General features: G+C 36.7%; 7 protein-coding genes and 2 pseudogenes across 21 annotated transcripts; 4 read left to right on the plus strand and 5 right to left on the minus strand.

The window, feature by feature from the left end:
- Positions 1–23,446: 23,446 nt before the first annotated feature.
- NPC1 (non-specific phospholipase C1) lies at positions 23,447–30,714 on the plus strand. Its single transcript, XM_010258262.3, has 3 exons — positions 23,447–24,810; positions 29,138–29,314; positions 30,243–30,714. Exons 1-3 carry the CDS (start codon positions 23,715–23,717, stop codon positions 30,554–30,556), a joined length of 1,587 nt encoding a protein of 528 aa, XP_010256564.1. The 5' UTR covers positions 23,447–23,714; the 3' UTR covers positions 30,557–30,714.
- A 5,270-nt stretch (positions 30,715–35,984) lies between these two features.
- LOC104596942 (arginyl-tRNA--protein transferase 2) lies at positions 35,985–68,430 on the plus strand. Of its 3 annotated transcripts, none has more exons than XM_010258259.3 (8): positions 35,985–36,125; positions 36,270–36,550; positions 47,250–47,288; positions 52,196–52,355; positions 59,181–60,332; positions 65,180–65,501; positions 66,715–66,827; positions 66,913–67,326. In XM_010258259.3, the coding sequence occupies exons 2-8, from the start codon at positions 36,412–36,414 to the stop codon at positions 67,016–67,018; spliced, it is 2,031 nt and encodes a 676-aa protein (XP_010256561.1). In that variant the 5' UTR covers positions 35,985–36,125; positions 36,270–36,411; the 3' UTR covers positions 67,019–67,326. The 3 variants fall into 3 exon arrangements, with proteins under 3 accessions (XP_010256561.1, XP_088754135.1, XP_010256562.1); XM_088898009.1 differs by lacking the exon at positions 35,985–36,125 and having other exon boundaries at positions 36,175–36,550; positions 66,913–67,019; positions 67,312–68,430; XM_010258260.3 differs by lacking the exon at positions 35,985–36,125 and having other exon boundaries at positions 36,176–36,550; positions 52,205–52,355.
- Positions 68,431–70,902: 2,472 nt separating this feature from the next.
- Positions 70,903–76,903, minus strand: LOC104596941 (protein yippee-like). Of its 7 annotated transcripts, XR_016082471.1 has the most exons (7): positions 76,692–76,903; positions 76,268–76,531; positions 73,892–73,983; positions 73,213–73,321; positions 73,061–73,116; positions 72,501–72,980; positions 70,903–71,328 (listed from the first exon to the last, which is right to left on the minus strand). XR_016082471.1 is itself a non-coding variant. In XM_088898015.1 (6 exons), exons 1-5 carry the CDS (start codon positions 76,361–76,363, stop codon positions 72,896–72,898), a joined length of 438 nt encoding a protein of 145 aa, XP_088754141.1. In that variant the 5' UTR covers positions 76,364–76,685; the 3' UTR covers positions 70,903–71,328; positions 72,859–72,895. The 7 variants fall into 7 exon arrangements, 3 of the variants coding, with proteins under 3 accessions (XP_088754141.1, XP_088754143.1, XP_088754142.1); XR_016082470.1 differs by lacking the exon at positions 76,692–76,903 and having other exon boundaries at positions 76,268–76,685; XR_016082473.1 differs by lacking the exon at positions 76,692–76,903 and having other exon boundaries at positions 73,892–73,935; positions 76,268–76,675.
- Positions 76,904–81,318: 4,415 nt separating this feature from the next.
- On the minus strand, positions 81,319–98,481 carry LOC104591170 (uncharacterized). Of its 5 annotated transcripts, none has more exons than XM_088898011.1 (6): positions 98,214–98,481; positions 97,790–98,053; positions 84,601–84,814; positions 84,401–84,473; positions 83,171–83,336; positions 81,319–82,007 (listed from the first exon to the last, which is right to left on the minus strand). In XM_088898011.1, exons 3-6 carry the CDS (start codon positions 84,764–84,766, stop codon positions 81,903–81,905), a joined length of 510 nt encoding a protein of 169 aa, XP_088754137.1. In that variant the 5' UTR covers positions 84,767–84,814; positions 97,790–98,053; positions 98,214–98,481; the 3' UTR covers positions 81,319–81,902. The 5 variants fall into 5 exon arrangements, with proteins under 5 accessions (XP_088754137.1, XP_088754138.1, XP_088754136.1 ...); XM_088898012.1 differs by lacking the exon at positions 98,214–98,481 and adding an exon at positions 95,412–95,455 and having other exon boundaries at positions 97,790–98,207; XM_088898010.1 differs by lacking the exon at positions 98,214–98,481 and having other exon boundaries at positions 97,790–98,207.
- A 4,331-nt stretch (positions 98,482–102,812) lies between these two features.
- Positions 102,813–110,149, minus strand: LOC104591145 (uncharacterized; annotated as a pseudogene). The gene is made up of 5 exons (XR_016082469.1): positions 109,153–110,149; positions 106,124–106,337; positions 105,924–105,996; positions 104,693–104,859; positions 102,813–103,529 (listed from the first exon to the last, which is right to left on the minus strand). The product of XR_016082469.1 is annotated as an uncharacterized LOC104591145 (transcript).
- A 4,155-nt stretch (positions 110,150–114,304) lies between these two features.
- LOC104595012 (chlorophyll a-b binding protein CP29.2, chloroplastic) lies at positions 114,305–115,772 on the minus strand. Its single transcript, XM_010255556.3, has 2 exons — positions 114,941–115,772; positions 114,305–114,846 (listed from the first exon to the last, which is right to left on the minus strand). The coding sequence occupies exons 1-2, from the start codon at positions 115,448–115,450 to the stop codon at positions 114,481–114,483; spliced, it is 876 nt and encodes a 291-aa protein (XP_010253858.1). The 5' UTR covers positions 115,451–115,772; the 3' UTR covers positions 114,305–114,480.
- Positions 115,773–131,080: 15,308 nt separating this feature from the next.
- On the plus strand, positions 131,081–134,972 carry LOC104595013 (high mobility group B protein 3-like). Of its 2 annotated transcripts, none has more exons than XM_010255557.3 (8): positions 131,081–131,231; positions 132,343–132,430; positions 132,645–132,773; positions 132,869–132,926; positions 133,128–133,172; positions 133,696–133,776; positions 133,871–133,954; positions 134,705–134,972. In XM_010255557.3, the coding sequence occupies exons 1-8, from the start codon at positions 131,120–131,122 to the stop codon at positions 134,735–134,737; spliced, it is 630 nt and encodes a 209-aa protein (XP_010253859.1). In that variant the 5' UTR covers positions 131,081–131,119; the 3' UTR covers positions 134,738–134,972. The 2 variants fall into 2 exon arrangements, with proteins under 2 accessions (XP_010253859.1, XP_010253860.1); XM_010255558.3 differs by lacking the exon at positions 131,081–131,231 and adding an exon at positions 131,247–131,394.
- A 2,984-nt stretch (positions 134,973–137,956) lies between these two features.
- On the plus strand, positions 137,957–139,487 carry LOC148801966 (U-box domain-containing protein 8-like; annotated as a pseudogene).
- Positions 139,488–140,348: 861 nt separating this feature from the next.
- On the minus strand, positions 140,349–144,138 carry LOC148801967 (uncharacterized). Its single transcript, XM_088897801.1, has 3 exons — positions 142,748–144,138; positions 141,991–142,606; positions 140,349–140,906 (listed from the first exon to the last, which is right to left on the minus strand). Exons 1-3 carry the CDS (start codon positions 144,136–144,138, stop codon positions 140,349–140,351), a joined length of 2,565 nt encoding a protein of 854 aa, XP_088753927.1.
- Positions 144,139–144,179: the final 41 nt, after the last annotated feature.

The following is a 144,179-nucleotide window of genomic DNA, read 5'->3' on the forward strand; positions in this document are numbered from 1 at the left end:
CTCATAGGATCCATCAATATCCACCCCTCTTGTGATTAGCATTTTCTTAGTGGAGAGTTTGTTACTGATCAAAAGCAGGTAAAGGAAATACTTGTATTTTGGAGGGGTTATCATGCCCCATATTTTATTTGTTCCATTCATAGATCTCATGTCATGTCCATGCATTAAACATGCCTCATTATATACAGATTTAATGGAGAATTCCCCACTCGGATTAGGTCTCCAAATTCGTTTTATCTTCCACATCGCCCGAAGGGATAAAGATGGGCTTGATCTTGTTCCACATTGAAGAGGGAACAAGGTTTCTAATTTTTTTGCGCATCCCAAGTGAGTCGATCTTTGTCAATCACCTTACTCACTTTTAGATCAATATTTGAGATTAAGTTTTCATCAATTGAACTGATAAGGGGCTTCCCATCCACCCAATTATCCAGCCAAAACCTAGTAGAATTGCCATTACCGATAACAACTCCAGTCCCTCTCTTAATTAACTCCCTAAAGGAAAGAATGCCTTTCCAAGCCTAAGAGAATCCTTTCTAGCGGGCCATATCCAAGAAATTCCTATTCCCTAATTATTTTTTACTCACCACTTGAACCCAAAGATTATCCTTTTCATTTAGAATTCTCCAACCCAGTTTGGCCAAATTTGCTTGATTAGACCACTACCAATTTTTAATACCTAAACCTCCCCAATGCTTAGTGGTACAAACTCTGCCCCAATTGACAAGGTGAAGAGACTTTTTGTCATTCTGCTTAGCCCTTAGAAAATTCCTTTGCTTTCTCTCCATTTCGTTTAGGATAGTCTTAGGGTTTTTAAAAGACCTTATGATGTATTGAGGAATCATGCTAACAGACGACTTAAGGAGAGTGATTTTTACTGTTAAGGACAAAGTATTTCTTTTTTAACCGAAAAGTTTTCTCTCAATTTTCTCATTTAGGAAATTAAACGTTTTCTTGCAAATTTTAGCAACAAAAACAGGGGCCCCTAAGTACAGCTCACCCCTCGTACCAAAACCGAACCGACCAGTTTGGCTAATTGGAATATTTGTTTGGTCTCATCAATTTGATTTATTTTTTTGGTTTTTCTTGCTCACCCCTAACTTTCACAACCAAATCAAAACCATCTGAAAACAAATTAATTTTTAAATAAAATGTACACACACACACACACAAAAAGCTCTTGATTATATATATATATATATACACTAGCAGGGACTCGTGCGATGTACGGGTTTTATTAAATAAAAGATAAATAATAGAAATGGTTATTTACCAAAATACCCTTACAGTTTCATGGATTTACTGAAATCTACCCTATAGTTAGCATTTCACCACTTATAATTTGCAACGGATTTAATCAATATTCCATTAGATAATAGTGGAAAATGACAATGTTGACCCTAATGTTCATTTAAGTAAATTTAATCAAAATAAATAGAAATAAAAATACCATTTTTGCCCTTAATAAGACACGGATAACCATTTCTTAATAAAAGGTCCATGGGCCTAATGGCAAAACAAACACTCCTCAATAAAAAGTTCATTAAGTAAATAGGTTGTCAAATATATGGGATGTTTTAGTAAAACAAAAACTATAAGGTAGGTTTAAATAAATATATAAAACTATAAGGTGTGTTCTAGTAAATGACCCTAATAAAAACACATAAGAGTATACAATTGTTTTATATTTTCAACTTTTTTAAATAATTAATAATTATTCATATTTTATATAATACTTTTAATATTTTTTATAATATAAAAATAACAATAATTAATTTCAATTAGATTTATTCATCAAACTTATGAAACCGACCAACCCGATCAACTTGACCCAAGTTGGTCAGTTTTCTAGTATTTTATGTCATCTTTGGTTCAAAAAATACCCAATTCCACCAAGTTGCATCAGTTTCACTTTGACCATTTGTAAGCCGACCAAAATTGAATGACCTAACCATGGATATATATTAATATTTTATATTTTAAATATGAAAAAGTGAAAATTTTCCCATATTTATTAGTCTAAAATGTTTTATTTCATAAATCTAATTTTTAAATTTAATTTTTAATAATTGCACTTTAATTTTTAAGTTTAAATCTTTTGAACCGACTGAATTTTTATGAAAACCGACCCAACCTGATACAACTTGAGTGGGTCGGTTTTCACAAAAAAGTCAGTCGGTTTTAGCTAACCAACTCCCCAACTTGACTAGGTCAATTTGGTTGGCCAAATAGCCTACGACCGGATCGAACCAACTCATGAAAACTCATAATTTTAGCTAAATTAATAGTCTTATCTTCAATAAATAACAATAGTTTAATCTCCAATAATTATTGAAAATTTATAGCGAAAATACATAATTATTGAAAATATATTGATAATGAAAAAATACAATAATTATAAAAATACAATAAGTACTAAAAATATATTAACTTAGTCAATAAATATAATCTCAAATAATAGTTTAATCTCTAATAAATATTAAGTAATCAATAAGTTATAGCAAAAATGCAATAAATACAATAAGTACAATAAATTAAATTTAAAAAAATTCAACAATAGTAGTTTAATCTCCAATAATTATTGAAAGTTTTCTGTTAAATAACAAAATAAAATAAATTTATACATAATCATTACAAATACATTTATCATAAAAACAACAAATAATTACTGAAATACAATAAATATTAGTTTTAGTATTTATAATTATATAATAAATACAGATTAAGAGTTTAAAATTATTATTAATAAATATTAATATTTTTGAAAATTATTTTTTTGAATTATTACTTGATATAAGTGAAATTAGTTATATTTAAAATATTATGTAAAAATATTAAATTATTATTAATTTCAATATATTGTTATAATTATTTTTCTACTTTTCAGATTTTTTTAAATTTATTAAATAACATATTTATTTTAACTATTTAAAATCTAGATTTGTTAAATATTTTTTTATTTAAAATATTTAGTAACTTAAATAATATGTAAAATATTTAAATTTTAAAATATTAATTATTTATTGAATTTAATTATCCATAAAATTCTAATTTATTATATTATTACATAATTTCATTATTAGTTTTGTAATATATTAAATTATTATTAATTTCAATATTATGTTATAATTATTTTTCTACTTTGAATAAACTTTTTTAATTTATTACATAATTTCGTTATTTTAACTATTTAAAATGTAGTTATGATAAATATTTAAATAATCTATAAAATATTTAAATTTTTTTGCTAGTTTAATTTTATTTATTTAAAGCTATTACATATTATTAAATATTTGAAAAACATTTAAATTGATAGTTCATAAAAACATAATTTAAATTGTTAGTACATAATTTTGTGAAATATTTTGTAAAAATATAAAATTATTTTTTTTGTGTTTAATAAATATTTTAAAGTCATTATATAATTTTGTTATAATATTTAAATAATTCTTAAATTCTTTAATCCAAACTTTCTTTAGATAAATATAGATAAAAGTAGGGGAGAGGATAAATAGGAATTAGAGATAATTTTGGAGATAAATAGGAATTAGAGATAATTTTGGAGAAAGTGGTTGAGGTAGTTTAGGAGAAATTTTAGGAGAATGGATTATTTAGGTTCTAGGAAAATACATACCATTTTTTGCCCTTAATAAGACACGGGCAACCACTTTGTTGGTTATATTTGGTCAATTTTGTTTTTTATACAAAAAAAAGTGTTAAAGGTATTTTTTGAATAAAAAATCATGAGCCTAATGGCAAAACAAAAACTCTTTAATGAAAGGTTGATTAAGTAAATAAGTTGTAAAATATATGGGATGTTTTAGTAAAATGAAAACCATAAGGTAGGTTTAAGTAAATATGTAAAACTATATGGTGTGTAGGAATGACAACAGAGCATGGATCATATTCCCTATCCCCAACTCTCATAAGGCACGGGCAACCACTCTGTTGGTTATATTTGGTCAATTTTGTTTCTTATACAAAAAAAAAATGTGTTAAAGGTATTCTTGGAATAAAAAATCATGGGCCTAATCGCAAAACAAACACTCCTTAATTAAATGTTGATTAAGTAAATAAATTGTAAAATATATGGGATGTTTTAGTCAAATGAAAACTATAAGGTAGGTTTAAGTAAATATGTAAAACTATAAGATGTGTAGGAATGGCAACATGGCATGGATCATATTCCCTATCCCCAACTTTGATTCTGAAATTAACCCCATCCCTGATCCCTGACGGGGATGGGTTCCCCGTGGGGACCTAAATCCCCAAAATATTTTCAGATAATAGTATTTTTTTTATATAAATTTATTTAAAATAAATAAAAATTATAAATTATAAATAATGTTTTAAGTATGTTTTGATATATATAATATAAATAATATAATAGTATATTTAATATAAATAACATATATATATATAGATAGGTAGATAGATAGATAGATATAATCCCCATCCCCAACCTCGACCCCGACCGAGGTTTCCTATTAATCCTTGTCCTCGCCCCTGCCCTGCCAAAACAATCCCCATCCCCGGCCTCATCGAGTCGAGGAAGTTAGGTCCCCATCAAGGATGGGGAAAATTGACATCCCTAAATGTGCGTTCTAGTAAATGACCCTAATAGAAACACATAAGAGTATACAATTATTTTATATTTTAAACTTTTTAAATAATTAATAATTATTCATATTTTATATACTACTTTAAAAAAAATATAATACAAAAATAACAATAATTAATTTCAGTTAGGTTTATTTATCAAACTAATGAAACCGACCAACCCGATTAAGTCGACTCGAGTTGGTCGGTTTTCTAGTATTTTAGGTTGGCTTTAGTTCAAAAATTTCCCAATTCAACCAAGTTTGATCAGTTTCACTTTGGCCATTTGTAAACTGACCAAAATTGATTGACCTAACCATGGATATATATTAATATTTTATATTTTAAATATAATTTTTAACATGGAAAAGTGAGAAATTTCCCATATTTCTTAGTCTAAAATGTTTTATATCATAAATTTAATTTTTAAATTTATTTTTTAATAATTGCACAATAATTTTTAAAATTTAATTTAATTTTTAAATTTAATCTTTTGAACCGACTGACCAAACCAAAAAAATCGACCCAAATCGATACAACTTGAGTGGGTCAGCTTCACAAAAGGTTAGTTGGTTTCAATTGACGAACTCCCTAACCTAACCAGGTCAATTTGGTTGGCCAAATAGTCTATGACCGAATCGAACCAACTCATGAACACTCATAATTTCAACTAAATTAATAGTCTTATCTCTGATAAATAACAATAGTTTAATCTCTAATAATTATTGAAAATTTATAGCAAAAATACACAATTATTGAAATATATAATGATAATAAAAAATACAATAATTACATAAATTACAAAAATACAATAAATACTAAAAATATATTAAATTAGTCACTAAATACTATAATCTCAAATAATATTTTAATCTCTAATAAGTATTAACCAATAACTTATAACATAAATACAATAAATACAATAAGTACAATTAATTAAATTTAAAATTTTCAATATCAGTAATTTAATCTCCAATAATTATTAAAAGTTTTATGTTAAATAACAAAAAAAATTATACATAATCATTGAAAATACATTTATCACAAAAAACAATAAATAGTAATTTTAGTATATACAGTTATATAATAAATACACATTAAGAGTTTAATATTATTATTAATAAATAATAATTTTTTTGAAAGTTATTTTCTCGAATTATTACTTGATATAAGTGAAATTAATTATTTACAATATTATGTAAAAATATTAAATTATTATTAATTTCAATATTATGTTATAATTGTTTTTCTACTTTTTAGACTTTTTTTTTAATTTTTTACATAATTTATTTATTTTAACTATTTAAAATCTAGTTATTTTAAATATTTTGTTTTTTAAAATATTTAGTTATTTAAATACTTAAATAACATGTTAAATATTTAAATTTTAAATTATTAATTATTTATTGAATTTAAGTATCCGTAAAATCATAATTTATACTATTATTACATAATTTCATTATTAATTTTGTATTATATTGAGTTATTATTAATTTCAATATTATGTTATAATTATTTTTCTACTTTAAACAAAATTTAAATTTATTACATAATTTTGTTATTTTAACTATTTAAAATCCAGTTATGATAAATATTTAGTTATTTAAATATTTAAATAATCTATAAAATATTTATTTTTTTGTTATTTGAATTTTATTTATTTAAAGCTATTATGTATGATTTAATATTTGAAAAGCATTTAAGTTGATAATCCAGAAAAACATAATTTAAATTGTTAGTTCATAAATTCGTGATATATTTTGTAAAATATATAAAATTATTTTTTGTGTTTTTAATAAATATTTTAAAGTTATTATATAATTTTCTTAGAATATTTAAATAATTCTTAAATTTTTAAATCCAAACTTTCTTTAGATAGATATAGATAAAAAGTAGGGGAGAGGATAAATAGGAATTATAGATAATTTAGAAGATAAATAGGAAATAGTGATAATTTTGGAGAAAGTGGGGGATAGTGGGAGAGGTAGTTTAGTAAAAGTTTTAGGATAAGAGATTATTTTGGTTATTGGGAATGTGCATCTCATTGGTTGTTTCAAAAATGACATGGAATAAAAAAATAAAAAATTCAAAAAAAAGAGAAAGTTTCTTGACCGCTTTATTAATATATATATATGGTTTTACAAAAATACACATGCACACACAAATAATGGCTTCTAAAAAAATAAATGGTGTTGTGTTGGGTTGACAGTCGGCTAACTCGGCACCACACAATTTTTGTCATGCCACTGGCACTATAGTAGGCCGTGCTCGTAGATCAGCACAGCACGAGGGCTAGCATGAAATTTTTTTATAAAGGGAAAAAATTATGTGTGTTTGGGATCGATCTATTTCAATTTAACCAAATTTGCATTCAGTCCTCGCAAGACCATGGTCATGCCATTTTTACAGCCACTTGTAATTGTGCATTGAAAATATCTCTCCATATGGTATTCTCAAATCTCAATAAAAGGTTGCAAGTGGCTAATCCGAATATCCGATCACGAATTAACCCATAGATTCGATTAATTTGATGTTGGAATTTGGAAATCCATATTGGTTTTAATATTTAGGGAAATTTTCACTTTAGTATCCTGAACTTTGGGGGTAGTGTCAAGTTAGTATCCAAACTTTCAAACGTCACTGCAGTACCTAAATTTTCAAAAAGTGTCAACCCTACCGTTAACCGATCGTCAGTTATCTGTTGAAAATGTTAGAACTACCCTTCAAAAGAAGACATTGTTCATTGTCTTTTACCTTGAGACTGAACCGATTGAACTGTTTGAGATTCTAGACTAATGAAGTCATTGTCTTCTACCTTTAGATCTGAAACACATTCATGTCCAGCTATTTCTTTGCTTTCGATTATTGTTTTCCTCTATCATATTTCATATTTTGTTCTCTCTTTTTCTTTGAAGGATAACCAGTTCAGTCTCAAGGTAGAAGGCGATGAACAGTATTTTCTTTTGAGAGGTATTTTTGACATTTTCAACATATACTTACATAACACTACAATAACATGTTTAAAAGTTCGAATACTAACTTAACACTACCCCCAAAATTTAGGGTACTAAAATAAAAATTTCCCTTAAAATCAATTCACATTGGGAAACTCCCTCTAATGGCTGTAGCGAGCTAATAAGCCTAATATGAAGTAGCCACTCATTGGATTTGCATGAGTGTATTGTAATCTGAACGATAATTTCATTTGAACAAAAATAAATCCGAATCGTTTATTTAATTATACCATCCCGAACCGGAAAATGATTGAGATTGCATCTTAAGACTTAGGGACTCCGTTGACTCTACCACCATATACCTTCGCAAGTTGCAAATTCCACAAGAAAACCCTTGTACTAAATGGAGTTCACATCCGCGACAAGGTAGCAGCACTCTTTTGCAGCCCATCAATGAAGCATAGGCATATCAATGATGAAAGGTGATGATTTTCATCCCGGCCCAGGCCCAAATTATTCAAGCCAGGTCCAGTCCTTAAAATGCTATTTATAATATATGATATATAATAATTTTATATTATATATTTTATGTGTATATTATATAATATAAAATATTTTATATTTTATAAATTTAATTTGTAAATTAGGTCCAAAGCCGGGCCCGGCCCACGATCACCCTAATTAAAAGCACATGTTATGTCTTGAGTTTATTTCCCTCACTGCCCTGTGTATGTTTCATTAGGTGATCGTGGAAGTGCTGCGACCATTGTCACCAAAGATTTTGCTGTTTAAAAGTAGATAAACATTTCCTATAGTCTTTATTATTTTTAGGTAAAAGCCCAATTTGTTCAAATAAATAAAAAATCTTGAATAGTACATATCTCTCCCTCAAATTAAAGAGTCTAAATGTAATGAGAGTGTCAAGCCACTATCAAGTATTATTGGAGAAAGTGAAAGATGAACCAAAAACATCAGCAATAAAAATTCTAGCATTATTGACATGAATGATCGAGACAGCAACAAAGCAATGGAGAAGATTGCTTCCTTTGTAATTTGCCTATGCAATTGCCAAGATGGAAGAGTAGAGTGAGTCAATTCTATTTCTATGCAGCAAATTAGAGCCAGTATTTTCAAGCATAACAATTATTAGAACAAGTGATTTGTTACAAATTGAAGGAATTAGATGCTAGAGGCAGTTTGTAAAAGGCTTACGTGGAAGTAATTAGGGGTGTCAATTAACCGGTTTTGGATTGGATCCAATCCGTTCTAAATCTTATCAAATCTGATTTGAACGGTCCATTATAATTATTGGATTTGGTCAATCCAAAATAAATTGCTCCGTATTCTTATTGGTCTGATTTGGACTTGAACCAAATTTTCAATAATCCGATCATGAGGCCAAGCCCTTGTCCAACTTGGAACTGATCAAAACTGAAGTCGGCATAAAACCACTTTTATGAAAGCACTTTACAAAAACACTTTTATAAAAGTAATTATATGAAAACACTTTTACAAAAGTAATTTTGTAGAAGTACTTTTATAAAAGCACTTTTGTGGAAGTACTTTTATAAAAATACTTTTACGAAAGCACTTTTATGGAAGTACTTTTATGAAAGAACTTTTACAAAAGTACTTTTATAAAAGCACTTCTATGAAAACATTTTTACAAAAGCACTTTTATAAAATCACTTCTACGAAAGTACTTTTACGAAGTATTCTCACAAAAGTGCTTTTGTACTTTTATGAAAGCACTTGTACAAAAGTATTTTTTCAATACTAAAAGGGTGTATTTTTGTATTTTTTTTTTACTTTCTTCATTTTAATATATTTTTGTAATTTTTATATATTCTAGTTTTTATATTTCATTCGGTTTGGATTGGATATAATCCAGTCCATTTACATTTTAATGGATTGGATTGGATTTGGTTGGATTAAGTCCAGTCCATTTGTATGTGGACACACGATTGGCTAGATCGGGTTGGACCAAATCATGTTCAATTGACACCTCTAGAAGTAATAAGAAAAGATTTAGAATGTATTTGAAATAACTATAGTTTGATATCTAAAAAGAAAAAAGTTTTTTTTTTAATATTTGATATTTAAAAACAGCTAATACACTTTGTTGCTTTTTAAAGCCTCTATAAATCTATAACATAAAAACGGAGGGTATGTTAGTCTTACAAAATCATACCTATTATCAGTATGGTTCAAATGCCAACGGAAATGAGATCCACCATTTGGCTCAGTTTGGGAAGAGTACAATTACAAATCCGTATTAATATGAACTATTTTGGATTTTTTTCAGATTTGACTTAGTTATTGGTTTGACACCCATTATCTATATAATATAAATTTAGGGTAAATTTTTTTATTTGATTATTTTGATAGATATTTTTAATTGATTTCAGAGTCTTATCCTACTTTGATGGAGGCCCATCTCATCATATGGGCGACAGCTCATGGGAAGAATTCAAGATAAGCCAAAGAACTCAAAGAATCCAAGATAATTCAGGAATCCAAGATACATCAAGAATTCAAGAATCCAAGATAATTCAAGAATTAAAGATTATCCCAAGATAATTCAAGAATTCAAGAATTATCAAAATTCAAGAATTCAAGATCCATCAAGAATTCAAGACTCATCAAGAATTCAAAGAATCCAATATTCATCGAGAATTCAAAGAATCCAAGACTCATCAAGAATTCAAGAATTATAGATAATCCAAGATTCATGCATGGATAAGATCAAGGGAGATCAGACAGGGGAGATCAAGTCAAGAAGAGTTCGATCCTATCTACAAGTTTGAGATGTTTAGATCAAATCTAATTTCTTTTCCTAGTTCTTTTATAATTTCTCAATGTATTATAAATACTGCTATTTCCCATAATTATTAATCAATTCATACTTCAGATTTTCTTGAGTTTTCGCCACCTTTTCTCTCTCCTAGAGAAATCGGTGTTATTCGCTAGGTGCTAGCGAACGCCCGGTGCTTGCATAGCCAGCTCCGGTTCTCATTGCTTCCACGCTACGTCAGGTGGTATCAGAGCAGGGAATTCGCCCAGTCATGTCCAACCTAGACGGTAGCAGTCGCAACCCACCCCGTGACGGAGATCAGGGTTCCCAACTGTTTGGAGAGCAATCAAAGAGCAGCGTACAGCCACACGTAACATCAAACGGCAGTTGGCAGAGGTGACTGAATAACTGCAAACCTTGTTACGGGAGGTGGTCCCACGAATCCGGGAAAATCCACAGCAGATCGTAGGAGACGACCACGACAGACCACTCGTCGCTACTACGTCCCGACGCCTAGTTCTTGACGATGGCAGTGATGACGATTTCGAATTTGGTGGTGCTCCAGTTCTTCCCGGCAACGACAGAAACGGTAGAAATTGGCACAATCAAGGTAATTTCAACCCCCGTAGGAATAATGATGAATTTAAACTTAAGGTAGATATTCCTACTTTTAGTGGCGATCTTGGTATAGAGGGACTTCTGGATTGGATCATAGAGGTCGATAGGTTCTTTGATTACATGGAAATACCAGAGGAACGAAGGGTAAAATTAGTAGCTTTCCGATTAAAGGGAGGCGTATCTGTTTGGTGGGAACGGATGAGAGAGACCCGGATGAGAGAAGGAAGGGGTCCTATTCGAATCTGGAGGCGCATGAAACAATTAATCAGAGGTAGATTTTTACCTCATGACTATGAACAATATATGTTTGAATCTTATCAGAGGTGTGCGCAGGGTTCTCGTAGTGTTAATGAATATACATCTGAATTTTTGAGATTAGCTGAAAGAAATCATTTATCTGAAAGTGATAACCAGCAGGAAGCCCGTTATCTAAGCGGTTTAAGACCATCTATCAGAGATAAAATTGGTGTACAGATGGTTCTTAGTGTGCAGGAAGCAAAGAACCTAGCCTTGAAAACAGAATTGATGTTCCAAGATAAGGCACGTAGTGATAATTATCGTCGGCACAGCGGGAGCGACAACTGACCGGCAACTATCGACAGGAACAAATCAGTCCCGACAGTTCAGCCTTCTCACCCGGCAAGTACGGATAATGCCGGTAAGGTTGTTACAGGAGGACATACTCGAGATAACCCTTCCAACCCTCTTAAACCCAGTAATCCCTATGCAAAGCCTGCTCCTATTAAATGCTTTAAATGTAATGAGGTTGGACATAGATCCAGTGACTGTCCTAGGAGGAAGGCAGTTAATATGGTAGAAAGGGAGGAGAAAGAAGATGTGGAGGAGGAAGTATACTGTGGACCTGATGGGGAAGATGAAGAGGGTCCATACGAACATGAAGAGTATACCTGTGTTGTGAGAAAATTAATGTTGTCCCAGAAAAATAAAGATACTTCTCAAAGGCACAGATTGTTTCGTACTAGATGTACTGTCAAGGGTAAATTATTTGATTTAATTATTGATAGTGGCAGTCAAGAAAATATTATTTGTAGGGATGTCATACAAAGGTTACAATTACTTCTTGAAAAACATCCAAACCCATACACAATTGGGTGGATTAAGGAAGGAGGCGGCGTACGAGTGGAAGAACGCTGCAAGGTACCATTTTCTATTGGTAAGTACAATGATGAAGTATATTGTGATATTGTAGACATGGATGCTTGCCATATTTGTTGGGTAGGCCATGGCAATTTGATACAGATGCAAGGCACATGGGTAGGATGAATACCTACCAACTTGAAAAATAGGGTATACGTTACACTTTGTTACCTAGGGTTGAAAAGAATGTTCCAAAGGCCCCAAAAACAAATGAGAAAAATTTCCTCCTTATTACAAATCATCATGCTGAATTTATAAAAAAATGTAAGGATACCTGCGAGGTACATTTGTGGAAGGGAGAAAATATGAATGAAACACTGGAGGAGAATAAAATTCTAGTAGAAGTGCAGGGACTAATTGATGAGTTCCATGACTTAGTTCCAGATGAGTTACCAAATGAACTCCCACCTATGCGAGACATACAACATCACATTGATTTTGTTCCTGGTGCTAGAATTGTAATTTTGTATGCTGCGACAAGGAGGCTGCCAACGGATTGGGCTAGAATCATAATTCCCCTTGTAAATTCTTCAAAGGGTAAGGTTTGTGGTCGATGTGTAGCTACGCCAGAAAACCTTAGTTTGATGCAAGAAATCGTACTGTATGTAAGCTTTTACATTCACAATTCTATTTTTACTGAGGGTAATAAGCCTTCGTGGAAGTTAGAAGTTCCTTCATACTTCGATCCTCTTCCTACTCTTTTCAAACTGCTAAAAAGTAAGCCATATCAGAAGGCAGAATTTACCCTAGAGGATCTTGACAAGCGAAGACGTTCCTTAAACCTAGAGGGGGATTCAGATGAAACTGCAACACTTTTGCCTCTTTTGAAACGAAGAAAGGGGGGCCAACATCCTGAGCAAAGTAACGATAAACAAGTTATCTCAAAGTCAGCTCCAAATAAGCTTGTCGGTACAGCAGATACATACAATGTAGAGGAAATGGATCCCCCAAAAACACTCATGTGTGGTCTAAAGCCATATCAGAACCAAGCCCTTTATTGGATGACAGAATCGGGGAAGGGAATTGATGTTGAGCAAGCGGCCAAAACACTTCATCCATGTTGGTATGCCGACCGTATATGTGATAAGAGAGCGTCTGCAATTTATGTTAACAATTTCTCAGGGGAAGCTACTACACAATTTCCTAATGCTTTAATACTTGCTGACCGTCATCGCTACCTACCAGAGACGACCCTCGCATATCTTAGCCACGACTCGGGGTCGAGTCTTTTCCAAGTGGGGGAGAATGATGGAGGCCCATCTCATCATATGGGCGACAACTCATGGGAAGAATTCAAGATAAGCCAAAGAACTCAAAGAATCCAAGATAATTCAGGAATTCAAGATACATCAAGAATTCAAGAATCCAAGATAATTCAAGAATTCAAGATTATCCCAAGATAATTCAAGAATTCAAGAATTATCAAAATTAAAGAATTCAAGATCCATCAAGAATTCAAGAATTCAAGACTCATCAAGAATTCAAAGAATCCAAGACTCATCGAGAATTCAAAGAATCCAAGACTCATCAAGAATTCAAGAATTCTAGATAATCCAAGATTCATGCATGGATAAGATCAAGGGAGATCGGATGGGGGAGATCAAGTCAAGAAGAGTTCGATCCTATCTACAAGTTTGAGATGTTTAGATCAAATCTAATTTCTTTTCCTAGTTCTTTTATAATTTCTCAATGTATTATAAATACTGCTATTTCCCAGAATTATTAATCAATTCATACTTCAGATTTTCTTGAGTTTTCTTCTTTGAGTTTTCGCCACCTTTTCTCTCTCCTAGAGAAATCGGTGTTATTCGCTAGGTGCTAGCGAACGCCCGGTGCTGCATAGCCAACTCCAGTTCTCATTGCTTCCACGCTGCGTCATACTTTGTCTAGAAGAATGGGCCTATGCCATTTATTATTTTGCTTTACATTCACTACTTGCGCTTCTACGATAAATTTGATTTGAGTTTCTTATTTAATTTAAAAAATTATATCAAATTTAATTTATAATCGACGACTTATGTCATCTAAAAAATGATACCCACACCAAATAAAATCTTTGTATTGATTATTTTATTTGAACTAGAAATTTGAATTAAAAACTAATATAGATTCCACATCTTTTAAAATGTATATTATTAGAATGGCACCATTTTAATTGGATTTGGATATTCGTTTTGCCTTCTATCAAAAAAGAGGATATTCGTTTTGCCATACGTTAATTGAATTTTGACCCGATCTGATTACATGTACGCGTTTCATATTTAATTTTAGGGAAATTATCCAAAGCTCGCTGAGTTTTCAGCATTCTCTTAAACTCACCACAACTTTTCAAAATGTCTAAAACTCACCATATCACTAACTTGAGGTTAAATAGACTAATGGGTGTTAATATATTATCATTTTAACCTTCATAGAAAATATAAAATATATACAAAATAAATTAATGAATGTTAATATATTACCATTTTAATATTTATAAATGAAAAAAAAAAGAATTTATAAAAATTTCAAACAAAATAAAAAATTATTTTCAAACTATAGAAACTATAGAAATTGAAAAACAAAATCAGAAAATAAAAATTGTAGAAAAACACCAAAAAAATTATAGAAAAAAACACAAAAGTTACAAATAAATAACAAAAAATATAGGAAAATTTATAGTTGTAGAAAATAGAAAATGTAAAAAAACAGAAATTGTAAATGACATTGGAAATTATAACAAAATACTAAAAATGCAAAAAGAAAAAGCAAGAAAATTGAAAACTAAAAAAGACCAATTTTCCTCTAACTCAGCATTTAAGGGTAATTTGATCATGAAAATTGTTATTATGCTAACATAGAAATCTGATGGTGAGTTTTGGAAAATAAAAACTTACTGACATGGTGAGTTTTAGAAAATAAAAATAATTGTGAGTTTTGGAAAATAAAAACTTACTGACATGGTGAGTTTTGGAAAATAAAACTAATTGTGAGTTTTGGAAAATAAAAACTTACTGACATGATGAATTTTAGATATTTTGAAAAGTTGTGGTGAGTTTAAGGGAAATGTTAAAATCTAATGGTGAGTTTTAGACAATTTCCCTTAATTTTATGAAAACATATTAATTGCATATGGATTTACCAATATTTAAATCAAAACATTGGACATGGAATGTTGAAACGAATATTCAGATATACAATCAATTCAAATTCATTTTAAACATGGCCATATCTGATGCTGCCAAATCTGGAGCCGTGGGCAACAGAGTAATTCCCGAGGTCTGAGGGTTGTGGGTCCCACCTGTTGAGAATGAAAAGATGTCAGAGGTCCTGGGAGTGTTCCCAGGGCCAAGGATGTTGACAATCAAGTTAGGTGAGAGCTCGAAGGAAGCAAAGGTCATGAGAAGAGTGCAAGTGGTAGTTAAAGTATGCTTGTGTACCTCTAGGTGTAGTGTCCCTTTTATAGTAGGAGTCACCCAAGTGGGGTAATGCACAACATGTAACTGTCTCGCATATCGCAGTCACATAGGGGGACTCAAAGTGGCGTCAAACAACCACGACCCCATGTTAGTGACTCATAATTGCTAAGGGCAAGAATTACCTGATTGCCCTTAGGAAACTATTCTAGTGTGGAGGTCCTTCGAGAAAGGGTCACGTCTCCCAGGGCCAAGCGTGACCAACAAAGTATGGGCTCTATTAATGAGAGGACTGGGTCTATGAGGCCGATCGGTAACATCATTGTGTGTATGTTTGTTGGGTCTTTGAGAGGATACACCCATGGGAACGTGTTAAAACTTCCTGAGATTATAGATGTCTAAGAGGCCAAGTGGCCAGCGGTTGAGGAGGAGCGTGAGGCCGAGGGCCGCAGCGTCAGACTGGAGCCTTATCCTCATTCTAATATGGACAATATTCTCCGCAATGAGCATATTAGGGCCTTGTCTGAGAAGTATTTTATTCCAGGGGACTATAGGATTAAAGTCCCTTGTGTTAGTGATAGGCTGTGGCGCTGCCCCGAAGGGGAAGTGTGCACCTACGAGCATTATCTTCATTTCAGGTTGTGTTTTCCTGTGCACCCTTTAATCCTTGAATTGTTGAACCATTACAAGTTAAAACTCAGCCAACTTGCTCCCAATGTTGTCTGAACGATAGTGGTTGTCTTGGTGATGGCTCATCTCTAAAGGGTTTCCATAACTATAAATATATTTAGGAACCTTTTTGCCTTGAGAAAACACCCCGATGGTGAAGGGTTGTGGTACTTCCAGGGCCAAATGGGAAAGTGGTGGACAACTTGTCGTTCATGCACAAATTGGAAGAAGAAATTCTTCTTCATTAGATGTTTCGAGGGTTGGTCCTTTCAAACTGATTGGAGGAGCCCAAATATGCTGGCCAAGAGGATTGTGCCATGTAGTAGTGACAAGGAGAACGTCACGATTATTCAGCTTTGGCTAGGCGGGACGATTCATGTTGAACCCTTGGTGAGGGAGGAAGCCATGGTGATATCCAACCTTAGCCATGCCCCCTTAGTACGGACACTCCTATTACTTGCTAATTATGGCTTTGGCAAAGCTTAAGTGCAATTTTTATGACACATTGTTGGATTATTCTTGCAGAGATGGAGGGCGACATGAAGGCAATACTACTAGCGGAGGTGATCGCGTCAAAGAAGACTATGAAAAAGGGCTTGGCCGAGAGGATGCCTCGTAGACAGATAAAGGAAGGTGCAACAAGGATGAGGGTCGAAACCGAGCCAATAAAGAAAAAGGTGGCAACCCAAAACATCCCGTTGAAGGTAATTGGGACCAAAGGGCTGCCAAGAAGCTGTAGATGAGAGAGCGTCGAGTCGAGGAAACTTTTAGTGGATCACGTCAAGTTGCCCCTGCTCCTCTGATGCTCTTGACGTCGAGCCTTGGGCCAACCATAGGGTGTTTAGGCCAATGTGGAATGTTAGAGTGAGGGGGATACTTTATCTATTGTTGGGATTGACCGACAGCTGGCTGTGGGGATGGAGCTTCTCGGTGACCGTCACTCCTGGATTCAGCACTCTATTAACTCAGTCCGGGATGCCTTGCTGGATAAGGCAGCCAAGGTATATCTTTGGAGTTTATAAATTGTTATAATGTGTTGACTAGTTTGATTTGACTTACACTTCTTTTCACATCTGTTGGCCTCTACGACAAAGTGGAGGTTTTTATTCAACAGCTACAACAAGCACAGGAGGATGTAGAGCAGCTCAAGCATTAGACAACAGACGCCCAGGCTAGGTGAGAGGCGGCGGAGGCCAAAGCATTAGAGGAGTATGAACACTGGAAGAAGGTAGAGACCAAGGTCATGGCCAAAAGGGAGCTAATGAAATAACTCAAAGATTCCCTCAACTCGAAGGAATGCCAGCCTGAAGATTCATCTTCCCGGATGATATCCGACTATAAGGCCTCGAAAGGTCATAAGAGGGACCTAGCCCGCTTCGCTTCTCGCTCATATCTGGAGGGTTTTGAGGATTGTAGGGTCCAAGTGTCAAAGGTTTTCCCAAACTTTGGCATCGACCAATTGGATCCTTTCCTCGATGCCCAACAATCAGTCGAGGACCACGGTGGCGACACTACTCTTCAAGCTGATGGGCAGGAGGCGGTTGCTGAGGAGAATACCAGATCCAATGGTCAGACTAGGGATGCCTAGTAGATGTATTTTCTTCATAGTTACTTGGGCTTGTGTGCCCTTTCTGAAGGCTTTCTCTTTTTGTTTTCTCTTTTCTTTTCTTTTCTTTTTTGTAAGTACAGGGGCCGGTGTCCCCCCTAGAGGCAATTTTTGTAAAACCACAAGTTATGAATAGATTTTTTTTTTGTTAAGAATGCCTTGTTTAGTGTATGTCTATTCTTGCGTTATATTATATTAAGTGAGTAATTAACTTAGGCCCCTTTTCTTTCGACCGAGGTGTTTTACCTTGGAACTTTGACATTGAGGTCATTAGCTATGATTCACTTGGTGCGAGTTTCTGAAGTCTCGAGGTCTACTACCTTGCTAAGGTAGGCATGTTAGGCGTATAACCCTGGTGAGGTCGTATGCCCTGGGTTAAGGCCTATTGAGCATGTAACCTAATGTAGTGTTGTATGCCACGAGCCGTTGGTTGGGGGATTCTGGCAATTAAGGAAGCAAAAACACTTAAACACAAGTATCTGTGAAGTAAATAGATAAGAACTTGCATATTTTTCATTCATAAATCCATCTCACTATACACTTGAATTCATTGGTTGTACATACGGAGATTCTCCGGGTTCTAAGTACAAGGTATTGGTCTTCCACTCAAATACTCCAATTGAAAGGTATTGGGTCCTACCACTTGCTTGATCCTACAAGGCCCTTGCCAACTTGGTTGAGTTTTCCGATGCCAAGCTTAGGGACAATAACTTTTGTGAAGACGAGGTCTCCTTCTTTGAAGTGACTCTCTCTGACCCGAGAGTTGTAGTATCTTACAATTCTTTATTGGTACGTGGCAACCCTAATTTGATTTAGCTCTCAGGTGCCCTCCAGCAGATCAAGATTGTTTCTCAACTCTTCGTTATTCTCGACTTAACTTATTGCTTGCATCTGAAGAGTTGGTCTCTGTTGTGATGACGACTTCAGTTTTGTATGTCCAATTAAAAGGAGTTTCCTCCTGTGGTCGCCTGAGGTGTTGTTCAGTATGTCCATATCACGCTAGATAGCTCATCTGCCCAAAGTCTTTTGGCTCTATCCAATCATGCTTCCAACCCGTCCAAAATGGTTTTGTTGGTGACAAGCATGTGTGGAATGCCAAAGCAACAAATGATATTATTCCAAAATAAACTTTGGATCATCCTTCCTGTGATTGTTGCGAAAGCTTTTTCTTTTACCCACTTTGTAAAGTAATCGACTGCCATGGTCAAGTGCCTTCTATTCCCCGTAGCTAGAGGGAAAGGTCCAAGGATGTCCATCTCCTATTTGGCAAATGGCCAAGGATTATTGAGGGTCAAGAGGGTTGTGGTTGACCGATGAGGAATGTTGGGTGTCCTTGGAATCGGTTACACTTTTGTACGAACTGGATCGTGTCCTTCTGAATGGATAGGGGGAAGTACCCTTGTCTTAGTGCCTTTTGTGCAAGGGCTCTGCCCCCCCAGATGATTGCCATAGAGGCCTTCATGGCTTTCTCTCAGTACATACTCTCCCTCGTCTTGGCGTAAGCATCTAAGGTAGGGTAGAGTAAAGGATTTTCTGTACAAGTTGTCCTCCAGTATGACATATCGCATCGACTACCGTCTAACCTTTTGTGCTTCATTTTTATCTAGTGGTAGTTGCCCATGTTGTAAGTATGAGAGGATGGGATCCATCTAGCAAGGCTCGGCTTGAACTGGGCACACTTGCTTCTCTTCTATGCTGGGGCGTACCAGCTTCTCTATGTGCACGGTGCAGCCGAGGCCTGGGAGTTCTCAGTGCAAGGTACTTGATGTAGAGTGAAGTGTTAGAATTGTCTGACCAAATCTCGGACTTTGTACAGGTTCTTTTCCATGTTAGGTTCTCTGGCCTCATATTTTTCGTTTAATTGATTCATAACCAATTGAGAGTCGTTAAAGACTTCAATGTGCTCAACTCCGAGGTCTTTTGCTAACTGGAGACCGACAAATAAGACTTCGTACTCAAGTTCATTGCTTGAAGTATAGAAACCAAATCAAAGTAGATACTCCAATTTGTTGTCAGTTGGAGTTAAGAGGATGAGGCTAACTCCTCTGTCAAAAATGCCCTTAGCTGATGCCACATGTTAGGATCTAGTGGACCAACCAAATATACCTACATCAATATCCATTCAAAACACATTGGTTACCACACTTAACAGGGGTGTTAAAGTGAACTCCATGGGGTGTTGAATCAAATCCGGATGTTCTTACATTAATTCTTTTTTATGATATTAATTTAAATTATGCCACTTAAGTGGTGGCTAAGTTGTTACATTAGCTGGTTGTCCCAGCCGAGATGCAGATTTGAGTCTCACTAATGACTTTCATCGATTTTGAAGATTTTTGTGTAATTGACCTGAGTGTTACGACCCCCATATGGTTCATGGGTACCATTTAATACAAAAAAAAAAAAAAAATCAAATTATTGTTTTGAGTAAATGTTACCATGTTCGATACGTGTTCGAATCTCCTATCCACAAGATACTACAAATGTACATTGGAACATCCCCCCATGATAATATGCAATACATGAGATTTACTCAATGTACAAATGTAGTGTCTTATGGATAGGTGTGGGTAAGAAATCAGGATTGGTTGAACACATAAATCTAAATCCAAAGCTTATCAATTCAGATCTCCTACCCACAACTCCACAAGAACCGTATTTACACCTACCCACATGACACTAAAGTTGTACATTAAAAATATGTCTCGTAGGAGAGATTGATGAATGGGCATTCATTTGGAAAGGTGGTATCCTTTTTCCTATCTACCTGATTGGAAAAATATGTCAAAACACCACCTCTTAAAATTACACATTGCTAGGTTGATAGTATCTTTGATTTATTGCTAGGTTGATAGTATCTTTGATTTATTCAGTCAATTAGTGTTTAGGGGGTAATTGCTTATTCAGTCAATTAGTGTTTAGGGGGTAATTGCGGGGTTAAGGTTAGTGGCAATTACCCCCTAAACTTTTATTTGCAAGATCTCTATGAACTTTCACTTTGCAATAAATACCTCCCAACTGTTAAGTTAGATGACTAAATACATAAATTTATCAAAATACCAATCTAAACTTATTATCTTTTCATTGTCATTTTCTCCCAAACACTAATTGACTGAAAACTACCTCTGCTTTTCAAACCAAACCGGCTAGAATAATAAGAATCATTTCACTTATATAGAAAACAACTTTCTTTATTCTTATTTTATTTTATTAATATGAATGTCTCTTTTTCATCTTAAAATATAAAAAAAATATTCATTCTTTTTTTAATAAATAAGAAAAATCAATCAAAAGCTTAAATTTTGATCTACTAAAAACAAACCTCTACCATTTCATCTTGATATTAAGTATAGCTAAAAATCTACAAGGATTTATTACAGTAATCGAGAGAACTTCAATATTCTATTTATAAAACTAATGGAATCATAAATTGCTCAAATAAATAAAAAAGGATAATTAAAAAAAAGTTAAACACCTGAATTAATTTTTTTTCTGAAGTTAACTAACGAAACTTTAACCGGGGATATTTATACTAAAGTTGTATTTATCATTAGCCCATAGGGCTCTTTGTAATTTACCCAAAAATAAGACTTCTAGGCCATGTTCGGGAGTGCTTAAGTTAAAAATAAGTGCTTAAAAACAAGTATTTATTCGAATAAGCACTTATTTGCATTTGGCACCCAACTTTTTTAAGTGCTTATTTGTTAAAATAAGCATTTATTTTATATTGGGTGTTTGGTAGTCTTTTTCTCTAATAAGCACTTAAATAAGTTTTTGTGACTATTTTGTCATTCATTTTCTTTCAAATTTTCAAAATATACCCTTTGAAAGCACTTTTATTAAATTATTTTTATAAAAACACTTTTATGAAAATATTTATATGAAAGTACTTTTACAAATACTTTTTATGAAATCACTTTTACAAAAATAACTATTTCATGAAAGCACTTTATAAAATTACAAAAGTACTTTTGTAAAAATACTTTTATAAAAGTACATATGTAAAAGTACTTTCGTAAGGATATTTTCTTAAAAGTGCTTTCATAAAAATACTTTCATAACAGTACTTTTAGAAATATTTGTATAAAAGTGCTTCCATAAAAATCTTTTGTAAAATTCAACTAGAAACAATTTTGGAAGAAAAAAATTGAATAAGTGCGTATATTTATTATATAAACACTTAAAAAAGCTGGATAGTTGGGCTTAAAAAATAAACCCTTATTTTTAAAACAAAAATTTATTTCATACTTATTTCCCAATTATCAATAAGTGGTTAAAGGCCCAAATAAACTTATTTTGAATAATACTACGAAAGATGACCCTTTTTTTGGGGTAATAGCATATAAGGGCAACTTTTGGGGTTTAATATAAATAAAAGTAATATATTTAAAAAAAAATTCAAAAATGGGTTAACTTTTGAAAAATAATATCAATAAAGGGCAAAAACACTGTTCATCATCTTCTTCTTGCCATTTTGTTCACTAGAGTCGTTGTCCGCCACCACCCGCCACCGTCGTCCGCTACCGCCTCCGCCCACCTTCAGCAATGTTGCCGGAGGTGGCCGGAGGCAGAGGTGGCGGCAATGGCGCTGATGGTTTCTTTGTCCAACGCCACCACCTCTGCCTCCACCTTCAACAACGTTGACAGAGATGGTTGGTGACAGAGGTGGTAGCGGCAGCGGGCGGAGGAATGACCACCAGTGCCGTCGCCGCCACCGCCACCTCCGGCAACGTTGCCTAAGGTGACGGCGAGTGGCAGTGAACGGCGGTAGCGGGTGGTGGCGGACGATGGCTTTGGTGAACAAATGGCAAGAAGAACAAGATGAACAATGTTTTTGCCCTTTATTGATATTATTTTTAAAAAGTTAACCTATTTTTAATTTTTTTTAAATATATTACTTTTATTAATATTAAACCCCCAAAATCGCCCTTATATTCTAGAAACCCATAATATAATAAACCAATAAAAATGATAAATTGTATAATGCATCTAAAGTACTGACAAATACATTTACCTAAAATAGACTTCAGTTAGTGCAAGACCCTCGAGCACCGTTTGAATATGTCCACACTTCAATACTTTATTTCATGAAGAGATATTCCCAATGCAATGCAATAATATTCGAACGGACTTTGCAGTTAGTGAATCCGGTTTCTTGCAACTACCCAACCATTTTTCCCAAAATTCTACGAGTACAACGCTCACCAACGTCATTCCGGGTACTTGTTCGAAGCTGCAGCTTACGTGGCAAATTTAGGAGATCACACGTATTTCGTTTTCCCGGTCTCTTTCACCTTGATAAGTTTCTATCCACAACGGTCTGATACGTGTCGGAACAAGCAATTTTGGCGCGTTTTTTATGAAGAAATTAAAAAACTTTAAGGGTTTTTACTCTAAACACCGACAACTTATGGGCTGACGTAGAAAGAATAATACTCAAAATGAGATGGAAGATCATGGTTTCTCTAGTCAGCTTTCACTTGGCAAAAAATATGTAAAACTGTTCGGTGATTGTTGATCAGACGGTCCTGATTTCTAGATGCTGGGTCCTTTGTCGGTCGTACTTTAGTATGCTGTAGCCATTGCACAAAAAGTAAAACAAAATCAAATGACTTTTTATTTTTTTGTTTGTTCTGATAAACACCTTTGAATTTCGTTTTTTTATCCAAAAAAATCTCGTTATTTGCCGCCCGCTGGCCGGCTGGTCCCTATTGAGTATTGAGTCTATTGACTAGCCTTGTCGTCTACGTCTTAACTCTTAACTCAACGCTCTCGACGGTCCTGGACAGGCTTCAACTGCTCTAAACTCTTTTCCTTTCTTCGAGGCCAACCAACTTTATTTCCCGGTTTCTACTTTTTCTGCTTTCTGGGTTCTGATTTCCGATACTCCGGCCGTCGGAGTGGTTCCTGAGCCACCCAAGATGGATTGCCGGCGGCTTCTCCTCCTAGTCTTCTTCCTCCACCTTGTCGTTTTCTCTCGCTCCCTTGACGTCAACTGGCACAAGAAAGGCAAAATCAAAGGGCCAATAAAGACCCTGGTGATTTTAGTCATGGAAAATCGCTCTTTTGATCATGTTCTGGGTTGGCTGAAATCTTCCCGGCCGGAAATCGATGGTCTGACTGGTAAAGAGTCGAATCGGGTATCGGCTTTCGACATTGATTCGCAGGAGATTTTCGTTACCAACGATGCTTTGTTCGTCGACTCCGATCCCGGCCACTCGTTTCAAGCGATTCGGGAGCAGATTTTTGGGTCGGAGAACTGCTCGTCGAATCCGGCTCCGATGAATGGGTTTGTGCAACAAGCAGAAAGCATGGGTGAGGGCATGTCGAAAACCGTTATGAGCGGTTTTAAGCCTTCGCTGTTGCCGGTTTATACCACTTTGGCTAACGAGTTCGCCGTGTTCGATCGGTGGTTCGCGTCAGTGCCCGCTTCGACTCAGCCGAATCGGTTTTATGTCCACTCCGCCACTTCTCATGGAGCCACCAGCAACGTGCGGAAGGACCTCATCCATGGGTTCCCGCAGAGGACAATTTTCGACTCCTTGGACGAAAGTGACCTTAGCTTTGGGATTTATTACCAGAACATCCCTGCAACTCTCTTCTTCAAGAGCTTGAGAAAACTTAAGCACGTAGTTAAGTTCCACAGCTACGCATTGAAGTTCAAAATGCACGCCAAGTTGGGTAAGCTTCCGAATTACGTGGTGATCGAGCAAAGGTACTTCGACGTGGAGCTGGCTCCGGCCAACGACGACCATCCATCGCACGATGTCGCCATTGGGCAGAAGTTCGTTAAGGAGGTGTACGAGACTCTGCGAGCGAGCCCACAGTGGAACGAGACGGCGCTGCTGATCACATACGATGAACATGGTGGTTTCTATGATCATGTGCCCACGCCGGTCATCGGTGTCCCTAATCCGGACGGTATCATTGGGCCTGATCCTTTCTATTTCAGGTTCGATAGGTTGGGTGTTCGGGTCCCGACAATATTGATCTCGCCGTGGATCGAGAAGGGTACAGGTTAGCTTTTTTGATTCTTATGCTGTTTTCAAAATTCTGGGTTTAACTTGTTATTGTCAATGTTGGTGCTGTCTCCGTTACTCGTCTACTTGCTTATTTGGGATAAATAAATATACTCAATGAATGCCATTCTCTCTAGAAAAGAAACCATTAGGCTCAGTTTGGAAAGAGTACAAATGCATACAAAATACAAGGCTTTGCACTCTACATATTTGTATTTGTTCTCGTTCGAAACTGAGCCTTAACTGACAAAGATGAAGCTCTGGAGCTTTTCATAGGTATTTAATGTTAGAATTCAAAAAACATGAACTCTTTTAATAGGTAATGCTTTTTTGTGTAGATGTGCCCACAAGTCCTTGTTTTTTTTTTTTCTTGTTGAGTCAGGTTGTTGGAGCCACATCAAATTCTGGTTCCCATGTTTGTGACAATGCAATACTGAGTGTTTATTCTTGTTTTCTGTTTTTCAATGGAGTTTGTATTGGGTTCAGTATGGGTGGAGCAAGAAGTTTTTTCTTTTGAGAGATGCTGAAGTTTAAGTAATGAAACTCCTATTAAAAAAATTAAGGCTTCCTTTTTGTCCATGTTGCAAGGGCTATTTAGGTTGGAAAATCTTTCATGGATGAAGGAAAGAATATCTATGAGAATGCAGAATGCTTTTAAACCACAATCAGAACTGTTCAGTAACAATTCAAAAATATGATGTGCAATATATGATATGTATCAAAAGAGGAACACCTTGGGCATCAACTATATACTCAACACACATCGGGCATTCCAATGAAGCCAGTTATTGAAATCTCAAAAGTCCAGAAGAAAAGAAGACCCAAAAGAAGATTTTTGCTTTTCCATATGGAAAGGAGTTCTGTACTGAAACTTGCTAGTTGCTAGTGTATAGAAGATGGTGGATGGTGAAATGACATAATGGAGCATGTGGAATTTTTTGGTTTCCAACTAGATTATACATGGTTTTTTTTTTCATCTTTTAATTTTATAGGCCTCTTTGATAAGAAATTCATCCATCAGGCTCATCCACGAGTTGCGTACAAGAATAGATAATATAATATTAACAAAATCTAAGCTTAGAGCCACAACATGAAAAAAGTGGTATAGCCCTATAATGTAACACATTTCTGAAATTTATATGATCAGGATCCAAATGAGTTTCACATTGGAGATTCATTGGGTGAAAGAGAGCTTGATATCACAACCACAACTTTATTTTGGGAGCATTTGCCATTTGGGCAGTAAAAGAATTCTATAACAGCTTAGGAAGTTCCCATATCAATTCATAAATCAAATTGTGAGAACTCAGATTTGACTCTGAAAGCAGCCACCTCATACAGATTGCAAAAATGAAATGCCAAAGGTTAGGTCTATATCCAGTTTACTCTACCTTCCAAGACCCCAGATAGCCAGTATTATCATTGGGTAATACATCTTTCTAGATTCTTGTTAGGTATTAACAACCAATAAGGAATCAAAAGAAGAAAATATAAAGGGAAGTAACATTCATATGTTCCTTTGTGGCATGTTTGTCTACTAAACAGCGCCAGGGAGGGGAATTGCTCTTTTGCCCTGTAAAAGTTGCGCAGATGAAAGGTCATGTTCATGAAGCTCATTTGCAAAAACTTATATATTATTTCATTTGCTAGCTTAGTGGAGACTGCAGCTAAAGATTGCTTATTGCAATTGGAAGGACTTCCTACTTGTGAATTCATCTTGTGTAGGCTGTTGACTGGTTCATTCCTTACAAACTCCTTTGCAAGAAGTTTGGAAAGGGATAGAAGTCTCTTGAGACACCAAGCAGGGGATTTTCAACAGTAGAAGGACCCACGTTTTCTTGAGAATTGGGATTTTAAGACAGACAATTATAGATCTCCTCGTGAAGGGCCTCTTTTTTCCTGTAGAAAAAGCATTTTCCTTATTAAGCCCTATAAAAAGTGCATTCTGCAGTCTATGATTTAGCTTGGATATAGAGCTTAAATGGTCACTGAAGAACTGATCTGGTCTGGACCTTCTTTTGTTTCAAACCATATGAACTTGGAAAGCTCTACAAGATCTTAAGTAAATGGATAGGTTAAAAAGTACAAGGACTATTTTGTTTATTTGTAGTGCAAATCCAAACTTGGTGTAAAATCTTGTGCATGGTCCACTTGTTTGTTTCATTCCAACCTGATATAAAATTTGCACTTTTTACCTTATTCCCACTCATTGGCAGATCCAACTTTTGCATCCCAAAGAATGATGCAAATTTTGCAACTCATTCCTTAACCTTGTCTTCTCATATAAAATGGGAAGCACTTATACTCCCATGATGCATTTACACTTGTTTACACTCTCTCTATTTGTATTCCCTTGTATTTGTGCCAGTGCAAATGATGGATTGCAAACAAACAACACCTAATCGTTAAACCCCCTTTGCCATTTACCAAGGCATGGTGGTGCTACTTGTAGGTTTCAGTAAGATTTGAAATATGAAAAGAGTTGGTCCCCTCTAAATCTTAGTTGAATACTAGGAAATTTTCTTCTTCTACATTTTAATTTCTCCATGCAATCAATGAAATGTTTTAAAATGTGGAGGCATAAGGCGTAAGCCTCTTGAGCACAGGGAGGCATAAGCCTCCTAAAGAGGATGAAAGGGGATCCGGGAGCTCTGCCCCCAGCCCAAACTTTCTTCCCCTTTCTTCCCTTTCCCTTTCCCTTTCCCTTTTCTTTTCTTTTCTTTAATTTCTTTCTTTTTCTTTTCCTTCCTTCCGTTTCTATTTTTTTTTTCTTTTCTTTCTTTCTTTTCATAGGAGGCATGCATGAGGCGTATGCCTCTAGCATGCGCCTTAGGGCTCTGCCCCCAGCCCAAACTTTCTTTCCCTTTCTTCCCTTTTCCTTTCTTTTCTTTTCCTTAATTTCTTTATTTTTCTTTTCCTTCCTTCCATTTCCATTTTTTTTCTTTTCTTTCTTTCTTTTCATAGGAGGCATGCATGAGGTGTATGCCTCTAGCATGCGCCTTAGGGTGATTTGGTGTGCCTCGCCCAGAGGCACACCTCCCATGCCTTTTAAAACATTGCTTGTAGATGGCATCTCACTGCAGGCTATTGCATCATTTATTACCTTTGTGGGACTATCTCGAGAGAATTATACATCTCCTCCACGCCACTAACAACTTTGAGGTCTACTTTCCAATTTGCAAGAAAAAAAAAAAAAGCTTTCTTGTGCCTTTTGAAGAAAGACAACATTTTTAAAATTTTCAAAAAAAATCAAATAAAATTAGAAATATTATTATTTCAAAATGATGCAAACTTAAATTGTAAAAGAAACTAAATATTCTAAAAGGCCTACCGGCTCAAATTAAAATACATGAACACAACATATTGAACATATTCAAGGTGAAAATATAGTAATAAAATCAAGTATAACATATAAAAATATTCAAAGCAATCAACAATTCAAGCATGTGAAATTTTCAATTTGTTTATTTCTCTCTCAATTGTATCACATCAGGTAGTTAAACATCTTGCATTCCTATTTCTATGAGATCATTTTCATATATCTATACGAAGCCCCTTGAGGTAAGCCCAAACAAGTTCATGTAAAGGTCCTAAAATATATAAAGAGGTTTCTTTTGTGATGTTAGTTGCATTTCATGTTTTCTTCGGCCTTCTCTTTCTCTTTCAAAGCTTCTACTCACACCAATTCACTTCTCACTGGTGCAATGGCTGTCTAATCAGTAAGCACACTACATCATCAATGTTGCACCTAGAATTTATCACGCGGCCTATTGTTACTCATTAGGAATATTATGCTTGATGTTTCCTGTTAGTTGCATGAAGCTGGAGTTCATACAGCACAGGTGTTTGATATTCAAAATGATTGTCCTGTCAGATATATTAAATAGCTTGGTGATTATTTTGCGAAACCTGAATCCCCCCTCTCCCACTAAGTAGTTTATTTTGTTTATGCTGTTCTTTGATCCATTTAACTACATGTATACTTACATTTACTGCATCTGCCAAGTCAGATGATACCTTTTTACTGTTGTTTATAGGACACTTAGTCCTACGTCCAGACTCAAAATCTGCCACTAATGTTGGCTACTAACAATACCACTTTGTGCCATCCATCCTCAACTCTGATACAAGTGCAGTGAGTAGCACAGACAGGTGGCGCAGTGGTAATGATAGTGGCAGATCTGGACTCTAGTAAGCAAATTCATATCCAAAATTAATGCTTCTCTATGATGTATTACTGAAAGTGAAAGGCTTGTAGCATCTTTTTGAAAAGATTGGAAATTCAAATAACCGGATTATAAGCTGCTTTTTGGTTCTTGGTGCAGTGATTCATGAGCCTAACGGGCCAACTCCATATTCACAATTTGAACATTCTTCTATCCCTGCTACTGTAAAAAAGCTTTTCAACCTCAAATCAAATTTCCTGACGAAGAGAGATGCATGGGCTGGGTCCTTTGAGAATTATTTCCATCTCCGTGACACTCCCCGTACCGACTGTCCAGGTTTGTATCTCCTTATTACACATCCTTTGGCTCAGTTTGGGAAGAATACAAATACAAATATGTACAGTGCAAATTCAGGTTTAGAAGTACAAAATACTAGGCTTTGCACTGTACATATTTGTAGTTGTACTCTTTCCAAACTGAGCCTTTTATGACATTTTTTTATCATGAATTCATCAATTCATTTGTGGTAATAAAGAACAATTATGGGTTTGTGGTACCTTGTCTAGAATGGTGGGGTATTGCCTCCCCAAATTCAAAATGATGGCTGTAGTGATTGATATACACTTCAATTAGTAAAGCATCTTTTGTTTTATCCCCAAGCCAATCACATCCCAGTTACTTTTGAATTGTGAATGGAAACTATCAGGTGTTACGTAGACCTGGCAAAAAGTTGACCCAACCTGCGAACCCAACCCGAAGAAAAAACAGGGTTAGGGTCTCATTTTTAGCTACCTGAATCTGAGAATGACCCAATCCGACCCGACCCAGAAAAAAATGGGTTGGGTTGGGCCATGGGTCAACCTGCTGACCCAATTGTCAAGTCTAATTGGGACTATTTATGCATTATTGGAAGTTTCCACTCTTTACTTTTTTCTATTTAGTCTTTACTCTTTATTTTGGCATTTTATATGTACTTTTTCTTTATTTTTTTAAGTTTCAGTTATTTTTGGGATGACCCGAATTGACCCATGGGTCGCATTTGACAATCCAACCCGAAGGTCTCGACCCAACCCGAACCGACCCACCCAACCCAATTGTCAGGTCTAGATGCTAGGGTCATCCAATGTCGTCTTTTCCTACATTGATGATTAACGTGTCTGGTAGGTTTGGCATTGAATCGCTTGCAGTCTTCTTTCTATGAATTCCCCATATTTCTTTTTTGCGGTTCTTAATTTAGAATACCTTGGAACATGGATATTTGCAGAAACACTGCCAGAAGTTGTGACCCCACTGAGGCCACGGGGACCGAAGGAAGACATGGGCCTCTCGGAGTTCCAGGTGGAGTTGATTCAGCTTGCATCCCAGCTCAATGGTGATCACGTTCTCAACACCTATCCATACATTGGCAAGAGCATGACTGTAGGTCAGGCAAACCAGTATGCTGAGGATGCAGTGGCTAGGTTTTTGGAAGCCGGAAGGGCTGCCTTAATGGCAGGAGCAAATGATTCTGCCATTGTTACAATGAGACCTTCCCTCACAAGCCGACTTGCAGGTGGGAATATGGACAGTGCTTGCTAAACCATTAATTCTGCCATACTCATCTTCTGTTGTAAGTTGCAGTTGTACATAAGAACTCACAAAAACATTCTTGTATTATATTTGAAACTCTTGTATCTTCCCGAAGTGGATACCGTACGAATATATGATAGACTACACTACTCCAAGGTGCTTCTTTCGCTGCTCTCTCTTGACTTTCTGCTCTACTTTCATCACTTACAACTAAGAACTGTGTGATTATGGGGATGATTGCGTGGTTAGATCAGAAGTGTGACAGGGTTCTCTCATCACCCAGTGACTTGGTAAGATTTGTTTTTTTTGTTTTTATCATTTTTTGGCAACATTTCCTTCAAACTTGAATGGTGGGCATCGGGGTGGCATAATTGATACATGATACATCTGTGGAGCAGATTCTTGATATTGCTGATAGGTATTTTAACTGTTTACACAGTGTTGATTGAGCTGCATTGTGTCACTTTCAATAGCGGAAGGTCAATGTTGCAGCTCATGTAAGACTGTTTTTGCTTTTCCGGATTTTTCATAGCTCTCTGTGTACAGCCAACCTTATGATAGACTTCTCGATTTCATAAGAATTGCTTAAAAAAATGACTGGATGAGACAGCCACTGGCCCATCGAACAATCTATCAATCGAGGGAAGTGTATATAGAATGGGTAATATTTATATTTATATATGACATATATTATTAGAGTCGGGTTTGAGTTGCTTGAGGTTTATCCAATCTAAAGTAAAATCGTGTTTATGAGTTTAAACCTAAATCCTAACCCGAATATCAACTTGACTCAATCCAACCCAACCCAGCTTTTCGGGTTGGGTTCAGGTCAACCCAGCCTAAGTTGCAGTCTTAATATTTTATTAGTTCAAATTTGACTTGAAAGCTCTAAATTGAATATATTTTTATATTATATACATTATATGTTTTTTATAATGTATAGTATATTCTTGTGATATACATAGAACATAAAAATATATTTTGTATAACATATGTATGTGTGTATGCAAATGTATGTATATTTGTGTATATGTATGTGCTATGTATATATGTTTATATTAATGTAGCCAGGCTCGTGAACAGAATTTTTTATTGTCTAAGCTTAAATTTAAATAACTAATTGAGCTTACTTCAATTAGAACTAATCGAACTTGAACCCAAACTATTCAATTAGAACTCAGTTTAATTGTCATTGCATTTTGTACTGACCAAAAAGAATGCATGAGTGTCATTTCAACTAGAAAAAAAAAATGTATGTATTTAAGAAACACCAAATATGATGCCTTTTTTATATCATATGAATTGCTTAAACACGTTTTTTGTTATATAGCTTTTTTCTTCTTTTTTTTTCGTTGACGACACCTTTCCGCTTGGTTGAAAGATATTTTTTCTTTTTTTTTTATTTTCTTGATTATTAGCGGTGATTGAAAGATGGATTGGTCATCCAACTAAACAACCTTTGCCACTGTTGGATTTTGATCTCATAAGAGATTAAATCCAATGGATTTGATTGGTCAATTACATGAGAAATTGCACCTGCACACTTGATTGAAAAATGAGTTTTTCTCTTACAAAACTCAGTTTTGAACTTGTCCCACATTGGAAAATTATAAGTTTTGTTTTCAGTATTTCAATAGGAGATGATTTGCACTCCTTAGAATTAGTAGAGGAGAGTATGGGGATTCGATACTGCGCAATGCGCGCGCACGCGTGTGTGAGACGCAATGAGGCGCACTTTGCTCGCACCCGCGTGGCTCACAATGGGTGGCTTTGGTTTTGGTGCGTTGCTGTTAACTATTTTTTAAACAATCACAATGTTTGAAATTGTAACTGTTCAATGTGCCTTCTCTAAACCAGCACCTACATTTTCTTCATACCTCTTCACAAATTATTTAAGGAGCATGAATCAGACTCCAAAACACACAATTTCGAAATTCACTCTCTTTGTTCAATCTGTTACAATCTCACAGAAGGTTTCTTTGGAGACATTTCAACTTTGTTGGTTGCAGACTCTCGCCCAAGGCTTTGTTGTATCCTGGGAACGAATTTGCTTGTAACCCAACAGCAAACTCGGTAAAACTGAGTGGGGGCAAATAACGTTCTAAAGACAATGTCTTCAAACGCACCTCAGAGCTTCTCCTCCAAGGTTACAGTGACCCCATTTTCTCCAAAAGCCACTAGTCTAAAATGATAATACAACCTAGTGAGTTCATGACGAATAAAAATTAAGTCAAGCAAATATGGTTGGACATGAGCTTGATCTAGAGATGTGATTTATAATAATGTGCTAGGATTCAAGACACTCAAGCTTGAAAAGTTGTTTGTTTGTTTGTTTTTTAATCTTTGAGGGAATTATTTGTATAATTCATGAAAAATGATAATATTTGTATTAACACATTTCTCAAGTAGAGTCTTATAGTTGGAACTGTCTACATCTACAATAGGGATGACAAATTTCCCCATTAAATTGGCGCCTTCTTTCACCCTGTCTCGCCTAAATGGAGTGGGTTTCCTTAATCTTAGCATAATGGGTGGGATGGAGAAAACATTTTTTGCCCAGATGGGGTTCGTATATATTTTTCTGAACCCACTCCAAAATTGGTGGTAAATTATTAAGATACCCCTAAGTTTATTATTAATTTCTAAAATATTCTTAGTTTTTTTTTCAAATTCTCAAAACCCTAGGTTCCCATAATCCCGTGTTTAAAATACCTCCAATTTTTCATGATTCCATTTCTAAAATATCCCATATTTTTTATATTCTTTTTAACTTATAATTTTAGAGTAGAGAACATTTAAGAATCCTTATCGAGGATAAGGAATGGGTGCCTCACCTTGAACCCACTCCACCAGTACCACCACCAAGGACGAGGTGGGAATAGATATTTTATCTATGAGGCGGGGACAAGGGCGCCCCCGCCTCATAAATGAAATGGACCGGCTCATATGTTATATTTTAGGTCTTATGGACCGGATTATATGTTATATTTGGGGTTGGGCCCGCACAGGTAAGGGTGCAACTTATATTTTAGGTCTTATGGACCACACCATGCATAGGTTATACACTTTATCATATGTTACAAGCCTGGGCCAAGCCTGGGCCACTGGGTCCATGATCATCTTTAGTTTACATTTATTTCCTAGTTTGGGACTGGGTCTACCCTGATTTGAATCAAATCAGAGGTACAAAATGAACCGGCTCATGATCTGCTTTGAATTCAAATCTGATCCTATTTTTGTTGGGTTCCGATATTCTCCCTTGTTGGATTTCCCGGATCAGACATGGATCGTAAAAATAGGATCTAAAATTGGGTTGGGTCTGATCCCTCTATCCGATCCTATCCGATAGGCTCGGGTAGTATTGCATTTTGTAATTTTTATCATTTATTTTTTAATACAAAAAGACATATATTTGTTGTTTTTGTTTATATAGAGTGTTACATTTTGCTAATTTTAATAAATTGTCAAATTTTATAAAAATTAAATCATTCGAATTAAGATATCTAGAATGAGATTCAAATTTGAATTAACCTTTTAAGATCCTATTGCGATGAGATAAGATATGAGATTTATATTATTGGATCCAATACAATAATACCCCAAACAGAATTCGAGATTATCATCCATGCATCAAACCTGATTTATAAAATGGAGTCGTGCTTTTTGGGCCATGACAGTTTGGCCAAGAACCACGCTCAAGATTTTTTAGTACTTGTAGTTAGGGGTGGCAATAAGCCGAGCTTTTTATAAGTTGTTCGAGCTTGGCTCGTGAAAAGTTCGACTCAATTTGGTTTTAACTGAGCTTGAGCCTAATACAGTGGCTCGATTATTGAATGGGCCGAGCTCGAGCCTATTAGAGCTCGGCTTGTGAGGCTTGTGAGCCGGCTCAAGAATATATATATAATATATAATAAAAATATTATAATTATTAACCCTTTTTAATATAAAATAAAAAGATTTTTATATATAATTTTTATTTTTATAAAATATTTTTTCTCAAAATTGAATTTGGGCCGAGTTGAGTTCGAGCTTATGCATTTTTTACTCAAGCCGAGCTCGAGTTCAAGGTTTTGGCTTGAACCGAGCTCGAGCTCGAGCCTAGCACTATTCGGCTCGGCTTGGCTCGAATCCACCCCTACTCGTAGCCTCATAGAATTGGGTCAAAAAAAAAAAAGAAAAAAAAGTAAACTAATCCTATCCAACCTAGATTGGGTTATAGTTACAGTTGAGGTTCATCATTTTAAAACTTACGGGTGGGTCGGGTGTCCAAACCCGATCCGAGAATATTCTCCAATTAGAATCATTTATGCAGGGATGCAAATGGATTGGATTTGAATACGATATATCCATATCCAATCTAATACTGTTCATGTCGGATCCGAAGATCTGATAGGTAGGGTTGTACACGAGTCGGGTCGGGTCGGTTTACTGGGGTTTTCCCAACCGACCCGACCTGGTCAGGTAACCTGAGGTGGAAACCGAAACTGACCCACTGATAGGCAAAACCGACCTAGTCGGTTGGGTCGGTTTCGGTTTTGCTCCTGTAGTCAAACCTTTATTTCTGAAACTTGTCTCACATTTGGTTCAGTATCAACCTTACTAACCCCTGTTCCACTCAAAAAACTTTGTATTTCCCTGGTAAGCAAGCAACCTTAATCTGTTCAGACCTTTGTTGACCACCACCTGTCATTGAGCAGAGAATTTTTCATGTATGGGTTCCCGATTGTCATTTCTTAGTGCATAGGGTAGCCATTTGGGCATAAGTTTTGAATTGAGACGTTGGATTCAGACCCAGTGATTCTGATCTGCTATTAGAGGAAGGAAGCTGTAAGACTTCCGTTCCCACACCGAGCTCCAGAGTTTCCTTATTTATGAAATTTCTAATCCCTTTATGTGACTCCTTTCTTTGGCTGAAAAAGAAGCTACTTTTGTCCATGTCAATGAAGTTAGGAACTACTGGACTAGTAGAAGACTAGTTCGGTTCGGTTTCGGGTCGGTTTCAGTTTTTACACAAGAAAACTAAAACCGACCCGATATTTCGATTTATAAATTTTCCCAACCCAAAACTAACCGGTGCTGATGAAAGCCTGGCCGACTTGAATTGGGTCAATCCGGGTTGATCGGTTTGGTCGGGTTGGGCCTTTTTATTATGAACAGCCCTACTGATAGGCCTTGGTTTGAATACGAATCCTATTGATAAATTGGATATGATCCGATCCAATTTATTTAAAAAAAATAAATTATATCAATTTAAATAAAAAACAAAAGATACAAATATTTTTTAATTATTTTCATTATATATATACAAGTCTTATAAAAAAATAACATAATAATTTTATAAAAATATAATATAAATAATATATTTATGAATAAATAAATAACATATATATATATGTATATATATACAGATCGGATCAGCGCGTGACTAATACCAAAGCATCATTAGCCATTATGAGATGAGTTGCAGGAGTAAGTACACCCACCGCATGGCAATGGTACACGGTTTTTTCAGGACGAGACTAGCTCCGTTGCAAGTTGAAACATATCAATGATTCGATATGTTTCCATAGATAGAAGGGTAATTTCGTATTTCAACCTAAAGCTTCTTAATTCATACACGTTCACTCCGGTTTCTGAATAATGGGGTGTCTGACTTCCCACGGAATATGTTTTTACGATTTTAGTGTAAGCTGGAGCTCATGTGTTGTGTTGTTTTACTCAGCTTAATTCCTTATAAGGAAAACCAGAAACTGAAACGCAGAAGTAGAGAAGAAGAGACCTTCGGCTCATAGGTTCTCGTCGATCATCTGCCCAAAAAACCCTAAGTTTTTAAAAGAAATCAAGGACTTGGATGAAAATTGGTAATGGCGAATAGGAGCAAGAACGAAGCGAGCAGTAGCAGGAGAAGCAGCAACAGAGGTGAAAGCATCGTCGTTGACGTCGGCAAGCGGAAGGGCTCTTGTGGTTATTGTAAATCTGGTGGATGTACAAGCTTCACCCACGGTTAGAGGATTCAGTGATGACTTCTGTTTTTGTTTACTTTTTATTGTTTCAACCGGCGATTTATTGGTTTTTGGGATTGCTTGGATATTGCTTGTGATAATTTTACCGAATTTTCTGGCGATTTGTTTGTAATTTTTGATTGATTGCTTGTTTTATGATTCAATTAGATCTTAGGAAAAACTAAATAGAAAAGGTCGAATCATTTGGTTTTTCTCCTCCCCTCCTCCCGAGCTTATTGAGTGAAATGATTGCTTTTGCAATTTCGGGGGAACGTATACTTCGATATCCATGCATATAATTTTATGAAAAGTGGTATTCATCTCTATCTTTTGGGTTAATCGTGGATTAGTGCAGAGCTCTGAATTTCATAAGAACCTACAGCTTTTGTTCTGCTATACCTGCTTGGTATTCACCAAATTCTTAGTTTATGGCTAAGTGCTTCAGCCTTATATTAGAGGCAGGGGTTGATTCTATGTCGAATTTTTAATCTTCTTTCACCTATAAACAATTCGAGTCAAGGGTGCAAGCTTGCTATGCAAGAGAAGTTGCTGGGCGTTGCCATCATGACCGAACTTGAGTTCTAGGAGTAACTTTTCAAAAATTTATTGTTTTCTCAATCACGTGGGATGACAGCCTCCATTTTACTTGATTCTTTTTATGTGAACCTAACACAAAAAGTACCTGCATTCTGCATATGGATTGAGGACCTGGTCTGGAGGAACAGTTTTTTGTCTGAAGGGAACATAAGTGCCATAAGTGGTTCTTTCAATATGCATCTCTGAGATCCTCGTCTCAAAGATGTAGTTCCAAGAAGTTTCTCTGGTTTTTCAATGGAGACACTACTGGCAAAGAGCAAAGAAATATAAGGTTTGGAAGGGGGAAATAGGAAAGAAAACTGCAGTCAGAAATAATCAAGTGCTGTCTAGAATTTATTTTTCTACCTTCTAAGTGTTCATTGTCCTTTCTCAATGTCTTTTCTACCAAAAAAAGTGTTGCCTAGAATACCTATGTCTCATTGATGAAACAAAGTATTTTCGGATCAAAATAAAATATAATCTAAAAGCTATAAGAGGATGAAAAACCATATGGTGGATGCAGGAATACCTGGAAGCAGCATTGGCAAAATCAGGAGGTGGTTTCTAGCAGTCTTAGTTTTGTATCATCATCATATTCTGTCATTATGAAGTTTTGTGTATATAAGTGAAGGGCCTATTTCCATCTGAAATTTGAGGTCAGTTGGATGATCCAAAGATGGGCTTATTTAGGTTTCATTGTAACTCTTTAATTGGGTTCTGTCCAAAAGTTGAAAAGTTTATATGTGGAGATGTGTTCAGGCAGCCTTCTTGGGTGTGAGTGAAATGGAAAAAAATTTAGAACATTCAAAGACAAGGAGTTTGATGTTAGAGTTATTATTTGACCTGTGTTGCACATTGGATTTTGATGAAGGAAGAATTCAAGTCCCAAGGGGGTCTTTTTGGCTCCATCTTGAGAGAATGGGGTGCAATTGCTAGATATGCTCATCCAAGGCAGAATATAATGGCAGACTGGGTTGCCTTGGGCTGTGGCGTGATTAAGCCGAATTTGATGAGAGTTGTTGTCTAACCTGCATCCTGTGCCCATCAGGTATCGGAGTGATTTTTAGAGACCACGAAGGTGATGTCCTATTTAGCTTCTTGGGGCTGACTAAAGAAGGAAATTCCCCTAAAGTTTAGTTGCTAATGTTCCAAAGTCTCAAGCTGGCCTATTTAATAAGATGGAATTGGTAGAAGGTGACTTCTGGATGGTATTGGAATGGATTCAGAACCCAATTTTGTCCTGTGGGAGGCAAGAGTATTGGCTAATGTTTTGGAAGGCTTGTTCAGATGGGTTCCTTGATCAACTAGGACTTGCTCTCCTCCAACCATGGGCCTAACCAAGATGACATATGATGGATGTAGCCTGGGCAATCCGGGGATATTTGGAATCGGTGGTGTGTATTGAGGCATGGAGGGCTATCCCTTATAACTATTACAAGGTTCCATTGTAGTTGGAACCCCAACAGGGCAGAGTTGATGACTGTGCTAGAACTTACAAGCAGTGTTTTAAAAGGCATGGGAGGCATATACCTGAAGGTGCCCCCAAAACACCCTGAGGTGTACGCCAGAGGCGTTGATGCCTCTGGGGTGTATGCCTCAGGTCTATGAGGTGCACACCTCATACAGAAAAGGCAGAAATAAAGAACAAAAGACAGAAAAAAAGGAAGAAAAGGAAAGGGAAGGGGAGGGAAAGAAAGAAAGAGAAGAAAAAAAGAGAAAAGAAAGAAAAGAAAAAGGAAAGGCAAGGAGAGGAAAGAGATCCTCATTGAAAGCTTGCAAATTCAAGAATAGTACCTTGGCCTGAATCCCATAATTTAGGAGGAACCTAAATGTTTGGGAAGTGGATGAATGATGGAACTACTGCACCTCTTATACAGGTGAAGTCTGCCAGGTCTGACAGAAGAATCTAGAAGTGGGAACTGGGAAGACTGGAAAATTCACAGTTAAATATTTTCACAAGGCCTTCGGCAGTGCAGAAGGACATTAAGTCCCAACTCACACCATCTGGGGTAAAAATGTGCCTTCAAAAACATCTTTCTTTGTTTGGATGGCCTATCTCAATAGAATACTTACAAGGGACAGCCTTACCCAGAAGGGTGCTGTACTGGATTCAGCTAGCTATGTTTTATGTGAAAGACAACTGGAAGCAGTGGATCAATCACCTTTTACTGCACTGCAGCTACTCCTGTGGGATTTGGAACAGAATTTCACATTTGTTCGAAGTACAAAAGTTGCTGCCCAGGATCAGTAGAGGACTTTCTAAAGGATTGGAAGGTGGAAGGGCTGAGTCAAAGAGGAAAATTAATCTGGAATATAACCCCAGAAGTGGTCTTCTGGTGCCTTTGGCAAGAAGGAAATGCATGAGTCTTCAAGAGCAAGATAAGTTCTGCTGATTTCATTTTTCAGAAAATTGTGGGAAAGATGTTCTCTTGGTTGTCTGGTCAGAGGTTGTTTAAGGGTGTAGGTTTTGAATCTTTTTTTTTTATTATACAGGATAATCTTTCTGTAAAGCAGGGTGAGGATCAAGGTTAAAGGGAACAGTTTTTTCTTGTTTCCTTATTACATCGTCTTGTTGTACATTTTTTTGTTCATACTAATACAATGATACTTTACCTTTTCTCAAAAAAAAAAAAAAAAAGAGTTCCTTTCTTCTTCCTCTTCCTCCTCCTCCTCATCTTCATTACGCCTCCTTAAGGGGCACAAAGTAATGGCGGGATGGTGCAAGAACTGTGAAGGTCCATAGTTATACATGCATGCATTGAGGGAGATAAAGAAGCTGGTCAAGGAGATAAGTACAACTTTTACATGGAGAAACATAGGTCAGAAAACGGTATGGGTGATATGTTGGCAAGACAAGGAGTTAACAGGGATTATCTCCATTGGTGGGATGACTCTCCAAGGGGGAATTTGTAACAGTATGATGTAAATATTTTTTGGTAATAAACTAAAAATTTATTAGAAAGAAAAAGATAATGATACAAGGAAAATGACCAGAGATCATTTTAGAGAAAAAAAGAGAAAATCCACCCCATCCACCCCTCCTTAGCAGAAAACAATCAACCTGGAGAAAACAATAAAAGTTATGACTTTCCACCCAGAGAAAAAAACCCAAACAAACTGACCCAAAGCAAATAAACCTCAGGATAGAAAACTCCAGGATAATACTGAGCCCTAATTTGAAAAGATTCAGAATCCCAAAAGCCAATAAGCACCAATGAAATAGATGAGCTACCCACCACCAAAAAAGCCAGACCAGGAACTCTCTACTTCTTTACGATCCTCCTAGGTTTAAGTGACTTCTTGTTTGGCCCAATTCCAAATAGACCCCTTTTCAATTGAACAAAAATATTTGAAACCAAGATGTCTTGGTTCTTCCTCATCCTTCTAATTCTAACTGCTAGAGAGGCCTCTCTAAGCTTCTTCACATACTTAAATTCCTCATTGATTCTTTCCATCTCTAGCATTTAGTTCTTCTCAAAGAATTGGCTTGCATCAGATATCTCATTCTTTTTCTTGAATGCTCCAGTTAAACCATCCAATCTTTGAAAATCATGACTTCCGGAATCAAGTGATTTTTGTTGAGAAAGTTTAGGCAAGGGTGTTTTTAGTCTTTTACTCTTCTCTTTGTACTCTCTTTGTATTTGGGCACCCAAGTAGGGGCCTCCTTGTAATTTCTTGTTTCAAAATATAAAGTGCCTTTTGAGGGTGTGAACAGTAACAGAAACACACCACTTGACACGTTCCTCTTCTTCTTTTTTCTTCTTCTTCTTCTTCTTCTTCTTCTTCTTCTTCTCTCTCTCTCTCTCTCTCTTTCTCTCTCTCTCTTTCTTTCTCATACAAACCCTAGATTTACAACACTAGTTTCACAACTTGGTATCAGAGCGGGTAAAGGCACTTGGGAATACCTTTCCTGCTGACTCTCTTCCACAAGATGAACTGCTGATGTTAGAGTGCCGCCAAATGACATCAACAGTCCTTTTCGGGTGTTGGCAGCAGTACATGAATCCTACATGGTTTGATTCACCTTGATTTTAGAAGATTTTAGGTATGACTCTTGTCTCTGTTCGAAGCTTCTATGATTTTTAGTCGCTTTTTCAAGCACAAAATTGTAGAAATTCCAGATCTGATGTTGAGCCTTATACACTATGTTTAATCAGTTCTTCTGCTACAAAACCTATACCATTCAGGTCGTTTTTCACTTGGGAAGCAATGGGAAGTGGTCCTGTAATTTTCTAAGACCTAGACAATTTTTTTTTGAGATTTTCTTCTCCCTCTAATTTGTCGCTAACCTAGTTTTTTGGCCTTTTTTTGTCTCTTAATTGTGTGGTGACCTGGTTTCTTGGGTCCTTAGTTGTGGTTAAGTATTGGGGGTCCCTTTTGGTTGACAAGAAAGTGTTTTGATAGAATATGGAATCATCTAAGGATGTACAAATGGTTTCTAGTGTGCTTGCAGGAAATGTAGACATTTCTAGTGGTATGATAACTACTGTTAAACTTGATGGAACCAACTTTTTAGAGTGGTCCCAATTTGCTAAACTTACCATCTTGGGAGAGGTAAACTGGGATTCATCATAGGAAAGGAAGTGAAGCCAAATCTGGAAGATCCGAAATATGCAAAATAGGAACAAGATACCTCCCTTGTAATGTCATGGTTGATTTGCTCAATGCAATCTCATATTGCTCGAAACTACATGTTTCTTCCAACGGCCAAAGATCTTTGAAATAGAGTTGTTGCCACCTATTCCCAAGTTAACAATATTGCTAGAGTGTCTGGCTTCAGAGGGAAGCATGTAGTATGCGTCAGGGGGAGAGATCTGTTGCTATGTATTTTTCTTCTTTACAGTCTATCTAGGAAGAAATGGATCACCTGAATGCTCTTGTATGGAAGGACCCTGAAGATGGTGAGCAATATCGAAAGTACATAGAGGAGAATAAAGTCTTTGATTTCTTGGCTGGCTTGAATCTAGAGTTTGATTTTACCAGGCAACATATTCTTATGGTCGGCATTGTCACTCTTGCCTCCATGTACTCCCTTGTACAAGGGGAAGAGAGTAGAAGGGCAAACATGATGCAACCTCCCATGATTGATCACTCTGCCTTTATGTCATATCGATCCAAGCAAAATACTAATAAGCACCTTGTTACTGGAAGGCTGGGGATTTGGTTTGTGATTATTGCAATAAGCTAAGACATACTAAGGAAAGGTGTTGGAAGCTCAATCATCATTTAAAACTGGGAAGAAGGGAAGTTCTCACTTGGCTACAATTGGTAATGATGCTCTACTTTCTGATGTTCATGACTCCTCTTTTGTAATGGACAAACATAAGAATATACTATTGTAGCTGGAAAAGGGTGGTACATCCTTCTCATCTGGTTCTGGACCTAGTAATCCATCTAGTTCATACGCCAAGACAGGTACTGCACTTGCTTGTTCCACATCTTTTAATCCATGGATTGTAGACTCCAGGGCCAATGCCCATATGACTAGCATGCTTTCACATTTTATCTCATATAAATTAACACCAGGGAGGGGCAAGATTACTGTTGTTGATGGATCTTAGATCCCTATTTCGGGTTAGGGTGAAGTCAAACTCACTCATAACCTTTCTCTTGCTGTTCTTCATGTGCCCTAGTTACATAAAAGTTTGTTGTCTGTTAGTTCTCTTACAAAATCCCATAATTGCTCAATGACCTTTTTTCCTTCCCTTTGTGTTTTTTAGGACTTGAGCACAAAGAAGAATTGGAAGTGGGCATGAAGTTGGTGGAATCTACCTCTTTGATGGACCTTAAGAGCATGGATTATCGAGCCAGACTGAGTCTTGTACAAATGAGAAAATGAGTCTTTTGAAATTATGGCATTGTCGTCTTGGCATATGTGTTTCAATTCTATAAAACTTTTGTTTCCAAACTTATTTGACTCAGTGTCAAAGTTGAACCTTGAATGTGAAGTTTGTCATCTATCAAAACATTGTAGAACCACATATATTGTGAGTGGTAAAAGAAGTAATGTTGCTTTTCATTTGATCCATGCTGATGTTTGGGGCCTATATGCTAGCATGGGTGGGTATAAATATCTTATCCCCTTCATTGATGACTACAATCAGTATACATGGCTCTACTTGGTGAAAAGTTGGGATGAAGTTCCTATGATGGTTCAAAACTTCATGAATATGGTAGAGACACAGTTTGAGAAAAGTGTTAAGATAATAAGATCTGATAGTGCCAATGAATACTTTGAACATTATTTGCACAGATTTCTTGAAGATCGGGGCATTATTCACCAAAGTTCATGTATTCATATTCCATAACAAAATGGGGTAGCTGGAAGGAAGAATAGGCATTTGTTGAAGTTGCTCAACGTTTACTATTCTAGACTCATGTTCCCACCCGTTTCTGGGGTGATGTTGTTGAGACAATTGTGTATCTCATCAACAGACTTCCTTCAAGGATCCTTAATCTTTAGTCTCCTCATTAACTTCTCTTTCCTAATGAACCTCCTTTTAATCTCTCCCTCAAAATCTTTGGTTGCGTTTGTTTTGTTTATGATATGAGTCATTCCTGGCGTAAGTTTGATCCTAAGTCAGTTAAATGTGTTTTCCTCAGTTACTCTCATGTCTAGAAAGGCTATAGATGCTTTGATGCTCTCTATGGCAAGAGATATGTCTCTAAGGATGTTACCTTTTAGGAGTCCTCTTTTTTCTAGTCATCTCGTCCTTCTCTTCAGGGGGAGAATGCAAGTGAAGATCGGACTCCCTTTCTGCCTTCTTGTCCATGTCTCTTCTATTCCTCCTTCTCTTCCCTCTCTTCCCTTTAACAATGGTATTCCTCCTCCTCTTCCCCTGTGTATTGGCCTCAGCCTTGGCAACAATTTTTCATCAGACGTAAGTAAGAGGGTGGCTCCTGAAATAGAATGCTCATTATAATCCGATTTCTCGGACTCAGGTGATCTCGAACCTCCCGATAATTCTATTACTGTTCTTGACCTTGATCTTTCTATTTCCATTCGAAAAGGGAAGAGGATATATAGCAAGTATCCTATTACTAACTATGTGTCTTGTGATGCTCTCTCACCTTCTTATTGTGCCTATATTTTTGCCATCTCTTTTGTTTCCATCCCTTGTAGTATTACAGAGGCAATACAGTCCCCTTATTGGAAGGAAGCTATGAACCAAGAGATGAAGGCCTTAATAAAGAACCATACTTGGAAGGTTGTTCCTTGTCCTAAGGATGAGATTCCTGTTGGGTGTAAGTGGGTCTACACTGTTAAGCACAACGTAAATGGTTCAATTGAGAGGTACAAAGCTTGGCTTATAGCCAAAGGATACACACAAACTTGTGGCATTGATTATCTGGAAACCTTTGCTCCAGTTGCTAAAATGAACTATTCGAGTGGTCATGTTTATTGCTGCCCATCACTTTTGACATTTATATCAAATGGATGTAAATAATGCCTTCCTTAATGGGGACTTAAAAGAGGAAGTGTATATTGACTTACCACTTGGGGTAAGCTTTCCTAATAGTGAAGGAAAAGTTTGCTGCTTGAAGAAGTCCTTGTATGGGCTCAAGCAATCTCCTAGGACCTAGTTTAACAAGTTCAAAAATGGTATCTTAAAGATTGGGTTTTTTCAATTTCTGGCATACCACACTTTATTCATTAGAAGAGTTGATGGAAGAGTAACAATGTTGATAGTATATGTTGATGACATTGTTGTGACAGGCAACGATATTACATGTATCTCCCAGTTAAAGTCCTTCATTGCTTCCGAATTTGAGATAAAGGACCTTGGTGGTCTTCGATACTTTCTTGGCATTGAAGTTGCAAGATCTAAGAAGGGAATTTTTCTGTCACAAAGGAAATGTGTACTTGCTTCATGAAATTGAGAAATTAAGGTGTAAACCTGTAGAAACTCCAATTGATCCCAACCACAAGTTGAGTGCTACCGAAGGAGAAACTCTTCCAAACAAAGGGGTATATTAGAGATTGGTGGGCTGCCTTCTGTATCTGTGTTTGACCAGACCTGGCATATCCTATGCTGTTGGAGTGGTTAGCCAATATTTGCATGAACTTAGGACCTCTCATATGTTGGTAGTTAATAAAATTTTAGCCTATCTGAAATGACGCCCTGGTAAAGGGATGTTGTATTCCAATCACGACCATCAAAAGATTGAGGCTTACACAAATGCTGATTGGGCAAGGTTCATTAATGATAGAAGATCTACATCTAGTTATTGTGCATTAGTCGGAGGCAATGTTGTTTCATGGAGAAGTAAGAAATAATTTGTGGTTGCTTATTCTAGTGCTGAGGCAGTATGCAGGGAATGGCTCATGGAGTGTCTGAACTACTCTGGTTGAAGACCTTATTAACTGAGATGGGCATCCAAGTGGATATCCCAATGAGACTATATTGTGACAATCAAACAACCATAAACATTGCCCACAATCCTGTTTAACATGATCGTACAAAGCATATTGAGGTGAACATACATTTTATTAGAGAAAAAGTTGCTAGTGGAGAGATTTTCCTTCATTTTGTAAGGTTTGAAGACTAACTAGCTGATTGCCTCACTAAAGGTGTTCACCGCCCAAAGTTTGCTAAGAACTTTGCCAAGCTGGGCATGATTGACATATATGCTTGAGGAGGAGTGTTGAGAAAGTTTAGGCAAGGGTGTTTTTAGTCTTTTCCTCTTCTGTTTGTACTCTCTTTGTATTTGGGCACCCAAGTAGGGGTCAACTTGTAATTTCTTGTTTCAAAATATAAAGTGCCTTTTGAGGGTGTGAACAGTAACAAAAACACACCACTCGACACATATCTCTTCTTCTTCTTCTCTCTTTTTTTTCTTTCTTTCTCATACAAACCCTAGATTTACAACACTAGTTTCACAATTATTTTCTTCTACACCATTTTCCATAATAGGCATAGGATAACTTCTACATCAATAACCTTTTCCAAATAAACTGATTTTTCAATTAGATGGCTACGCAATCCTCATCCCCTAGAACAACTAAACCCAACGGTTTATGTACTTAAACTTCTACATCAATAACCTTTTCCAAATAACTGATTTTTCAATTAGATGGCTTTCATCCAAAGTAATCTCCTTATCGCTTGAATCATGATCAAGTCCTTCCTCTTATCCTCCTTCCTTCTCTTCCCCCACTGCAATTTCACTCTTCTCTAAAGCTGGGAATGTTCTGTAATTTCTTTTTCATTTAGAAGTCTTTAAGAAAGAACCGGATGTGTGATGTGAATAATAGTTAGGGAGTAGCATTGGCTTTCCTCTATTAGGAGTGCTTAACACAAATCTCTACGGAAACCATTCATTTATTAGTTGATAATATTGACCAGTTCCTGATAAAAAAAGCTCCATTTCATGGACATTTTCAGCTATTTCTGTTCCAAGATATATTGTGATCTCTTTACTGTGTTGTATCGCTCCCTTCTATCACTTCTTGATAGGGGGTTTATCTAATTTAATGAAGCATCTGAGATCATTGTAATGATGCAACCTTTGCAGACAATGTTATCCAAATGGAAGGGTCAAGTTGATGGATGAATTTCGGTTAAAGTTTATCTGCCCAGGAGTTGACGGGTTAATTATTTGGTTAGAATTGAGTTAAACGTCAAGTGTATCTAGACAAGGGTTTGAGAGTTTATTAAAAATTGTACACTTTCTATTGGGTGCGCTATGGGCACATTGGACCTTTGAAGTGATGTTGACTTGTGCATGTGTGGGTGGGGTGGGGTGGGGTGGGGGGGATCTTATATGGTTCTCAACTAAATGCATTAAGTTCATGATTTGATGTATTGGCATTCCAGTGAGGAGAAATTTGCTCTTCTAGATTTAAATAGTTTCCGTTTCCTTAAAAATATTAATTTATTTACATTTCCATGTATAGACATGCAGGTAAAACTAGTTAATGCTGCAGTCAATATTCCTCCATCTGAATTTGTTACAAAATGTCGATTGCTATCTAAAAAAATTTATGGCGAACCAAGCATATGAACTTTGAATTAACAATTAATGTCTTGGTTTTTTCCTTGTGAATTTAGAAACCTGTGTATATTGAGACAAGATAGAAAACAAATTTTCTGAACATGTCTTTTTGGCATCCATTTTTGTAGGTTTATGGGCAGACAGTATTACTGTTGATGATTACCAAGGTTGGTATTCTTTACTTGTCTCTCTTTTTTTGTGGCATGGTTTTTAACAAAAGCTGTTAGAACATTTAGGACTGGCATTTTGACATTAGAACATTATGTAATTTGTATAAATTACTGACAATTCATTTTCCCTGCTATAACTATTCGATATTTGATATTACAGTTGCCTAAAAGGGGTTTATTCTGACCATTGAGTTTATCCATCACCACCACTAACATGACCCCCCCCATTACAAAAAATATGAAAAGTTAAAATCTTCATTAGAGAAGTATTTCAGCTACTATTTTCACCCCTTTTACGGAATTACCTTGTCTTTCACCCCATCTTTTTTTTATGAAGTGTATATAAATTAAGCTTTTGAACGAAAGGGGCAAAAAATAACTGAAATATTTTAGTCTGAAAACTTATCTATCCATTTTACATTGAAATGAAAGGATCCTTTATTATAAATTGTCCTATAGTCAATATTATATTCTTGCCATATAATTTCCACATGCATGCACCTCTCAGAGAGTTTAATTTTCACAAAGACCTTAGCTGTTAAGAATTTATGGATTGAACTTCTCAAGTATGTGTACTCCTTGGCTAGGTTGTAATTGCTTGCCACCAGAACAACAACATTATCAATCATCCATACCTTGCAAAATTGAAATGCTCAATATCAACATATTTACCAATATATACAACTAAAATATGGAATTAAGATTTTTAAATACCCAAACTTGCCCATACCCTAGACAAAATTAAAGATTTTTAAATAATAACATTGTAAACAACTATTGAGAAAGAGGAAAAAGCAATAAAAACATTTCCTTAAATCAGAATAGATACTAAATGGCAACATAGGCCACCCATCAAGAAGATATAATGGATCACCAGTCTAATACACTCATCATGGATTTATAAGAAACAAACCTTACATGAATGGTCTAGATCAGAGGAGTGAGCACACTGTCAATACAGAGGGTCTTTTATCTGATGGATGGTCTAGATCGACCACTTGATTCTTCCAATTGTTAGAAATAAGCACTTAAGCAGGATAGTCAGCAATACATGTCTCTGTATGTACTTGCATGTGTTCACACTTAAGCTATATACAACAACATAGCCATGATTAGAAGGTATCTGTTTGCCATACTAACTCATAAACCTAAAACAAAGTAGTGTATCTAGCCTCAAATTGAGTCTAAAAAACAAGTGTGCACCTGTATATTAGTTTTTAAAACAATAGTATTTTTTTGCCATTTAACCGGGGATGTGCCCATATGGGATTCTTCATTGATACTAAAGACAACAAAATATGAAATTTATATGACTTGCAACAGAGCGTCCTCGAATTCAAAATGATATGGACAATCTCCAGTGGACAATAATTGATCTCATTAGAGCCAAGAAGAATGAGGTTAAGGATTTACTTCCTACTGTTGTGTCCAACATAACCACCAAAAGACACAGTTTACCTCCTCTTATTTCCCCTCAACAATATCAAATAGAAATAAATGAATAAATAAAGAAATTAGCAGAAAATGTATGCCAAAAAAAAAAAAAGAATCCCAACACCAACGGACGGGAGGGTGAAAACCCATCCCCAATGTCAGCTCCATGAAAAGTCCTTCAAAATAATAAATAAATAATTAAGAGAAAAATGATATATAAGTAATTAGTTAAGAAAGAATCGGCTTTGCCTGGAGATTCCATCAAATTCCCACTATAACTCTATAAGCTGAAAAGAAGAGGTAAATTTCAAACCAAAGAAATCACCCCAGGCTCTCTCCCACATAACCAAGCTCTCCTGGCCCTTTGGACAATCACTACTGATAGGCTTCCTTGCAAAAAGCAGTTCAAGGAGCACAACATCAAATTCATAGACATCAATTTTGTCATTACCTTTCCATACATGAAGAAGCTAGAGGATGAGATGATACAAACCTAAAAGTTCCCGCAACATCAGCATAAGTTATATGGGATGACGAGGAAGAAGCCCACTTAGCAAGTCCAAAATCTGATAGCTGATGAAACAATCAAGGATGACATGAGTAATGTCTTCCATTTACAACTGTAGTTAATCCAGAGGGGGGGGGTTAGAAAATTTTAAAAGAACAGCACCTGGGGCTCAAAATCATCAGAAAGAAGGATATTAGATGATTTCACGTCCCTATGGATTACAGCTTGATCACTTCGACTATGTAGGTAATCAATACTTCGGCAACACCCCGGGCCAATAGTGTTCAAGGCGCCAAGGCGAGGCTAGGCGACAGGGGGCACCTAGTCGCCTAGGCGATGGGATTTTTTTTTAAGTAAAAACATGTATCCTAGGGTAGTTCCCTAGGGTCCATATATTTCCTTAATAAATATCCATAATTTTCATAAGAAAAGTATAAACTTCATGTTAAAGTATAGAAAATCAACATATTCCAACATATTCATGAGAAGAAAAAGAAGAAAGAAAAGAAAATTTGAAAAATATTGGGGCTGAATCCCTATTTCTGTTATAGGAAAATGTGTTGATTGGACAACATTTTATGTTCTTTCTTACTTATTGGTTCAGGTTTTGAAGTCTTTGAGGGTTCAATACAGCATTTAGCAATGTTTGTGTTGATTAAACTCTAACAAATAAGAAAATAACAAAAAGAAATTAGTATATAAACACACAAAATGAATATTTTAGTTTAAAAATAGTTATTTTATAATTACAACCTCAAAAAATTAAGAATATAGAAGTTTGTTATAACACGCTATAGAAAACGGCTTGGTGAGACTCCAAGGGCGCCCTGTCACCGCTTAGGCACCCGGCTAGGAGTCGCCTTGACAACTATGACCACCTTATATTTATGGGATGAAGCAACAAAAACCCTGATGATTTGAGAAACCCTAACAGCAAAAGAACCTAGAAGTTCATGAAATAGATGAGAAATACTTAACCTTCTCCCAGTCATAGACATGTATTTGAAGAACTTGGGACTCAAAATCTTTCACAATAAGTTTAAAATCCTCGTTTCACTCAAGATCCAGGGTCTTTATCTTGACTGTTGTTTTGTTTGCTGGGAGGCTTTCACCACTGAATCTGAGTTTAACATATGAATCAGATGTTCCCAAGAAATCCATCTTCATGAGCTTAAGAGCCCATACAACCCTCGCATGTAATAGAGATAAAAATCAATGGAACCAGTGCCATCACATAGTCAGATACAGATTGATAGTACATCATTAAAACTCCCCTCCAGATGTTGCTCAATATTATGGAATTCTACCTGTTAGCTATTTAAATGGATAATAATGAAATGGCGTACAAAATTTTTAAAAGTAGATAAGATTATGAAACCCTCACCGTGCAAGGAAGATGCAAGGGTTAACTAATTATCAGGTGCATATCTCTCTTCTAATATTCAATAGAAAATAAATGTGGTGGCTAAGGGCAACAAAAGCAATAACTAATATGAAGTAAACCAAGCATAAAAAAGGAAACATAAACTCTAAGATTTTAATCATCAATATAGTTCCATATAATATCAATAATAATAATAATTTCTGCAAGCTGAAACATCTCGAAAGCAACAAAATGATACTCAATGTAAAGTCTTTTATTAAGCTGAAAATTGCTTTTTCTAACCTGGGTTCGGAGAACACCCGATGAAGTACAATAATGAATAAATATGGTTCTCCTGGCTTAGCGATGGGCTAAGGTAAAATCAATAAATCCAAGATACAGGGAGTTCGTTCTCTCTATAAAAGAAATATCTCAAAACCCCCAAAAATAATAATAATATAAAGCTTTTTTTAGAAACAATGACAAGGCACAGAAATGAAGAAGAAGAATCCATTTAGTGCATGGAGAATACACCCATTTCATAATAATATATATCGATTATATCATTAGATATAGATTTATTTTGTAGAATTTATTGGTGAGAAACAAAAATACTTCAAATAAAGTATTGAAGGAGAGAGAATGAGAGTTAATACCTTAATGAGAGGAAATTTAATGAAGTGAAAAGTAATAGTACGTTAAATTACATTTTTTGCCTTCTTAGTTAAAGAGGGATTAAATTCATAAATGGGGGTGTTTTAGTCAAGAAAAGTCCACAAAGCTCATTTATTTAATGTGCCTTAAATATAAGATTTAATGAAAGGAAATTCAACTTAATACCTTAAATATAGGACTTAATGGTGAGGAATATAATGAATTTGATAAAAGTACTAGTTAAAATTATGTTTTTTGCCCTCATAAATATAGGGAGATCAAGTTCGAAGGACAAAGGTATTTTAGTAAAAAAAATCCAGAATCTGTACCTCATTCACAGTTTTAATAGTAGTATAGATTATTCTTCATGTCTTCCATTTTTAATGAGATATTGTTGTGTATGTATGTACATACTAGCATGTGCACAGGTGGTGTAATCAAATAGAAGCCATTGGGTCCTGGGTCTGCTGGCAATTTTATGAGGCACAAGCTGCACTTCCCTGCTTCATTAAAAGCACTTACTATTTTCTTCTACAAATTCCAAAAGTTGGAAAAGTGAAAATTATCTTCATTACTGTCAAGTGTTCTGCAATCTGCATTCTTTTCATGCTTGCAAACCTTAGATAGCTGATGCATCTATTTGGGCTTGAAACTCACAATGCAGATGCTAAAAGCTCACAAAAGAAAGAATATGAAAGAGAAGAAAAGAAAAACTCCCATTAAGTCTATTATTACTTAGTTATATAGGTATCTCAAATTGCTGGCTTTATTAGCAGAGTTAAGCAGATGATCCAGTTTATCTGAAGAGTATGCTAAACTGAACTTTCCTCTGTTCTATTTATACAACTTTTGTTTGGAATCATGGTAAGGTTATTGTAATCTTAGTGGTTAAGTATCAATTCTATATTTTCTTTCATACCCTACTCCAGTCTTGAAGCTTCTTAGTCATGGCAGATCTTCTTGATCGAGGTTGGAGGAGATCTGGTGCTTTCCTTTATAAACCCGAGATGGAAAGGACATGTTGCCCTTCTTATACTATTCGTCTGAAGTCAGATGACTTTGTTCCTTCAAAAGAGCAACTTCGGGTATTGAGACGAATGCAAAGGTACCTTTCTTGCACCTCATCCATATATCCTCTTTTCTTGAAGTTCTAATTTCAGCCTTACATACAGAATGCTTTAATATTAGGGTTAAATACTTAAAACCACCCCTGCGATTTCTGACAAATACTTAAACCACCCCTCTGGTTTCTGAAATGACTCAATTTGGGCATGCCCTTTCTCATTTTCCAGTTCAGTCTGGCTCAAAGTGGCAGATCCTGTGTTGGCAGTGACGGCAGGATTGTGAGCACCAGTGTGTAGAAGGGCATTTAATAGAAGCTATCCTCTATTTGAAGGGTGTTTTTTACCACAAACGAGTAGTATTTGCCCTATTAAAACAGGCACATGATGTCATACGTGAACCGAATGTGACAGTCTACTAATGTGTAGTATTTGCCCTATTACATCATTCTACTACATGGGTACTAAGTCATTATAGAAACCAGAGTAGTGGTTTAAGTATTTGTCAGAAACCAAGGGGTAGTTTAAGTATTTAACCCTTAATTTTGTTAGGAGCTCCAATGCTTATCATGTATAGACTTAGGATGTTCAGTTGTCAAAATGCATTTCCATGTTATCAACTTATCATGCCTAGATTTTGGTTGATGTAATTGCCCCTAGAAGCTGGATAGTTTTGTTTAGAAATTTGAGGGATTTTTGGCTAAACTGAAAAAAAGATAATCCAACAGGACACAAGGGTTATATCCCCCATTTGGTAGCTCCAACCTTGGAGGACTCTTATGCCAAAAATTGGTCTTATCTGATTAGTCATCCATGGACTGTAATTGGCTATTTGTGATTTGTCATAATTCAAGCTGTTCAAAAGACCATATTATAAAGTGAGCCACTCATCCAATAGTGAGACTACAATTTTTGTTATACATCGGCAGGTGTATAATGATCAGTACATCACTGTTGAGGCATAACAATGGCCAGTTATTATGTAGTTCATTTGAGTTTTGATAGGTCAAACATGGATTTGGAAAAATGGTGGTTGTTTATACTACACAGTTACACAAATTTGCATGGTATGGCAATCTTGTTCAGGTCATATGAGTTTTGTAGGTCTAATGAGGTTTATTCAATCAGACCTGATTTACTTCCTAAAATAAAAAGGAAAGAGTGAAGAAGGGAGAAAGAAGGAGAAGAAAGGAAAGAGAAAGAGGGGAGAAGATGAAGAGATGGTTTGGCTGGTCTCCAGAAGAGAAAAATCAGTCTCCTAGCCCAGAATAATGTATGTATGTATGCCCCTGGACTGTTGACTTTAACACTCCCCTTCAAGCTAGAGAGTATATATCATATAATCCCATCTTTTTTGATAAATAAGAAAGATAAATTTCATTAATAGAAAACTAATGCAGTTACAAGCTTCCCGTGGAGAGGCACGACCTGCATCCTCTCCTAACAGTAGGAAGAAAGACAAAAGATAGAAAGCAGATTCAGTCTACAATTGAGCCCAATACAAACTTTCCCTATTTACCCCTTGCTGAGTTGCTGATCTCCCCACCCATTGTATTCTCTCTGTCAAACTCCTTGTTAGGCAGTTGAATTTTTTAATTTCATTCTTAAAACACCACACTATAGAGTCCGGGTTTTGTAACCATCCCACTACCACCTTGGAGTCCCCTTCTATTATCAACTGTTCCACACCTATCAGCCATACAAACTTTCCCTATCATATAATCCCATCTTGTTACATATATAATCCACTTTTCCCCGACTCAACTCTTTTGTAAACAAATCAGCAACTCATTCCCTGTGTTCATGTGTACCATATTTATCACTCCACTGAGCACTTTTTCTTTTACAAAATGATAGTTGACTTTTATGTGTTTTGTTCTCTCGTGGAAGACTGGATTAGATGCGATGTAAATTGTAGCTTGGTTGTCATAGTACAACTTCATAGGATTGTTGAGTGTATACCCTATCTCTTGGAGGAGGTTCTTTAACCACACCAACTCCCAAGTTGTGTGTGCCATGGCTCTATATTCAGCTTCAGCACTACTTCTTGCTACAACTGTTTGTTTCTTGCTCTTCCATGTTACCATATTTCCTCTAAGAAAAGTACAATACCCTATAGTAGACCTTCTATCAGACAATGATCTGGCCCAATTTAGTAATCCACGACCTGGAGCCCCTTTCAAATATCGTACAATTCTCAAAACTGCATTCCAATGGGGAGGGAACTAGGGGCTTCTGCATAAACTGGTTGACTACACTCACTGCAAAGGAAATGCCTGGGTGAGTAATAGTTAAATAATTCAACTTACCCACTAACCTCCTATACCTCCCAGGATCATCAAATTCTTCACCTGCATCAGTGCTTAATTTGATGTTGGGCTCCATAGGTGTTTCGGCTGGTTTAGTACCTAAGAATCCTGTCTCTTCTAACAAGTCAAGCACATACTTCCTTTAACACAAATTTATGCCATGCTTTGACCTTGCAACTTCTATGCCCAGGAAGCATTTCAATTTGCCAAGATCTTTTGTCTGAAAGTGATCTTGCAAAAAAGCCTTCAATTTATCAATCCTCAACTTTTTTTTTTGATCAATCAATCCCCAACTTACCGCTACCTGTAATGACAATGTCATCTACATAAACCACCAACAGAACCTTTCTAGCTTCAGAATCATAGCTGAACACCGAATGATCAACCTGACATTGTTTCATATCGAAATCTTTAACTACCTCACTAAATCTACCAAACCAAGCATGTAGAGATTGTTTCAATCCGTAAATATCTTTCTCAAGTCTACACACCTTACCATCCTCCCCCTGAGCAAAAAACCTTGGTGGTTGCTTCATATACACTTCTTCACTAAGATCACCATGTAGGAAGGCATTTTTTGTGTCAAGCTGAAAACATAGCTGCAAAGGATATCAACAAACGAACTGAGCCAATCTTGGCAACACGAGAGAATGCCTCTGTATAATCCACACCATACAACTGAGAATACTCTTTGGCCACCAACCTAGCCTTTAGGTGCTCCATGCTTCCATCTGGCAAGTATTTGATAGTATACACCCACCAACCTACAACATGTTTACCAGGAGGGAGAGTGGTGAGCTCCCACGTGTAATTATGATCAAGGGCTGAGAGTTCCTCTTCCATTGCTTAGTGCCACTCTGGGGAGGTAATAGCTTCATGGACATTCCTAGGAATAGAAACAATAGACAAAAGGGAAACGAATCAACGATGGAAAACAGAAAGATGAGAGACAGAAACATAGTTAGAAATAGGATGCAAATTTCAACTACGTTTACCTTTATGCAAGGCAATGGCAAGATCAAGGTTAGACTGAGAAGGCACCACAGGGTTAGGAACAACTGCCGGATCTATTGATAGAGAAGAAACTAGAGGAGCCGATATCTGTCGATGCGTATACACGTGCCTGATAGGTGGTCACTTAGTAGGATCCTGTAGTGGAGGAGATGAAGACTTGGGAGCAACAAGAATAAGAGGAATGGGGTCGTCAACAGGAACTTGAAGTGGAAGCATAGGAGATGAAGAAGAAACATCACTATTTGTAAAGAATGGAACATACTCAAAGAAGGTGACATCAGGGCACACAAAGGAACGTTGAGAAGAAGGATTATAACACTTATAGCCCTTCTATGTCTAAGAGTAGCCAAGAAAGATACACTTTGTAGAGCGTGCATCTAACTTGTCCATCCCCGAGCGTAGATTATGAACAAAGCATGCACACCCAAAAACCCTGGGAATAAGAGGAAATGGAGCAACATAGGAAACAAGACGGAGAAGGGAGATTGGCCTTCAAGGATAGACAATGGCATCCGATTAATGAGAAAACAAGTTGTAAGAACAACATCAGTCCAAAAATGTTTAGGAGCACTCATTTTGTTGTGGTGTATAGGTGCAAGAGGTTTGATGGATGGTCCTGTGTTGTTGTAAGTATTCTTGAAATGGGGTATAAAAGTGTTATTTCCCATTGTTAGAACAAAGAATTTTAATGTGAACACCAAATTGAGTGCGAATTTCAACATACAATTTTTGAAAAATGGTGACCAATTCACTCTTTTCTTTGATAAGATAAAGCCATGCCATCCTTAAATAATCATCAACACAAATTCCAAAGTACTTATAACCATTGTACGACACAACTTTGTTTGGACCCTAAATATCATAATGGACTAAAGAAAAAGGACTCAAACTATGACTATTGACTCTAGGAGTAAAGGAAACTCGATGATGTTTCTCATACTAATACAACTCACATTCCAATGAAGAAAGACGACTGCATGACAGAACAAGTAATTGAAGTGTCGTGAGAGAAGGATGACCAAGTTTGCAATGCCATTGGAGAGGTGTAAGAGAGGATTGAGAGCTATTGTCGAACCACCACCATCAAGATAATACAATCCACCAGCTTCATGCCCTCCACCAATCTTCATCCCCTTGGGATCCTGAAAAACACAAAGAAGGTTACAAAACAATTTAGAGATTTCGTTAATTTGCTAACAAAAATAAGACTGAAAGGGAATTTGGGCACCTACAAAACTTAAGATAAGGACAATGATGCAATGTCTACATTGCCAACACCATAAATAGGAGAGGTAGAACTATTAGCTAAAGTGACTATTTGTGATAGAGAAGATGGAGAAAGGGAGGAAAACAAACCTGGAGTCCCAGTCATATGATCGGAAGCTCCAAAATCGATAATCTAGGGTGAAGGTTTAGAAGCTAGACAAGTCATAACTAAGTGGGCAACAGTAGTCGTATTCTGTTGGGAAGTAGCCTGAAGAAATCTTTCATACTCATCATGTGAAATACTCTCCTTCACAGAGGCACTAGTAGATGTAGAAAGTGCTTGGTTAGTTTGTTGCGTATCAACTGCTTCACCACTTCTTGTTGCTGCATGATTGGCCCATGTAGAAGGTGGTCCATGTAGATCATAGGAAAAATTAACAGTGTGTCCTTCCATCCCACAATGTGTACGCTTCCTAGGCCCATAACTGCGACCTTTACGACGACCTCCCCCTGAGTCTTGACCTCCACCACATCCACCACCATGATGCAACATGGGTCCACCACGACCTCCCCCTCGCATGACTGCAAAGGCTGATCTATTTGAGACTATTGGACTCTCTGAAGACCCAATATTAATCCTATGGAGTCGTGCAAACACCTCCTCAAGAGAGGGAAGAGTAGAGCCTCCTAGAATTTGAGCTCTAACTGGTTCGTACTCAGCCTTCAAACACACTAAAAATCTGGTCACATCTAGTTTCTCCCTTTGTTTCTGCTGAATTTTAACATCTGATGTCAAAGGATGATAGATATTTAGCTCATTCTGAAGGTTCTTCATGCTAGCATAATACTCCTCAAGTGTCTGATTTCCTTGTTGTAAATTAAAATATTCTTGATAGAGCTGATATACCCTTATAGTATTATCTTGTCTAGAATAGATCTTCTTGGCATGATCCAATATCTCCTTAGCTATATCAAGAAACATAAAATTCACACTGATTTTGGGTTCCATACTATTCCACAACCATGTCATAATCTGTGCATCTTCTTGTTCCCAATCACTATGTCCTTGGGAATCAATTGAGGGTTTTTCTTCTTTCACATGTTTCACCTTCTTCTTGGCTCTAAGAAGGTTCTCCACTGACTTGGCCAATGCTATATAATTCTCACCATTCAGCTTGATAGATGTTATCTGTACATTAAGAAAATCAGAGGGAATCATAACACTGGATTTTTTATTAGTGTTCTCTCCTAGGGTTGTCATGGGTAATTGGGTATATAAAAAGGAATAAAAAACTTCACTTCACAGCACCACACTATACCACAACCAATCAATTACGACTGAAACATGTGCTGTAACTAATTACACACACAGAAACTCAGAAACATGTTCTTTAACAGGTTTCAGCATTGTTCTCATACCTATCACTCACTCCCATTAACAAGAAACATTCGGAAAATTACTTCTTATACATACCTGTTAATAGGCCAACTACAAGAAGTCAAGAAATCCACAACTGTGACCTTTCAGATCATTGGAACACCCCAAACGAACTGTTGCACACAAACTGATCACTTACAGTCCCTCTTTGATACATTGACTAGAGGATTTCTCTGAAACTCCACTGAGACAGAACTTTCTACTGCAATTGGAGGCATGGATACCTCCCTAGACAAGAAACGACCACTCATTTTTATTATCTCTTCGATCCTCCAGGTAATCACCAAGAAACCTCAAAGTCAATGTGCTGAAGGTGCTGAGAAGAAAAAAAATCTGGGAAGAAAATCAGGGCTGTGATACCATATTAGTTATTCGATCAGACCTGATTTACTTCCTGAAATAAAAAGGAAAGAGAGAAGGGAGAAAGAAGGAGAAGAAGGGAGGAAGAGAGGAAAGTGGAGAAGATGAAGAGATGGTTCGGCTGGTCTCCAGAAGAGAAAAATCAGTCTCCCAGCCGACCAGAATACTATATATATATATTTATATTTCTAACTTTAATTACAAAGACCTTTGTGTCCCTCTTTATGTATGGGCACTCTATTCAATCTTTGACACAATAGACAAAACAACTTAAACTAAAACATTATGGAATGACTCAAATACCACTGGTCTATCGACTCTAACAGTTACAACATACAAAATCTTTGAGTGGTAATGGTTATCTTCTTTCCAGTGATTAATCACAGGAGGAGGTTCTGATATATCAGACAATTATGATTTTTTTGATAACTTATCAGACAATAATGATTGTTCTTATGTTTTTGTTGTTAGATTATTCTTATTCTGTATGCAGTTGTACCTTGTACTTCCTCTGAACTTATTACTTCTAACCTAATTTCCAGGTTTCTGGATGGCATGTTAAATGTAAAAAAGCCACATCCATTAATGGATGAGCAAAATACTTGTAAACAATCACGTGGCTCCTCCAGTGAAGAAGTTTCAAGCTTAGTGACAAAGAAATCCTGTTCTGAAAATTCCGAAGAAAAGAATAAGGAAGAACAATTGATGCATTATTTGTCAAACCAAATTGATAATGTTGTTTGTGCATGTGCTGGAAGTGGTGAGTTTCCTTCGAATATTCAACTACCGAAGGCTTCTGTCAAAAAGGTCTCATTGGCTAAAAGGAAACACATCGAGGGATCTGAAAGTCTCCTATATACCAGCAGCATTTCATTTCAGATAGTAGCAGCCTTAAGACGGTCTAAATCAACAGAAAAGGATGCAAATGAGTTAGGTTTATCAGGAGATGCTGTTGATCAAAATGGGCAATCTTCTGAGCTTTCGCCAAATACTGTTGCAGAAAAGCTGGCACATTCTTTAAATCAGCTTGGAGAAGATTCTGGTTTCTTAATCAGGGCTTGCAATGGCCACCTTAACTTTTATTCAGTTACTGGAAAACCCTCTTTAGGTGAAGGGTCTACAACTGTAGATGCATCTAGATGTTCTCCCAAAGGCAGTGGTGGAAAATGCAGTTTTGTGGAAAACAACCTACATCTTCCACAAAAAAGACGTAGGTTTGAGATACATTTGAAAAGGTCAAGTTTTGATCCAGAGGAATATGCTTTGTATCGGAGATATCAAATTAAAGTGCACAATGAAAAACCTGATCAAGTTAAGGAAAGCTCTTACAAAAGTTTTTTGGTTGACACTCCCATAATATTTGTCCCACCATCCGGTGACAGTACAGTTCCACCTTGTGGATTTGGTTCTTTCCATCAACAATATGTGATGGATGGGAAACTTGTTGCAGTTGGTGTAGTGGATATCCTTCCAAGATGTTTGTCTAGTAAATATTTATTCTGGGATCCAGACTTTGCCTTCCTATCACTAGGCAAGTACTCAGCCCTGAAAGAGATTGATTGGGTAAAAGAGAACCAGTTACATTGTCCTAGTCTTCAATATTATTATCTTGGTTATTACATTCACTCCTGCAGAAAGATGAGATACAAAGCAGCATACCATCCATCTGAACTTCTCTGTCCTGTTCGCTACCAGTAAGTTTTCTTTCCTTCACAACCAACCTACCTTTTTCTGTTGCTGGATCTATGAAATGGGTTCTGAATCTTTGAAGTTTTGAAAAGGAAATGCAATATCTTACAAATATATGGCTCCTTAATTTAGAGAAAAAATTGTGTCTTCACTTTATGGTTTACTCTTGGTGTATTAGATACGTAGTGTGTCATTTATGTTGCTCTGTTGCATGAGGAAATATATTATAAACCAAGTCTATGATCTTCAAGCAATCCTATTGCCCCATATCATATACATGGTCTCCCAGTTCATTTATCTAAACAGTATTTGATGGAGTACCTCTTAAGGAAATTGTTGACATTACAAGGCAGCTGAAAGCCTGAAACTTGAATGACTAGAAAATAAGGCTAGATGTAAGCAATAATTCATACATTAATATGTTGGAAGTGCTAAGTTCTTAAGCTAGCCTTGGGAAGGAGGCGTCCATGTATTGAACAGTTCAAATCATGGTAGGGAATTGTAGTAGTAATCTGCAGTCTTGACGCTAGTGGTATGCACTTACTCAAGATGCTTGCAAATCATTTTAGTTGTCATGTGGTCATTGCATTTCTGCAATTTCCACCTTTGTTTCCTTGATATCCAGTAGTTGATGATAGTTTCAAACTATTAGGGAGATTAAACTCCTGGATATCCTTCTTTCCTCAGAATTAGTTTGCGACGTGGCTCAATGATGGGCACACATATTTGATATTTCCTAAATTTTCTGAACATGTTTCAATTCAAACACCATATATAAAAAAAAGAGCATATCGAATGTGTCATTTGTACATGATACTTTTAATCATTTGGTGCTTATTCAAATCTGCTCTGACATTGCTCAAAGGGATGAACTTATCCATCAAAAACTTCATCGTGACAAAGGTTTTATGTTTTGATACGTATTGCCTAATAGTAGTGTTTTTTCACAGTATGGGCATGTGACACAATAGGAATGGCCCAGTTTTGGTTCCATTTTTTCTGTATCATAGGTTATCACTCCGATATGGACTGATATGTTACACACCTGTGATATGTACCAGTTTCCTCTCCACGTTTTTAAATTTCATTTTTTAATTTCAAATATTATATCAGATCCAGCTATTATAGGCTTTATCAGTGTGCTTTGCTATTAATACATCCGCCATAATGGGCTTCACTATTAATATATCACTGTTAACATGCTTTTAGAAACCCAATATTAATAGGAAAATGTAAAGCAAAATCATATATTATTAGCAAATAACAGGGATTGAACCTGGGTTTCTTGCATGAAAAATGGATATGCTTACCTACATTGATGTGTTTATATTTGAGATAATTTGGATTTAAACTGTAGTGCCATATCAATTAGAAAAATAGAACAAAGGAAATAAATGAAGAAAAGTTTACTGATAACTATTATTTTGTATGTGCAACTAAATTTAGTATTTTTTAAGCATTAGTAAGATTTATATTGTTTTCCTAAGCATATACATGCATATTTTAATTTCTCCATCATGTCCCAACATTTTCTAATGGTATCCTAATAGTACACATGCCATAGAAACCATTAAAATTTACGTTTCTTATGTGTTTATTCTTTGTTTATAATCAGTTAAGAAATAGATTTAGTGCTATTTATGTGTTTTTAAGGTTTATTATCATTTATGTGTTTATACCTTGTGTGTATCTTAATTTCTCCACTGATGTTACGAAAGTGAGGGGTGGGGTGCGAGAAAAGCACAAGGGCCTTCTAGTGCCCTGAGGCACAAGGCACAAAGCAAGGTGCAAACATGGATGAGGCAAGACACAATCTTTTGAAAAAAGTTCAAAAGAAAACATAAAAAATAAAGAAACTTGAATTTTAAAAGGTTCAAATGTTTTAAAAAGATTTCATCTCAAAGACTCAAACCAAAATACAATAGCTTATTAGCTCAAATTATAAGTGGTGACAAGTTGGCTGCAAAGAAATCAAGAGGGTCCATGAAAATATAGGCATGCAATTAGGGAGGTAAAAAACATTTTGAATGACCTAAGTGCTACAGTTGCTTGAGGTCTGCTAATGCTTTGGTAGACTCTCTAGCAAAGTAAGGGGAAATGAGGAATTAATTGTTTTGGGGCCTAGTTCCGGGGGGGGGGTGGAAAGTTCTGCATTGAAATGCTTTGATTGGATAACCATAGCTAATCATCAAACTGGGTTCTGTTTTGAAGCATCTTGTTATTTCTATCAATAAAGTAATTCTATTATTCAAAAATAGAAGAAAAAACATAATAGCATAACATATAAACAAATTCAAAGTGAAAGTGAAAGCCGACACATGTGGGTCGTACCTAAGTCCTTCAACCATTCATCAATTCAAGTATGTAAAACTCTACATATTTGTTTGCCTCCTAGTTGCATTTCTTGAAGTAGCTAACATGATGTTAGACGTCTCACATTCCAAATCCTTGGAGGTTGAGGCGTTTATAGAGGTGGAAGGCTAATAGGCCTGAAGCTAGAGAAAAGGCCCCTTGAGTCACCTGGCCCAAAATTTGGCCCGTATATAATGTAGTTGGTTTTGTGATTTTAGTCACAGTTCATTTTATTTTAGGGTTAGGGACCAGAGATGTATCGTTTGTTACTTTAGTGAAAAGTATCCTTACACAATAACTAGAGTTTCGAGTATTCAAAGGTCTTCTTTTTGTTTCTTTTACAAGCTAATAGACCGTTACAAAGGTATAAAATGCATATCCTATAAAAAAAAGGTATAAAATGCATAAGAATGTATAAAGAAGTAAAAAAGCAAACTTATAAAAGGGTTCACTGGTTGAGGTGCAAGGCACATACAGTGTGCGCCTTTAGAAGGGGCATTGCCTGGATTCAAGTGAGGTGCATGCCTTAAAATGCACAGTGCTTGTGTGGCTAGGTGTTCCTTTTAAAAAATTCTTTCCATCATATCCTTGTGTTTCCAAGGAGTATTCCAGTACGCCTCTTAAAATTATCTTTCAAATACTCTATGATACTTGAACTTTGACTGCAACTAAATAAATATCTTGACAAAACTTAATATTGGAAAACAACATGGAAGCGGGATCTTGGAAGTACAGGAATGGAGTGCTGGAGAATCTAAAATTATCTATAGAAACTGAAGCTTAATTCCGATGGACTCCAACATCTGACATTTAGCTGACAGCTTAGCAAAATCTGGGGTTTATAGAAACATGTATTGGGGTACAGAACCATGCTGAAAAAAATTAGCAAAGAAAGGGGTGAATGGGGTGCACTTATATTTGGTTTAATCGTAATTTGAATCTACTTTGTATTTTGTAATGTGATAGGTTGCACCTCGTGCCTCTCAATGGCAAGGTTCAAAATTTCGTAACATATTGGCTCGTATCAGCCTATACGTATCATATTGGTAGGTCACCAATACACTTATTTCAAGGAATTCTTGAAAAATGTTTATTTTATGTGTTAAATAATCTTATTCCCAACTCCTTGAAATTTTGAAACAAAAAAAAAAAAAACTAAAAAATATGTGTGAAGCTCAAAATCCCAATAAACCTGTTCTGATGTATTGGGGTGTATTGAAATTTTGAACCATGCTCCAAGGGAATATTATTCTGGTTGTACTCTTTGATGTTTCTTTTTAAAACAAAAGAAAAGGTTGTCATGCACTCTCTCTAGATTTCTCCCTCCAAACAACTAGGTCAGTTGGCTAATGTGTTTTAAAAGGCATGGGAAGTGTATGCCTAGAGGCATGCCTCCAGGTAAGGTGCCCCCAAAATGCCCTGAAGCATATGTCAGGCGTTGGTGCCTCGAGGTTGTGATGCCTTGATGCCCCTCTTTCAGTTAGTTTTATGCATCTTCATTCTTCTGTCATAGAAGAAAAAAAAAGGATGTGATCCTCCTTCCTCTTCTTCGCCCTCCTCTTCTTTCTTCCTCCTCATCCCCCCACCTGAACTATGCCTCACACCTCCAGGTAGTGGAACGCCTCGCATCATGTCTCCATGTTTTAAAACATTGGCTGACTTTGGATGACACTCAACTTTTTTGGCTGTGCTGAGCATTGAGGTGTAGTTTTCCATTTGTCAAAGGCATGGGCTAGGTGTGGTCAAGGTTTTAAATTGTGTGAAAGTTTACCATTTCATTCATGCTAACCCAAATGAAATTTTCCAAAAATTTGGAAATTTAACTGCTATAATTATATTTATTCTATATATACGGACTATATATATTATGGTTAAAAGGGCCATTAACCAATGTTAGTCCTGGCTCTCTGTGGTCTTGGAAGGGGTAAACTGGGCATAAACCTAACCTTTGGCATTTTTTGAACAAAGTAGCTGTTATATGCTTCTCACTCTTGTCAGTTTGACCATTGCACCAAAGAATGACCTTTATATATAGTTAATCTATATAAATTCTGTAAATTTGTATTATATATTTATTGCATATTTTATTGGTTTTGCCCAAAATACCTCAAAATTGTAGTATGATTTGTCCAAGGTCATGAATCTATCTACCATGTTCCTGCATTTTTTATCAGCCAAGAAGCATGAAATTCAATGATTAAATTGAAGTTTGAAACTGACATAGCCTTGCCTCTAAGACTCTAAGATGGCATAAGATAGAAGCAACAGATTTCACTGATCCATTATCTCTTCATTAATACATTGCATTGCATTTGTTCCTTTCCCATCTGATATACTCCAATGCAACTCTTGTGTAGTTAAACCACATTTATACATGTTCTGCATTTTACAACCTCCAGCACTTAAACCACAATAATACCGAACTTCTTGTTGAATAGCTTTCTCAGGCTCTTGCTTTATATAATTATTTCTATGATAAATGCTGAAATATGTTATGCAGGTGGGTACCTTTTGCTATTGCAAAGCCTTTGCTTGACAAAAAGAAGTATGTAGTCTTGTCAGATTTTCCCAGTCTACAAAATGGTGAGTGCTCACCAAATCAGGTTCCAGAGAATGTCATTGAACAACAGCATCATGATCCTAATCAAGAAAACTCAAGTTTAATTCTCAGTGATGAAGATGAGGATATGGCAGAAGCTGAATTTGACGCCTATGATGATGATTCAGAGATAGAAACCACTGATCTGACAGATGATGAAATAACAGATGGTGATGTCAGTAATACCATGATTGATCTGGATGGCTTGCGTTTCAGATTTAGGGTATGAATGCCTTTGTATACTCTAATGGATGCTTAACATCTGTGATTCTTTGAAGTCTGAAGATTCTGGGCTATCAATTTCTTTTGTGCAAAGGATTTCTTTATTGTCAGGCAGGGTCCTTGAAATGTTGGATCCTCATCATTTTTTCTTCTTTTACCTATTTGAGTCTTTTATCCAAAAACAGACTCCATAACTAATTTCTGATCACTTGTACAAATCAGCCAATGGGTCAGACTATATTGGGCTGACAAGTGTGGAAATGTGGGACAGGGGTTCAAGTCTGAGAGCAACCACCTTACGCAAAAAGAAATGTTATTGTTAAAGGCTAGGTCCATATCCAGTCCCCTCCCCCCCCTCCCAAGACCCCAGATGGCTGGGACCAACATTAGATAATGGCCTTATAATTATTTCTGAAGGGACCATAACCATCTTTTTTTGCAACTCTCTTTTCTTGATCTGGTGGTTTCTTGACTTAGTATACTATTTATCATCTGCATTCTCTTCAACTCCTGTCCTATGCATCGACCCTGGTAGAATTTCTCATCAACTTCTCAAGTGGCAGGTCTACTTGAGTTTTAATTAGCATTGTTAAATGACTCTATTGTTTCTATGCTAGCTAATTAATTGAGATTTTATGTTCAAGTAGCTGCTTGGTTAAAGTAAATATTCCTTTTGAATCTTATTTGATCCTTCTTTCTTTAAATGGGTATGTATGTATGTGTGTGTGTGTGTGTATACATATACTGTGCTTTTTTACGATTTTGAAATGCCTAGGTGGATTTTTATTTGTGTTTGGGCAGTAGTAAGATAAGCATGCTTCAAATTGATTGGTGATGCTCTCATTTTTGTAAAGAAAAATAGTATATTACATTCTGCACATAAATATATTGATAAAATTTGGAAATTTTGTAGATTTACTTTGCAAGGATTTTTTTTTTTTTTGACAAGTTACTTTGCAAGGACTTTTTCTATCTGAATCTTGGACTCTTTGAATGACTTGTCAGTATTCCATTCAGGATCACCAGTTGAATGGAGTACTATATGCATTAATTAGTGAGCAATGTGAAATAATAAAGATAAAGGGTAAAGTGGAATCTGAGATAATAAACGGAGGATCTGAAATTGAGTAACCTTTCTGAATGTTTCTTTTCCTGCATGTTATTGTGTGGCACTGTGATTCCATTTGACATTATGTTTTTTTTTTCATCTGAAGGATCTCCAACGAAACATTGACCCCGAGAAAAAGGATTTCTTGGAACTTCAGTTGCACAGATACAAGAGAGTGGTTGGCCCTAAACTCTTGGAGCGCATGATTTATTCACTCAGGTAATTTGGCATTTTACACTACCTTATTGGTTTCCTTCATGAAGCGAAGGTACATTCAAGAATCAGTGACGAAAGTGCTGCCCAGGTCAAGAACATTTCCTGAAATCAAGGTGATTGCTAAAAGAAGGCACCGCCGAATGTTATGTTTATCTTCTTTCTGGGCTTGTTTTCTTGATCCACATTCTAAGTGAGGTACAGATTCTAATTCTTGTTTCTTTGCTGTCCATTATGTTATTGGTTTTTTGATGGGGCTATACCCTGAATGAGATTAGGGTATAGGGATTTGAACGGAACTTGTTATGAGTTGTCTCAATGAGTCAATTGAAGTGAAGCCCAAAGAGGGAACAGATAGGGTGTGCATATATTTTATCCCAGTAATTTCATACCAATTGAAGGGTCTGTATGAGTTTATTAGGCGATAGCTGCAATACTGAATGACATTTGAATCTTGTGCATTTGTGCATGCGCACGTGCACTTTTACAGGATTCATTTGATCCAGGTCTCTCCATTGGTAGTTTCCTTGCTCTCTTTCATTGGATGTCACCTACCTCTCTCTATCTCCGAAACGTTCCTTTTGTGGGAGCAATGGTGATGTATCGTGCACCAAAACGAAGGGTAATGTTACCTTGGCTAATAGTTGGAGGCAGAGATAGTAGAGTTTGCTTATAGCAAATATATGCATACTTGTACAATGACTAAAAGTAGCGCCAAGTTCCATGGCCGGCTAAGCTCCTCTAATCACAAAAAATGATAATCAGGTCATAACCCTATATTATCAGCACATATACCCTTAGTTTATCCTTTATCCTTTTGTGATTCGAGGTCCATACTCCATAGCCAGATGCTAACTATAGCTTTATCATTCTTCGTGACGAATATATATGTCAATTCATCGAACCTTATTTGGAGCAATTAGGATTGCACTTTTTTTCCGTAGTATCCTAAAATTCTCAAGACCCTTGTTTCTATTAAAATAACGAGTCAGATTTTAAGCTTCTCTCTTTCCTCTCTAACTAATTTTACTTTTTCTGTTTTAATTGTATAGTATAGAACTTACCTATAGAAATGATAAAACGAGAGAAAATAGGCTAAGATGGTTTGGTCACGTGCACAGAATACCACCAACAGTTACAGGTGAAAGGACTAGAAGAGGTAGGGGTAAACCAAAAAGAACATGGGTAAATATAGCAACAAATGATTTATGCACTGATAATTTAATAGTGTATTGTTTTAAATAGAATTGATTGGTGAAACAGGATGTCATTCATGTAGCCGGTTTCGTATAGTTGGGTTAAGGCATGGATGATGATGAACTTACCTATAGAAGCATGTTTCTATTATACTGTCCAATGATCAAAATTTTGTTACATATTGACCGGAGCCTTCCCGATACATCCCTACAGGGGTGTTTCGGGTCGAAGAGTGGTTCAGGGGGTAGACCAGTCCCGCTGAACCAGATTCGGGAAAAAAAATACCGATACAGGCCGATATGCCCTACTGTATCACCCTGTATCGATATTTTGAACCTTGATACTGTAATTTGTGCCAATTTCTTTTCCATGAATAGGTGAAAGAAACCTGGAGACATTTTTTTGAATGCCACTGAACTATGTTACATTTTATTCTGGTTTAGGTAAGGTAAGGTGGTGTGAACTGGAGACATCTTTTTTGAATTCCACTGAATTATGCAACTTTTTATTGTGGTTTAGGTAAGCTAAGGTGGTGTTCGCCAATGTGAATGGTTTTGTTTTGTAGAACAAAAACAATTACCACATCAGCAAAGTGTATTGGTTTTGCTGATAAGGCAGCTGTTTTATTTCAAAAAACAAAACCATTCAGATTGGTGAATACTCCCTACATGATCGCCAATCTGACTAGTGAAAGGTTCCCTAGATGTGTTAATATCGTTATATTGGTTTGTTAATGACTGGTATTGTTTTATATGACAAGTATTTTAACCATTGAAACTAATTTTTATTACTTGCACCACAACCAAGGCAAATCTCTGCTATAGATTATGACATTAAAAGTCGAAACAATGCGATATGTTTTTTATTATTATTATTATTTTTACGTGAAGAAGTGTTTTTCACTTTTTTGTGAAGGGGTGAAAGACAGCTTAAATGCTTTTAGTTTCAATTCATTTCTGCTCTGCCTCTTTTTCAATGATAAACGATGGAACCCGTTTTATCAAAAAACGAAAAAAAAAACGATGGAACCCAATGCGTTGGCAGAAATGTGATGTGCTCCAATTAGAGTTGACACTTGAGTTCTGATTACAATTGGGTTCGGACTGGTTTTACCTGTTCCGACCTAATTAAAATCCAAACTGATCATGTATTAAGACATGACAATTATCTTCAACGTTTTCTACATGTTTTTTTTTCTTCTTACCGTGCAACAATTGACACTTTATAAGGAAATATAAGATAATTTTTGAGGAGAAAAATATTAGTAGGTTTATTGTCAAAATTAAGATAACCAATCAACCTGTATCATAAAACTATCAATTAGTATTCATCGAAATTTACAAACTGATGGTGGCTCAGTTGGTATGGTCTTTGACTTGTAGGCTAGTAGTAAAGACATGGGATCAAATCAAAGTTGGGGGGAGAGGATCAAGGGGATGGGGGATGGGTTACACCTGTCATGAATTTTTATTTATTTATTTTATTTTATTTTGTAAAACCCCTACTCATCAGTCATCACCCACCTATCCCCTTGATTGTGTCAGGTTCCCCCACCTCACAGTGACAAATTTGGAAGGTGGGGGAATTAATAATTTGCCCAAAAAAGATATTCATCAAAATACGCTGGGGAAAGGGTGGTGCAGGTTGGAAATCATTCACGTTTAGAGAAGTTATAAAGAAAAGAACTTAACTTGAAAGTAAGAACAATTCTTCTTAAGAAAAAAATAAACAGAACTGCTTTTTCACATAGACTAAGATTACACCTTATGCCTCCTATAAGAAAGTTTTTTAATCTAACTTGCTATTCTTTAGTAGAAGCCAAATAAATCTTTACTTTGAACAAAAGTCCTAATTGAAGACAAATTTAAAAATTTTGCTATAATGCTAGCTTATTAAATGCAAATTAAGATGAGTTGTTGGAACCAATTTGGTAAATACAAATTATGATGGGTTGTTGGATACAGCTTGGTAAATGCATACTTAGTTGGACCAGTGGTGTCATACCAGTTTCTAGGAACGGTAATGGGGTGGGGCATCCCCTCCCCATCCTTGCCTCGTAGCCAATATACCTCTTCCCTGCCCTGTCAAAACCGGACCGGACCGGATGATTTTGGTCAGCAAACCACTGAAGTGGGCGCTTAACCGTTCAAATCATTCGAACGGTTGACTTTTTTATTTTTTTTGTCAAAATGGGCCGAGCATTTGGTTTGAATGATTGGATCATTGACCCGGTAACCGAATCACCAGGTCAGTTTTAAAAACCATGAACGATGATGTGTATAAGACCTACCTCTCAGGAAAGCTTGAGAGCATAGAAAAGAACAAAAGCTTCAGCCTTTTCAGCAGAAACCACTGACAACCGAATAATCTACCTAAGACAAACTCTCCCTTGTTAAACATATTTGTTGGACTTTGCAATGTGGGAGAGCATTTCCAAAATTTGTGCGTCACGCCTCTAATGTACAAGAAAATATATTGGTTTCTAAAGATACATAGTGGGGGCGCATTGGTCCACATACTCTAATTTTGAATAGCTTGAACAGTTGAACCCAACCCAATCCCAATATCCGAACGAGTCCAGATTTTCTCACACTAATCTCACAGCATGTATCAGTTACATACTTGTATGTTATTATTTATTAGAGATGTTTCTAATACATGGTGAAATATGACTGTAAAATCGGTGTAACAGCACTTATAGAAATAAGGTTGTTGGTGCAAAGAGTCGTCTGATCTGGCATGAAATGGGGGATTAATATAAGGTAGATTCCAAGAGACTACATGAGGTTGGGGTGAGTCTTAAGTGAGTATAGAGTTGGTAAAAATTATAGATTATTCGAGCATAAATCTTGGTAATTCATAATATAGTTCAATGCTAATGCAGTTTACTTTGTGTCATTGGCTCATTGCTTCCATTAAATCTCGCTTTTCTATCCACATAATAATCCACTATACAGCCCTAAAGTAATCTTTGCAAAATAGCCTCTAAGGAATTCCAACCCTACAAGTTATTTTCTTGTAATGTCATGCACATTAATGGTGGTGTCCTTGGGTGGACTGGACGTGATAGGGTGTCCAGTCTGATTGATAGTTCTGACCTTTGAGATTGATACAATGCTTTGAATCTCTATTATCAGAGGAGACCTGAGACCGTATCTTTTGTGAACTGAGGGAGAAATATTCGAATGCTAAGGTTTTCATACAATGATCTTGAATTGCAATATATTCATTTGCACTAGTACAAATGCAGTGCACATGAGAAGAAAGAAAGTTCTGGTCCACTTTTGCTTTGGATTTTATTTTACTTCATCTGCAATCCAAACAAACAAAATAAGGAAAAGGTTGAAACAAGAAGAAATCAGAATTTGCACACACGTACATACTTTCGCACCAGTGCAAATAAAATTGCACTGAAAGCAAACCAGGCCTTGTCAAAATTTTTATGGGGGTATACACAACATGGTTGCTTTTGTAATGCCTAACAACATCAGCAAAAAACAAAACCATCTTGTCGAACACCCCCTATGATAGGTGTGAGATATTAAAACATTTCAATTTGTCCTATTGGCTTGGGCCATAAACACAACTTACTTGGGAGGGAGAAAGACAAAGAACTTCTGCCCTAAGATCTAACAAAACTAATCCAACTCAAGGCACAAGTATGAATTCCATTTTGTTATTTTCTTATTCAGGATATATACAGATCACCTTACTCCAAAAATATAGAACTTTGTGATAGAACCATGGTTTTTAAAACTGACCCGAAACTGAACCGGTCAGGGGTCCAGTTACCGGGTCAAACGGTCCGACCATTTGAACCGAACAGTCGGGCCGTTAACCACCCGGGTCAGCGGTTTGCTGGCCAAAATCAATGGATTTTGAAGAAAATCCGGTTTTGAGGAAACCAAAACTGGTCACCTGACTGGTTCCCCGTTTTTCCAGTCCAACCATCCGGTCCGATCCAGTTTTGAAAACCATGGATAGAACCCGATTTATTAATCCTGCCCTGTTCAACCTTCATGTCAGTTTTTGAAGATACCAGTATTACAGTCCACCCCACAAGGGGAGTCCTTGTCTCTGATAAGGATAACTCAAGCCATGGAAAAAGAACCATGCTAGTAAAGAGGGAAGTAGTGGAGGTTAATTTCATTCAGTTGGGTTTGTTTTACCTTGGTGCAAGCTAAACAGGAGACGGATATCTTTACATTTGAGTTTGGCATCTAAAACTAACTGCTCTTGCTGGTTTAGGGGGCTTAAGAAGACAAATGCCTGGATCCAAAATCTCCTAGACTGACACAGCTAGAATTTAAAGAAAACATTGGCTCAGGTCTGTAGGCGAAGGACCGTTAGTTGGAACATCCAAATGTGTATTTTTCATAGGAGAAATCTCTTGCTGGATGGATAATCTAGGTTGGATAGTTCAACATGGTACTACACATCCAAAATACTGCATAATACGTGCATATACTAAGAAGAAAATACCTAATTGTAGCATTCACCCTGATCAGATCCAAATGGAGAACCAGAAATCATAAATGCTACATCTTTCTTTTCCTTAAGCCAGTGAGACAAAATGATATGACAATAGCAGCAAGGGCATAAGCATTGTGACTGGACTGTAATAAACAGTCACCAACCACCTTAAAGCTGGGTACTTGGGGGGGTTAAGATTGTAGGATCTTCAGCACTAACATACCCATCCAGTACACTAGTTAGTTCAAACACAATTCGGATATAACAATTACGAATGAGAATCTGTGTTTCGGGGGCAACTAGGCAAGCTGCCATGTGAGAAAATAACCAATTTCAAGATCCATGAACAACAAGGCAGAGGATGTACAGTTTGAATAGCATTTGATAGCACTAATTCAGGCTAGTTAGGCATCATCTGCATCACTTCCAACAACATGAGATTCCTGAGTTGCCCAATAGTGGCTTCCATCAGGACCTGACACCTTGAACCTGCATATCAACAACGCCAACGTCAACTACTCAACTAGATATTGCCACCAGCAAACAGGAAGCAGAGATATTCATTCTACCTCTCAAGGATGAATTTTCCTTCCTTGTACCTCTGGCTTTTTTCATGTGCAGCCTCCTGACAAAATAAACATTTTAGTAATTATTTACTAGAATGTCATAATATTCACAGAACGGAAGCCACAAGTTTAGAACCTCTGCCTACTGGTCTTACATATTTCCATCCCACAATTGACCCACAACCTACACAAAATATGTCAGCAACAGTGTGCATTCCAGTCATCATCATTCGATCTTCTTTCTCTCCAACTGAGATGTTCACACTGAAAAGCATTGAGAGAAAAGACATGATTTGCAGCCTCCAAATGCAGACATAACAACTTAACTTTGATAGGACTAACAGAATTGAGCAGTATAACAACTTGCTTTCGGAAAATTAAGGTCTATTCTCCTTTCTCTTGACCAGCTAATAAAGTGCACTGACTTCATGAAAAGAAATTTATGATGATTTACTTTGAGAACGGGGGCCATATTCCGAGATGAAAAGAACAAATAAATAGCATACAGTCAATTTACATGATTTGTATTTTGAAGTCAAATTTGCTAAAAGTCATGCTTACATACTAAATTATTGGCACTAGGATAGCCTGATGACCAGTTCATTATACATCCATTGCTGTTGTAAAGTCATGGATATGTCATTAGATTAAATAAGTTTTCCCCAAAATATATGCTTGAATAAGCCTTTAGCTTATCCTACTGGCAGTATACTGTACATGCAATAGAAGGTTTCCGAACAAATTGAGATGAGAAAAGTTAGCCACCTAGTATGAACCAGATTACATCTACTACCCTAGCTTTTGTTGTATTGCAGAAAAATCAAGAAAACTTACACTTTATTGAAGAGATAAGCCTTCCCATGCCTGCAGTGGAAAGACTGAATGAAAGAACACAGGCAAAACATTGAGTCAGAACGCTTGCTTGCCTGCCATAAAAGATTCTAAAATAAACTGGACATGATAACAGTCCTTTTCTTTTCTTTTTCCAATATATATATATATATAGTAGCTTTTGATATGCATAATCCATCATATTGCTTTTCTTTTGGTACAATAGCCTATCATATTGTTATAGCTATGTACATAGCACGTGTAGTATTCAAATCTAGTTGCAAATAAAGCTATGTACCCCCAACACATAATCGGATGAATTTACTTAATGTATAAACAAAAGAAAATTGATTCATTCTTGTTATGTTAGAACATAATATAGCCAAATAAGGTATTCACCAGGAAGGAAAGAAAATTGACTGTATAGCTTCTTATAAAATGTTTATGTTTTTAGTCTTCTTTTTTGTGTGTGTGTGGGTGGGTGGGGGTAGGAAAATGGGCTATGCAAAGGGGGCAGTCCTGTCCAAACCCTTAATCCTCCACCCCAAACCATGGTCAAGGCGGGATTCAATCCCAGGCTTCCATTAAATCAGCCAGAGACTTTATCGGCAAGCTAGGTGGCACCTTCAGCATTACATTTCAAAATCATCCTGAGGGCACTCTACCAAGTAGTGGATACCAGCATTAAAATGACAGCACAATCTATTGTTTATTCAATTACCTTTACCAAACCTGAAGCAAAAAAAAAAAAAAAAAAACCTTTACCAATATAACATAAATTCCTTATAACTTGTAAGAACTTAACACGTTTAGTTGGTATTTGTTCTAGAAATGCCATCATCATCTGGAGTATGGCCGCCTCCACATCAAATTGTATCCCAATTTCTAAGCAGGTTCTCACCTTTCAAGCTTTTTTGTGCCTTATTTACTCTTTCAACAAGTTTGGAAACAAGCATGCTCTATATTCTAGAAGTAAAATGCATGTCAAGGAGTAAAATGCTACTGAAAAACAAAAAAAAAACATAAAAAATAAATAGTTAAGAGTAAAAATAAAAATAATAAAAACTTGGGTATTTTAGGATGCCTAACAGCATCAACTAACAATAATATATAAACTTTCCCCCTTGAACAGAAAAACATAAAATAAGAAAAAAATAGGAAAAGAGAAAGAAACAATAAAAGAAATGTAGAAAGGAAAAAAACCAAAAAGATCTGATGTGGAACACTCTCACTATGCTTTCCATGAAAATAGGTCATGAAAAAGGATACCATTATTAACAAAATCAGAAAATAACATAGATCCTGGAAAGCAGTATTGAATTATCGATTAAAAACTCTGCTGGCTTTCGATTATGTTCCAGCAGAAATTTCTATTTTTCTGCAAAATGGTGTAGTTCTCCCCACTCCCATCCCCTGTAACAACAAAAACTGTCCATTCGAACATACCAAATGACACCATAATCTCAGAAGAAAAATATTTCAATTATTTAGTGGTTTGAAAACAAATTGAAAGTAAACAAGGAAATAAATGGGTTTCCTTTAACTCAGTTTCTCAGAAAGGAGTTCCTCAAAGTATTAATTAAGCAGGCTAAGAACTTCAGCTTGGTGATCCTCATGACACAGTTATTCATTAAAAACTTAGTGTTTTGGATAATACAAGCCAGAATTATTATTCACCACCAAAACCCATAAAGAGCACCTGATCACCAACAAAAAACCAGAATAATATAGCCTAATTAACACAAGAAATGATTGCAAAATTACTACTTTGAGGGCGGGGGTTTTACACCTAGAATAAATTAGGTCTTCTAGACAGAAGACCTACAAAATCCAACACCTAGAATAAACCTAAATCACGTAAATGGGGTGTAGGACTTTGAGGGCGGGGCTTTTACAATTTTCTGATGACTGAGGACTCTAATCAAGAATAAAAGCCCAGACATATCTTCCAATTGGTTCCTTTTGTCGGAAAAGTTTTCCTCAAGACTCCAATTGAAAGAGAAAATAGAGCAAAATGTGCACTTTGTTTTGTAAAGTACCTCTGGGCTCGTTTATTAAATGGCTTATAAGAATCCCAACAGAAATAAATAGTAGAACGCGATTCTAAGGGTAAAATTTATCTAACAAATGCAAACTGCAATGCAAACACATAAATAACCATCCTATTAGCAACCCAAAGGATCTTCCTTAAATTTCTCATATCTGAAAGGAAGAGAAATGGCCTCCAGTAATAACCCAGAAATCATTGATTCCAATATCAATCAAGAACTCTCAATTCCAACACAGGCCATAAAAAAGCACTTGAACATACCCAATGATAATTACGCAACAAAACAAGAAGCACAAAAGATTGAGTCGTCCCAGTGAAAGAGATGAAACCTTGGAAACGATGTCCTCACAGAGAGCGAAGTGGGTCTGGCAATACTTGCAGCTGTAGATCTTGCCTTCCAGATTGATCACGTAAAGCCTACCCATCTCTCCTCTCCGACAGAAGCCTCCCCTCCCTCTCTCTCTCTCTCTCTCTCTCTCTCTCTCTCTCTCTCTATATATATATATATACCAATCTATCTATCGAACAATCAACCAATCAATCTGCCTCCAGAGTTTCTTTTCCCTTCTTTTCTTAAAAATCAAAATCCCAATCTGCACAAAGGAAAGTTTCTCAAAATCGATGAAATCCGGCCAGAAAAGGAACAAGAAACAACACGCAATGTCAATAAATGACCCGGAAGAAAAGAAGAAAAGAAGAAGGGGATGATGGAAAAAGACGCAAACACAGAGAAAAAATAAGGAAGACTGATACCTGCAGTTACAGGAATAACACAGACCATAACCAGACGTCAGTCCCTATATAGCACAATTGACAACCAAATGGGTAGGAAGTAAAGGGAAATTATTTTTTATAATTAATTACAGAAAGGTGGGTTTCGTAACTATCTTGATCACCCGCCAACAAATACAATCCAACAGCCTACCAACTCCATCTGACACCGCAGATTTCATACATAGTCCCCGTCTCATGGTGTGATGTGTGTTCGATTATTTGGTAGGGGTTCGAACGTGTTTTGTTGGCAGGAGATTCCAAAACAGTGGCCAACACGGAAATGCCATTGCCACTAGATTTCTGCGTCTGCAAGTAAACAAAGAGTACAAAAGAAAGATTAATCAAATGCGGGAAAACTGAGAAGGTGTCGTAGCAAAAGTGGGTTGGTCTTAGATAGGCCACGGAATGTCCGGAACTCCGGATGACCCTCTTTTCTAGCCACGTGGAGGCTGACGTGGCTAACGGATCGTCTGCGTTTGCGGTCGAAGGAATTGTTCTGAGTCACACTAAAATGTTGCCACGTCAAAAGTGGTTTACGTGCAACCGGGAATGGAGGTCTCATAAACGTTTTTTTTTAATTTAAAATTAAAAATTGTATGCTTGCTTCGGAAGTTTTTATTACTGACACAGAAAGATTCAAAACCCTCACTTCCGGCTAGCTCCGGTGGAATTCCGGCTTCGTTGTTTGAAACAACGACATTGCACAGCCTTGGACCATAGATCTGGTGACTGGTGAGCTAGAACAGAAGAAACGAATGGATAAGAAAGAGATGAGTAAAGAAGAGAAGATTCAAAGATTCGCTAACAGAAGAAACGAAGGGATGAGAGATAACAAGGAAAAGAAGAATAAAAAAGAACATAGAAAACCCAATTTGATCTTGGAATTGTGAAACGGAAGTTTCTTCTATTCATGAACCTAATTTGATCTTGGAATTGTGAAACGGAAGTTTCTTCTATTCATGCAACTGAAGAACATACCATTGAACAAATCTCGGATTGGTTCAAACAATACGAAACTTGCAAAGATTGATATATCCTGTATTGCCTCCCATCACTAACATCGTCCTCTTGACGGATGAAGTTAAACAATCATAAATAAAACGAAAAGAATGGAAAATTTTCTAAAAATCACCATGTGTTTTCAACATTTGTCTTAATCTTACCATATAACTTTTTAAAATGTATAAAACTCAGCATGTCATCAAGTTTTTTCCAATACTCACCTTCTTATGTCAATATCAGCATAAATTATAATTTTTATGACTAAATTACCCTTGAAAGGTGAGTTAAAGGGAATATGGCCTTTTTCAGTTTTCAATTTTTTTTTTGCATTTTTAGTGTTTTTTTATAATTTCCAATGTTTTTTATAATTTCTGTTTTTTTACATTTTTCTATTTTCCACAATATATAAATTTTTGTTATTTATTTATAATTTCTGTGTTTTTCTATAATTTTTGGTGTCTTTTCTATAATTTTTATTTTCTGATTTTGTTTTTCAATTTCTAAAGTTTCTATAATTTGAAAATAATTTTTTATTTTGTTTGCAATTTCTATAATTTTTATAATTTCTATATTTTTATGTATTTTATATTTGAAAATATTTTTTTGAACTTTTTCCTTTTTTTCATGTCTAAATATTAAAATAGTAATATATTAACACCCGTTAATTTATTTTGTATATATTTTATATTTTTCTATAAAGGTTAAAATGGTAATATATTAACACCCGTTCGTCTGTTTAACACCAAGTCGGTGACATGGTGAGTTTTAGGCATTTTAAAAAGATATGGTGAATTTAAGAGAAATGTTGAAAATTCACGGTGAGTTTTAGACAATTCCCCAAAAAAGAAAATAGGAAAAAGAACAAAGTTTCAGATCAAATCATGTCAACCCAAAGCAAAAATTGTGGTGTAAGAGAATGTTTTTCTAAGAGTCTCATGAGTGAATGAAAAATCTTTTTCTTTGCCAGGTGGACTAGGAATTGCAATTGATACATCGCTGCCGCATCAGTTGCATGCCTGCATGGGCATTGATTCTGCCACATCCCATTTTTTATGATGGACCAGCCTAGCTCAGAATTCTTAGCCCCACCATACATGGGGATGAAAATCCTACCCATGGATTGATGCCAAATCCACGGGCAAGATATGGTTTATAGGGGGTGGGGGCTATTAGTAGATTATGGGGGCTGTAATTTCAGAAATCTGCATTGGGCTGTATTTCTCCCTTTTATGAATGGTGCTTTAAAACCCTATATTTGTACCGTACATATTTGTATGTGACAGTGTTTTTGCATTTCTAAACATGTATCTACACTGTACATATTTGTATTGGCATTTGTACTTTTAACAAATTAAGCTAATAAGTCTCAAAATTACCACACCCATCATTAAATATAAATTTTGTTGAGACCAAAACTTACTAAGAGTTAATGCAGACCAAAGAAACAGTGCAAAACAATTTCTTTGAAGAAAGAATAGACTATGAGAGGGTTAATCTTATTTGTATTTGAGGGTCATAAATTAAATCTTAAGGCTGCGTTTGAAAACGATGCAAACGGAGTGTAAATCCCGGTTCAGGGTAAATTTGCACTCTGGTTCATTTTTGCTTGTATTTGGCAGCATTGCATTTATGCATTGGCAAATGACAGAAAACACATTTTCCAGTGCATATTTACATTGATAATAAGATGTAAAAGTACATCAATAAAAAAGATGTAAATTTGCATTCAAGTGGGCTTTTGATAAAAAAAAGGCATATGCTTTATTGGAATTTATATTTGCATACATTATAGCTAAAAGTCCATTTGGTAAGAAGGTATATTTGTCAGTGCAAAATTAACCCAACTTTGCAATTATATGGAAAGTTTTACACTCTACAAATTTGCATTCACACTTATTTGCATCGTTTCTAAACCCAACCTAAAAAATCATGGTTGTTTTTTTTTTAAATCTATTATGTTATAAGGGTATTTTTGAAGTTTAAATTGTATAAAAGCACCCTTTGTTATTTAATTTGGAGAATTTTCTTCTTGTCACACATGTATTTGTATTTTAAAGGTGATGGGGATGGGAAAGGCTGAAAGTCTCCAGGGGTTTAAAAAAGTATAGGAGAGTGAGTAACTTTTCCTATTAGTTAGTTTGTCAAATGAGTCAAATAATGGAGTGCTCTTTGTCTTTGAATGCATTCCAGATTACTAATGAATGATTTAGGGTGTATTGGACCCCAGAATTTTGATGAGTTGATGTGCCCAAGTCAATGCCTTTAATTGGTATAAGGATTAAAGTGCCATTATTGGACATTCCTTTTTTTTCTTCGAGTTCCTCGTAGCACTAGCAGTAGCACAGGTGTGCCTTGAGCGGGGCCTAAAACTGATACTCATTTCTTCAAGTTGGGTTTAAAACTGCAGATGGCCCAATGCAATCTTGAAAGGTCCCTTCTCATATTCAATGGAAAAAGCCCCAAACAATGTGGATGCCTTTTGGCAAGTCTTTCTTTAAAGATCTTCTGAAAGTTCTGACAGCCAAAACACATAATAGGCTTTTATATAATGATCTTGGCAGCCTATAGACCGTTTGGTTGAAAGTGTGTCTTTCCACGTAAAGGCGAGACGAAAAAAACTGGAAACTTTCAATTGAAGCTTCCCGAATTTAACCCAAAACGGGCTTCTTACATCTTTTCAAGACAATTTTTTGGTGGCTAAATCTTCTCCCAACCAAATAAGAAAAAACCAAAACATAGGTTACCGGACTTCTAAACAACTAACAGCCTACACCAAAAACGTGCCAAACAGGACCCAGATCTTTGGAATGGACATCATCCCTATTGAAAACGGGTTGAAAACCCAAAACCTGATTTGACCAGATCCTGGCCTGGCCCGTGACATAACATGGGCCATATGTGAACCTTGTTGCTTTTGTTTTTTGTTGTTAAGTCAAACAAATAATATAAGAACTCTCATTCAATTTATAAATCGTAATTTATAATTAACTCAACTATAAAACTGGAATAATCATTGAGGAGGTATTATATAAATGGGCCATTGAAAACTTTATTTAAAGTGTTTCAGTCTAGAAAATTCTCTACATGCAACCCTGAGATAAATTTGGGTTTTGACATCAATTTTGGATTCGGGCCAAAGTCCATGTTTAGGGTTAATCTTGACCCAACTTTTCTGATTTGTTGGAGAGGGTCAAAAGGGATTGAAAGATATTTAAAAGAAAATGAAGGATTTAATGAGTGAGGTGAGATGTTACAAACATTGATTTTATATTTTTAATAATTTAATTTATAAATAAATAACCACGTGTAAGCAATGAGAGGAAAAAGAGGTCCACGTGAGATTTGCCTGGTTAAAGTGGTTTAGGTATGGTAACATAATAGCAAATTTCGGCTTCCAGGATTTAAAAAAAAAAAAAAAAAAAAAAAAAAATCTTATAGACTATCTGGATTCTGGAATCTGGATGAAGCCCACCTCACAAAGACAAAAGCTGCATTGGGAACGTCATCCCAAAGGGATACTTGTTCTGAATTAGATTAGATTGTTTGACCTCTCCAGACAAGGCAGGTAGCAAGAAATTGCAGACACCAGATTATCACAACGATGTATTGGAATGTGATGGACAGTCGCAGGCGGGCCCATACGGTCGGCCCATTAATTCAAAATAGAGACTTAGAGAAGAATACAAAGAAAACTCAAGAAAAGTAGCCAACTCCCAACCAATTAGGACTTAGGAGGGAATGAGGGATAGGTTGATAGAGGCTATGCTCAACTTGACTTGACTGACTATTCTACAAAGGAAAATAACAATGCTCATCACATCACCCAACTTCGTCTGGCTGCATGTTCATGATCCTGCAGGGGCCAAAAAGATTCCCAAGACAAAACTTTGTTGAGCTCCTTTATCAGTATATTCTTAGCCACCATGAGAGGATAAGAAATCAATACCAAATATCCAAGGAATGTGCTAAAAATTATCAGAAAGAATTGTCAAAGCAAAGTTACAGAATTGGCCTGCTAAAGCATGTAAGGTGGTGTTCAGGTGTTGTGAAAACATGGAGCACACATTGTTAACACCAAATTGCACGGCAAACTCATCCATCCAATTGAAGGATTATTAGTTCATGAAGGGCCATGAGAAAAATGAACTTGTCATCCCACGCTTTCACATGCATTGATGCATATAAGTATCACAGAGAAAATCTTCCTTCTGGAATGCTTCTCCTCACTTGACCCACTCTCTGCGGAGGCCAGACTATATGGGTAACCCTCCCTTGAACCAGGCCCAGAGGAACCTGCCCAAAAGAAGCAACTCTGAATTAGTAGGGCTCCAGTATGAAGATGCAACTACTTCACCTTTTTGCAACATAAGACTGGCATGAAATAGCAGAAACAGAAAACCAACTTATCTTTCTGTAGCAAACAAGCAAAAAAGATTTTGTAGAATGTAGAATAGCCAGCAACTGTCTGTGTGTGTGTGCGTGTGTGACAAGGATAGCCAATCAAAAGAAAAAAAAAGTGTCAGATAAGTGTTGGCACTTCCATCTATAAGCCCTTTATTCCCTCTCTAAGATCTAGTTGAAACATTAAGGCTGCTTTCTTGTTTGATACAAAATAGTAGAGAAACAGAAAGTTCTCAAGGAATTTTACAAAATTTGTTAAGAACTTTCCCTCAACTTTCTGTTTCTCACATATTTCTGTCAAACTAAACGTAGCCTAAATTGATCTAGTTTTTTATTCTCTCTACTTTACTGATCTTACACAATTTAGTGGATAATTGTTATCTTTCTTCACTGTTATTAAACATAATATATTACAGTTTTTTTTTTTAATTTTTCCACATATGTAACTAAAGCCGTTCCCATACAACTTTCTTGTGTATAGAAAATTGGATAGCCAACTAGAGCATTATTTGACAAGTGATAACAAAAGATCATGGACTTGCAATTTTAATGGACTTGGAAAAAAGTGCCTCCAGTTTGTTTGACAAAACCAACATGTGCTTCTACTTAAACACATACATACACACATATTATTCTTAAGTGATCTGATGCAAGTTGAAAGACCCATAAGAGCAAAATCATATGTTTGAGGTAGTGCAAAGCTACTGATGGCTCAAAGTTTAACTACTGTTTGAGGTAGTTTAAACTTTAAAGTTACTAATGGCTCAAATTTTAACCATGGATATGGCCCTTGGTAGAGTGGAAACTTTTGTAGCCAGTCCCTAATATTCCAGATAAGGCTTTGTTGAATTAAGTTGAATATATACAATATTCTACTCTATTCAAGTAGCTCTTATGAAATACATTTATTTCACAACAAGTCTCCGACATACTAATAGAATCTAACCATATAATGTCTCTATTGTTTACTATAAGAGTGTTTTTGAGTGTGTATGCATGTGTGTGCACAGAAATGTGGCTATCCATATCATGTAGGCATACGTTTAGAAACATACTGGGCCAAAAGATCTTGAATCCAAGCTGGAAGCTGAATTGTCCCCCTCAACCCAGCAATGCCCTTCTGGAATCTTCAACATATCATATGAATGAGGGACTTTGATCCAGTCACCTGGCATGGCAATTATTCTCTTTATGTGTTTCTCCTTGTGATTATTGGGGGACCTGAAAATTATGGAGTTTAGCACCAATCAAATTTAACATTCAACAGCTCGACAAAGGTAGCCTATATTTCTTGGATTGAAAACAAATGTTGAGCATATGGTCATCAATCTGCATCCTTCAACTACTAGATCTTCTCTAGAAATGAATACAACCTGAAGTTCAATTTTCCAAGACATAGCAAGGCTGAGGCACTAATATCAAGTCTACATAAAGTATCTGAACTGATATATAACTTGTAAAGTTAAGGATTCTCCAAATAATGTGATAGCAAATCACAACATTGATAATTCAGGCTCATTTAAACAGTGTGAATATCAGTCCAGAGAGGTGCCATAACATTCAATTGGATTGGATTCATTGACATGAATACACAAGTGCAGTAAAAATACAGAGAGTACTCATATATAAATAGATGCATTTGGTCAGGGTTATAGGCTTGAATACCTATAGTTATGTGCATACATTATGTTTCTTTGTGTCATGTATTTACTTATTGGTTGATAACAAGTGCAGAAAAGAATTTACTAGATTATCAAAAAAAAAGAAAAAAGAATTTACTAGTATAGAGATAGAAGATGGAAAATAGACCAAGGCTTATAGCCTTATACAGCCATTCCAATTTGACCAATCTGACTAACAAGTGCAGTAAAAATACAGGGAGTGGTGGCCTAACATTCAATTGGTTTTGATTCATTGAAATGAATACACGTGTAATAAAAATACAGAGAGCACTCATATATAAATAGATGCATTTACTCATATATAAATAGATGCATTGTGTATGTTTCTTTGTGTCATGTATTTACTTATTGGTTGATAACAAAGGAGAATTTGTTTAAAGAAAAAAGAATTTACTAGTATAGAGATAGAAGATGGAAAACAGACTGAGGCTTATACAGCCATTTCAATTTGACCAATCTGACTAACAAGAGGAAACAAAGCAGGTAAATACCAGGGCACACAGCCATAGCAACACCAAAATGTGTTATATCTTCTTCACATTCTAATAGAAGTGCTCAATTTAGAAGAAAAACTATGCATATGGTATTAAGAAGTATATTTACCGAAATACTATCACATCTCCATCTGTAAATTTGTAATTTGCAAGGCAAAACTTCTCCACTAAAACATAGTCATCTGCACCCAAATCATTAATCAATGAACCGACAAATCATTGAGGCATAGTCCTCTGTCAAAGTTTTCTTCAAGTTAAAATCTACCTGCTACTAACTTGGGAAACCAAACAAGCAATAAAGGAAGTTACCTGATAAGGATCCCAAAAATGTATTGGTGCTTGAATTGAATGTAGGATACATGGATAGGCCATGAACAGAAACAATACTTGCATATCTATCTGAAATGGTGAGAGCTATCAGCCCACCTGTTATGGATTTCGTCATAGCATTCCACAAGAAACTTGCATTCCCCATATTCAAATTTCCTCAAAGAGATGTATGCCATGTAAAAAAATAAGTCATCTGCACAAACCATCACCATCCAAAAACAATGTAAGAGGTTAAGTTGTAATACTACATTCCAGTAGTACATAGGTGTCTTCATATCAAATGATGGTTAAAAGTACATTTTCAAGTGCACTTTTTAACAAAAAGAAAGTATGTTTTACCTACATTAAAGCAATTCAAATGAATTGAAACCACAATTAATGTAATTAAGGCTGTGTTTGGTTGCAGCGCAATTTTATTTGCACTAGTACAAATGAAAAAAATGCAAATTCTGGTTTAACTTTGTTTTCGGTTTTACTTTATTCTGCTTCATGCCTTAACTTACTTCATTTTTACTGCAATCAAACAAAATAAGCTAGAATTTGAAAGAAAAATAGATCAGAATTTACACTCAAATCATTTGCACTGCCATAGTTTTGCATCAGTACAAATTTGTTTGCATTGCAACCAAATACAGCCTAAAGGAAATGGAATGTAGATGATATTGCCCATAAACATATTAAGAGTTCATTGCAGACACCATATGATAGGTGTTTTCATGAAGAAAAATTTGTAAATTTTCTTTTACCCTTCTTTTGATATGCAACTATGTATGTCATGAAACCAAAATAAAAAGTAAGTTTTACAAAATCACATAGAACATGGGGTTAGCCCACAAAAAACACAGAAACCCATCCCATAGCTAATAACCTATTAAACTTTACATTTACACAATCTCAATTTGATATATACATCTTCTGACAAGCCCAACTAGCTAACACATGTGCAAAAAAGATCCAGCTACATAACTAGCCATCTGAGCTTGAACGGGACTGGAACTGTTGGAATCAAATCCCTATTGTTTTCATATAGCATGTTGTAGACAAGTCGTCTCCCTCCTATAGTAAGAGGGATTTCCAAGATGGAGCTGGTGAGGTCAACACTAACACAAATACTAGGAAAAAAGTCAAAAACATTCTAGACTGGTATTCTGTATTTTCATCCATCTTCAATAGGGGACCAACGTCAGTTAGAATGATTTGCAAACATTGTTCTTCCCAGTTTCTAAAGGGAGTCCTGGTATCCTAGTCCAAGGATCAGCTCTCATGAGTTTAACATTTATAGGGTTGAACCCTGAAAAGTCCATTTCATCTGGACGAGGTATTTTCCAATGACATACCAACGAGTTCTGTCAAAACAATCTCATACTTGAACACTATGCATTGGATTAGTTCCAACATACCAAGGCTTTATAAACTCAGTTACTCGAATTTTAATTCAAGTCTGTCGGGTTCCCTCATTAATGCATTCAATGTTCAAGACTTCTGTAAATTTAGTTTGCTTCTTAAATGGCAAGTTTACCTCTAGTATGCTATAATTATCTTTTTTAGGTTCGAGGTTGCTGATGCTACTGGTCTGCTCCACTTCATTACATATGGTCAATCATTCAAACTCTTTGACAAGCTCAGACTGATATGCCACCACTGTATTTATTTCTTCATCATATATATTCCCCTATCCATCTCTATGCAGGTCATGATTACATTTCATTTTCCTAAGCTCAAATTTGGCCTATCTGCTTCAGATCTTAGTCTCTTAAGTCTGCCCATTTTAATTGGGTCTCTCCGGTGGTAATTCTCTTCCTGTTTCCATTTATTACTTCTTTCCCAATCACTATTCATTTTTTTAATCTTCGCCTACCACCTTCACTCCTTTGGTGGTTAAACATCACTTCCTTCCTGATGCGGGTCAAGTTCACTATTAATTCATAATTCAGCAAACCAAATCTCTTAGCTTTGCCGGACTCCCTGATGGTTGCACTTTGATTATCTCCTCATTAGTCCAATTCTCAGCAGTCTTTTGATTCTCACTTTCATTCATCATCTTTTCACTAGATTGACTCCCCACTCTAACGAGGTGGGGTCTAGCCTGATCATTTTCCCAGTGCTTGTCATCACCCTGAAGAGCCTCTATTTGCTCCTCATTAATACTGATTTTCTCTTCAATTTGTTCTCTTGCATTCAAATTCAAATTTGAATTTGGAGTTATCATTTCCATTTGCCTCTTTTCCTTTTCACCAATTTTACACATATTTTTCTTTCTCCCATGTTTTCTTCTACCATCCTATTTGATGGGGTATTTCCAATATTATTATGGGTTCAACTATGATGCCAGAAAGACATGATACCGGAAAAACTTATAACCAATCTCTGGCATCTTAGATTTTTTTTTCCATTATTATTATTATTATTATTATTTTTAGATTCCCCATCACCCATTCTCGGTAAGGGATTTCTTCTAGACATGTGTTCCTGATTACTTTTATATATCTGATTGCAGTTTACTTTTAACCCATCAGATATCTTTGGGTTGTTTCCCACCTTGATCACCCTTTTGATTCTTGATCAAATTTTGGCTTCTCATGTCCGCATTTCTCTTCCAAGTTAAACTATTCCTTTGGAGGTATCTTTTTACGGGCATTTCCAATTCATTGTGGCTTTTTTTCAAGCACCCCACAGTCAATTTAGTTATTTCCGGAGTATCCATGGAGGCTTGTTTCCTCCACTGCTCCAACTTACTGGGGTTATTTTTATCCTAGTGGTCTGGCCCTCATCTCCAGGTCCCACCCGAGATCTCAAAAGATATTTTTTCCTAAGACCTCTAATTCCCATAATGTAGGTTTACATTCAATTCTAGAATCCAAGCATACATCAAAGCAGAGAAAGAAAAGAAAGTACATGCAGAGTAAATCAGCCAGTCGATATGAGAAATTAAGGAACTAACAAACCAAACACTAAAGAGTTTCAAAGAAGCAAACAACCGTTTAGCGAGAAGAGAGGAAATATCTTACCCAATCTGAAGATGATGGAGTTAAATATCGTGGGAATCAATAAGAGAACAAACCATGTCGAAACTCAACAAGTTCACTCATACAACTCCCACCGAAAAAACTTCATAGTGACGCACTGAGGCTAGCTTTAGAGCAAAGATCACAGAGCAAGCATTGGCTGTGTTCCGTTATCCTTAACAGTTCATCTTCCCCGTCAGATGTGTTTCCTGGGTTGGGTTAGCTTTGAACCCAACCCCAAACACTTGGGTTGGGTTGGATTGGCTCAAGGCTGGACAGAGTTTAGGGTTGAGAAATGTGAATTGAGATCGGCTTCAGTCAGTGTAAGGCACGTTCGAACACCAACTTTGGATTGGGTTGGTGTGGAGGCTGGGCAATCCAATCTAACTTGCACACAATACCTGTTTTGACGGGCTTGGCCGTGTAAGGTGGGCTCTGCATGGAAGGAAAGCCTCTTCTAAGTCATGTTTGGTTAAAAAATCTGAAAAGCTGCTAAGTTCAGATCAGAATATCAGATTGAATGCCCCACAGCACCTCCCACTCATGTATTAGTAACATCATCCCATGATAAGTACGGGAGATATTTCCAATGCACGGTGAGGTGTATGTGGCGCGTTTATGGAACGTCAATGTGATCTCTAATTAGTTATACTTTCATTCAACTAGTAGTAGTGGTTGGTACGTTGGCCTGGTAGTCCCAATTAGACCTGTTCATGGGCCGAGTAGCCCCCGGATGGGCTTAAGCATGTATTTTAGCCCGTGGGCTTGACCTCGGGCCTAAAAGCCCAAGCCCGATTATTTTACGGGCCAGGCTCGGGATTTGTTAAAAAAGTCTAGCCCGAGCGGACTTTTCCTAAACTACCTAACCCTAACCCAAAATACTTAAAATTTTTCTTTTCATTCTCCTTTCTCACTCTCACTCTCAGAACCGGCGAACCTAACTGCACCTGCGAACTCAGTCACCGACGGCCGACGCCACCAGAAATAGTTATCTCTCTCTCTCTCTCTCTCTCCAGTCAGCACCGTTTTCATCTTTTTTCTTCTCATTCTCAGATCTCTCTCTTTTTAGAACTAGGTCTTCTATCTTCTCAGTTCTCTCTCTAGTTGTCACCACCAGAACCTAGGCGCACCGTTTTCATTCTGCAAACTCAGGCACCGGCAACTAGCGCCACTAGATCTAGATCGTCTCTCTCTCTTGAGCGGTGAGTTCTCTCTCTCTCTCTCTCTCTCTGACCGGCATTGTTGTCATCTTCTATCTTCTCACTTTCTCGGTTTCTATTCTTACTCTCAGACTCCCAAGAATCGGTGAACTCAGCAGGCACCATTCTCTCAATCCTCAGAGGGCACCAGCGCTCAGACTCCTAGGTCGGGCTTCGGGCTTCGAGCTTTTTATGAGGGTCGAGCTCGGCCTCGGGCTTGAAAAATTTATGTTAATAAAGAGCAAAAGCCCAGCCCGGCCCATGAACAGGTCTAGTCCCAACGGATATGTGGATTCAAATCCCTCTATTACAAGTCCGGCTTCAGTCAAAGCAAAGCTTATTTGAACAATCTTTACAACCTTGCATTGGGAATATCTCCCTACTTATGTACTTTACTAATGCAAGATTACAAGAGGCTCTTGGAACGGTGTGAGCATGGGCTTGCTCTGACTGAAGCTTACCTCTGAATTGTTAATATGTTGTGTTAAATACAAAAAAAAAAAAAAAAAAAAAAAACTGTAGTAGTAGTGTATCCCGTGCCTCGCCTCTACCTACTAATATCAATTATGATATATTCCTTATCAATATTTTAATCATTGATTTAAACAAAGTGAAGGACAAAAGCACCCTTAACTCTTCATTAAATTTTTAAATTAAAGTTTTTCTTGTCCTCTACTTGCTTCGTGAGTTATTAATGTACTTCAAAGGAATCAAAACCATCCTCGTTACCCTGGTGGTGGTTTCCTCCATAACCTTATATAGAAGATGAAATGAGAGTAACGAAGATGGGTGATTCCAAACAACTATGTCCCAAAAAGGCTAAAACAAAGGGTAATCATGGGTCGGGCCAGGTTAGGCTTTGCTTTTATGATAAGGACTATAGCTTAGGCATGTGCCTGAAATATAAGCCCTGGCTCAAGTCTATACAGGCCTAGGCTGGGCCGAGCTTAATTCCGAGCCAATGTTACTCATATATAAAATATTATATATCTATATATAATATTTTAATTCCGAGCCAATGTTACTCATATATAAAATATTATATATCTATATATTAAATGACATAACATGCATATAAACTTATTTTATACATTATATAATATAAAATATTATATATCTATATATTAAATGACATAACATGCATATAAACTTATTTTATACATTATATAATATAAAATATTATATATAATATAAATTATACATGTCATGTTATAATATTTATATATAAAATATATAATATAATGTAAAATAACATGTATACATTATACACAAAATGTGTAAGTTTAAATATATGCGGATCGGGTCAGGCTTGAAGTATTAAGGCCAAGCCTGACCCTAAAATTTGCGGGCCTAATGTAGGCCTAGGTCTGAACCAGGCCTAAACACAAAATCCAAGCCCAAGCCCAGAATTATCGGGCCAAGCCGGGCCAGGCTGAAATGATCACCCCTAGCGAAAACCCAAGTTTTACACCACCCTTGACCATTATTCTAAACACTTAGAATCAATTTTCCCATATTGAGTTCTTTTTTTATAGGACTAAGATAAAATTTTTATCTAGGACATAGAGGTTTTAAGTATTTCAGTTAATTACAACAATTCCCCTTAGCCTATAGCAATTAGGAAAAGGGAAATTGGCTATTTATCATTTTGCCTAGTTGTATCCATTAACAATTAGGAATAGAAATCCCTTTTCCTTTGTACAAGGGCAGTAAGGCAAGATATAAACATTGAAACCCAAGAATAGAACCAAAGATGCTTATCATGGATGGTGTCTGTATACAAATATATAAAGCGAATATAAAGATGCCACTAACAAGAACTTTAAGTCTAGTACATGAGTTTGGATTTTCTACTCACATACCATCAGTCACATATGGAAAACATCTCATCCTCTTACATATTATTATGCATGGAGGTAGTGTTTTGTAGGTAGAGCAAACTAGGGAGAGAGCAAACTTGGCTATTCAAGCTCGACTCATAAGAATAGTAGTATCAGGCTTGAGGTTGATTTGATCTAGAAACTTGAGCTCAAGCTTGACTCGATTCATAGCTCGTAAGTTTGAGCTCGGCTCGGCTCGAGCTCGACTATAAACCAAGTTGTTTTTGAAAAATAAAAATTATATGTATAAAATTATTTTTTTATTTTCAAACCAAAAATTAAGAATTATAAATATAAAAATTTTTTATGTATAATAGTAAATAATTTTTATAATTCTTAATTTTTTGTTTGAAAATAAAAAAATAATTTTATACATATAATTTTTATTTTTCAAAAACAACTTGGTTTATAGTCGAGCTCGAGCCGAGCCGAGCTCGAACTTACGAGCTATGAATCGAGTCAAGCTTGAGCTCAAGTTTCTAGATCAAATCAACCTCAAGCCTGATACTATACTATTCTTATGAGTCGAGCTTGAATAGCCAAGTTTGCTCTCTCCCTAGTTTGCTCTACCTACAAAACACTACCTCCATGCATAATAATATGTAAGAGGATGAGATGTTTTCCATATGTGACTGATGGTATGTGGGTAGAAAATCCAAACTCATGTACTAGACTTAAAGTTCTTGTTAGTGGCATCTTTATATTCGCTTTATATATTTGTATACAGACACCATCCATGATAAGCATCTTTGGTTCTATTCTTGGGTTTCAATGTTTATATCTTGCCTTACTGCCCTTGTACAAAGGAAAAGGGATTTCTATTCCTAATTGTTAATGGATACAACTAGGCAAAATGATAAATAGCCAATTTCCCTTTTCCTAATTGCTATAGGCTAAGGGGAATTGTTGTAATTAACTGAAATACTTAAAACCTCTATGTCCTAGATAAAAATTTTATCTTAGTCCTATAAAAAAAGAACTCAATATGGGAAAATTGATTCTAAGTGTTTAGAATAATGGTCAAGGGTGGTGTAAAACTTGGGTTTTCGCTAGGGGTGATCATTTCAGCCTGGCCCGGCTTGGCCCGATAATTCTGGGCTTGGGCTTGGATTTTGTGTTTAGGCCTGGTTCAGACCTGGGCCTACATTAGGCCCGCAAATTTTAGGGTCAGGCTTGGCCTTAATACTTCAAGCCTGACCCGATCCGCATATATTTAAACTTACACATTTTGTGTATAATGTATACATGTTATTTTACATTATATTATATATTTTATATATAAATATTATAACATGACATGTATAATTTATATTATATATAATATTTTATATTATATAATGTATAAAATAAGTTTATATGCATGTTATGTCATTTAATATATAGATATATAATATTTTATATTATATAATGTATAAAATAAGTTTATATGCATGTTATGTCATTTAATATATAGATATATAATATTTTATATATGAGTAACATTGGCTCGGAATTAAAATATTATATATAGATATATAATATTTTATATATGAGTAACATTGGCTCGGAATTAAGCTCGGCCCAGCCTAGGCCTGTATAGACTTGAGCCAGGGCTTATATTTCAGGCACATGCCTAAGCTATAGTCCTTATCATAAAAGCAAAGCCTAACCTGGCCCGACCCATGATTACCCTTTGTTTTAGCCTTTTTGGGACATAGTTGTTTGGAATCACCCATCTTCGTTACTCTCATTTCATCTTCTATATAAGGTTATGGAGGAAACCACCACCAGGGTAACGAGGATGGTTTTGATTCCTTTGAAGTACATTAATAACTCACGAAGCAAGTAGAGGACAAGAAAAACTTTAATTTAAAAATTTAATGAAGAGTTAAGGGTGCTTTTGTCCTTCACTTTGTTTAAATCAATGATTAAAATATTGATAAGGAATATATCATAATTGATATTAGTAGGTAGAGGCGAGGCACGGGATACACTACTACTACAGTTTTTTTTTTTTTTTTTTTTTTTGTATTTAACACAACATATTAACAATTCAGAGGTAAGCTTCAGTCAGAGCAAGCCCATGCTCACACCGTTCCAAGAGCCTCTTGTAATCTTGCATTAGTAAAGTACATAAGTAGGGAGATATTCCCAATGCAAGGTTGTAAAGATTGTTCAAATAAGCTTTGCTTTGACTGAAGCCGGACTTGTAATAGAGGGATTTGAATCCACATATCCGTTGGGACTAGACCTGTTCATGGGCCGGGCTGGGCTTTTGCTCTTTATTAACATAAATTTTTCAAGCCCGAGGCCGAGCTCGACCCTCATAAAAAGCTCGAAGCCCGAAGCCCGACCTAGGAGTCTGAGCGCTGGTGCCCTCTGAGGATTGAGAGAATGGTGCCTGCTGAGTTCACCGATTCTTGGGAGTCTGAGAGTAAGAATAGAAACCGAGAAAGTGAGAAGATAGAAGATGACAACAATGCCGGTCAGAGAGAGAGAGAGAGAGAGAACTCACCGCTCAAGAGAGAGAGACGATCTAGATCTAGTGGCGCTAGTTGCCGGTGCCTGAGTTTGCAGAATGAAAACGGTGCGCCTAGGTTCTGGTGGTGACAACTAGAGAGAGAACTGAGAAGATAGAAGACCTAGTTCTAAAAAGAGAGAGATCTGAGAATGAGAAGAAAAAAGATGAAAACGGTGCTGACTGGAGAGAGAGAGAGAGAGAGAGATAACTATTTCTGGTGGCGTCGGCCGTCGGTGACTGAGTTCGCAGGTGCAGTTAGGTTCGCCGGTTCTGAGAGTGAGAGTGAGAAAGGAGAATGAAAAGAAAAATTTTAAGTATTTTGGGTTAGGGTTAGGTAGTTTAGGAAAAGTCCGCTCGGGCTAGACTTTTTTAACAAATCCCGAGCCTGGCCCGTAAAATAATCGGGCTTGGGCTTTTAGGCCCGAGGTCAAGCCCACGGGCTAAAATACATGCTTAAGCCCATCCGGGGGCTACTCGGCCCATGAACAGGTCTAATTGGGACTACCAGGCCAACGTACCAACCACTACTACTAGTTGAATGAAAGTATAACTAATTAGAGATCACATTGACGTTCCATAAACGCGCCACATACACCTCACCGTGCATTGGAAATATCTCCCGTACTTATCATGGGATGATGTTACTAATACATGAGTGGGAGGTGCTGTGGGGCATTCAATCTGATATTCTGATCTGAACTTAGCAGCTTTTCAGATTTTTTAACCAAACATGACTTAGAAGAGGCTTTCCTTCCATGCAGAGCCCACCTTACACGGCCAAGCCCGTCAAAACAGGTATTGTGTGCAAGTTAGATTGGATTGCCCAGCCTCCACACCAACCCAATCCAAAGTTGGTGTTCGAACGTGCCTTACACTGACTGAAGCCGATCTCAATTCACATTTCTCAACCCTAAACTCTGTCCAGCCTTGAGCCAATCCAACCCAACCCAACCCAAGTGTTTGGGGTTGGGTTCAAAGCTAACCCAACCCAGGAAACACATCTGACGGGGAAGATGAACTGTTAAGGATAACGGAACACAACCAATGCTTGCTCTGTGATCTTTGCTCTAAAGCTAGCCTCAGTGCGTCACTATGAAGTTTTTTCGGTGGGAGTTGTATGAGTGAACTTGTTGAGTTTCGACATGGTTTGTTCTCTTATTGATTCCCACGATATTTAACTCCATCATCTTCAGATTGGGTAAGATATTTCCTCTCTTCTCGCTAAACGGTTGTTTGCTTCTTTGAAACTCTTTAGTGTTTGGTTTGTTAGTTCCTTAATTTCTCATATCGACTGGCTGATTTACTCTGCATGTACTTTCTTTTCTTTCTCTGCTTTGATGTATGCTTGGATTCTAGAATTGAATGTAAACCTACATTATGGGAATTAGAGGTCTTAGGAAAAAATATCTTTTGAGATCTCGGGTGGGACCTGGAGATGAGGGCCAGACCACTAGGATAAAAATAACCCCAGTAAGTTGGAGCAGTGGAGGAAACAAGCCTCCATGGATACTCCGGAAATAACTAAATTGACTGTGGGGTGCTTGAAAAAAAGCCACAATGAATTGGAAATGCCCGTAAAAAGATACCTCCAAAGGAATAGTTTAACTTGGAAGAGAAATGCGGACATGAGAAGCCAAAATTTGATCAAGAATCAAAAGGGTGATCAAGGTGGGAAACAACCCAAAGATATCTGATGGGTTAAAAGTAAACTGCAATCAGATATATAAAAGTAATCAGGAACACATGTCTAGAAGAAATCCCTTACCGAGAATGGGTGATGGGGAATCTAAAAATAATAATAATAATAATAATAATAATGGAAAAAAAAATCTAAGATGCCGGAGATTGGTTATAAGTTTTTCCGGTATCATGTCTTTCTGGCATCATAGTTGAACCCATAATAATATTGGAAATACCCCATCAAATAGGATGGTAGAAGAAAACATGGGAGAAAGAAAAATATGTGTAAAATTGGTGAAAAGGAAAAGAGGCAAATGGAAATGATAACTCCAAATTCAAATTTGAATTTGAATGCAAGAGAACAAATTGAAGAGAAAATCAGTATTATCCTACTGGCAGTATACTGTACATGCAATAGAAGGTTTCCGAACAAATTGAGATGAGAAAAGTTAGCCACCTAGTATGAACCAGATTACATCTACTACCCTAGCTTTTGTTGTATTGCAGAAAAATCAAGAAAACTTACACTTTATTGAAGAGATAAGCCTTCCCATGCCTGCAGTGGAAAGACTGAATGAAAGAACACAGGCAAAACATTGAGTCAGAACGCTTGCTTGCCTGCCATAAAAGATTCTAAAATAAACTGGACATGATAACAGTCCTTTTCTTTTCTTTTTCCAATATATATATATATATAGTAGCTTTTGATATGCATAATCCATCATATTGCTTTTCTTTTGGTACAATAGCCTATCATATTGTTATAGCTATGTACATAGCACGTGTAGTATTCAAATCTAGTTGCAAATAAAGCTATGTACCCCCAACGCATAATCGGATGAATTTACTTAATGTATAAACAAAAGAAAATTGATTCATTCTTGTTATGTTAGAACATAATATAGCCAAATAAGGTATTCACCAGGAAGGAAAGAAAATTGACTGTATAGCTTCTTATAAAATGTTTATGTTTTTAGTCTTCTTTTTTGTGTGTGTGTGGGTGGGTGGGGGTAGGAAAATGGGCTATGCAAAGGGGGCAGTCCTGTCCAAACCCTTAATCCTCCACCCCAAACCATGGTCAAGGCGGGATTCAATCCCAGGCTTCCATTAAATCAGCCAGAGACTTTATCGGCAAGCTAGGTGGCACCTTCAGCATTACATTTCAAAATCATCCTGAGGGCACTCTACCAAGTAGTGGATACCAGCATTAAAATGACAGCACAATCTATTGTTTATTCAATTACCTTTACCAAACCTGAAGCAAAAAAAAAAAAAAAAAAAAACCTTTACCAATATAACATAAATTCCTTATAACTTGTAAGAACTTAACACGTTTAGTTGGTATTTGTTCTAGAAATGCCATCATCATCTGGAGTATGGCCGCCTCCACATCAAATTGTATCCCAATTTCTAAGCAGGTTCTCACCTTTCAAGCTTTTTTGTGCCTTATTTACTCTTTCAACAAGTTTGGAAACAAGCATGCTCTATATTCTAGAAGTAAAATGCATGTCAAGGAGTAAAATGCTACTGAAAAACAAAAAAAAAACATAAAAAATAAATAGTTAAGAGTAAAAATAAAAATAATAAAAACTTGGGTATTTTAGGATGCCTAACAGCATCAACTAACAATAATATATAAACTTTCCCCCTTGAACAGAAAAACATAAAATAAGAAAAAAATAGGAAAAGAGAAAGAAACAATAAAAGAAATGTAGAAAGGAAAAAAACCAAAAAGATCTGATGTGGAACACTCTCACTATGCTTTCCATGAAAATAGGTCATGAAAAAGGATACCATTATTAACAAAATCAGAAAATAACATAGATCCTGGAAAGCAGTATTGAATTATCGATTAAAAACTCTGCTGGCTTTCGATTATGTTCCAGCAGAAATTTCTATTTTTCTGCAAAATGGTGTAGTTCTCCCCACTCCCATCCCCTGTAACAACAAAAACTGTCCATTCGAACATACCAAATGACACCATAATCTCAGAAGAAAAATATTTCAATTATTTAGTGGTTTGAAAACAAATTGAAAGTAAACAAGGAAATAAATGGGTTTCCTTTAACTCAGTTTCTCAGAAAGGAGTTCCTCAAAGTATTAATTAAGCAGGCTAAGAACTTCAGCTTGGTGATCCTCATGACACAGTTATTCATTAAAAACTTAGTGTTTTGGATAATACAAGCCAGAATTATTATTCACCACCAAAACCCATAAAGAGCACCTGATCACCAACAAAAAACCAGAATAATATAGCCTAATTAACACAAGAAATGATTGCAAAATTACTACTTTGAGGGCGGGGGTTTTACACCTAGAATAAATTAGGTCTTCTAGACAGAAGACCTACAAAATCCAACACCTAGAATAAACCTAAATCACGTAAATGGGGTGTAGGACTTTGAGGGCGGGGCTTTTACAATTTTCTGATGACTGAGGACTCTAATCAAGAATAAAAGCCCAGACATATCTTCCAATTGGTTCCTTTTGTCGGAAAAGTTTTCCTCAAGACTCCAATTGAAAGAGAAAATAGAGCAAAATGTGCACTTTGTTTTGTAAAGTACCTCTGGGCTCGTTTATTAAATGGCTTATAAGAATCCCAACAGAAATAAATAGTAGAACGCGATTCTAAGGGTAAAATTTATCTAACAAATGCAAACTGCAATGCAAACACATAAATAACCATCCTATTAGCAACCCAAAGGATCTTCCTTAAATTTCTCATATCTGAAAGGAAGAGAAATGGCCTCCAGTAATAACCCAGAAATCATTGATTCCAATATCAATCAAGAACTCTCAATTCCAACACAGGCCATAAAAAAGCACTTGAACATACCCAATGATAATTACGCAACAAAACAAGAAGCACAAAAGATTGAGTCGTCCCAGTGAAAGAGATGAAACCTTGGAAACGATGTCCTCACAGAGAGCGAAGTGGGTCTGGCAATACTTGCAGCTGTAGATCTTGCCTTCCAGATTGATCACGTAAAGCCTACCCATCTCTCCTCTCCGACAGAAGCCTCCCCTCCCTCTCTCTCTCTCTCTCTCTCTCTCTCTCTCTCTCTATATATATATATATATATACCAATCTATCTATCGAACAATCAACCAATCAATCTGCCTCCAGAGTTTCTTTTCCCTTCTTTTCTTAAAAATCAAAATCCCAATCTGCACAAAGGAAAGTTTCTCAAAATCGATGAAATCCGGCCAGAAAAGGAACAAGAAACAACACGCAATGTCAATAAATGACCCGGAAGAAAAGAAGAAAAGAAGAAGGGGATGATGGAAAAAGACGCAAACACAGAGAAAAAATAAGGAAGACTGATACCTGCAGTTACAGGAATAACACAGACCATAACCAGACGTCAGTCCCTATATAGCACAATTGACAACCAAATGGGTAGGAAGTAAAGGGAAATTATTTTTTATAATTAATTACAGAAAGGTGGGTTTCGTAACTATCTTGATCACCCGCCAACAAATACAATCCAACAGCCTACCAACTCCATCTGACACCGCAGATTTCATACATAGTCCCCGTCTCATGGTGTGATGTGTGTTCGATTATTTGGTAGGGGTTCGAACGTGTTTTGTTGGCAGGAGATTCCAAAACAGTGGCCAACACGGAAATGCCATTGCCACTAGATTTCTGCGTCTGCAAGTAAACAAAGAGTACAAAAGAAAGATTAATCAAATGCGGGAAAACTGAGAAGGTGTCGTAGCAAAAGTGGGTTGGTCTTAGATAGGCCACGGAATGTCCGGAACTCCGGATGACCCTCTTTTCTAGCCACGTGGAGGCTGACGTGGCTAACGGATCGTCTGCGTTTGCGGTCGAAGGAATTGTTCTGAGTCACACTAAAATGTTGCCACGTCAAAAGTGGTTTACGTGCAACCGGGAATGGAGGTCTCATAAACGTTTTTTTTTAATTTAAAATTAAAAATTGTATGCTTGCTTCGGAAGTTTTTATTACTGACACAGAAAGATTCAAAACCCTCACTTCCGGCTAGCTCCGGTGGAATTCCGGCTTCGTTGTTTGAAACAACGACATTGCACAGCCTTGGACCATAGATCTGGTGACTGGTGAGCTAGAACAGAAGAAACGAATGGATAAGAAAGAGATGAGTAAAGAAGAGAAGATTCAAAGATTCGCTAACAGAAGAAACGAAGGGATGAGAGATAACAAGGAAAAGAAGAATAAAAAAGAACATAGAAAACCCAATTTGATCTTGGAATTGTGAAACGGAAGTTTCTTCTATTCATGAACCTAATTTGATCTTGGAATTGTGAAACGGAAGTTTCTTCTATTCATGCAACTGAAGAACATACCATTGAACAAATCTCGGATTGGTTCAAACAATACGAAACTTGCAAAGATTGATATATCCTGTATTGCCTCCCATCACTAACATCGTCCTCTTGACGGATGAAGTTAAACAATCATAAATAAAACGAAAAGAATGGAAAATTTTCTAAAAATCACCATGTGTTTTCAACATTTGTCTTAATCTTACCATATAACTTTTTAAAATGTATAAAACTCAGCATGTCATCAAGTTTTTTCCAATACTCACCTTCTTATGTCAATATCAGCATAAATTATAATTTTTATGACTAAATTACCCTTGAAAGGTGAGTTAAAGGGAATATGGCCTTTTTCAGTTTTCAATTTTTTTTTTGCATTTTTAGTGTTTTTTTATAATTTCCAATGTTTTTTATAATTTCTGTTTTTTTACATTTTTCTATTTTCCACAATATATAAATTTTTGTTATTTATTTATAATTTCTGTGTTTTTCTATAATTTTTGGTGTCTTTTCTATAATTTTTATTTTCTGATTTTGTTTTTCAATTTCTAAAGTTTCTATAATTTGAAAATAATTTTTTATTTTGTTTGCAATTTCTATAATTTTTATAATTTCTATATTTTTATGTATTTTATATTTGAAAATATTTTTTTGAACTTTTTCCTTTTTTTCATGTCTAAATATTAAAATAGTAATATATTAACACCCGTTAATTTATTTTGTATATATTTTATATTTTTCTATAAAGGTTAAAATGGTAATATATTAACACCCGTTCGTCTGTTTAACACCAAGTCGGTGACATGGTGAGTTTTAGGCATTTTAAAAAGATATGGTGAATTTAAGAGAAATGTTGAAAATTCACGGTGAGTTTTAGACAATTCCCCAAAAAAGAAAATAGGAAAAAGAACAAAGTTTCAGATCAAATCATGTCAACCCAAAGCAAAAATTGTGGTGTAAGAGAATGTTTTTCTAAGAGTCTCATGAGTGAATGAAAAATCTTTTTCTTTGCCAGGTGGACTAGGAATTGCAATTGATACATCGCTGCCGCATCAGTTGCATGCCTGCATGGGCATTGATTCTGCCACATCCCATTTTTTATGATGGACCAGCCTAGCTCAGAATTCTTAGCCCCACCATACATGGGGATGAAAATCCTACCCATGGATTGATGCCAAATCCACGGGCAAGATATGGTTTATAGGGGGTGGGGGCTATTAGTAGATTATGGGGGCTGTAATTTCAGAAATCTGCATTGGGCTGTATTTCTCCCTTTTATGAATGGTGCTTTAAAACCCTATATTTGTACCGTACATATTTGTATGTGACAGTGTTTTTGCATTTCTAAACATGTATCTACACTGTACATATTTGTATTGGCATTTGTACTTTTAACAAATTAAGCTAATAAGTCTCAAAATTACCACACCCATCATTAAATATAAATTTTGTTGAGACCAAAACTTACTAAGAGTTAATGCAGACCAAAGAAACAGTGCAAAACAATTTCTTTGAAGAAAGAATAGACTATGAGAGGGTTAATCTTATTTGTATTTGAGGGTCATAAATTAAATCTTAAGGCTGCGTTTGAAAACGATGCAAACGGAGTGTAAATCCCGGTTCAGGGTAAATTTGCACTCTGGTTCATTTTTGCTTGTATTTGGCAGCATTGCATTTATGCATTGGCAAATGACAGAAAACACATTTTCCAGTGCATATTTACATTGATAATAAGATGTAAAAGTACATCAATAAAAAAGATGTAAATTTGCATTCAAGTGGGCTTTTGATAAAAAAAAGGCATATGCTTTATTGGAATTTATATTTGCATACATTATAGCTAAAAGTCCATTTGGTAAGAAGGTATATTTGTCAGTGCAAAATTAACCCAACTTTGCAATTATATGGAAAGTTTTACACTCTACAAATTTGCATTCACACTTATTTGCATCGTTTCTAAACCCAACCTAAAAAATCATGGTTGTTTTTTTTTTAAATCTATTATGTTATAAGGGTATTTTTGAAGTTTAAATTGTATAAAAGCACCCTTTGTTATTTAATTTGGAGAATTTTCTTCTTGTCACACATGTATTTGTATTTTAAAGGTGATGGGGATGGGAAAGGCTGAAAGTCTCCAGGGGTTTAAAAAAGTATAGGAGAGTGAGTAACTTTTCCTATTAGTTAGTTTGTCAAATGAGTCAAATAATGGAGTGCTCTTTGTCTTTGAATGCATTCCAGATTACTAATGAATGATTTAGGGTGTATTGGACCCCAGAATTTTGATGAGTTGATGTGCCCAAGTCAATGCCTTTAATTGGTATAAGGATTAAAGTGCCATTATTGGACATTCCTTTTTTTTCTTCGAGTTCCTCGTAGCACTAGCAGTAGCACAGGTGTGCCTTGAGCGGGGCCTAAAACTGATACTCATTTCTTCAAGTTGGGTTTAAAACTGCAGATGGCCCAATGCAATCTTGAAAGGTCCCTTCTCATATTCAATGGAAAAAGCCCCAAACAATGTGGATGCCTTTTGGCAAGTCTTTCTTTAAAGATCTTCTGAAAGTTCTGACAGCCAAAACACATAATAGGCTTTTATATAATGATCTTGGCAGCCTATAGACCGTTTGGTTGAAAGTGTGTCTTTCCACGTAAAGGCGAGACGAAAAAAACTGGAAACTTTCAATTGAAGCTTCCCGAATTTAACCCAAAACGGGCTTCTTACATCTTTTCAAGACAATTTTTTGGTGGCTAAATCTTCTCCCAACCAAATAAGAAAAAACCAAAACATAGGTTACCGGACTTCTAAACAACTAACAGCCTACACCAAAAACGTGCCAAACAGGACCCAGATCTTTGGAATGGACATCATCCCTATTGAAAACGGGTTGAAAACCCAAAACCTGATTTGACCAGATCCTGGCCTGGCCCGTGACATAACATGGGCCATATGTGAACCTTGTTGCTTTTGTTTTTTGTTGTTAAGTCAAACAAATAATATAAGAACTCTCATTCAATTTATAAATCGTAATTTATAATTAACTCAACTATAAAACTGGAATAATCATTGAGGAGGTATTATATAAATGGGCCATTGAAAACTTTATTTAAAGTGTTTCAGTCTAGAAAATTCTCTACATGCAACCCTGAGATAAATTTGGGTTTTGACATCAATTTTGGATTCGGGCCAAAGTCCATGTTTAGGGTTAATCTTGACCCAACTTTTCTGATTTGTTGGAGAGGGTCAAAAGGGATTGAAAGATATTTAAAAGAAAATGAAGGATTTAATGAGTGAGGTGAGATGTTACAAACATTGATTTTATATTTTTAATAATTTAATTTATAAATAAATAACCACGTGTAAGCAATGAGAGGAAAAAGAGGTCCACGTGAGATTTGCCTGGTTAAAGTGGTTTAGGTATGGTAACATAATAGCAAATTTCGGCTTCCAGGATTTAAAAAAAAAAAAAAAAAAAAAAAAAAATCTTATAGACTATCTGGATTCTGGAATCTGGATGAAGCCCACCTCACAAAGACAAAAGCTGCATTGGGAACGTCATCCCAAAGGGATACTTGTTCTGAATTAGATTAGATTGTTTGACCTCTCCAGACAAGGCAGGTAGCAAGAAATTGCAGACACCAGATTATCACAACGATGTATTGGAATGTGATGGACAGTCGCAGGCGGGCCCATACGGTCGGCCCATTAATTCAAAATAGAGACTTAGAGAAGAATACAAAGAAAACTCAAGAAAAGTAGCCAACTCCCAACCAATTAGGACTTAGGAGGGAATGAGGGATAGGTTGATAGAGGCTATGCTCAACTTGACTTGACTGACTATTCTACAAAGGAAAATAACAATGCTCATCACATCACCCAACTTCGTCTGGCTGCATGTTCATGATCCTGCAGGGGCCAAAAAGATTCCCAAGACAAAACTTTGTTGAGCTCCTTTATCAGTATATTCTTAGCCACCATGAGAGGATAAGAAATCAATACCAAATATCCAAGGAATGTGCTAAAAATTATCAGAAAGAATTGTCAAAGCAAAGTTACAGAATTGGCCTGCTAAAGCATGTAAGGTGGTGTTCAGGTGTTGTGAAAACATGGAGCACACATTGTTAACACCAAATTGCACGGCAAACTCATCCATCCAATTGAAGGATTATTAGTTCATGAAGGGCCATGAGAAAAATGAACTTGTCATCCCACGCTTTCACATGCATTGATGCATATAAGTATCACAGAGAAAATCTTCCTTCTGGAATGCTTCTCCTCACTTGACCCACTCTCTGCGGAGGCCAGACTATATGGGTAACCCTCCCTTGAACCAGGCCCAGAGGAACCTGCCCAAAAGAAGCAACTCTGAATTAGTAGGGCTCCAGTATGAAGATGCAACTACTTCACCTTTTTGCAACATAAGACTGGCATGAAATAGCAGAAACAGAAAACCAACTTATCTTTCTGTAGCAAACAAGCAAAAAAGATTTTGTAGAATGTAGAATAGCCAGCAACTGTCTGTGTGTGTGTGCGTGTGTGACAAGGATAGCCAATCAAAAGAAAAAAAAAGTGTCAGATAAGTGTTGGCACTTCCATCTATAAGCCCTTTATTCCCTCTCTAAGATCTAGTTGAAACATTAAGGCTGCTTTCTTGTTTGATACAAAATAGTAGAGAAACAGAAAGTTCTCAAGGAATTTTACAAAATTTGTTAAGAACTTTCCCTCAACTTTCTGTTTCTCACATATTTCTGTCAAACTAAACGTAGCCTAAATTGATCTAGTTTTTTATTCTCTCTACTTTACTGATCTTACACAATTTAGTGGATAATTGTTATCTTTCTTCACTGTTATTAAACATAATATATTACAGTTTTTTTTTTTAATTTTTCCACATATGTAACTAAAGCCGTTCCCATACAACTTTCTTGTGTATAGAAAATTGGATAGCCAACTAGAGCATTATTTGACAAGTGATAACAAAAGATCATGGACTTGCAATTTTAATGGACTTGGAAAAAAGTGCCTCCAGTTTGTTTGACAAAACCAACATGTGCTTCTACTTAAACACATACATACACACATATTATTCTTAAGTGATCTGATGCAAGTTGAAAGACCCATAAGAGCAAAATCATATGTTTGAGGTAGTGCAAAGCTACTGATGGCTCAAAGTTTAACTACTGTTTGAGGTAGTTTAAACTTTAAAGTTACTAATGGCTCAAATTTTAACCATGGATATGGCCCTTGGTAGAGTGGAAACTTTTGTAGCCAGTCCCTAATATTCCAGATAAGGCTTTGTTGAATTAAGTTGAATATATACAATATTCTACTCTATTCAAGTAGCTCTTATGAAATACATTTATTTCACAACAAGTCTCCGACATACTAATAGAATCTAACCATATAATGTCTCTATTGTTTACTATAAGAGTGTTTTTGAGTGTGTATGCATGTGTGTGCACAGAAATGTGGCTATCCATATCATGTAGGCATACGTTTAGAAACATACTGGGCCAAAAGATCTTGAATCCAAGCTGGAAGCTGAATTGTCCCCCTCAACCCAGCAATGCCCTTCCTGGAATCTTCAACATATCATATGAATGAGGGACTTTGATCCAGTCACCTGGCATGGCAATTATTCTCTTTATGTGTTTCTCCTTGTGATTATTGGGGGACCTGAAAATTATGGAGTTTAGCACCAATCAAATTTAACATTCAACAGCTCGACAAAGGTAGCCTATATTTCTTGGATTGAAAACAAATGTTGAGCATATGGTCATCAATCTGCATCCTTCAACTACTAGATCTTCTCTAGAAATGAATACAACCTGAAGTTCAATTTTCCAAGACATAGCAAGGCTGAGGCACTAATATCAAGTCTACATAAAGTATCTGAACTGATATATAACTTGTAAAGTTAAGGATTCTCCAAATAATGTGATAGCAAATCACAACATTGATAATTCAGGCTCATTTAAACAGTGTGAATATCAGTCCAGAGAGGTGCCATAACATTCAATTGGATTGGATTCATTGACATGAATACACAAGTGCAGTAAAAATACAGAGAGTACTCATATATAAATAGATGCATTTGGTCAGGGTTATAGGCTTGAATACCTATAGTTATGTGCATACATTATGTTTCTTTGTGTCATGTATTTACTTATTGGTTGATAACAAGTGCAGAAAAGAATTTACTAGATTATCAAAAAAAAAGAAAAAAGAATTTACTAGTATAGAGATAGAAGATGGAAAATAGACCAAGGCTTATAGCCTTATACAGCCATTCCAATTTGACCAATCTGACTAACAAGTGCAGTAAAAATACAGGGAGTGGTGGCCTAACATTCAATTGGTTTTGATTCATTGAAATGAATACACGTGTAATAAAAATACAGAGAGCACTCATATATAAATAGATGCATTTACTCATATATAAATAGATGCATTGTGTATGTTTCTTTGTGTCATGTATTTACTTATTGGTTGATAACAAAGGAGAATTTGTTTAAAGAAAAAAGAATTTACTAGTATAGAGATAGAAGATGGAAAACAGACTGAGGCTTATACAGCCATTTCAATTTGACCAATCTGACTAACAAGAGGAAACAAAGCAGGTAAATACCAGGGCACACAGCCATAGCAACACCAAAATGTGTTATATCTTCTTCACATTCTAATAGAAGTGCTCAATTTAGAAGAAAAACTATGCATATGGTATTAAGAAGTATATTTACCGAAATACTATCACATCTCCATCTGTAAATTTGTAATTTGCAAGGCAAAACTTCTCCACTAAAACATAGTCATCTGCACCCAAATCATTAATCAATGAACCGACAAATCATTGAGGCATAGTCCTCTGTCAAAGTTTTCTTCAAGTTAAAATCTACCTGCTACTAACTTGGGAAACCAAACAAGCAATAAAGGAAGTTACCTGATAAGGATCCCAAAAATGTATTGGTGCTTGAATTGAATGTAGGATACATGGATAGGCCATGAACAGAAACAATACTTGCATATCTATCTGAAATGGTGAGAGCTATCAGCCCACCTGTTATGGATTTCGTCATAGCATTCCACAAGAAACTTGCATTCCCCATATTCAAATTTCCTCAAAGAGATGTATGCCATGTAAAAAAATAAGTCATCTGCACAAACCATCACCATCCAAAAACAATGTAAGAGGTTAAGTTGTAATACTACATTCCAGTAGTACATAGGTGTCTTCATATCAAATGATGGTTAAAAGTACATTTTCAAGTGCACTTTTTAACAAAAAGAAAGTATGTTTTACCTACATTAAAGCAATTCAAATGAATTGAAACCACAATTAATGTAATTAAGGCTGTGTTTGGTTGCAGCGCAATTTTATTTGCACTAGTACAAATGAAAAAAATGCAAATTCTGGTTTAACTTTGTTTTCGGTTTTACTTTATTCTGCTTCATGCCTTAACTTACTTCATTTTTACTGCAATCAAACAAAATAAGCTAGAATTTGAAAGAAAAATAGATCAGAATTTACACTCAAATCATTTGCACTGCCATAGTTTTGCATCAGTACAAATTTGTTTGCATTGCAACCAAATACAGCCTAAAGGAAATGGAATGTAGATGATATTGCCCATAAACATATTAAGAGTTCATTGCAGACACCATATGATAGGTGTTTTCATGAAGAAAAATTTGTAAATTTTCTTTTACCCTTCTTTTGATATGCAACTATGTATGTCATGAAACCAAAATAAAAAGTAAGTTTTACAAAATCACATAGAACATGGGGTTAGCCCACAAAAAACACAGAAACCCATCCCATAGCTAATAACCTATTAAACTTTACATTTACACAATCTCAATTTGATATATACATCTTCTGACAAGCCCAACTAGCTAACACATGTGCAAAAAAGATCCAGCTACATAACTAGCCATCTGAGCTTGAACGGGACTGGAACTGTTGGAATCAAATCCCTATTGTTTTCATATAGCATGTTGTAGACAAGTCGTCTCCCTCCTATAGTAAGAGGGATTTCCAAGATGGAGCTGGTGAGGTCAACACTAACACAAATACTAGGAAAAAAGTCAAAAACATTCTAGACTGGTATTCTGTATTTTCATCCATCTTCAATAGGGGACCAACGTCAGTTAGAATGATTTGCAAACATTGTTCTTCCCAGTTTCTAAAGGGAGTCCTGGTATCCTAGTCCAAGGATCAGCTCTCATGAGTTTAACATTTATAGGGTTGAACCCTGAAAAGTCCATTTCATCTGGACGAGGTATTTTCCAATGACATACCAACGAGTTCTGTCAAAACAATCTCATACTTGAACACTATGCATTGGATTAGTTCCAACATACCAAGGCTTTATAAACTCAGTTACTCGAATTTTAATTCAAGTCTGTCGGGTTCCCTCATTAATGCATTCAATGTTCAAGACTTCTGTAAATTTAGTTTGCTTCTTAAATGGCAAGTTTACCTCTAGTATGCTATAATTATCTTTTTTAGGTTCGAGGTTGCTGATGCTACTGGTCTGCTCCACTTCATTACATATGGTCAATCATTCAAACTCTTTGACAAGCTCAGACTGATATGCCACCACTGTATTTATTTCTTCATCATATATATTCCCCTATCCATCTCTATGCAGGTCATGATTACATTTCATTTTCCTAAGCTCAAATTTGGCCTATCTGCTTCAGATCTTAGTCTCTTAAGTCTGCCCATTTTAATTGGGTCTCTCCGGTGGTAATTCTCTTCCTGTTTCCATTTATTACTTCTTTCCCAATCACTATTCATTTTTTTAATCTTCGCCTACCACCTTCACTCCTTTGGTGGTTAAACATCACTTCCTTCCTGATGCGGGTCAAGTTCACTATTAATTCATAATTCAGCAAACCAAATCTCTTAGCTTTGCCGGACTCCCTGATGGTTGCACTTTGATTATCTCCTCATTAGTCCAATTCTCAGCAGTCTTTTGATTCTCACTTTCATTCATCATCTTTTCACTAGATTGACTCCCCACTCTAACGAGGTGGGGTCTAGCCTGATCATTTTCCCAGTGCTTGTCATCACCCTGAAGAGCCTCTATTTGCTCCTCATTAATACTGATTTTCTCTTCAATTTGTTCTCTTGCATTCAAATTCAAATTTGAATTTGGAGTTATCATTTCCATTTGCCTCTTTTCCTTTTCACCAATTTTACACATATTTTTCTTTCTCCCATGTTTTCTTCTACCATCCTATTTGATGGGGTATTTCCAATATTATTATGGGTTCAACTATGATGCCAGAAAGACATGATACCGGAAAAACTTATAACCAATCTCTGGCATCTTAGATTTTTTTTTCCATTATTATTATTATTATTATTATTTTTAGATTCCCCATCACCCATTCTCGGTAAGGGATTTCTTCTAGACATGTGTTCCTGATTACTTTTATATATCTGATTGCAGTTTACTTTTAACCCATCAGATATCTTTGGGTTGTTTCCCACCTTGATCACCCTTTTGATTCTTGATCAAATTTTGGCTTCTCATGTCCGCATTTCTCTTCCAAGTTAAACTATTCCTTTGGAGGTATCTTTTTACGGGCATTTCCAATTCATTGTGGCTTTTTTTCAAGCACCCCACAGTCAATTTAGTTATTTCCGGAGTATCCATGGAGGCTTGTTTCCTCCACTGCTCCAACTTACTGGGGTTATTTTTATCCTAGTGGTCTGGCCCTCATCTCCAGGTCCCACCCGAGATCTCAAAAGATATTTTTTCCTAAGACCTCTAATTCCCATAATGTAGGTTTACATTCAATTCTAGAATCCAAGCATACATCAAAGCAGAGAAAGAAAAGAAAGTACATGCAGAGTAAATCAGCCAGTCGATATGAGAAATTAAGGAACTAACAAACCAAACACTAAAGAGTTTCAAAGAAGCAAACAACCGTTTAGCGAGAAGAGAGGAAATATCTTACCCAATCTGAAGATGATGGAGTTAAATATCGTGGGAATCAATAAGAGAACAAACCATGTCGAAACTCAACAAGTTCACTCATACAACTCCCACCGAAAAAACTTCATAGTGACGCACTGAGGCTAGCTTTAGAGCAAAGATCACAGAGCAAGCATTGGCTGTGTTCCGTTATCCTTAACAGTTCATCTTCCCCGTCAGATGTGTTTCCTGGGTTGGGTTAGCTTTGAACCCAACCCCAAACACTTGGGTTGGGTTGGGTTGGATTGGCTCAAGGCTGGACAGAGTTTAGGGTTGAGAAATGTGAATTGAGATCGGCTTCAGTCAGTGTAAGGCACGTTCGAACACCAACTTTGGATTGGGTTGGTGTGGAGGCTGGGCAATCCAATCTAACTTGCACACAATACCTGTTTTGACGGGCTTGGCCGTGTAAGGTGGGCTCTGCATGGAAGGAAAGCCTCTTCTAAGTCATGTTTGGTTAAAAAATCTGAAAAGCTGCTAAGTTCAGATCAGAATATCAGATTGAATGCCCCACAGCACCTCCCACTCATGTATTAGTAACATCATCCCATGATAAGTACGGGAGATATTTCCAATGCACGGTGAGGTGTATGTGGCGCGTTTATGGAACGTCAATGTGATCTCTAATTAGTTATACTTTCATTCAACTAGTAGTAGTGGTTGGTACGTTGGCCTGGTAGTCCCAATTAGACCTGTTCATGGGCCGAGTAGCCCCCGGATGGGCTTAAGCATGTATTTTAGCCCGTGGGCTTGACCTCGGGCCTAAAAGCCCAAGCCCGATTATTTTACGGGCCAGGCTCGGGATTTGTTAAAAAAGTCTAGCCCGAGCGGACTTTTCCTAAACTACCTAACCCTAACCCAAAATACTTAAAATTTTTCTTTTCATTCTCCTTTCTCACTCTCACTCTCAGAACCGGCGAACCTAACTGCACCTGCGAACTCAGTCACCGACGGCCGACGCCACCAGAAATAGTTATCTCTCTCTCTCTCTCTCTCTCCAGTCAGCACCGTTTTCATCTTTTTTCTTCTCATTCTCAGATCTCTCTCTTTTTAGAACTAGGTCTTCTATCTTCTCAGTTCTCTCTCTAGTTGTCACCACCAGAACCTAGGCGCACCGTTTTCATTCTGCAAACTCAGGCACCGGCAACTAGCGCCACTAGATCTAGATCGTCTCTCTCTCTTGAGCGGTGAGTTCTCTCTCTCTCTCTCTCTCTCTGACCGGCATTGTTGTCATCTTCTATCTTCTCACTTTCTCGGTTTCTATTCTTACTCTCAGACTCCCAAGAATCGGTGAACTCAGCAGGCACCATTCTCTCAATCCTCAGAGGGCACCAGCGCTCAGACTCCTAGGTCGGGCTTCGGGCTTCGAGCTTTTTATGAGGGTCGAGCTCGGCCTCGGGCTTGAAAAATTTATGTTAATAAAGAGCAAAAGCCCAGCCCGGCCCATGAACAGGTCTAGTCCCAACGGATATGTGGATTCAAATCCCTCTATTACAAGTCCGGCTTCAGTCAAAGCAAAGCTTATTTGAACAATCTTTACAACCTTGCATTGGGAATATCTCCCTACTTATGTACTTTACTAATGCAAGATTACAAGAGGCTCTTGGAACGGTGTGAGCATGGGCTTGCTCTGACTGAAGCTTACCTCTGAATTGTTAATATGTTGTGTTAAATACAAAAAAAAAAAAAAAAAAAAAAAACTGTAGTAGTAGTGTATCCCGTGCCTCGCCTCTACCTACTAATATCAATTATGATATATTCCTTATCAATATTTTAATCATTGATTTAAACAAAGTGAAGGACAAAAGCACCCTTAACTCTTCATTAAATTTTTAAATTAAAGTTTTTCTTGTCCTCTACTTGCTTCGTGAGTTATTAATGTACTTCAAAGGAATCAAAACCATCCTCGTTACCCTGGTGGTGGTTTCCTCCATAACCTTATATAGAAGATGAAATGAGAGTAACGAAGATGGGTGATTCCAAACAACTATGTCCCAAAAAGGCTAAAACAAAGGGTAATCATGGGTCGGGCCAGGTTAGGCTTTGCTTTTATGATAAGGACTATAGCTTAGGCATGTGCCTGAAATATAAGCCCTGGCTCAAGTCTATACAGGCCTAGGCTGGGCCGAGCTTAATTCCGAGCCAATGTTACTCATATATAAAATATTATATATCTATATATAATATTTTAATTCCGAGCCAATGTTACTCATATATAAAATATTATATATCTATATATTAAATGACATAACATGCATATAAACTTATTTTATACATTATATAATATAAAATATTATATATCTATATATTAAATGACATAACATGCATATAAACTTATTTTATACATTATATAATATAAAATATTATATATAATATAAATTATACATGTCATGTTATAATATTTATATATAAAATATATAATATAATGTAAAATAACATGTATACATTATACACAAAATGTGTAAGTTTAAATATATGCGGATCGGGTCAGGCTTGAAGTATTAAGGCCAAGCCTGACCCTAAAATTTGCGGGCCTAATGTAGGCCCAGGTCTGAACCAGGCCTAAACACAAAATCCAAGCCCAAGCCCAGAATTATCGGGCCAAGCCGGGCCAGGCTGAAATGATCACCCCTAGCGAAAACCCAAGTTTTACACCACCCTTGACCATTATTCTAAACACTTAGAATCAATTTTCCCATATTGAGTTCTTTTTTTATAGGACTAAGATAAAATTTTTATCTAGGACATAGAGGTTTTAAGTATTTCAGTTAATTACAACAATTCCCCTTAGCCTATAGCAATTAGGAAAAGGGAAATTGGCTATTTATCATTTTGCCTAGTTGTATCCATTAACAATTAGGAATAGAAATCCCTTTTCCTTTGTACAAGGGCAGTAAGGCAAGATATAAACATTGAAACCCAAGAATAGAACCAAAGATGCTTATCATGGATGGTGTCTGTATACAAATATATAAAGCGAATATAAAGATGCCACTAACAAGAACTTTAAGTCTAGTACATGAGTTTGGATTTTCTACCCACATACCATCAGTCACATATGGAAAACATCTCATCCTCTTACATATTATTATGCATGGAGGTAGTGTTTTGTAGGTAGAGCAAACTAGGGAGAGAGCAAACTTGGCTATTCAAGCTCGACTCATAAGAATAGTATAGTATCAGGCTTGAGGTTGATTTGATCTAGAAACTTGAGCTCAAGCTTGACTCGATTCATAGCTCGTAAGTTCGAGCTCGGCTCGGCTCGAGCTCGACTATAAACCAAGTTGTTTTTGAAAAATAAAAATTATATGTATAAAATTATTTTTTTATTTTCAAACAAAAAATTAAGAATTATAAAAATTATTTACTATTATACATAAAAAATAAAAATATTATTATATATAATAAATATTATTTATTATATATAATATATATGTATGTATGTATATATATAATAAAAATTATTTATTTAATACTAGGCTCACGAGCTGAACTTCACTAGGCTCGAATTCGGCTCGAAGCTTGGTTTAAATTGAGCTGAGCCGAGCTCGAATAGATTGTGAAAGGCTCGGCTCGTGGCCACCCCTAGGCTTGGCAATGAGATGAGTAGCACTTTAGAATGGGGTTTAAATTATATTACAATTACGGGGTATTAGTGATGCTACCCCTAAATTTATATAATCCATTTTCTTTATTTTAATACCAAAAAATAGAAAAAAGAATCAACACAAATTATTGACATTTAAAAAGTTCCGTTTGTTTGCAATTCAAATATAAACCATGTGCTAAATTTGCAGCTAGTTCACATTTGCATTTACACCCTTACCTAGGTTCAGTTAGGAAAGAGTACAAATATAAATATGTACAGTATAAATACATACAAAATATAAGGTTTTGCACATTTGCATTTGTACTCTTTTCAAACTGAGCCCTAATGTAAAATTTGTGCTTTTAGATTGTGTTTGGTTGTAGTGCAATTTTATCTGCACTAGTACAAATGTATGGGAGTGCAAATGAAAAGAATGCAAATTCTGGTTTAAATTTGTTTTGGGTTTTACTTTATTTTGCTTCATATCTTGATTTATTTCATGTGTATTGCAATCAAACCAAATAAGGTAATTTTGAAATAAAATTAAATCATAATTTGCACCAAAATCATTTGCACTGCCACAGTTTTGCATCAGTACAAATAAATTTGCATTGCAAGCAAACACAGCCATAGGCTTATTTTGGAAGAAGAACAAATACAAATATGTAAAGTGCAAAACCTTATGTCACCTATTATTTTTTATGAATTTATACTCTTTCCAAACTGAGCAATAGGATTCATTTACATATATTAGTTGTGCTTTTGCACCACATTCTTCCTACCTTTATTTTCTTCATATAAACTGTGGGTCACATCAATTTACTTTTTACTTTACTCCTTCCAAACAAACAACCTTCTTGCTAAAACTAGATGAAAAAAAACAAATAATTAATTAAAAGAGGATGAAAATTTATTTCTGCCATCAATTTACAACATAAGGAGAAAAATTAGTTGGTCTTGTCTCAAAAAAAATAAAAAACATGTTTTTAAAATAAAAACAAATTTTATAATGTAGAAATTATATGATATTAAATAATCAGATGAAAACATGTTTTTGAAAACATAAATTCAATAGCATGGTTTTGGTTTCAGTTTTGAATAGAAAAGACACCTACTTTGTGTATTTGTTTTGAAAATCAATATGTTTTCAAATCAGGTGATTTTGATTATTTTTGGAACTAACAGGAAGAAAAACAATTCAGGTTGTAAAACGCTCCTTAAACAATCATGACTCCTGGTTTTATTATATATATATACATTTTTTTCTTAATGAGATTGCCAACATTAGAGCCTAGTTCAGACCCGGGTCTGATTGTCCTAGACCTCATTAGAAACGCAGTTTGAGCCTGGAGCCTGGACCAGACCTGAACCCAGTAGACATTTCACAACCTAACCCAACTTCACATTTAAAAAAGAAACAAAGATGTACAGAAGAAACTCTATTGCTTTTCCTCGTTACTTTGGAACAGGAAGAAATTAAAATTATTAAAATTGAAATGACTCCGATTAACTTTCCTTTTTCATGATCAATTGAATAGCATTCTCGTAATTTTGACTTGTGAAAAATTATAATATAAACAAACTATATGCAGTTATTATGTAGTAACATCTCACATAATACTGTCAAAGTTTTTACAGATGATGATGGTGGAGATACAAATAACAATGCAAAAGCTAGCGCAAAAAGTCCCCGCGCCGGTACAAAAAAGAGAGAGGAGCTTTTCAAGAGGTGGAAGTGAAACGATCAATGATGGTCGTGTGAAGTGGGTCGCTCAAGTGCGTAGCCCAGTTGTTGACCGGACCTTTACCGGTGACTGCGGCTTGCACGGCGAAGCCCAGGAACGCAACCATGGCCAGACGAGCATGCTTGATCTCCGCCAACTGGAGCCTCGATTTCTTCTCCGGGTCGGCGGCCAAGCCGAGAGGGTCGAAGTACTTCCCACCTGGGTACAACCTCTTTTCTGGGTCGAGCTCTGCGTTCCTCTGGAACTCAATGTATCCGACCAGTAGAACTTCAATCCATATCAATGTGGATAGTGAGAATGGAAGAGGAAGGCCAAGGTAGGATGATCCCTCCACCAACTCAACCTGTAAATTACCATCACAAATCAATTTTCAGAAATGGGTCCAACCATTTTGGCAGGATTTCCTCTAGAAGTTGGAATGTGACTATGAGGCCTACCTTTCCGGCATCTTGCCAGGTAACGCCGGTGAGGGCTTCAACGGCGATGGCACCGAGTGTGCCCAGCATGGCCCACCGGCCATGAATGAGTTCACACTCGCGGAATCTTTGCAACCCAAACACCTCGCTGTAGGGCTGGAATGGAGTCGACTTCACATCTGAGCTCTCGGTCCGAGTTCCTATTATATCACCAGCCAGGTTCTTCGCTAAGTTCTGGTCCAACGAGTCCAAATCGAACTGCAAGTACTCGACGGGTTTCCCCAGTCCGAAAGGGTCGAATCCGAAGTCACCAACCATGCTTCCATCGAGCCACTCGGGGGCTTTCGCACCGGGGAACCAAAGCGGTCGGTCCGAAGTCGGCTTCGACGGCGCGGTCTTCTTCGGCGGAGGAGATTTCTTCGTGCCGAACGGCAACCCGAATCTGGCCTGGAACTTGCCGGAGTTCGTGTGCACGTCGTGAAGGCGAGTTCCGAGGAAGGAAGAAGTCGCGGCGGCTGTGGCGGTGGCCATTGTCTGACCTCTGACGTGCGGCTCGCGACGGTGGTGGTGGTGGGTACTCGGTGGAGTGGTGGGTTAGCGTTGGAATTATATTTTGGTGATCCTATGAGGTTATGTGGTCTATCCACGATGTAGATAGGTGACCGTTGGATGTAAAGAAGGTATCCATCTGACGGATGTGAGAGTCTCGGCCTTATCTTTGCCTTATCTGTTGATTCTGCGTAGCCACGCCGGTGGCCGATGTTCCAGTAGCTGTGCACGTTATGTGGTGTTTCTCTGTGGTTGGCATTGCATGGCAAAATCTTTTAACGTGGCCACTGTTTTCCCACATTGTTACCCGATTTTATCTCTCATTCATTCGTGTGGCTGTCAATGGATCGGATCAAGAACTGGGTTTGACGATCCAATTCCAAATTATTCGGATAATTCGGATCATAATCAGTAATAAGTATTGGTATAATTAATATGATACCGAAAACGTTTGTGTGTGTCACCGGGGTAAATTTATGATGCCGGAAAGTTATGATACCGAACTTTTATCACCAAAACCCTCCGTGTCAATTTTGATGAATATCACATGATCGATTATACTGGCTATTGATTAATTATAAGCATATCAATACCTTAACACAAAGGGGGCGCCCCACAACGTCCCACAGCACATTTCGGTAGTGTATTAGAAACATCTCTCAATGATGGTATTAGAATCGATGATGTCATTATCAAGAAATGTTCTTAATACACGACAGGAATATACTATGGAATGTTGTAAGGGCACAGATTTGAATTCCTTTAAACAATAGGCATAAGTGAGCCTTGGTTACAAATTAGCCAACCCAAAATAATTATGGTAATAAGTGGCTAGATAAAATGTAATAGGTAAAAAAATTAGTGAAGAAGTATGAACAAGTTTTTAATTTTTTTTAAAAGTATATAATAAAAATTTGTTGCCCTAATTTTTTATCCCATACTTCAAAATCAAAATTATTTACGTATTATTATTAATTTTTTCAACCTATTCGTGTTTTTTCCATACCTTCGAAAATATAAAATTTGAGGCCTTTTCTTTAAAAAGAATCTAAAGAAGTTGAAAATTGAAACATATTACATTTTCGGTATCTATTGATTAATTATCTTCGGGTGGTTTCTCTTTCTCAAAATGAAAAGGTAAAAATAAGTTTGGCTTAATGATACATAATATCATGCCATGGAAATTGGAACGAAAAACAACATTTTGCTAAATAATGTCCTAATTTATTTTTTTTGGAAAATAAAAACATTGGGAATTCTAAGCTGCTTAAAGGTAGGGGTGTCAATGGACCGGTTTTGGATTGGACTCCATCCAAATCAAAATCCATTTGGATGGATTGGACGGACCAATAAGACATATTGAATTTGGACAGATTAGACGAACCAATATGACATATTGGATTGGACTTGGTCCGTTGATAGAAGATAAAGAACATAGGTGTCAATGGACCAGGTTTGAATTGAAACCAATCTAAATTAACAGGAATTTGAACAGATTGAATAATCTCTGGGTCAGTCCAAAATGGTCCAAAATATTCATTGGAATGGATTGGACCAGGTCCATTTGTAATGGATTCACATTGAACTAGACCAGATTGGACCAAATCCAGTCCAATTAACACCCCTACTTAAGGAATGCATTAGGTAACCCATAACCCTTATACTGCTACAACTTAGCTACCATAATTGAACTTGCCTGAAAAATTAAATGTGAGCTCTACTTGAAGATTTTTAACACAAAAAATCCATTCAATTGTATAAGTTTACTAATTAACCTGTTTGATGATTATAGTCCAGAGACATCTATTCAAGCTATATAGTGTTTATGCAGAGTGGTCTAATCTATACTAATATTAAAAGTGTGAAATTTTTGTTTGATTAAAATACCCTAATTTTTTAATTTGATCCATCTCTAAATATATGAATAGAAATATAATTTGAATAACCGCTTTTTATTCATTCAAATCCCTCTCATTAAGTCTTATATTCAAGGTATTTACTAATCCTTTATTAATTAACCATACTAAAGAAATAAGGCCATGTTTGAGAGTGCTTAAGTTAAAAATAAATGCTTATCAAACAAACACTTATTTGCATTTGGCACCCAACTTTTTCAAGTGCTTATTTTATTTTATATTGGGTATTTGGTAGTTTTATCTCTAACAAGCACTTAAATAAGCATTTGTGACTGTTTTGTCATTCATTTTCTTTCAAATTTTCAAAATATACCCTTTGAGAACACTTTTATTAAATTACTTTTATAAAAACACTTTTATTAAATTACTTTTATAAAAACACTTCTATAAAAGTACTTTTATAAAAGTATTATCCATTGTATACACCACAGATATATGGGTTTATGATAAGATCCATTGTATACGCCATAGATATATGGGTTTATGATAAGATCCCTAAACCAGTGGCTGTCATTGCAAGAGTGTTCAAGATTTTTGTGTAATCATACATTTCTCAATGTATATCACCAATTGATCATATACGTGATTGACAATAATATTATTAGAAAATTAATCTTGTCATGCTATCAAAATCATCAAGAAATTAAGAATTAGTTGGATGATCCTATTACATTGCTGGTAGGGTGGCAACTTTTTATCCATTCCTTTTAACACACTCTACCAAGTACTCACCCTTTAGATAGGGTTTAGATATGGATTGAGTTGTTAGAGAATAAAAATCTATCAAGGACCTTACTTAACAAATTAAGTTTTTATGTTGGATGGTGTAATGGTTTATTGGTTTGGTATTAATGTCTCTTTTTGACCAAACATTCTTGTGTTTGATTTGATCTTCATCACCCCTATTATAATTAATTAAGTTTCAACAAAAGGTATGGGTGAACCTGTACTTATCCATGCTTCAAGCCTAATAAGCTTTTACCTGAGGGGACGTGTTTGAAAATAAAAACCTATTCAGGGACCTCAACCTTTGAGGTTGGATCAATCCCTACATGATACTATTGATTTTTGAAAATATAGGCTCTATTTGTTCGAGTGCCATTTTATTTTCACTAATACAAATGCATGCATGAGAGTGCAAAGGAGAAAAATGTAAGTTCTGGTTCACTTTTGCTTTGGATTTTACTTTACTTTCAGATTTTATTTTATTTTATTTCATCTGCAATGCATTCCAAGAAAATAAGACAAAAGATCAAACAAAAAGAAATCAGAATTTGCACTCAAATCCTTTACTCTCATAGCCAGGCTATAATGCAAGGTTTTTAAACTCGAACCAGACAATGAACCGGTCAGGGGTCCGGTTCCTGGGTTGAATGGTCTGACTGGTTGAATCGAACAGATGGCTCGCTTTAACAAAAAAAAGGCCAAACCATTGGACGGTTTGACAGCCAGAGTCAGCGGTTTACTGACCAAATCAATATTTTTTGGCAAAATAACAGTTCTGGGGTAAAATGGAACCAGTCACCTGACTGGTTCCCAGTTTTTCTGGTCCGATCCAATTTTGAAAACCATGCTATAATGTCAAAATATAGTATAACTTATTTGCAAAGTAAAACATGTAAAACAGTAAAAAGAAAAAAGAAAAAAGAAAAAAGCTGCTCCAGGTGATCTAAGGGAGTAAATACTAAATACTTATAATTTACAGAGTCATCAGTGGGTACTAATAGCAACTCGATTCTCGACATATCTGATGGAAGTTTAGGTTTGCGCATTACACAGCACACATCAATCGGATTTTAGTTGAGTTGGGCCTACGAATGTCTGGTTCCTAATGGACCGGATTATCCCATCATGGGCCCCCTTCTTCCACGGCACATAGAGTAGGATTGGTTACCTGCTTGATATTTTTCCGGGTTAGGATCAATCACTATCAAACCTGTCCAAACTTCAGCAAACCTCCTATCCTAAATCTCCTTTTAATTTATTTCTCTTGATGGCTAAAGATTATATAGACTGAAAGATTGAAACAGCTGAACCATTGATCCCACTCCCAACGGTTCTATTCTATTCTGATATACTGGTCAGACTTGGACCGGATGAAAAACTGGAAACTCAATGGGTGATGGTATTATTGGTTCCATTTGATTTGCTAGAAGAATATGGATCTGAAATCAGAATATTCTAACTATTTGGTTTGATGGAATTAGAGTCCAATTCTCATTCTTGATGAAATGACATTTTCTCATTTGAGGGATGATCATTTTCTCCTGTTCTCTCTCTCTGTTAAGAATGAGAATCCCATTCCAACTGATTTCTATTTCAATTCTGGTCTGAACCAAATAAGGGGAGAATATATACTGTTCAACTGCTGACTACGAACCAAACGTGAGTAGAGTCATCGGTTCAGCTGTCCGGTGTCCAAATCTGACAACACTTGGCCTAAATGCCCATGACTATGTCTTCAATATGACCTCTCACCAACCACTAGGTTAATAGATGGAGATGGGTTTTGGACTGAATGTCTTCTCTATCTCCAATTTGTGGGTTTCGGTTGATGAAACAAAGCACAAATGAAGAGCCTTCGTTTGCCAAGTGCTCACATGCTTGATACAATATACCATTTTAATATATGCACTTTATCATGTATTAAGAAGATACAATTTGTCCATTCAAAGGGTGTAAACAACTACCTACTCTCTCTCTCTACACTTCAACTTAAAAATTATGGTGGCCCCCTCGTGTGCGTCAGACTCACTAATTCCATTTATGGATTAATAAAGCATGCAATCGATATGATAATATGACTTGTGTTATCTCAGCTTAATTATTCTAAATTTTTTACTTATATTATCTCAACTTATTCAAAATTTTCTTGGAGTATTAATATTTTTTTCATAAATTATTGAAATAAACTTTGATGTATGGTAACTATAATGAGTATGAATAAAATCAAATTGTTGACAAATAAAGGGGGTGTTTGACAATATGGTAAGCAGAATTTTAATTTGCTGATGTCAGAGTCGTTTTTTGTTTTCAAAAACAAAATAAACCTTGTTGTCGAACACTCCTAAAAGGGTGCTTTATAACATGAACTATTTGTTTTTGAAAATGCCATATCAGTAAAACAAGTTCTTGAATTTAGTTTTTTGCTTTGAAAATAAAAAACAAGTTGGTTTATTTAAAAAAAAATACAAGTTTTTCAAACCATCAAGGCAGTATTTTTATCACATCACCTTTTTTTTTTTTGAAATGAAAATATTGGTTTTGAACTATCGTAGGCGTTTTGCTATGTATGGTTGCGATTGTATTTTGAATCACACAGAACCACTGATACACTACGAGATTTGCACCAACTGAGTAAATATTTATAAAATTGATTTTCAAAGATCCATCTTAGTACATATAGGGAAAGGATGATGAAGCACAAAAAGAAACTAATAATTCTTATGTAAGTTGGGATTACTACAAAACATACAAAAAAGCGGAGATGATGACAATGACCAAACTTAATAAATATTTACCGAGATAGCACCATCGCAGAATTTCTATCTTAATTCGTTTTTATCAAGTTAGTGTCATTATAAAATTTCTATCTTAATTCATATTTACCAAGTTAGCATTATAACGAGATTTCTGAATTTGTATTCAATTATGACTTTATTTTTTGAAGAAATTTAGTAGAATTATAATAAGGAGTGTTTTATTAGATTATGAAATTACTTTATAGGAGGCATAAGGGTGTAAATCTATATAAAGAATAAATAGGACAAAGCTAGGGGAGTTTTATATTGATTTTCTCTTTAGTATTCAATGAAGAGTTGTTCTTCCTATTTATTTCGGCGTTTGCTCTTTTCTTTGAAACTTCTCTGAATGTGATTTGTTTCTGTATTGCACCAAAAAAAAAAACCACAACTATCATTCTATTTGTGATTCATTTTTTGGATTCCACGCATTGTCAACATTTTTATGTGACTCATAAGTATAGAAACAGTTCATCTACCCTCATACAACTTTCATCGTATAATTACTCGTTTATCATATGTGAATGATAATATATATACATGTTAAAAAGTGTATATAATTATATATTTTTTTCACGTGTATAAAATACATAAAATCACTTGGCCACATCAGCCTTCTTTTTGATTCATGTGCATGGTTGTGTTAAAAAAGCTATCTTTCATATTGGACTCGGGATTTCCTACCCACTCTCTACCCGTCGTGATTGGAGTCACACTTCTCTATTATGAATTAAGAGGTGTGTGGCTCCAATTCACAACCGGTAGAGAGGGGGTAGGAAAAGTTTGTAGGAAATCTGGACTCTTCATATTGTTTAAAACAAGTGTGGATTTTGTTAGTTTTAGAACCATTTTTTGTTGGTTGAAAAAGCCTTCTACAATGTTGGTTCCGTTTGTAAGCTAAATGAAACACAAACAAAACCACGTAAAGAATACCCTCTTCCCCCTTCCCAACAATAAGATATTTTCTATGTTTTTTGGTTTAAGAACCATTTTTCTTTTAAATTAATTGGTTTTATTTTATTTTCAAAAATTCATAACCAGAAAAACTATTCACCTTAGAGAACACCCCCTAAGATTAGGAACATTACTATCCATTCACTTGATATAATAGTTGGGGTAAGGCTCGTCTGATGATGATGATGATGGGATAAGGCTTGGATGATGATACATTAATATCATCAGCATCATCATTGATGTTGTTAAAATTCATTTTATTTCAATATTACACAAATTTTATATTAAAATTTCATAATCGAGTAGCTAGCCTAACTTGGCTTTATAGTTGCAACTAATATTCTCCTTTCACATTTCCTAACTATTAATGTTGGAAAGAAATCATTGTAATGTCTAGACAGCATAAATTTAGTGACAAAAATAAATAAACTGAAGCATCCAAGAGATATCTTTTAGCTTTATTAAAATGACTGTTCTAACCTTTTCTCTTGCTTTAGTGTTAAAATGTATAAATGTGGAAGACCAAAAAGTTGAAGAGTACAGAGCTAATCCCTTCTCCTTCCCCCTTGAATAAGGAATAGAATATAAAATGGAATAATTTGCTTTCCATCCCCTCCAACATAAGCCCTACCTACCCTAATCTTTATACCCTTCATTCAATTGGTTTTGGTGATTAATTAAATTGCTTTTCAATTCTATAAATTTCGAATGTGGAGATAATTAAAGTATATATAAATCTCTTTTAGTGGCCGATAAAAATAGTATTGTAGAAGAGGAAAATGACGAGGATCAACAACTCAAAAGTTGTAAAAGAGGAGTTAGTTGCATTAAAAAACATTTACAGAAGATACTCAAAACTCAACTCAGCCTTAATCTCAATTATTTAGGGTTTAGTAATCGAATCTTATCCTGTCATTATGCTCTGTTAGGAGTCTTCTTTTAATCATGAGTCGATTTTACACACAGAAAAAAAAAGGGGAAACAGTTGCAAATCTTCTTGTGCTCAAGAACCCCATAAAACCAAAAATGGTAATTGTGCCAAATTATAAGGTTCGATTATGCAAATCTGATTTGGATACAAATTGTGCACCCGGTTTAGACTTGTATCCCTTTGTTTGAAGTTATGATTTGCACTCTTACCTGATATAATGAGATTGCGTTTTTTGTCTTATTTGCATTCAGTGACAGTGCAAATTTTGCATCTAAAAATTTGATGCAAAGTTTTCACCACTTTCCTCTTACCTTAATTTTCTCTCATAGAAAGCAGGGACTACATCAATTTGCTTCTCTTCTCACTCCCCCGAACAAATAACCTTCCATCTCCACTCCTTTTCACATAAAATGGTGATCACATCATTTTACTTTCTATTCCAATTCTTGCAAAGAAAAAAAGTCAAATCTAAAGCAAAAGTAAACTAGGATGGATGTATGATCAGCCCATTTGCACTCATATTCATTTACTGAATTACTCCAATGCAAATGAAATTCACAATACTACAAACAAATGGAAACTAAAAAAAATCAAGGATGGGTTCATTCGAAAGATAATCCTTTCAAGTATTTTGAACTAACATAAGTTCTTTTGCAAGATAAGTTAATAGCCTAAATTGGGTCGTGTTCTTGTTTAATTAATGGCATAGACCAAACATCCTAATATAAAATGACACAAATACCTTAGATATGGGCCCACATAAAAACAATGACAAGAATACATTTCTAACCCTACTCTCCTGAGAGTATGTTCCATCACTCCTCTTTAAGGAAAATTACCTTAAAAGAGATACTTGTTGCAATGAAGTTATGGTGGAATATTTTATAGAAACCAATGATAGCAAAGAGTCAATCTCTAATGAAAAAACAAACTATGGCTATGAATCTAATGCCAATATAAAGACGTATAATAGCTTAACCAATCATGAGTGAATATACCAGTGTTTTGTACAAATGAGACCCACGCGTATGCACAAAATATCTGAAAAGAATTTACACTTTAGTAGGGATGAAACTCGGTGGGCTCGACTTGGGGTTTTGTTAAAATTTAAATGGGCCCAGGGTATAAATTCTTCAAATCGGGTACCCACTTGCACCCTGCACTTTAGTTAAAATAAAGTTTTAAAGAACAAATTATTCAAATGTGCTGAAGCCTTAGGTAAGAGCAGCATAAGCACGCTTGTACCAGTTCAAATATTTTCCTTGATAAATTGTTTACTGTCCAAAAGGGCTTCATTTGTTCATCTCTCAATTTTCTATTTAGGCTGTGTTTGGTTGCAATGCAAATAAACTTGTACTGATGCAAAATTATGACAGTGCAAATGATTTAAGTGTAAATTCTGATTTATTTATTTTTTTTATTTTAACTTATCTTATTTGATTGTAGTACAAATGAAATAAATTAAGATACGAAGTAAAATAAAATAAAATCCAAAACAAAATTAAATGAGAATTTGCATTTTATTAATTTGCACTCCCATATATTTATACTAGTACAAATAAAATTGCAATGCAAACAAAGACAGCCTTAGGGAACAAATTTTAGGTTCAAACTCAATGCCACCAATCTTTATTTTTAGTTATTGCCATCAAACAAATTTCATAAAATCTGTCCGTTTTGACCAAAAATCTGAAATGATACTTAAAAGGTCAGAAAACATTCAGTTTCTTTTTTACATATTTTTCATTAGAAACAAATTTTAGAACATCCCCATTTTTAATAAAGGGGCATATCCTAATCAATACTAGTTTCTTTGTATTTTCACTAAGAATTTGCCCCAACCACCTCGTTTTTATTTTATAACATTTTCTAACTTACATTATATATATATATATATATATATAGACTACACAAGGGGTGGCCCTCCCTAAAGGTCGAAGGACCCACCTCCAACCAAGGTACTAGCAAGTCCACTTGCATATTTGATTGTATTAAATGAAATTTGATGAATTAATTTTTGGTGAAGTATCAATTTTTTGTGCTAAGTACCTCGTCATTTGGTCTGCTTTCAAGTGGTTGATGACTTAGAGGCCGAAGTGGAGAATTTTGCTGGGTGAGGACTTGGAGGCCGAGCTGACCAGAGTGCCGAGCTGCCTATTAGGTGCCGAGCTGACAAGAGGGCCGAGCTGCATATTAGGTGACAAGCTGACCAGAGGGCCGATCTACCTATTAGGTGTCGAGCTGGGCAGGTTAGTTGCCAAATTGACTGGGCCGAGCAGGGCAGGTTAGGTGCCGAACTGACTAGGCCAAACTAGATTGATTGTTGACCTTCGTAGTTCATTAGAGACCTACAAGGAATCAATGTTAAAGGACCCGGGGTGGCTAACCCGACGAGGTCACTCCGATGCTTAAGTCAGTACTCTCATAGTAAACTGCGAGCTAAAAATCACAAAGTATGAGAGATAGAATATGCTTACTTGCCCCCCTATGCCATTGGGTTGGTGCCTTTATATAGGCATAGTTTGGCGTGGGCTTCACGCACCGCATTCAAGATTTCCGAGAAGTCGTCTAAGTGGTCTGAGATTCCCTAAGCCAACCTTCAAGCATGTTGACCACTCATCGGATCGTTCGGTACGTGGACCAACTTCCAAGGATCGTGGGAGTGCTGGGATATGCATGCCGAATTTGTCGGCGAGCATGTCTCACAGGTCGCCAGGTCAGCGCCTGTGCCAGGCCGCTAGTTGGGACACCATCATCCTGGCTAAGGCAAGTTGTTGCCTAAGTGGTTCCGGGTGTCACCTAATTGTTCCGAGATGCCATGTGCCACAATGTCATTGGAGGGCCAAATCCGCCCTCATCATTTGCACCCCCCCACTCCCGAGATGAAAGTAACTCGACGAAGGGAGTAGATTGCTCCTTTTGGCCTGGAATGACTAATTTGAAGAGCTCGTAAGTGTCGATCCAATTTGCTTCTCAGGTCAAAAAAGTCCAAGTGTTTGCAGCCTTGTGCAGAACCTCGCCATCTTTATTTTCAGGGCACGAGGGCAAATTCACCTGCTCGAGGAGAGGTGGAGCAAGTACCTCGAGGACATCTACCTTATTAGGGATGTGACCATCAAGAGGTTTTGCGATCCGGCTAAGTACCTCAGGAGTGAAGCTCATCATGCCGTCCTTAAGAGGGGGTTTTGTGTGACTGCTTTATCAGGTCGCTCTACCTAAGTAGACTTCAACGCAACGTTCTTCAAGCTGGCCCTAGCTAGTGAGTTTGATGCGGAGCCTGCAACCGAGGTGGAGGTCGGCCGTGAATAAATCAAGTTTGCATCCATCATGGTGCTGAGAGCGAAATAGTCTTTCCTTTGTTTTCTTGTGCTGAATATGAACTGCTTTAGCCCTTAGGCTCTGGGAGCGACTCACAGTCTACTCTCCTTACCCTTGATTTTGCCCATGCCGAAGAGGCGACTGGTTTTATGTGGTGCCGATGTCTTTTTTCAGTTTGGCACTTTATCCCTTAGGCTCTGGGAGCGACTTGTAGTCCACTCTCCTTGATTTTTCCCATGCCGAAGAGGCGACTGAGTCTTATGTGGTGCCGAGGTCTTTTATCAGTTCGACACTTTAGAGCTACGGCTGCGCTGCATCAGCCTCGTTAGTGACGCCGGTCACCCACTCCTACAAGAAGCTACTGGGAGCTCGACCTACGGGGGCAGCACTACTAACTTTAGGTGACCAGCTTGCACGGGACCCTTGGAAGGCTCGACTGACAGGGGCGTCCGTGCAGTCCGTTGGTCGCCAACTCCCGTGGAAGCCACGAAGAGCTCATCTTGTAGAGGGTACCTCGCGAAGAGGACTAATGAGGCTTTATCCGAGTTGAAATAAAGTCGGCAGAGCTGCTTAGTCTGTTGGCCATCAACTTCCTACATAGTCTTTGAGTTCATAAAAAATGGAAACTAGAAAGTGAGAGCTTTAATTTCTAAAAGGTGAGAACTTAACTTTCTGGAAGAAGAGGACTTAGCCTAGGATGAGAAATTAGCTTTTTTGTAGCGTATCCCATAGACGGTGCCAATTGATGAATCAAATTTTGGTGAAGTATCATTTTTTTGTGCTAAGTACCTCATCATTTGGTCTGCTTCCAAGTGGTTGATGGCTCAGAGGCCGAAGTGGAGAATTTTGCTGGGTGAGGATCTGGAGGCCGAGCTGACCAGAGTGTCGAGCTGCCTATTAGGTGTCGAGCTGAACAGATGGCCGAGTTGCATATTAGGTGACGAGTTGACCAGAGGGCCGAGTTGCATATTAGGTGTCGAGTTGACCAAAGTGTCGAGCTAACCAGAGGGCCGAGCTGCATATTAGGTGATGAGCTGACCAGTGGGTCGAGCTGGGCAGGTTAGGTGCCGAAATGACTCGGCCAAGCTGGATTGATTGTTGAGCTTCATAGTTCTTTAGAGACCTGCAAGGAATCAATGTCAGAGGACCCGGGGTGGCTAACCTGGCAAGGTCGCTCCGATGCTAAGTCAGTACTCTCATAGTAGACTGCGAGCTAAAAATCACAAAGTATGAGAGCTGGAATATGCTTACTTGCCCCCTATGCCATTGGGTTGGTGCCTTTATATAGGAATAGTTTGGCGTGGGCGCGCACCGCATCCGAGATTTCTGAGAATTCGTCTAAGTGGTTCGAGATTCTCTGCGGCAACCGCCATGCACGTTGACCACCCTCTGGATCGTTCGGTACATGGGCCAACTTCCAAGGATAGTGGGAGTGTTGGGATATGCATGCCGAATTTGTCGGAGAGCATGTCTTGCAGGTCGCCAGGTCAGCGCCTGTGCCAGGCCGCCAGTTCGATGCCTGTGCCAGGTCGCCAGTTCGACGCCTGTGCCAGGTCGCCAGTTCGACGCCTGTGCCAGGCCACCAGTTGGGACACCTTCGTCTTGGCTAAGGCAAGTTGTTGCCTAAGTGGTTCTAGGTGTCACCTAGTTGTTCCGAGATGCCATGTGTCACAATGTCATTGGAAGGCCAAATCTGCCTTCATTAGAATTCACATAGGAGAGAAAGTTTAGGTAAAGAAGAGGGATCATTGCATATTATTCATTGTTCTAGATAAAGCATATATACCAGTCCCTAAAAGGATAATATGGTAGGATAGATATCATTTTAAGGAGCCAACTGATGGGTGGCTCAGTTATAGCTGGCTCTCATTCCAACAAAGACTTGGACTTATTCTCGCTGCCACTAGTAGAGGTGTTAATTGGACTGGATTTGGTCCAATCCAGTCCAATCCAATGTGAGTCAATTACAAATGGACTTGGTCCAATCTAGTCCAATAAATATTTTGGACCATTTTGGACTGATCCAGAGACTGTCTAATCTATTCAAATTCATGTTAATTTAGATCGTTTTCAACTCAAATCTGGTTCATTGACACCTATGTTCTTATCTTCTATCAATTGACCAAATATTGGCTCAATCCAATATAATTTCATTATGGACAGACTAGGTCCAATCCAATATGTCATATTGGTCCATCCAGTCCATCCAAATTCGATATGCCTTATTGATCCGTCTAATCCATCCAAATGGGTTTTGATTTGGACGGAATCCAACCCAAAACCGATCCATTGACACCCCTAATCACCAGGGTTGGGGCCTGGGGGGCTAAGGGTTTGGGGATTAGGGATGGACTACCCCTTGTTTTATAGCCCAATGAATAGAAAAAATGTCTCACTTTAAGTATATGTAGGTGAAAGAGAAGTTTTAGTTAGGTTGTGTTTGGTTTGAAAGAAAAGGTAGGGAAACCTGTACAAATCATGAGAGTGTGGGAAAATTGTCTCCCATAAAATTGGAGGTGGATGGGCAAAACAAAAGGTGCATTAAAAGCTTTTTTTTTTTTTGGATATTACATACTACACATTATAGGGGAATTGGGGTAGGGCAGCAGGAAAAAACTTTAGCTGTTGGGGGTCAATAGCCTATGTTGTTGGGAGAATTTATGAGAATGCCACATTACCATGAGAATGGGTAAATTAGTAATTACATATTAATTTATTTTGACTAAAAACCAAAGCATGGACATGAATAAGTGAACTGCCCATAAACTATCTCAACAGCCTATACTGTTGGGCCCTAACAGCGAAAGTTAACCCGTGCAACAGGGGTGCATGTAAAGCCTATTGGCCATGCGAAAATGAAATTTTGGAGGGGTGCCAAGTGAGCATCTCGACTACTGGGTCATCGACAATGAATATCGCTCATGTGATGGGAGAATGTTGTTCAAACGGAACAGAAATTTTATAACACAGTTTTAAAATCATCAATTTTGTAGAGCAAAAAAGTACAAATATATTGAAATGGATAAATAAAACAACCAAAAAGAATAGAATGAGAAATGAACATGTTCTTAGGAACCTAGAAATGGCCCCGAGAGATAATAACAGGAGAAAAGACGAACTAAGATAACTAATAAGATGATTTAGTCACATGCAAGCTGAAAGGTCCATGAATAAATGGACAAGGCAAAAAATATAAGATAATGAGAAATAATATAAGGGCCCATTATAACAATAGTTTTTGAAAATTCAAGAACAATTAATTTAAGTTGAAATTTGGTTTTTAGTATTAAACATTTTAAGTTATGGGATTAGAAGTCATACCAAACTGCAAGAATGATGTAGAGGTACTATGTCCCAACAGTTTAATTTGGAAAGAGTATAAATACAAATATGTATAGTACAAATACTGAAATACATACAAAATAATATAAAATGCAAGGTTTTGTACTTTACAAATTTGTATTTGTACTCTTTCTAAACTGAGCCAATGGGTAAAATAGCAAAACTCAAACCCAACTCAAATGTAAGGATCAAAATCCTAACCTAACACTATACCCAAAAAACCTGACCCGGTCCTATAGGGTTTGATCAAGTTGATTTACCGTTTAACCTGATCCATAAAAGCTAAAAAGCATAAAGTCAGGATGGAGTCCGTGATGCAAGTGTGAAATTTATGGGGTACTTTGAGTTAAATGAGTAGGAAAGGAATCGGGATTTGCTCCTCATAGGCAGCACCTCACAACCCATCCTACCATGTATTGAGTTTGGATCTGTTCCTCACATCGGTCTCGGTATGTACGAGTTGCACATTGGGAACATTTTCTCTATTTATATGTTATTATTTATGAGATGTTCTCAGGGTGGAATGTGGCTGTGAGGTCGGTATGAGAAGCCAACAACGACAAACAAATCTCAATTCTCATGTATTGTGACCACCTCCCATGAATAATAATAGGGATAATAGTATATAATGGCAACTTTTGGGGTTTAATATCAATAAAAGTAATATTTTTTTAAAAAAATTTAAAAATAGGTTAACTTTTTAAAAATAATATCAATAAAGGGCAAAACACTATTTATCATCTTCTTCTTGCCATTTGTTCACCAGCCATCGCCGTCCGCTTCCGGCAACATTGTCGGAAGTGGCGACAGTGCTGGTGGTCATTCCTCTACCCAGCGCCGCCGCCGCCACCTCTATCTCCACCCACCTCTGGCAATGTTGTCGGAGGCGAAGGTGGCGGCGGCGATGCTGGTGGTCATTTCTCTACCCAACGCCGCCACCTCTGGCAACGTTACTGGAGGTAGGTGGAGACAGAGGTGGTGGCGGTGGCACTGGGCAGAGGAATGACCACTAGTGCCACCTTTGCCTCCGGCCACCTCCGACAACGTTGCTAGAGGCGGAGGCAACAGTAGGTGGCAGTGGACGACAATGGCGAGCAACGATGTTGGTGAACAAATGGCAAGAAGAAGATGATGAACAATATTTTTACCCTTTATTGATATTATTTTTAAAAAGTTAATCTATTTTTATTTTTTTTTTTAAATTATTATTTTTATTGACATTAAATCCCAAAAGTTGCCCTTATATGCTATTACCCCATAATAATACAAATGTGGAAGATGTTCATGATGTACGGCCGAGACTGGTGTGAGGAGCGCTGTCTAAGGAGCGGACACAGACTCATAGTAAAGCCAGAGGAACGACCTCGTCAACGTCACATGGTTCAAGACACTGCCACGTGTTTACTGAGCTGACCTCCCACAAATATCTTCTTGTCATCGCCTTATTTGATGCCTTTCCAAGGGCGAAGTGTCCACTGCTCGTGGTGGTGAGAGCGACTGAACCAACGAAACAGGTAATTACCGGTTACAACGTTATCGATAACTGAGCTGTGTGGCAGCCGATACCCGAGGCTTACCGGTTGGGTCGGTATCCGTATAAATTCCCATTCTGAGTCGGTCGTACCCAAATTCGCGCTGTCTCGGCCTCTCTGTCTCTCTCCTACTTTCTATGCGTCTGTGTCTGTCTTTTTCTTGCTTTATTTCTTATCGCTTGCTTTACTCGCCCTTTCCTTCTGCTTTCTTTCGCCCTGGGAATTGCCCTTCTCTTTCCTTCATCGAAGGTATGTTTCTTTCCTTCCTTTGTTGGCTTCTTCTTTTTCCTGAATTATTGTTTCTCTTTAGATCCTGATTTTGGTTTTCTTCGGAGTTCATTTGTTTTGATCACTACTTTCAAATTTCTTGGAAGAGCTTTTGATCGTGAAACTGCGGAAACTTATTGCTGCGGTTATCTTTCTTCTTCTTCTTCTTCTTCTTCTTCTTCTTCTTCTTCTTCTTCTTCTTCTTCTGCTTCTTCTGCTTCTTCTTCTGCTTTTCCGTTTTCTTTCGATTTCTTCACGTTTTCTGCGAATTCTCTGCCTCTTGTGGTGGGCTTGAGTTCTTTTTGTTTTTGTTAATTTTGTTATATCATGCGGGAAATAGTTCGCTACTTCTTTGTGAAATTTATCGTTTTCTTGGTATAATTTTATTGTATTTTGGTTATTCTGTACTTCTAGCTAATCATAATCTCATGCTGTACTTCAATTGTTAAGTTGTTTTTCTCGTTTTTCTTTTCCTTTATGCTATGTTTGTTTATCGTAATATGGATTGAAGCCTTTCAGACCGACATATTTCAGTTATTATTTCCACCTCTTTTAACTTAAAAAAGCTTGCTTTCGACCCCACTTAATTTGTTTTGATTTTGATGTAAATAACAAGGAAAGCAAAGTTTTCCTCACAAAGTTGTGATAGTAGAACTAAAATATTTCAGAAAATTTTATCTTAATAAGGAAACGAAAAGTTTAGCGAGTGCTTCGATCATTTCCATTTGTCATCGTTGTCTGTGACATTTTCGGAGTTACCCTTTTTTTTTCATTGTCCACTTTCTTCGTTGCTAGCTACTACATAACTTCTGGACAAAATCGTTACTTTGTTATTTACTTGTAGAATGTATTATTGTTTTTTTTTTTATCAACATAGAATGTATTATGGGTTTTTGTCGGTCTGAACAGGTTTATTATTGAATACTAGCATCTTCTGAGCTTGTCAACTTTTTACTTTAGTTCATCGTTTATTAACTCTATCACGATTTTGTGATCTGATAAAATATGGATATTTGGGTTTTAGGTCAAAAAAGGTTGAGTTTGATTTTTGTCTTGACTACTTTAGTTTTTATTGTGCTTCGTATAATTTCAGGGATAGTTCTACTAACAATGAAGGCTGCCAAAGGAAAAGGGGCAGTGAAGAAAGACGCGAAGGAGTCACTGAAGCTTGTTGACGACAGGTGGATAGGTTTATGTAACAGATTGTCAAATGATTTTGGCCATCTTTTTCCCCCTTTTTTAAAGATTAGGATGCTTCATCAGAAAAATAGAGCTTAGGATAGCTAGTTACTGCTATTTGAATTTCAGGATTTTGGTTTATATATTATTGTTCCATTTGGTATTGACATCATTTAAACAGTTTAGTGACGCCTTTCTCTTGTTTACACTTCACAGAAAGATTGGGAAGCGAAAGGCTGCTGTTAAGCCAGATAAGGGTAGCAAAAGAAAGGCCAAGAAGGAAAAATTGGCCAAGAAAGATCCTAACAAGCCAAAGAGGCCTCCGAGTGCCTTTTTTGTCTTCCTGTAAGCATTTAATTCCGTTAGATGCCTATTTCAGCCTTTTATTTTTGATGTTGCGTTCCATTTAAGTCTAACTTGATTCTTGTCATATTAAACAGAGAGGAATTCCGGAAGACTTACAAGCAAGATCATCCTAATGTGAAGGCTGTCTCAGCTGTAAGCAATTAATGCACTTAGTTTTTCTGATAGTTTCAATATTTTTGCTGATAAAAAATATTTTGGCTCAATTTTGTCTTACTATTATATTATATACATGTAGTCTCGTTGATCTGTTGTGGAAATTTTGACTCAATTTCATAATTTTTTGCTCTTTATGAAGTAACTAATTAATTTATTTACTTTATGCTGTGACGAAAGGTTGGAAAAGCTGGAGGCGAGAAATGGAAATCCTTGTCTGTGGCTGTAAGTATCCAAATCTTCTCAGATACTACCTGGAATTGATTGGAACACTAAAGCTAATGAAAGGTCACAAACCATAAAAATTAGCAACTGTTGACTCGAGAAATTCAATGAATTCTCTTTGTAAAGGTGCTGCAAATTTTACTGATGTGGACTTCAACTTGATTTTGGCTTTGCACCATACGAGTCTGTTCGAGCGCTTGTTCTGCATTTTCGGATCTCTTAGAAAGTTTGGTGAAGCCATGCTGTCCTGGTGTAGTCTCCTGAGGCAACTGGATAAGTATTGTTTTGTAGGGGGCTGAGGCTCAAAACTGATCGGCTGGAGTTAGTCATAGACGTAAACCTTTTAAAAGATGCTGCATATTGGGAACTATGCAGTTGGTATAGCCAAGATAACCAATCAGGCTCAAAACTGATTGGCTGAGCTCTCAGTGTCTGAGTTCCATATTTCCATCTGTAGTTTGATCAATTGTGTTCCATTATGATGTTTCATTAACCTGAGCACTCTGTTGGCTGTATTTGGCAGGAGAAAGCTCCATATGAAGCAAAAGCTGCAAAAAAGAAGTCAGAGTATGAAAAGCTTATGAATGCCTACAACAAGAAACAGGTGAATACATATAGTGGTCTTCACTCCATTCAATTTAATTCTTCCTGGCTCCTCTTGTCACTCTTAACTTACTGCTTCAATTAATCAATTTCAGGAAAGTGGGGCTGATGATGGTGATGAGGAGTCTGACAGGTCAAGATCTGAAATCAATGATGAAGATGAGGAAAGTGGTGCAGAGGTAGGTCTCATAAACTGTCACATGTATTTATAGCATGTGTTGGGGAGGAGAAAAGATTGTTTCAGAAGCCCAAGTGCATGTTGCATTAGAGGAATTGTTACTTCAATTTTTTACCCTTTTCAAAAAAAAAAGTTATAAAAAGCATGAGCTTAACTTTATTTTCTAGAATTAGTATTACTGTCTCTACCTACTTGATTACCTTATATGTCACCCATTTTTACGGATGGGAAAAATGCATCTGGTCTTTGTTCTCTTTTTCTTTCACCTAATCGTTTCCTTGATATTTACATTAGGAAAATTTAGGGTGCAGTTACTTTCCTTACCAATTGTTTGCCTTTCTTGGGAAATCAAATCTCAGCAATGATGTTCCTTACCAATTTTCATGTGAATAATTCATGTTCTAGAAATTATTGTTGGTGTGTGTGATTATAATCCATTCTGACAAATCTCGATCTCACTGATGCCGTTGTCAGACTATAGCCGAGACATGTGGCATGGTATCAGTAGAATATGTCAACTTCTAACGTTAGGGCAGCATTTGTTGTTCCCAAACTTCAGATTTTCATGTTGCATTTGTGTTTATGAAAGTTGAGTAGAAACTAGTTGATTCTAATGTTTTACCAAAATCCTGGCATCTCCATCTGGTTTATGGGTGCATTATCAATATGCCATTGTATTTCTTTTTCCCAGCTGCATTCCATCTCTATGTTTAATGGCTATTGGTAATTTATTGCTTTGGTTTTTGTGCAGGAGGAAGAGGAGGAGGAGGATGACGAGGACTGAGAATTTGTTGTGCTTTTCTGACTTTTTATTTTGGTTGACCCAGGTCATGTCTGGATTGTGTATGATCATACCCGTAGGTTATATGTAATGATTTTTGGTATGGAAAAAGATGCAGTTTTTTGCTGTAGCTGTGTTCCATTTGGGAATGTTTGTTGTATTTACCAAGTGTGTCTACTTTCTTCTTCAGTTGAATATATGTAGCATGTTAGTATCAAGCAACCTATTCCTGAGAGCATATTGATTTTCCTTTGTTGCATAGCTTGTAGCAACAAGCAACATTTATTGCTGTGGTCATGCAGGCCTTACTTGTTGATCAGGTACAGAAACAGAAACTGATTTGAATTTCATCAGTCTCTTCTCAGTATTAATCATGCAAGCAACTTCTTGTCCACTACCGTTGGACAACCCAGACCTAACAGATTGTTTTGCAGGACTTGTTCTTTTTGGTATATTGGTTGATTTTCATTTTTCCTTTCTCCATGCTTGAGGAAGTTTATAAACAAAACAATAGCATTGGGCTGCATAAACCTGCAGGAAGCCTGCCTTCAGTTCTTCTGCAGTAAGTATTGATCTTTGCTTGCTGTGGATGCCACAAATTTGGAGATGAATGGATATGGAGTATGGAATATGGACCACTCTATAAAGGAGTCCGGATCTGCTCCTCACACCGACCTCACAACATGTTTTGCCGCACATCTGGAACATTCCCGTACTTAATATTTAATATTCATGGGGGAGATGTTCCCAATTCACACGGTGGGATGTGGCCGTGAGGTTGGTGTATGGAGCGCTCTGTGAGGAGCAGATCCCAATTTGATTTAAAGAGTCCTCGGTATGGACACATATGACTCGATTAAAGAGCGTTCTGTTCGAGTTTTGTTTGTTTATTTTGGTTTGTGGGATTGACAAATTCCAGCAGGCTGTTTTTTTTTTCTATTTTATTCAGTGATCTACTTTCTTAGGTATATATTGAGAATTGGATAAATACAAATATATATAATGCAAATTCTAATACATGGTTTTTAAATACCCTTTTTTTGCACTGAACATGTCTGTATTTGCAATTTTTATCGCTTATTAAAAAAAGCCATTTTAAGATGCATATCTGGATATGTTTAGGAAATGTTTGGACATGGCGACATGTTTAGAATATGCAAGTATATATTAGGGGAACACAAATTTTACAAATGCCAATGATAAAACTTTTTAAATCATTATAAATAGGGTATTAAGGTTCAAAGTATCGACACATATCGGCTTGTATTGGCTAATATGTATTGTTCTGGGACCCTTTCCATATGTTCTTATAGTGGGTGTATTGGGGGTCTGACTGGTTCAGGGGGTGGAGGAACCCTAAATTAGTTCTATTGAATCAGTTTCAAAAAATAAAAATAAAAGTAAAAAAAGTATTGATTTGTCCGATACACTCCTATCAGGGTATTTGACATATTGATATTTTGAACCTTGGATATAATTATACAGTTATGCTTCTTTTATAATTAAATTCGGTTTAGAGCAGTAAAAAGGTATAATTTGAATAAAATGTAAACTGTCAAGTCTTTCGGAATGCCACCGTATATCGTTAAGAAGACTGCTCGGTAATACAATAAAAAAGAGGCACCTCGTCTAGAAAAGATAACCCAAAATACTAATAAAACAATTTGGAATACCTAGAGCATACTTAGCTAATTTATGAGCTACTGAGATTTGAAGAAAACAAGACATGAGTTTGCAATCTTCAACGATATGTTTAATTCTTCATGAAGGGGGAGAATCAGAATTCAACAAACTCTTGATAACATGGTTTTTAAAACCGAATCGGTCAGGGGTTCGGTTATCGGTTCGAACGGTTCAACCGTTCAACTCAAATGGTTGGCTCATTCTAACAATAAAAATAAAACAATTGAAAAACCGTTAAAACCATTTGAACGATTAACTGGCCGGTTCAGCGATTTGCTGACTACCTGACCAAGATCAACGATTTTGGAGGAAAAAATGGTTTTGGAGAAAAACGGAACCCATCAGATGACCAGTTTCCTGTTTTTCCAAGTCCGACTGTCTACTCCGGTCTGATTTTGAAAACCATGCTTGATAACCAAAAGCGAATCACCCTCAACAATAAGAGCAGACACCCCACCTCCTTGTCCTTAGCTAAAGAGAGCTGCAAGAGCCAATTGAATTTTGGGTCCTAAGACCCCCCTGTAGCAAGACTGTCAGCAGGTTGGGTTTCGGTCAGTTTGTAAAACTAGTCCCAAACTGATAATCGGGACGAAAAAAAGGGACCCAGAATCGTCCCGATTAATAGTCAGGTCCTATCATGTTCCACAGCCTGCTGAACAGCCATGGTGTTCAGCTAATCCAAATTTGCCAGGAATAAGAAGGTCCTGCAATTGACGAGGGTAGCACTGGTGCACCAAGGTGGTTCGGAAGACCTCACTAACAGAAGTGGATTGAATCCTTCTCGTCTCCTCCAAGAAAGATGTTTGTGTGTTTGTAACTGAAGTGCCAAGCAAAGGCAAACACCCCCTTAAAAGTTTGGAACTTGGAACCATCGTTCTCTAATCTCTATGTATGTGCATTATTGATCAGCTGTTAGCATGTCCATATTCACAATCATTTTTTGGACTCTGAGGCTGCATTTGGATGTAATGTAAATCAAGAACCGATGTAAAATTTATATCGATTCAGTTTTGTATACATTTGGAAAGAGGGTGTAATTATTATTGACATAAAGCTATACTTCAGTTCAGTTTTACGTTCGTTTGGATGGAGTGTAGTTTTACGTCAATAATCGATATAAAACCTCATCAATTCTAAAGTTGTACATCAATAATCGATGTAAAAATTAAATCGATTTTATCGATGTATAACTTTATGCTCTTCCACCCATCATTATTTTCAAAAAAGCAATTGTCACTTTCTGGTTCAGTGTAAAACATCATCAGTGTGTTTTTACACTAATGACGTTTTACACTGATCCCAAACGCAGCCTGAATGACTGAATTTGATACTAACAAAACTGTACTAACACAGCTTCTAACATGATTGTCACTTCAAAAATACAACCCCATAAATATAAAACATGTTTGAAATGTGCATTTAGATCATGTTGGAAGCAGTGTTGGTAATGTCTTATTGGTAGCAGATCTGCACTCCATTATTACTATAATCACATGGACAGTGTTGACCCTTGGGCTGCGTTTGGTTGCAATTCAAACACAAATATGTATTCTGCATAAATACTTTCTTTCCGGTTCAAGAATGCAAAGTGTAACTCGTGTTTTATATTATTCTCATATGTTTGAAATCGATGCAAAACATGGGCCCCATTATTAAATGCTTTAAAATTTTGTTCAAACACACCAATTATCCGAAGAGTACAAGTTTATATCCACAAAAGAGTTACAATAATGTGCTCTTTTCACAATATAAGGATGTCAGGAAAAAAATTCCGGTTTTGCAATATGATTTGCAATGGGTTAGGGATGGGCAAAGATTGTCCATTCCAGAAATGGCACAAAGTTGTAATAATTTGGGTAAATTACAAAGACCACCCCCTTGTACTATGGGGTTATGACAAAGACCCCTTTATACTTTAGTTTGCAACAAAGGCCCCATTAATTTTTACATTGTGACAAATACCCCCTTGGCTGTTAACATAGATAATGAAAAGCGTTAACCTCTACAAAACTTTCTCTATTTTCTTTTTCTTGCCATTTCTCTTAAAACCTAACCAACTCAAAAATACGTCTCAGCAAAATGGAAATCAAACGCGGACACACCTTCAATCGGTCTTCCATTCAACAGTGGTTTGGACACCAACAATCGGTCCTGCCTATCTCATCCCCAACTACGATCTCAGAAGCCTCATTAGTCATTTCTAATTTCACCTTCTTTTCCCTTCCCAAAATATAATCTCAACCACAACGATAGACCCTAATCTCCACTCTCACCTCCCCATTTTCTTCTCGTAGACTCCAAGCTCAATTCGCTCAACCAACTCAGTCGTCTCTCTAAGCGGAACCCCGCCTTATGCCAAAAGTTAACAGAGTCCGGTGTCATTTCTGCCGTTCTCAATTGCATTGGCTCTAAGGATTCCAGAATCTAAGAATCGGCGCTTTCACTTCTCTTGAACCTCAATTTGATGATGACAATAAGGTGGGTTTGGATGCTTGGGGACTGGGGAGCAATGAGCTGTGTCGGTTTTACTTTGTAATCTGGGACGCCTAACTGTAAGGCGCTTGCAGCAACGATGCTTGCAAGCCTAACCATCGTGGAAGTGAACAAGGAGACCATTGGTGCTTTCCCATTTACAATTGAGGTCTTGTCTCACTCTTCGTAACGGCAACTATCAGAGACGACTCGTTTCGCCCTATGTTCCTTCATAACAAGAGGAGAGCTGTTGAATGTGGGTTAGTGCTTATTTTGACCAAAATGGTCTGTTCTGTTTTGAAAGGACTATTGAGGTTCTAAGCTTATTGGCCAAAGAAGAGAGAGAAGAAATTGTAAAGTTTGATGGTTATGCCCGGAATTTGGTATCGATGGGAACAGAATCATCATCTTGCAGCCATAGAATGTGTCGGGAGGACACTAAAGAAATTTGTTTTGGATTATGAGAATAAGAAAATTATTTGAGTTTGGTTCAGACTCTACGTAAGTGTTCATCAACGATTTGATTTGACTTGGGGTCTGTTTAATTATCAAAGTTTTTTTTTTTTGTACCTTGTAAATTCTCAATAAACATACCAAGTTTCTGTTTTTATTGTTTTGAATTGCCAATTAAGGAAAGAAAAAAAAAATCTGTATTCCATTGAATTGTAACTGAAAAAACTTTGCGGAAATTCTTCTACTTCTTCCCTCATTATTTTGAAAGGTACATCCCTATATATACAAATAGGAGCCTCACTTTCACTAGGAGTTGATTGTTCAAATACATCTAGGAATACAGAGCACCCACCGAAGGTTGCGTTTCGGTAGGAAGGTTATGTGCAGATCTGGTTTCCCAATGCTCCCCCTCAAATTGGCGCATGTAGATTCTGGATGCCCAATTTGCCAAGGAAATATGTGAATTCCTCTTTTCCCAGGGCCTTTGTCAGGATATCAGCCAACTGCTCTGTGGTTCGAACATGGCAAGTAACAATGTTCCCACGCTGTAGCTCATCGCGAACAAAATGACAGTCGACCTCAATATGCTTTGTCCGCTCGTGGAATGCTGGATTTGCGGCTATGTGCAAAGCTGCCTGATTGTCACAATACAAACGCGCGGGTTCATCATGCGCCACCCCAAAGGACAAAAGAAGTTTCTTCATCCACTTCAGCTCACAGCTTGTCGTAGCCATTGAATGATATTCGGCTTCTGCAAAGGAGCGCGACACGGTATGTTGTTTTTTCGTTTTTCAAGAAACCGGTGACTGCCCCAGCAGAACAAAATAGCCAGTCAGCGATCGTCGTGTCAATGGGCAGCTTGCCCAATCAGAGTCGCAATAGGCATATAGACGCAGATCGCTATCAGATCGGTACAATAGACCTTGTCCTAGATATCCTTTCATATAACGTACTACGCGCAGAGCTGCATCCCAATGTTCTTGTCGTGGACTTTGCATGAACTGAGCTAGGATATGAACACATAACACAACTCAGGCCATGTAATTGTCAAGTAGATCAACCGTCCCACTAACCGTCGATACCGATTTGAATTCTCCATCAGAGCACTCTTTGCCAGCGCAAGATGATGATTCTGTTCAATGGGCACGGATGTTGGTTTGGCTCCCATGAGTCCACATTCGGAGATGATGTCTAGGGAATACTTCCGTTGCGACAAAAATATTCCCTCAGGGCCACGAGCTACTTCAATCCCTAGGAAATATTTGAGTGGGCCCAGGTCTTTCATACGGAAGCACCGATGGAGATACTCTTTGAATTTCACAATGGCAGCAATATCATTTCCCCTAATAATCAGGTCATCAACATATATCAGCACGTGCAAACGAACATTGTGTTTGCAATAGGTGAACAAAGAGTAGTCAGGATACCTTTGAGCAAATCCAAACTGTATCAAGGCCGTTGTTAACTTTGAGAACCAACATCTGGGAGCTTGACGCAGTGCATAGAGAGATTTCTTCAGCATGCACACTTTTGTTCGATCCTTAGATTTAAATCCTGGCGGCAACTGCATGTATACTTCCTCATTCAAATCTCCATGTAAGAAAGCATTATGTACATCCATCTGATGCAACTCTCAATTTCTAGCGGCTGCCACGGCTAAGAAGGTTCGAACTGTTGTCAGTTTGGCCACAGGAGCAAAAGTCTCATTGTAATCCAATCCTTCAACCTGTCTATTCCCGAGAATAACTAGGCGTGCCTTATACCGTTCAATCGTCCCATTTAAATTATAATTGATCTTATAGACCCATTTACTCCCTATGGCCTTTTTTCCGGGAGGTAGAGATTCTAATGTCCATGTATCATTATCCTCCAGAGCCTGGATTTCCTTCCTCATAGCTTCTCTCTATTGCTCACTTTTTACTGCCTCAGAAAAACTGGTAGGCTCGGCTCCTGTAGTGACTGCAGCTAAGAAAGCTTGATGTTTAGCGGAGAAGTTAGCACATGTCACATAATTTGCTATGGGATAGGGAGTCATACCTGAGGACTTTGATTCAGAGTTGGCTTGAGTGCGAATGGGGTCTTTCAGACATCGAGCATTGTAGGTCACATGGGGCTTTAATAAAACAGACGGTGTGCGATGTCAATGTCCCCTGCCAAGTTGCTCTTCTAGTACTGTTTGTGGTGCTGGATCCACACTAATTCTGTCCTCACCGCCATTAGCTTCCACTTCCTACACATCCCCTCCATTGCCTTGCTCCTCCTCTCTTCTATTAGTGTGTTGAAAGCTCTCCCTATTATTCGCACAGATATCCTCTTCGTCACTCCCCTGTTTTTATTTCCATTGTGACTGTGATTAACATCATCATCAACTATAGCCGCAATTGCCGGGCCAGGGTTGTTTTCAAGAGGTACTTCTAAATCATCGGCATATGGAAATATATCTTCATTACTACATCGCGGGAGACGAAATATTCACCGCTTTCAACATCATATACGCGCCAACATTTCTTCCCGTAGGGATAGTCTACAAAAACGCATTTCCTACTCCTCGCTCCAAACTTATCCTTATCTCGAGGGCTCCAACGGGCATAGCAGAGACAGCCAAACACTCTCATTTGCTCGTACCGAGGTGTCGTCCTGAATAGTACCTCATACGGAGTCTTCCCGTCAAGTACGGAAGAAGGTGTCCTATTTATCAAGTATCCGGCAATCAAGACACACTCTCCCCAGAAACGAATAGGCAAACCTACTTGAAACCTCAATGCTCTCGCAACATTCAAAATATGCCTATGCTTTCTCTCCACTCGACCATTCTGTTGTGGCGTTCCAACACATGAAATTTGATGCAGAATGCCATGAGTCTCAAAGTACGACTTCAGGCTTTTAAACTCTGTTCCATTATCACTTCGAACAGTTCTGACTTGTTTGCCAAATTGGTGTTCTGCCATGGCACAAGAATTCTCAACAATATGTGCTACTTCACTTTTTTCAAGTAACAGGTAAACCCACACAACACGAGAATAATCATCAACAATGGTTAGAAAGTAAACGGCACCACAAGAAGCAGGTACTCTATAAACACCCCATGTATCACAATGAATTAGAGAAAAACAACCATCAGCTTTATGTTTACTTTCAGGAAAAACTTCCCTAGTTTGTTTTGCTCTGTAACAAACATCACATGGCTTATCACTTTCAGGTTTACTGTTCAATTTATCTACTTTAGGAAGAGGAGATAATATCTGTTTAGACGGATGCCCTAATCTGCAATGCCACAACTCCCATTCATTTATTCCACTTGTCTGATTTGCTCGAACCGGTGCTGCTCCTCTGAACTGATAGACCCCATCACACTGCTCACCCGCTCCAATCAGAGTCCTCGAGGTTTGGTTCTATATCACGCACAGCTTGTCAGTAAAAGTGACAGTACAATTTATCTCTTGCAATAATTTAGCTACAGAAATAAGAGTGCAGTTCATTCTTGGTACGAAAAGCACACGATGCAAATAAATATTTCCACCCAAATGCAAAGTCCTTTCCTTCACTGCGGTAGTTTGCTTCCCATTAGGAAGTTCAACCGGACACGGCGTAATATTCCGGACTTCAATCAACAAATTAATGTCTCCAGTCATATGGTGCGACGCCCTAGAATCAATTATCCAATCAGTAAAACTTTTCTTATCGGAAAGTTTTTCACCAGATTTATGTGAATTCAGAATATTGAGAAGGGTTGTCCATTGATCTCCGCTCAGCCCCGAAAACCCGCTGCGGTCATGACCATTTGTGCTTCCAACTTTCTGTCCTCCACTCTCACTTCCCATTGCTTGGGCAGCGTTTGCTCTTGCCTTGTTTCCTCGTCCCCGTCCGCCCGAACCACTTCGCCCGCGGCCTCCTCCTTTCCCGGTTGAGCGTGGTCTATCTCCCCACCATTCCGGATATCCAATCACTTGGAAACAGTCCTTTGCTTCATGTCCGGATTTTCTACAGTGTGTACAGCTCACGCTTTTATCCTTTGTACGTGCAGCAGCTGCTTTTGCACCAGCATGTACTGCAAAACCCACAGCATCACTTCGTTCTTTTTTGCTCTTGGCTATACTTTGATGCCTTTCCTCTTGAATGACCATTGCATAGACGCGGTTTAAATTCGGCAACGGCTCTATGCTCAAAATATTCGAACGTACGGTGCCATAAGTTGCGTCATTAACACCCATCAAGAACCGATGTGCCCTCTCTTCTTCTCGCTTCTTTTCAAGTATGGTCGCAATTTTGCAGTTGCAACCGCTACAGCGACACGCGGGTACTGGATCATATTCTGCCAGCTCGTCCCACATGACCTTCAGCTTCCCATAGTAAGCCATCATTGCTTGTCCCTGTTGTTTACAAGCGGCCAAATTAGCCTTCAATTGATGAACTCGCGGTCCATTCCCGATAGAGAATCTCTGTCGTAGATCCTCCCACAAGTCTTTCACACTCTCCGTATATGATATAGCGGTTCGCAAGGTTGGTTCGATTGTGTTGAAAATCCATGCAACCAGCATTGAATTTACCATCCACCAATCTTCAATATCGGTCGAATCATCTATTGGTTTATCCAACTTTCCGTCAATGAACCCGAGCTTTCTCTTTGCTCTGAGGGCGTTCCTCATAGATCTTGCCCACTCCTCATAGTTCTCACCTTTCAATTGGACAGGTGAAATGATCATTCCAGGGTTGTCAGACGGGTGCAAGTAGTATGGCGAGAAGATGACCATGTCCCTCCCTGCACCTTTCCTGTTGTCTTCTTCTCCACCAGTCATGGTGGAAAAACTGTTGACAGAAAGCTCCTGGCCGCGGTAGG

Source organism: Nelumbo nucifera, chromosome 2, assembly GCF_055504915.1.
Source record: "Nelumbo nucifera cultivar China Antique chromosome 2, China Antique-T2T, whole genome shotgun sequence".
Taxonomy (NCBI): domain Eukaryota; kingdom Viridiplantae; phylum Streptophyta; class Magnoliopsida; order Proteales; family Nelumbonaceae; genus Nelumbo; species Nelumbo nucifera.

What these genes read in the sequence shown, in the direction of transcription:
- NPC1 (XM_010258262.3), top strand. Translation starts at nt 23,715, where the DNA reads ATGGATTGCCGGCGGCTTCTCCTCCTAGTCTTCTTCCTCCACCTTGTC. An exon ending in GTGGATCGAGAAGGGTACAG is followed by an intron (nt 24,811 to 29,137) that starts GTTAGCTTTTTT and finishes TTCTTGGTGCAG; the next exon opens with TGATTCATGAGCCTAACGGG. An exon ending in TCCCCGTACCGACTGTCCAG is followed by an intron (nt 29,315 to 30,242) that starts GTTTGTATCTCC and finishes GGATATTTGCAG; the next exon opens with AAACACTGCCAGAAGTTGTG.
- LOC104596942 (XM_010258259.3), top strand. Translation starts at nt 36,412, where the DNA reads ATGGCGAATAGGAGCAAGAACGAAGCGAGCAGTAGCAGGAGAAGCAGC. An exon ending in ATGTACAAGCTTCACCCACG is followed by an intron (nt 36,551 to 47,249) that starts GTTAGAGGATTC and finishes CCATTTTTGTAG; the next exon opens with GTTTATGGGCAGACAGTATT. An exon ending in TACTGTTGATGATTACCAAG is followed by an intron (nt 47,289 to 52,195) that starts GTTGGTATTCTT and finishes GAAGCTTCTTAG; the next exon opens with TCATGGCAGATCTTCTTGAT.
- LOC104596941 (XM_088898015.1), bottom strand. Translation starts at nt 76,363, where the DNA reads ATGGGTAGGCTTTACGTGATCAATCTGGAAGGCAAGATCTACAGCTGC. An exon ending in GCTTATCTCTTCAATAAAGT is followed by an intron (nt 73,322 to 73,891) that starts GTAAGTTTTCTT and finishes AATGCTTTTCAG; the next exon opens with TGTGAACATCTCAGTTGGAG. An exon ending in GGAAAATTCATCCTTGAGAG is followed by an intron (nt 72,981 to 73,060) that starts GTAGAATGAATA and finishes GTTGATATGCAG; the next exon opens with GTTCAAGGTGTCAGGTCCTG.
- LOC104591170 (XM_088898011.1), bottom strand. Translation starts at nt 84,766, where the DNA reads ATGGGGAATGCAAGTTTCTTGTGGAATGCTATGACGAAATCCATAACA. An exon ending in ATTTTTGGGATCCTTATCAG is followed by an intron (nt 84,474 to 84,600) that starts GTAACTTCCTTT and finishes ATTTGGGTGCAG; the next exon opens with ATGACTATGTTTTAGTGGAG. An exon ending in ATTCAAGATCTTTTGGCCCA is followed by an intron (nt 82,008 to 83,170) that starts GTATGTTTCTAA and finishes TCTTTTGGGCAG; the next exon opens with GTTCCTCTGGGCCTGGTTCA.
- LOC104595012 (XM_010255556.3), bottom strand. Translation starts at nt 115,450, where the DNA reads ATGGCCACCGCCACAGCCGCCGCGACTTCTTCCTTCCTCGGAACTCGC. An exon ending in CCTGGCAAGATGCCGGAAAG is followed by an intron (nt 114,847 to 114,940) that starts GTAGGCCTCATA and finishes GGTAATTTACAG; the next exon opens with GTTGAGTTGGTGGAGGGATC.
- LOC104595013 (XM_010255557.3), top strand. Translation starts at nt 131,120, where the DNA reads ATGCGTCTGTGTCTGTCTTTTTCTTGCTTTATTTCTTATCGCTTGCTT. An exon ending in GGAAATCCTTGTCTGTGGCT is followed by an intron (nt 133,173 to 133,695) that starts GTAAGTATCCAA and finishes TGTATTTGGCAG; the next exon opens with GAGAAAGCTCCATATGAAGC. An exon ending in ATGAGGAAAGTGGTGCAGAG is followed by an intron (nt 133,955 to 134,704) that starts GTAGGTCTCATA and finishes GTTTTTGTGCAG; the next exon opens with GAGGAAGAGGAGGAGGAGGA.
- LOC148801967 (XM_088897801.1), bottom strand. Translation starts at nt 144,138, where the DNA reads ATGACTGGTGGAGAAGAAGACAACAGGAAAGGTGCAGGGAGGGACATG. An exon ending in GTCACTTTTACTGACAAGCT is followed by an intron (nt 142,607 to 142,747) that starts GTGCGTGATATA and finishes GTGGCATTGCAG; the next exon opens with ATTAGGGCATCCGTCTAAAC. An exon ending in ACGGGAAGACTCCGTATGAG is followed by an intron (nt 140,907 to 141,990) that starts GTACTATTCAGG and finishes GTATACATGCAG; the next exon opens with TTGCCGCCAGGATTTAAATC.